The following is a 121687-nucleotide window of genomic DNA, read 5'->3' on the forward strand; positions in this document are numbered from 1 at the left end:
ACATAGTTGAAATTATGTCAATATATTAATTTGTCACAGAGCCCTTTATTTTAACTTGATACAACTGTGAAATTATATTCAATTTATCAAAATCAAATTGGACATAATTTCATAGAAATTTAGTGTTCGTTTTTAATGCGTAACGTATAGTTTTTGTGTTTGCCTTACCTAACATTTTCAAACGTAATTGTTTAGAAAATACTTTGATAAAAAATCAATATTGTAAATTTTCAAAACAAGTATTACACTTTTGAATATTATATAATACGTATAACATTGGCGAATAAAACAAGATTATACAAAATTGAAACATGAAAGTTATTATAAAAACGTACAAAATTCCAAGTACTAAGTTAAATAATGCAATCATTATACAATACGGCTTCACTGCATGTGGTGCAACGCTTCGCTAAATGCTAGTAAAACTATAAAATGTATCCCAATCCTCGCTTACTTACACACATTTGAACAGATGCAAAAGCCTGTGCGCAAAAAAAAAAACAATCCCGCAGTAAAGATTTTACTTGAGAAAAAGTTTTCTGCGGTTTGTTTGAGAATTTTTCACACCTGCAACAGCTGCCGGTGCTACTACCGCTACAACTACTACTACTACTACTGCTGCACTGGCCCCCAGCGGCAGTTGTGGCAAACGCTCAATTTACACCTGCATAAAGCGGCCCACGGTACGGTGCAAATCGATTTATAAAAATGCCAGCAAGTGCCCTGGGCGGTGACGGCCACCCTGAACGATTAGAAAAGACACCCACCCACACACACAGCCGGCATGGGAAGCGCAAACCACCCCCACCGGTGGTGTATTTTCCCAGCACAAAACGCTCTGTCGAAGCGAGTGGGTGATGGTGGGATGAAATCTCGCCAGCATGCAACCATTTGTCCCGCCATTTGTCCAGACATTGTTCCTTGCGAGGCCTGGGTGCCGTGCAAGACGGTGGAAATTTCCACCCTTCGTTTTGTGGGTGAGCGAGAGGGCGTCTGTGGGAACGAGACAGCGTGTGTTTGAGCGCGCGAAAGGGTGCATTTTGTTGTACATGCCGTAAAATTGGACGGGAAAATGTTGGATTAGCCACCCGGGCTGCCTTTTGTGTGAAGCGAGCACATACACACACACACGCGCACACTCGTGGAAATTCTACCAACACCAGGAGCGTCAGCAGTGGCATACCTAGTGTCGATCTACACCATGCAACCGTGGAATAGGAGGGCTGCAAAAATGATGCCGAAACACACAGGGAGAAAAAAAAACCGATCCCCACACTTACACACACACACATACACAGAAAGAAGAAAAAAAAACAAAAGATCCGCCAAAGCCACCAGCCGGAGCCGGGAACATAACCTATATTAAAATATCGTTCTTCATAAGTTTTTGACAGATAGAACATATGGGCCCACTTGGTCGCCTTCGGTCGGTCGCATTTTCCGATGCGGTTCGCTTTTCCAAGCCCACCTGCGCCAAAAACCGTTCCGGTTCCGGTTTCGTTCGCTTTTCCGCGGCTCCTTCCGCCCATTAACGCGATCAGCTCACCCACGCCACGGTGAAGGTGGATCGTGCTCGTCCGCAATATTAATGGATTGAAATGGAGCGGTGGAACTTTTCCGAGGCCGGTTCCAGCACACACACACACACACACACGCTGGGGGTGGTTTGCCTGGAGGAGTGAAGCTTCCTCGCGTCGCACGTTCGAGTGTCGGAGTTTTTGCTAAGCCGCCTGCGGACGAGGATGGATAGCTCTCGTTCGCTTCCCATCCTGCTCGATGTAATGCGCCCGAGCAATCGAGCCACAAAGCTGGTCCTCCACCCTACGGGGTTGGGGGGTGCATTACCACCACCCCCGAGGGTGAGGATTTCCTCGCATCGTCAGCAGGCGAGTGAGAGAGAGCGAGCGAGAGCAGAAAAAAGGCAGCCCAAAAACAAAAAAAAAACACAAGCGCACCATTTCGTTCACCTCTGCCACATCCGGTGCGGTTTTTGGGTAAGTAGCAAATATTTGCCGGGATTTAATCTGGCCCTCGGCCACACCCGCAAGACGACACACCCGGGTCCGGACCCGCTTATCGGCACCGGCACCGGACGGCAGTTGAGCGAGAAACTGTCATCGTCGGGCAATCGGACGGGCGAAATTTGTGGCATGCCATGCGTCCGGGAAACGCACCTGAGCGCAGGACGAGCGCTACGACGGCACTCGAGCACCCGACAAGCCGACGGGCGGGATTACCGGTTTTCCAAATCAAATCCAAATCAGCCCGGGGAATGGAAATGGCCATCTTAATCGGACCGGGACGAAGGGCGCACTAACCGGGTCACTTCTGTGGGTGGTGCGTGTGGTGCTTATCAGCGAGCGCCGAGTGCAGCAGTTCCCAGCTGTTTGGACGTCGTTCGAGATTTATTGGAAGTGGCCTCCGTCCATTTCAGGTTCCTTTGGGGCTGCGCTGCTGAGGGTTAGGTGGTATGTAACGGTATGGATTAGGGAAGAGAATAAGGGGAGAAAAAAGGCTACAAAAATTTCATCGTAAAAGCTGGAACAATGAAACTGGTGCTGGTGCTTGGTGAGCTGGTTGCGAATAGCTTAGTAACGCAAAGTTAATAAAAGTTATTCATTTGAATTAAAAATAAAGTTATATATAGAGGTCGTTACGTAAACAAAAAATTTCAAACATTTAAATTAAAATAAAAATAAAACATAAGCAAAAAATAGAAAAATATAAAATTACCAAATGATACAAAACGAGTAAACCTTGTCAAGAAATAAAACAATATTGTTATCAAAATTAAAAAGTTTATAAATTAGGAAAATGTAAACAAAAATTCAAAAGAATCAAAATGCCACAATAACACCTTTTAAAGCTATTTAGCACGATTGAATGATAAAAGATGTATAGAATGAAGTTTGTCAACACTATTTAGCTACGTTAACTAACTTAGATCATCTTTAAAAAAACATACGAATATGTTGATATTTTGCAAACGTTATTTCGAACCTTAAATGAAAAATAAAATTAAAGATTTCATTTACCAAAAAGAGCTCAAAATGAATAGAAAAAATAGGCTTTTTTTAAATTTATAAAACTCCCCAAACTCGTTCCTGGAACGCAAATCCGTGCCAGTTCTTTTCCAATTTCTGACTCACTTGGGTGGAAATTTTTCAATTAGGCTCTTCGCTCGGCTCGTGTTACAGTTACGATGACACAATTTCGTCAGCAGATCGAAACGGATAGTTAGCTGGCGGGCGAATGGTCGCCAGGACATGCTCCATAATTGCCCAAAACCGGTTGCAGCAGCGATCATCTCAGCAGCACCGGGCACCACCGGGCAGCAGTAGCAGCAATCTGTCTGAGAATTTCGCATAAACCGCAAATGTTGCACGAACCGAGCGAACGCATCTATCCGCCCCGTGGTCATGCCCGATTCCCGCAGGATACGGGGAACCCGAACCCGAACCAACCCAACACGTAGGACACAAATCCGAGACGGAAATGGTCCATTAGAGCGGGCGTTTCGTGTTTGGTTGCGGATCACCGTAGCTCAGTGGCTCGGTGGCTCTCGCTTTGCCACTTTACCGGCTGGGAAATTTGGAGCCTTTCTCCCACGGCATCCCCGAGGGTCTGGTAATCATCTTCGAAACCTGTCGACAGGATGGCACAGCTGCAGGCAAAACCGAGGCGAAACGATCCGGCTTGGTTCCATCCTCCACCTCGAGAAGTGCCCCGGGTTGGGTTGCCTTGGGAGGGGCTTGTTCGGTGCCAGCCCGTGTCGTGCTGACTAGCAATGGCCAAACCCGAAGGACACCCATCAGGCCCGCTGCAAAAAGGACCCTTTCCGGGCGACCGGCGACTTCTTGGGCATGGCGCACGAAACGGAAGGAAAACTCCGCTTTGCATGGGACGGAAACAGCTGTGACTGAAAGAATTAATGCCAGCGGAACCCACTGCGCCCAGGGTGCGCCTGGTGCCTTTCGGAAGTTGCCCTTGGGTTTGGTCAAAAATTCGAAAAACCCACTCCCCCCCCCTCACACACACACACACACCGGAAGCACCACGCGGGACGGTCCGTGGGTACCGGTGGGTCAGAAATACATCGATGATGACGACAGTTCAAGCTGTCGGTGGCACTTTTTGCCAGTTGGTGCAGTTGAAGGTAAATAAAATCGGAACCGGGACCGATCCCGGGGGAGGAATGGGACGAGCTGCGCGAGGGGCAGCACACTGTGGGGAGAAGAGAGAGAGAGAGAGAGAGAGAGAGAGAGAGAGAAAACGCGTGGATTCTTTTAACGTTCAAACTAATAACGAAAGTTTCCGAAAGCCAAATGTGTACCGATTCTGGGTAGTAAATTTATGTGAATCAGAACGAGCGAAGCGGATGGTCGGAATGATTTTTTGCCCACCTCTCGGGTGGACTGCCGCAAGGACGAACATTCCGGCACCGGGGTTGGGAAATTTGGTTGATTTTTTAAACCTCTTCATTTTATTTTTCGTGATTTACATGTACCCGGGCGCGTTGCCGTGGGGTGATATGTTTGAAATTAATTTTACTTTTAGCGGAAAAAGAGAAAATTAAGTTCATGTCGCAATGTGTAAGTATTAGAAAAATGGCTTTTTAAAGTCATGCTTAAAAAACGTTAAAATCAATATAGATAAAAATATATTTCCTGGCCGTTCTTGAATAAATAATAATAGATAAAAATATAAATATTGAAAGTATGTAAAAAAAAATAGAAAAAGTAAAGAATATTTTTGAAAAATATAAAAGTTGTAAATAAAAAATATAGAAAATGCAATCATTCTAAGCGCCCTAATTGTAATAATATAACGACAATTATATTATTCATTTAAAAAAAACCTACACCTACAAGCTGTCAATTAGAAGAATTAGAAGGAAAACTTTGAACGTCAACTGGGTATTTTTAAAGAAGCAAACCACGCCGCTTAAAAACAGCCGAAAAAAAAACCACATCAAGCCGACTCAATTTACTCTCCTCGAACGGCTTTTAACAATGCGTCCGTGCGAAGCAACCGATGTGGAGCTTTTCTCCAGCTGTCTAGAAGGAGCCTTCCGCCCCCAAAAAAAAAAGCCTACGAATAAATAGAAGCACTCTTTCTGTCGCTTCTCGTTTCTTCATCCCCGTAAAAGCACCGGCCCATTTTCCATCGAGCACATTTTCTTTCGATTTCCACCCTCCCCAAAACAGCAGCCCCCGCTAGTGGTGGCAAGTGTTCGACATTAGTTTGGGCTTTTTATTTATTTTATACACCGCCAAACCATCGGAAAAGGCTCACCCAAAACGAACTGCAGCACATTGTAGCGATTGCCGTAGCTTTCGGAGCTGCCTGCGAGCGAATTGATTCCGAACGGGGGGCCGAACCCGTGGATGGATAACTTCTCTTTTCTCTCCAACGTCTCGCTTGCTCACAGTTTCCCACACCTTGCTGGGGGGGGGGGATTTCTCGAGCTCGAGTCGTCGTCGTGCGGGGGAGAAAAAAAAAAACCCCGGCCAACTGCCTTCCGGTGACAATTTTAGACCCTTCACTGTTTGAACCGAAGCTTGCTGGAGGACATCTCCGTCCTCGAGCGAGCAAAAGCGCAAAGAAGAAGAACAACTGATCCAAACTGCCCGAGGAAGGCTAGCGCTGTGGCTACGGCTTTCGATAAAGGCGAGAAAGCTCCACCATCGAGCGCGTGGGTGGTCCCGCACACCAGTATGTGAAAATGGACGAACCAGGACCAGGACGAACGGAGCAGCGTAGCGTATCCGTGCGCGTAAGTGCGCAAAAGGGAATCGAAGAAAGCTTCCTGCTTCTTCGGGGTGGGAGTTTTTCATTCAAATTGAATCAATTTTACACCATCGCCGCACTCACCACCACCCCCACCACCACCACCTTCATCGCCACCCCCGGAAGACAGTTGCAATTTATGTGCCCTTCCGCCGGCGGGCGGTACAATTTATTGGAATTGATAAGTTTTAATTTAAAATTTCAATTAACTGGGCGCAGCGGTGAAACTGGCGCTAGTGCGGCACCATTTGGCATCGAAGCTGCCTATTTCCGGTGCCACCCCCCCCCCCCACCCTCCCCCGGACCGGATGCTGGAAAGTACTCCACCACCCAAGACATGACACAGCGAACGTAGCGTTGGGTGAAGCTCGAGTCGATACGCAGCAGAAGGTTGGCCTTTGGCTGGGCGCGTGCTAGTTAAAACGCGCACGGTTAACTTTATCGAATGGTTATTTATGTGACACGGATTATTGAGCCGGGGGGCGCGTAATCGAACCACGGTACTTCACACCCAGGTGGGTGGTGAAGCTTTCGCTTGGCTTTAAGTAGCTGGCAAGTTTGCTTCCTTTTATTTTTTTGCTTGCTTTCTTTTGCTCACACCCCACCAAGCGCTCTGGTTGGGGCGTGCCGACAAATTAATTACGGCGCGCACCTGGTGGCCTGGGAGGCACGAACGCACGAGCTGAGCTTCTTTTTTTGCTACAGTGCCGATAATCATAAACGATAAGTGGGAGATAAATTTTGCCCGTAATCTTACGGATTGCGTGAATTTTTGCCAGCGCGAGAGGATGGTTTTAGGAATGATGCCTGGTTTAGCGAGGATGTAATGGGTTTAGGAAATGAGGTCTGCGACACACTTGTTTGATGAAACATACTCACGATTTATAAGGCTTGAATACGTATAATCATGGTGGAAGGTTAATCGTAGTGGAAAAATAAGTTAAAAAAAAAAATAATCATTTAAATAATAATCGAGGTTTTATGATGTATTTTTAGGGTAAAATTGTTTCTGAATATTCTTTTTACTTCCTTTGATTAATTGAATCAAAAATATTTTTTTAGAGCTTTGTCTGTCAAAATTACATAGAGATCTTTAAAGGCTTGATAAATATGGCTTTAACGAAAGGCTTGAAATGGTTTGACAAATTCTTACCCGTAAAGTGCAATAAGTACAGCTTTTTATTATATACTACACTACAACTACTCTATTGTTTTAGAGAAAAAAAAACAATAGACAAAAAAAGACAGCTCGATCGGATTGCATTCAAATGCATCGTCTGTTATCCGACCAAACAGAAGAGCGAAAAATCCATCATCAACCGAAGCTTCTGCCGGACGATTTCCTAAGCCTTCTTCCCAAAACCGATTGTCCTCTAATTAAGCTGCATTCCCACAATCGGCGTATGACGTTTCCCTATAGAGAACAACCCAAAAAAAAACCAGCACATCAATCGCAGGAAATTTTTTGATCGAACCTTCCCGACTCAAGAACCGATTTGGGGGAGGTACTTTCCTCGGGAACGATTCGGGATTCCGTAGGAAAAATGCTTCACCAAAGGGGCCAAAGATGAACAACAACAACAAAAAATGCTAGCATCCCCAATTCCCAATGTTTCATGGAATGAGCAGAAAGCAAAACATCAGCGAAAAAAACAAGCACATCACCCGTGGGGGGCAAAACGATTTCCGGGTGCCCTTGTGCTAGCGGATTTCACTCAATCAATCGCACATTTCGAAGTTCAATCAACAGTCAGCCCGTTCAAAGGGACGCTTCCCGGTGAAGGACTATTTCGTGCTGCCCATCCCCACCTGCAACCGGGTGCCATTATCCGGAAGGTTGGTCGAGTTTTCCGAGCCCCCGGTGAAAATGCCGCTAGGTGAAACAAATCGTAGCGCACCAACCGAAACGGTGGTGGAAGGATTTTTTTTTTTGCTGTTTGTTTTGCGATTGGGTCCTTTTCCGTCCACCGAGGCGAGGTTCCCTTGCCGAGAGCGGTGCACAAAAATCATGATTGATCACTGTTCCGAACTTCGGTACAATCAATTTTGCTGTTGCCGACGTTTGACGTTGACCTGCTTCTTGCAACGTCGTGCGCCCGTTCCGGCATGGGCAGCCCGTGCAGATGGAAAGCCTGATAGCAGACGCACTCGATGCACGAGTCCCCAGGAGAGTCCCCGTGCGCGGTCGGAACACGCGTTGGGCAGAGCAAAGAAGCAACAAAAAAAAACGAAATAATAATCGACAGAAATGTGCCTCCGGCAATCGAAGCCTGGATTAAATTCTATCCCGCGCACCGATCACGCCCAAGACAATTCGTCACTACGCACAACAGTCGGCCGGGTTTCCCGTCCTGGTACAACTCATTTCAGTGGAGCCACTCCGGCCAGCAAACAAACAGAACGAAGAAAGAGCCAAAAAAAGCCAGCGTCGAACCAACCATCCGGCGAACCACACGGAAGGAGTGGAGAGAAGGCAGAAGAAAAAAATCAACGCCAAACATCACATACATCAACGGCAGAGATCGAAACTTCTGCCCACATCGCTGGCAATGGCAGCCCGTCGAAAGCAGCCCGGCAGATTTCCCGGCGGCCATTTTCCACCCACGTGCGCCCACCGTGAAGCGAGGCGCTTCCACCATCAAACGCAGACGTGCGCTATTTCCGTGCCGCCGCTATATTTCCAGCGCGGAAAATGCCCGATCCCGAGGAGAAGGAAAAAACAAACCCGGCTCAAACTCGCCAGCCAGCGTGAGTGCACGTCCGGGTCGCGTGCGCGCGAATGCACCTTATGCACCGCTTTCCCGCATGAGCCGTTTGGAAATGGTGGTGTTTGGATTTTTTTGTTTGCACTTTCGAACATCATTAGATGGCGAACCGCCTTTGATACGGTGAGTTTTTGGGACGGTTTGGGAGGATACTAATCACCGGAACGCTTGCCTGTTGTTTTGGCTCATGTGTGCAAGGCGAATTTTTGGGGGAACGAATCAAGCTGAACTATTTATACGGCGGCTTGGAGTGGGTTGTAATGCCGGTAAAGGGCGGGTTGCATTTTATTTGCCAGGGGCCACACATGAATCGAGCAATCAAGGTACTGCCTTTGACAAAACGATGGTTAAGTGAAGAAAATAGCGATTTTACTAAAAAATTAGCTCCGCAAAGTGACAAAATATTGTACAATTGAATGCATCGATACTTGATACTAATCAAAGTTCAATAAAATGATTTCGTTGGAAACATCTATTTTTAAATATGTCAATTGTTTAAAATCAAATTAAAAAAGTCAATTGTTTGCCAGAAAATACCTGCCCAGGTTACTAACCCCGTCACAGTCTTTCAATTTTGAAAAAAGGGTCAAAAAATTGTCACCCTTTTTTATTTGTGGTTTGGAAAAAAACGTGCTCTAAAATTCATAAAATTAAAAGTTTTTAATGTTTTTTGTAAAGATTTTATGCTAAAAAATTATAATTGACTCGGTGTTTCAGAAAATTAGCTACTGCTGGATTGTTTTTAATATCAATGAATTCTATTTTTTTTACTGTAACATAATTTAAATTTCTTTGGAGCAAGGAATTCTATTCGAAGTCTTATAATAATATTTTGTTTCCTTGCGTAACTTTTTACAGCACTTGCTTCTGCACGAACAACAAACTTTGCACTCTTGTAACTTGAGTCAACAAGTTCATTTTTTTTTTGAATATTTTTATGATGACCTGGACATATTTTTCTCAAAACTAAATTTCTAGCTCATAAATACATAACTCATTCATTCTTATTCTATAATTTCGCATAGTCCTTGGCTGGTGGACATTACCTTCCATCAAAACATTGTAGTAATTTATAAAAATTGTACGATTTGAACGTAAAAGTAAACACATATATTCATGGAGAATCTATGCATGCTCATTAAAAGTGAAGAAGTAACAGAGCACAAGGCAAATGAGGAAGAATACAGTTTTATCAAAACTGTAAAGGGGTTAATCAAATACTGAATTCGCTCACTCAATATTGAATTCAATTTAAATTCAATACAAAATAATCTCACACATTATTGAGCAAGTGTAATTGTATGGATGATAGTTGTTTTGAGATTAATTGCTCAAATACCTTTTGTTGCTCTCCTCAGTTAACACATAGTTGCTTATTAAAAAAAACTATTTTTCACTGTGCGCGCCGTTTGTGTTTCCGCCCGGGCTCGAACCGGGGACCTTCTGCGTGTGAAGCAGACGTGATAACCGCTACACTACGGAAACCGGTTGGAAACTGCCGAAGTTTTCCCCATTTTCCAGCGAATTCACACCAATTTGATCAATTTTCGCCCTCACCAAAGGAATCCGCTCAACCATGGCACCGCCGTCCACGCCACCCCGCACAGATCGCCCGGTGACGAAACAAAAGAAATCAAAAACACTCACTCACCCCCGACCGACTTTGGGTGGGTGGGTGGGTGGGAAAACAACCCTCAACCGAAATCGTACCGAAGCGCACAGGCGGCAATGCACCGTTCGGGGTCGATGGAAGGAGAACCGTTGCTTTCTTCTGCAGGGTTCTTCTCTTTAACACCCTCACCAGTGTGGGTGACATTTCCCGAAACCCATTCCAAACCCTGCGTGCCCGAATTTTCCCACCACCCCCGCCAGGTCGGAAGGTGCGGATAAATACGCCACCAATCCACCCGCCCCGAAAAACCCCGACGACAAAGGCGTCGAGTGAAACCGATCTCACCGATTAAGGGGGTGGGATGGACAGCCCACGCGCACGTGTGTGTGTGTGTGGGTGGGTTGCATTTGATTTTGTTTCACCCTACCACCCACCCCTCCGGCCACTCGGTGCGTTCCGTGAAGGCGTATAATTTCCACCATCGTCATCAGCCGCAGAAGCGTGTGGCCGTGATGCTGGCCAGACATCCTGGCAGGCTCTTCGGGTCGCATCCTGATAACGATGCGGGATGAAAACTTTCGCTTTACCTTCACCGGATCACCAGGGTGCAACAGTTCCGTGCAGGCACAGGAACTGGAAGCCACCGAAGACGATGAAGGACACCGAATTTCACCTTTCAGCTGGACGCGAGTCACAAGACACTTGTTCCAACAGCTCACCCTAGAGGAAAAAGCAACCCCCTATGGGTCGCCCTATGGGTTCGTGGACGCCTCTCGCGAACAGATTTCCGCCACCCTTTTCGACGACACCTAATGGCCAAGGTAAGAGGGCGCAAAGCGGGCTTCCTGGCGTAACGCAAAAGAGCCCTCGTGCACGTGCGCGGGAGCGTTTACGTTTTGGAATGCTGGCTGCCAACACAACTGTGCAAAGAGTTGGGCTACGGATCCAGGAACACCCGCATGTTTACGATCGTCATGGTGCCTAGACCTGTATGGCGTTCGTTTTGTTTTAGATGTTACGAGATCTCCCGAACAGCCAGACATCCTTGAGAGTGGTTTTTGGTTTATCAACACACGCGCGTTTAGGACAAGGACATGCGCCAGCTAAAGGTTCGATAGGCTCGATTATGAAAAACAGCTTCATTTGATCAGTTGTTCCGAAGCGAGAAGGCTCCATACCTACAGAGCTGTCAATCTGAACATGAAGGGCCGGTTGCGTGTGCCACGATAGCTTGGTTAGATGAAACAAAAAAAGAGAATCACTCGCTATCATGTGGAAAGCACATTTTCATCGCTGCGAACCGGACCTGGATCGTGCATCGTGCCGATAAGAAAAAGGAGCCCGTCTTTTGTCCACGTGAAAAGCGGGTTTTCAACACCTCCTAGCTGCCCGGCTTTCGATAATGCATTTCATCCAACGAAAATCCAACTCCCCAACGTGGCCGGCCAAACGGACGACGACGACGACGACGACAATGACGATACACCCAATCACTTGCAGCCACACACATGTGCCTTGTGGATGCACACACGTTCGTGTCCGAACCAAACGACACAACAAACCGCGCCATCAGGAACACTTGCGTCCTCGTAATGGCCCTTCGTGTGCACCTACGCCTCGTATGTGTGTGTATACGGCCATGGCAAACACACGCTCGTCTCTAAGATTTTAATGGATCGAGCGACAATCAGTGGCGCTCCGTGCGTTACCAGACCTGGGGTGCCTCTATTAATCCTTGAGAGTGTGCCTCTCGCTCACACCACCCAATGGCTGGTGGTTTTTCCACACCGGCACAGAGGGAAAGTTTAATGCTGCCAACATGCTGCACACTCCACCATTTGCTGGAACAACACGCATCGTGTCTGGCCGGGCAGCCGGGCGCAACTTGTGCACCGCCATGTGTGCAGTTGTGTTGGCTTGGATTTTGTGCCAAAGATTCTTTGTTCTCTGTCTCTCTATCCCCTCTCTCTCTTTCTCTCTCTTTCTCGCTCTTTTGAGGAGAATTTGTTGGTGTTACGTGGCATGTTTGGTTTCACATTCGGTGCACATACGCCGTTTTGCGGATAAGTTGTTGGTTTTTCGTTTCGTTTTTGTTTTCACTCCATGTCGTAGAAGCTTAGTTAAGATTTCTTTCTTGGGTGGTTTCTCGAGAGCCGCATTGGTGCGAATCCGAAATGGAAAACCATCGCCAAAACAACTCCATCCAGCAGCAGCAGCAGCGTTTCAGAGCAGCTGCAATCACCGCAAAGATGACTGCTTCATTCGATCGGATGTGGAAGAGTCGTTTTTTTTTAAGTAAATGGGAAGTGCTTGGAAAATTAATCCTTCAGCTTAGCAATGCCAGAAGGTGGGCCTTACTGTGTCCTTCCCAACCTCCAAAAAAGAACGACGGTTCGGATCATTTCTTGAATCCGCAATGATGTTTACGAAACCTCCGCAAGCAGGATCTGCCCATTTTTATGTGTCACCCATCCATACGCGCATGGAAAAAGGATTCTAATGGAAAAATGTGTAACACGATGTGTCGTACAACGAACATCGGTTAAACCCTCGGCCACACATCCATCCCAGGCCTGAGCCTCTCTGGAGTCTCTCCATCACCTTCCCTTCCAAAACACGAGAGGGTGGAAAAAGAAAACACCACGCGGCAAAACATGGCGCCCGATACACACCATGCGGTCCTGCAGTGATAAAGGAAATAATGTTTGTCTTCCTTCTGACACCATATGATTAAAATACCTAAATAAACATATTTGAAGCGGTGACACATATGACCATATGTTGCTCCCCAGCACCGGCGGATGTGTACCGATGGGTGGTGCTGTGGATCCTCGCCTCCACTCACCATTCTCTCTCTCACACATACACACATACACAAATACACACAATTTCGTCCCCGGAGGGTTTGCAGAACCCAAGCAGCGCCACAAGGCTGCGGCATTAAATTGTGAGAGGCAAATCGCGCAGCTGCTGACGAGGCGAAAGATGGCCAATTTGGCACTGGTTTCCGCTCAACTCCCGGGTCAACTCCCGCCAGTCTGCCCATAGGAAAAGGGGGCTTTGCCACCCATGGGTGGGTGTTTGGGGGGCTGGGAGAGGCCCAAAACATTTTGGGGCGCGATTTCCAATCTGTCAGTTATTTATCGAACAGCATGTGGAAAATTTCGCACGCTTCGGTTTCTTTTCGGCGTTGCCTCGCGGGAAAACGTGTGGGTGAGGGTTTTTCGTTCGTTTTCCACCCAAAGTTCTGCCTAGAAAAAAAGGTTCATCAAAGGCTGCCGGCTAAACTATCCCAAATAAACTCCTCAATTGTCGCACGATAGCTCTTTGAATCAAACGCACGCCAAGGTGCGCTTGTCAGTCGGAAGTCGAAAAGGAAAGAAAAACACACACACACAAGCTGTACCGGTTAGGAAAAGTTGCGTAAATTTCCCTCCAATGGAAACAACAGCAAAAAAAATCCCAGCACGATAATGCATCTCCGTCAGCGCGAATCGGTTCACATGCGTGCGATTAGCGACCCACGGGCGGGTGGAAAATTCGTCCGGAAAGCTGGCTGGCCCGAGTGGAAAACCAACCCTCACGTGATGCCTCGTGAGCGATGCTTCCCCGCGAGATGCAGCGGAATTTTCCCACCGCCTACTGTGCTCACGATCGATGCTGCCTGTTTCTTATCTTCGGGCGAAAGTTTTTCTTTTCCATTTCCTTTCTAGGTTTTTTCCTCGCGTGAGTTAAACACTTTCGAGTGGTTTTCGAAACCGGCGTTCTGGCGCTCCATCTCGTCCCGCTTCAACCGCTCCCAGATCTTGGTGGATCATTCGGTGCTCCTCCCTTGTTTTTCGATTCCCCTTCACCCCATCACAACCACCGTTCCGGGCACCGTCTGCAGTTTTTCAACCGATTGCAAAACGATACGCCATTTGCATCGTGTTTGCTCTTGACTTTCGGGAGGAAGCCCGGCGAGCGCTGGCAAGATTCAACAGATGATTTTCGTAAGTGCTTCTGAAGTGGCGCGTCTGCGCCACGGCTACCCGATGGTGTTGGGGGGAAAACCGGGTGGCTTCTGGTAGCAGAGGAACTAACGAGCGACGAGACAAAAGAGTTTTGTGCCGCCCGAAAGCGGCCCCTTACACGCTTGTAGCGGTGGGGAAACTGGTTGGAAACTTTTGCGCAATTGACGCATACCACGCATATTGGTCTGGTGGAGTAAATATTGAATCAATTACTGGCAGCCATATTTGAGATGAAGCATTATTTGACACTTTGGATGAGACACGAATGGTTTGTAGTCATTTACCCAACTGGATAGTCAGTTACTAACTTGATAACACATCGCTATTCCAACGCTCTGATAAGAATGTAATAATAACCAATAAAGCTTGTAAAGTTCTTAGCTATAACATATCTATATTTTGAATATTCTTCAAAATCGAAACCTCTTAAACTTCAAAATGATATGCTGTAAATGGAAAACAATATGGAGAAACATAAATAATCACCATCTTAGCTCAGATCAAAGAAGGCTGTATTACAGCATTGTGAATGATAAAATATCCTACAAGCAAAAAACACACACATGGGGAATAGTAGGAAACTAGTTGTTAACTGTGAAAACTGTAGTAGAATAGAAACCCTGCGACACAAAATAGCAGAATGTTCCAGAATCCGATACATCTACAAAATGTTTATAAGTATATTAAAAGATAATAAAATTGCTTGTATAGACCTCGAAGATATGATAAGACCAAAGCTGAAAGAATTGAGAAAAAGCATAGAGTTCCGCTGATGAAATGTTTCATAAATTATATTTCTCTAATACTGACGGAAAACTGTAAAAGTAGAATAAGCTTGCAAACACTTAAATGTTATGTTATTTAATGTAAAATATCCTTAAGAAACTGTGTTGGTAATTGTACATTAGATTAAAATATTGTTCCTGAATAAAGAACTCTATTTTGATATTAAAAAAAAATATGCTTATGGATGATAAACAACGAGCTTTGGTATTTTTTTTTTCAATACAAAGAAGTTCTTTGGTTCAGAAATTAAGCTAAGATAAAATTTCTCTCTCTAATCTAATATGCTTATAGCAGCTTGCATTCTCTATCGATATTGCATGTTAATTACGTTTAAGAGAACAATCAAAATCCACAAATCTGCCTCTCCAATAAAGGCACTAGTGCTCTGTAAGATAAAAACAATATTATAACAAAGACTAGCACCAGTTTGTAGAAATTGCACGCATCGATTGCTTATGAATGTGAATAAGCTGCGGTTCTACGAAGCGTTTCGAACATTTAAGCCCCTAGAGTACCTTCCCGACAAACACCCGCAGGAAGCCGCCGGGAATAAATTACATCTTCAAAAAAGGTGTCGTACCCAAAACGCCGCCGCCAGCTCGCACACAATTTAAGAACAATAGTGCACCGGAAGGCCGCAAAAAGCGAAAACAAATCAACCAACCAGCCTGCGGCCGACCAAACGCACCCCACAAATGCATCCCCACGAAGACCCCGGGACGGTGGATTTGTGGTGAAAATAAAGTTCGCAAGCGAAACGTCGGAAAAACGGTCCCAGGACCAGGACTCGGATCCGGTGCGTGCCGGAGAAGCGAACAGAGCAAAGGAAGCGCAAAAAAAAAGACGATGAAATGGCCCCGGAACCAGCGCCGAGTCTTCCAAAAGGCCAGTGTGTGTTCCGACGGAATTTCCACGAAAACCGCAGAAGAGGATGTCGAAAGACACCGACGAGCGCAAGGATACGCCAGGAGTGCCTGGAATGGTGCTTGCAGCGCAAACAAAGAGGTCCCGGATTGGGAGAAAAAAGAGAAAGCGAAACGAGAGGTTGAGAGCGGACAGCAACCAACCTCCACGCACAAACACAAGCACACAGTAAGGATGCACGTGCAGCAAATGGAGGGAGCACGGAATCCGCCGGGGCCAGGGAAAATGGGAAAAGCGCGTTGAAATTAGATTAAAAACCAAATGTTACGTCTGTTTGTGACATGTTTTTATAATTTCATTTTTCCCGCGATTTTTTTTTCGCTGCTCTCTCTCTCTCTCTTCACTCTCTAGCCACACGATCGGGCTCATCTCTCCCCGAGTGCCGGGTGTCGGTGTCATCCTCGTGCGAGGGGCAAAAAGATTACGCGCGCATCCCGCACATCCCGGGGTCTGACCCCAGCTTCACGGCCATCAGCTCGAATGAAATCAACCGCGGTATTTAACAATCATGTTGGCAGGACGAACATTCCTCGAGCCACTGTGTGGCAGATTGTTTCCCTCGCTATCCGGGTCTGCCAGGATCGTACGAGGCGGGCATTTTCGTATCTTCTTCTTCTTGCTTTTTTTGCCCTCCCCCACACGCGAGCGCGCGTTTTTATTTCTTGCTACTCGCGTGATGTTTTTGATGGGTTTTGGGCCGAGCGGAATCGTTCGGTGTATGTATGTTACGAAACGAGCCCGCGAGGACGAGGACATTTCTGCGAGGACGATTCGCTCCCGCCTCGCAGGGACGATGACAGCGGCCGGTTTCACGATAAAACGGGAATGCATGGCAAATGACAGTTGTTTCGGTGCGGTGAAAAAAGGACGATCAACCCGTCCCCCCAGAAAGAAGGGACCAAAACCGTGGGTTTGGGGGTTAAAAGGATCGCCGTGAAGCTGTCGCGAGCCTGATAGGTGTTTACCTTTTCCGTGGATGTATAGATTTTCGTTTGCTGCGGTTGTGTGACCCAACCACAGGGGGGGATAGGAAGATAAAACACGCACCGGGTGACCCAAAACCCACTGCCAAATATCCCGATTGAACTCAAAAAAAAAAGCGGCATGTCATTTACCTTTACTCCGGGTTCAGGGTCTCCCCACGGATGACGTTTATTTCGGCGACACTTTTAAGGCCGCTTCTCCGACACAAAAATCAATCACACCGAGCGCGCATTCCGCACGAAATTGAGAGAACCAAAGAGTGAAGCAAAACAAAAAAAGGCCCGCTTCCCAGCCGGAAGCGCGAGAGTAAAACTTTTTAATTTACGATCAATATTTATGACGGGAACGTACGGGAGGTTATCAGGTTGGCCCCACTGTGCGGAGGAGTTGGGTTTTACTCCGGTCCGAAAAAAGGGGGGCACACGGAAAGCGTGACGAACGGCCAAAAGGACAGGACGCCGACCCGTTCCGGGAAGGGATGTGTGTGTTTGAGACAAAACCATAGAATCAATCTGTGCCACATAAAACCGGCGATGGGACATAAACGGACACCTTCCGGATACGGTGCCACCGGGTGTGTCGGCTTCGTTTTTCTCTCTTCTTCTTTTTTTTTCGTTTGTTTTCCCAACCCAAATGGGAGGGAAAACCGTGGGGGCCATCTTCGAATTGCCTGGCCCCGTGGGGGCCCCCTCAACCGTGCCGCCGAGGGTTTGGTCTTTTACGATGAATGGTTATGTTTCGGACTTTATGTGGCCCATTAGCTTCGAAGCGGTGCCCGCGTGTTTCGGGTGTGACCGGGGACGAAATCAATCGGATGCAACCGAAACCCGCCTATCAGGCCCACCGAACATTCCACGAGAACATTTCAGTTTTTTTTTTAGGACACCCCCACTCGGTTTCGAAAAAGGGCGCGTTTGGGATGGGTGGGAAAAACATAACGTTCCGAAGCGTAAAGCACCACATTCGGGCACCGAATTCGTGGTTGATGGTTGTGGGACACCGCAAATATTCGCAAGCGGTTTAGATGCCGTTTCTGTACGGCGAAGGGTTGACGGCAACAGTGCTGTGGTGGTGGTGTGGATGCATATTGCAAGGCGTATCGATACCGTGATAGGGGTTGGGTGGCAGCACGTGCAGCGAATTACCATCGTCCTGCACGATCGAAATAACTGAATGGGGTTTTTTTTAATTCAATTTGAAATTTGCTTGTTTCTTTTGTTCTTTTTTTCTATTTGTCGGTTTGAGAGGACAGCTAAATGACTGTTTTTTCTGACTCTTTTGAGAATACAGCGATGTTTTTTTTTATTTTTACCTTTTGATACATTAGATGTAACCAATGAGTGAATAGCTATTTTAAGCTTATTGTATAAAGGAAAAAAATAAATGATACAGATCATAAGTATTTTCTTGAAGAACAATTAAACCGCATAATTACGAAGCATTTGAACTAATTATCAAATGTATCAACTCAATGCAGCATTATTGTTATTTTTTATTTTTAGTCAATGATAAAAGAAAACAAATTACTAAGCATAAATATGTAAAAAAATGTGCTTATTTTAAGAATATAGGATGAATAAATTTTTTATTAGTGAGTAAAAATAGAAGGATTAAGAACATATTCTTACAAAGTGATTAATGAAAGGAATTTTATTTTGTTGATCTAAATCAATCAATATTATCAATCAAGGCAGGTATAAAACAATCATTTAAAATCAACATTCCTCAAAGTAGTTTTGGAAAACAAATAAATTTAAAGAGATGCTGGTATCTCATACGAATCATCTCATGGTTTTTCGTTACATATCACATGCTTTTGAAAGATGAAGGTTATTTTAACCAAATCGTACATTCAAATTTGCGGCACCAAATTCGCATTAAAACAAAATCGTTCCACCGCGTCTGCAAGCCGCCCTTATTTGATTCACATATTAGTTTACCAGCTCTCAGGCCTCGATCGTCGTTGGATCACTTTTCCGCCGGAATCCGCTTCAAAGCAGCCAGAACTGTGTGCTAAACCGACGAACGGCTCATGCTGGCGGGCCACTTTCACTCGCCCAACGAGCCCGCGTTTGTTCGCTCGCTGAAGGTCACGCGATAATTTATTCCACACCCGGGAGGCTTTCTGCCACGGTACGAGCCATCCGCCTCGATCTCAGTTGACGCGCCCGATCCGGATGCTGGTCCACCATGGGCCCAATAGTGAACCACCGAAGCCGGGCCGCCAATTACGGCGGAATGTTTCCATCATTTAAAACCAATCAACGCCCTCCGCTTTGGCCCCGTTGGCGGACGCGGACGTCTGCAACCACCCCGAGTGGCCCTATTTTTAATGTTTTCCCGTGCGTGTGGGATCGCATCGGAAAATCACCCTTTTCCCCGCACACGATTTTCCCTAATGCCGGGCCCCGATGGTTAAACACCAAATACCGGCACACCACCATGGAATGCTGGTGCGCTTCGACGCCCAAAAAACTCGATCAATTCCCGCCACTTGATGCTGTCCAGAGCACGGGCCAGCAGTGCCGGAGAGTCGGCGTGAACCGATCGACCGGAGGCAATGAGTAATGCGGGCACCACCAGCAAACAGACAGCCTGTCAGTGTTCCCGGGGAACACACATTAAATCTTCGTTATTCGCACCGGCGCGCAAAGAACGGCACACTGAGATGGCGGCACGATGCCCATCCGCAACGTAGAAAGCTTCTCGAGAAATGAACCACCCCACTATGAACTCGCGTTGGTTCGAATTCAACAGGCAGAATCAACACACGCCCTGTGGGGGTGCGGTATTGCGCGATTACGCCTCCAGCGGGCAGCATCAATGGGGCAGCATTCTTTGCTGCTGGGGCGTGAACGCTGGCAGCCTCCGTAACTGTTCCGCATTGCCGCGTTAACTCAACCGGGCGTTGCGCGGCAAAAACCTCCAGGTCCTCGTGGAGCCATGTGTCAAAACAGCTGAACCAGCTTCGTCAACACTCGTGCGTGCGGGCAGCTGAGCAAACGAAACGACACCCGGTAGACGGCGAACGGAGTGTTGAATGGGTGAATATGTCGCCTACGTCATCGGCAGTCACACTGGAGGTGTAAATACAGCCGGAATTTCCCGCTAGAACGTGAAATAACCGCGGAATACACGGACGGTGAGCTGCGGAATGAATCATTTAATAATCGGGAATGCATTCTTTGAATTGTTCTGGCTCGGGTATATCCTTCTTGTATCTTGTCAAGGGTCTAAAGAATTCTGAAGTGATCCTAAACCACTCAAAGATGTGTTTATGATCGACAACAGATGCCAATTTCAGGGCAGAATACTTCGAAAAGAATTCTTGAAAGGGCAGTGAGCTGAGAAAATTAGAAGATAATTTAATAAGGCTGCCATTCAACCTTTCAAGCTCAGTTTTTAGGTCTAAAACATCGAATGAAGATCTTTACATTCTTCCATCGTCCAATTTGAAAACCGATCACACTAAAGGTCTAAGAGGATCGCAAAAAATGCACGTGTTTCGTTAGCTACATAATTTGCCCCAGCCACCGTGAAGATAGCGTGCATCAATAAACAATCGATCTGCGCCTACCGTGCGCTAATTGTTCTAACACTCAACAATGAAAACACGATCATACGCAGCATTTGCGCCCATTTCCCGCCCAGTGCCCACGGTGCGGAACTAGTTCAATTAGCTCGCATAAAGCGGTGGCAAACGCGAGCATAAACGGCAAGGCGCGTGCGGGATGGTGTGTTGCAAGAAAAAACAGACGCACTAAAATATTTCCCATACACAGGCTGGACGAGGGCGGACACAAAACAGATCACCACGCGCACGCTCATTCCCGGCAGGCCGACATTCCATCGCAATCGCAGCCGGCCATGGACGCGAGAGCAGACACCTTTTTGGAAGGGTTTTTCTTTCTTTTCTCTCACTCTCGCGCGCGCTCTCTCGCTCTCGCTCTCTCAAGAGGCCCCACAATTTGGGACTGCGTTGGTTACCACATACCGTGCCAGCATGGGATCCAGATTGCAAACTGTTTACCTTTCGCAGGTGATCCACACCGGCCATAAATCATTATCCAGATCCACCACAACCGGACGGAAGACCCGTCCCCGTGGCCCCGTGGGCCAGACCCATTGTGACGAAAGACGCGCTGTAACGTGATACAACGCAGAGGTATTCTAATTGATTCGCTTAACGCGGCCAGGGCCCATGCGCGTCACACCAACCGAGGTACGGCTGGTTCCTTATCGAGACCGCGCGCCTGTTTGGAACCGCTCAAGTGCGCGATCCGCTTCGCCTAATTCCCGGGCTTTCACGTCGGGGTGGGATCGCTAATGATCGCGCACCCCCAAAAAAGGCATCCCGCGATTCGATGGGTGGACCATCACCACGGACGCAGACCGGGGCCGGGATTTGATTGGAAGCAGCGCACGAGCAAACGACGACGTACCTGAAAATAGAACGAAGAAACGAAACACGCGGTCAGTTGGGACTAAGTCATCGGTTCGTTTGTGCACTTTTCACTCGCTGGCGTGTCATTTTGGAGTCGGCATCGCATTGCCACAGGTTCGGCAAGACAACACATCCTGACGTGAGTGACGGCTTGGTGCCATAATTACAAATACCACCGGGTGAGTTTGGTTCGAGCCCCGGCTGCAGTCGATCTGGATCTGGATGGGTAAAAATGGGGTCTCTCTCGCCTTGTCTGTCTCAATCGCTTGTTGGTTGGGTGACAAAAACAAAGTAGTTCACGGATGGCAGCGATCGGTTGGCAGTTTTCGACTTAATTAAGATCTTCAACCGCCTGGTACGACCTTGCCACCGTGTAATGGGTTCGTTTTTGAGCCTCGGCACATTTGTCGAGTTTGCGTCATGTCGGGTGATGGGTGGCACATTTACCGTGGTAGAAGGATTTTTGGAGAATATGGGTGTGCAATGGCTCTAAAGCGGAACGGTTACTGATGCATTTGTTTTTTTAATTACACCATATGGACCTGATCAAATAGCTTCAAATAGAATGTGATGTTTACTGCTGTTCTTAGGTGGCATGTTTTAAATAATGTGTAGTTTGTTTGCCAATGTGTTGAATTGCGTTGCGTTACACAATCGTAAAAATTATATTGAAACATAAAAATTTAAAGCTCTTTTCTCATTACAATAGTTGTTTTTTTTTTTGTTTAAAATGAGAGTACAACAAATTGTTTCTATTACCCAATCAACGATTTGTTGGAGGTTGTCGTTGAAATAAAACAAATGAAATAAAACAAACAGGAGACAATTTTGTAATAAGTGTCAAAATTGCTTTCTGTACGATTGTTTATGATGTCTAAATTAAGCCGTTACTTTAGTATCATATCTAAAATATGAGATTTTCAAACGAATTAAGCTACAGAATACCACGCTCATTTGTATTTACGATGTATAGAGCTAACATTTTCCAATCAATAAAACATAACATACAAAAGTTCTTCATCGCTTTTTCAAACAAGATTACTTTCAGAAAAATTATACAATTCAACGCAAAAAAATAGCACAGTGACAAAAAACCACACTTACTTTTGCCTGCCTCCTTTAATCCCCACACCACCATCGGCCAGCCCACGCGAGAACCCAGGACAAAATGGACGCCATATCTCTTCCGGAAAGGCTTAAGTAATTCGGTACCAGTGCCAGTTCGCCCGAAGCCTACCGCGATCGAGCGTACCGCGCCCAATCGAGCTTAATGGCGATTTTATTTATTCATGAAAATCGGTACAAATAACCGCATTTTTCGCGCCCCACCCCACCGTATTTTTCGCGCCCGAACGGGCCATCTGCGTGCAGCCACCGGAAGCTGCCTTTATCCGCCGAGGGCCGATCGCGCTTGTGCTCGGACGTTTGTTTTTCCGGCTCACCACCATCGCTGCCGCTGATCAGCGCGGATAAATCCGGCGACAAACGAAGCAAAAACACACACACACACGAAAAAAAAAATCCCCGGTCGGGAAACTCTACCGCCACAGCTGGAGCAGCTGTTGCTGCCATTTTTTGGCAATATTCCTCGAGATGGGATCAAGACAATATTTATATTGGCACACGGTATCGGTTTCATGGGGGGGGCCGAAACGAACCGACGGAGGGCCACCATAAAAGCAACCTCCGCGGGCCAAATGGCCAAAGGGTCCGGGTCGGCGCAAAAAAAAAAAGAGAAGTGGAAAGCAAGTGTAACGCAAGTGTATCGGGGCAAGTGTCACCACGGCCTGTGGTTACCCGCAGCTGTAGCAAGGTCCTTTCTGCGAGGGTTCCTGCGGTTCACGGGGGCGCGCGCGATGGCGCAATGCTACCGAAATTCGAGCGATTAATTTGATTTATTGGCAAAACCGAAGCATTATCCGTGCGGATCTCGAAGGCCTCTTTCGGATGAAGGCCCAAAACCCACACGGTCATGCAGCCTGCAGCTGGGATCACCGCTGAAAGGACGAACCGGCCGAGCAGGACGAAAAGCAATGGCACCCCTTATTCCAATAATTTCAACCAACCCATTCCCGGCGGGGAGAAAACAGGTAAACACCGGCCAAAGGGGTGGAATGTTTTGTCGGTAGATTTCCCAAACAGACGCCCACACAGAAAATCCCCTCGGAAAAACAAAAAAAAAATTAAACGCCCACGCAAACACGCACGTAGCTGTGACGAGCTTCATTCCGATTGCGAGGGATTCCGGAGGTCGAGTTTCGTGTATCGCCCGCAGCCATCAACGTCTGGCTCGGAAAAATGGCCCGTGCACATACATCCACCCACACACACACGCGTTCGACGAGCGCATAGCTGCAAATGCAAATTAACACACGCCGAATCGGAAAACGGGGGCGTGCGTGAGTTCGGTGAGAATCGCACCGCTTGCTGCGAACCAATATTTGTCCAGCGTTCGATTCTGCGCAAGCGGAAAAGGCAAAACGCTCACACGCGAGCGAGCGGGCGGGCGAAAAATCCATTATCTATGTTTTTCCACCACCTCAACCCGACTGTGGAGGGTCGGGAGCGAGAATGGGCCACAAAAAGCCGACCACGCTTCTAATTATTATTATAATAATAATTAATAATTAACGGAATTTATACGCACGCACCGCCCTTGGGCGTCGTGGTACCGGCGTGTGTCTGGCGCGAAGTGGAGCATTTCCACGGGGATGAGAGAAAAAAAAAAACAACCGAAATTGGAAGCTAATCAACCGATCGCGGCACTCGAACGAGTGCGGTTTGGGGGAAAAGAGGGCCCAATCTGGTCACGGGGGTGCGTTTGATATGATAAACAGCCGACAGTCGGACGGGAAGCAGATGACGAGTTTTTGGGTGGGTTGATAATGTTTTTGCAATCAAATCCCAGCTGCAACGCCATATTATCGTCCCTTTTGGGAGTGGTTGTGCTTAGAGGGCTGGCTTGGTATTGAATTACACGCAGTTGGGTTTACCTAAGTACGCAGTTGCATGAAAATAATCAAATGGAAAAAAAATATCCAAACCAAAGTTGTATGACCAAAGGAAATACATCATGGAATTTTAAGGTATGGTGGAATACGAATGAATGAAACGATATTATCAACTTTATATGCCATCTAATTGCTTAAAGCATAAATGATTAATAAATAATATGATAACAATTTAAACATCAAATTTTTAATAATTATAAAAAGAGTCTTTTTTCCACTGATGCGTAAGGTAAACGAAAGGCATATGGAATCATATTGTTTCATGTGACAAATGCCACTAAAATCCTATTTATGAGCAATATGTGACCAGAAATTTCATTTTCATTATGATTAAGGATATTCAAAACAATCAGAAATAAACAAAAAGATATAGTTACTTCTGTTTGCTAATAAAAAAAACCGTTACTAGTTGTTGCTTTAAATCTTCTCTCTCTGCCTCGCTCTTCTCTAAATGTACTGTACAAATTAATTCAATCATTCTCTACCGTCATCCAAAGCTTTAATGAAATAATATTCCAAAATGTACTGCAAATTAGTTTGCATTTTTTTACGCGTTGTTTCCCGCATCATGAAAGTGTTCTTCTATTGCATGCCCTTACACGCCTGTTAAACTTCTGTTTGTTTGCATTCCCCACGGCTGCGATCGTCCGATCCTTTGCCAACTTCCCGAGCGCCGGCGCGGATTAAGACGTTTTGACTTCAAACATCAGAAAACATCTCCACGCAAACGGTGCCGTCTCCGGAGAGCGCCGACAAATGCATCTGCCGCACACGTGTGCGAAACGCGTTCGATATGTGCGGCCCCGTTTCGGAACGAATCTAAATCATCATCTCACCAGCACGTGTGGGTGGCCGGGAAAATCGGCAGCAAAAGAAACGCAACTCCCCCGGAGCCCCGAAGGCGAGCGACACAATCCAGTCGAAGTTGTGCCGGAGCAGAGTTTTTCCCGGCTCCGGTTTCGCTCGACTTTGAGCGAGCAGACGACGGTGGCGGTTGCGTGGTAGCGCCGGGAACCGGATGTGAGTGAGGAAAGGCACGACGAAGGACGCAACACCCGCGGCAAGCACTGCCCAGGGTAAATATAGTCTGGTGTGAACGCGGAGCCTTAGCCACATCTGTGCACAATGTGTTCCGGTTTTCGTCTGCTTGGCCATTCCGTCTCCAACCGGCACACGCACCCGAACCGGTCGATCTGGAGGAAAAGCAACGGCCCTTTCAAACGGGGCCCTCCCAAGGGCTGCGGCCCCGACCGTGGAGCTTAGTTTTCCTTCGTCGCTGCGGCGGGCAGCACATGAAGGATATCGATATCGAACAAATGTTGTGCAGTAATATTCGGCTCCACTGTTCGTTTCTTCCATTTATATATATACATGGCTTTTTTTTTAGTTTTCCACATGGCGCACAGCTGCCGACCGGCAGTAAATTGTGGCCCTCCGTTGCCTTCGTGGAGAAAACTGAACCAACAGCTCGAGGAAACGAGCCGACAGATCTCGCGGCAACGATACGTCATGGTGTTTTCCGGTGGATGAAAATTTTTCGCATTGTTTCGAGTAAAACCCGCGAGTGCGGCAAATGTGACGTTCGTTTTGAAGTGTAGAAATGACAGAAACAACAAAAAAAAAGAAGATTAAAATAAGCCAAAGGATCATGGTTGCCATGACAAGAAGAATTTGTCATTTTTTTTATTTGAAGTCTCCTAACGACAACATATTCGAACAAAACGCTTTTAAAAGCATATATAATTTGAATATAAGCCTACGTTTCCTTAACAAATTCTAAAGAAAATTATCACACCCTTAAAGCAGCATTTATTTATATAAAAACTTTTCACATTTCCTCTCAAGACAGCATGCCGAATATATCCACTTACGAGCATTGAAGAACGCCTCATGACTCTAGTGCCCTCTGACGGCTCAAGGAGGGAATCGAAAATAGAACCTTGACGCATCTGCCAGCTGCCTGCGTACAACTTAATTTTGAATTAATTCACAAAAAAACACCACCACCACCACCACCGAAACGTCAGCAGCCTTGCGAGGCTCCAGGCCACCCGTGACCCGTTCCGTCGGCTTCCCGGCTTAAAACAACCCCCCGAAGCCAAGCCAGCTGGGAAAAAGCGCTCTCACGAGCATATGGTCGAGTCGGGGCTGCATGACGAATAAAGTACACTTTTCCATTTTACACCTGTTATTCCCTCTTCGGTCGGGCCGGACGAACCACACCAGTAGACCGCCTGCAATAATACGTGATCGGCCGGAATCGATGGTCTGGCCGCAACCTCAAACCTCCTTTTAGGAATTTCGACAAGTTTTACGCAAAAAACACCCCCCCCCCCCCCCCCGAAAGCCGCTCGCCAACTGCACCGATGCCACTCGGGTCTAAGATGTAATCAATGTGCACCGGCCAGCTGACCAAGCGCCACCATTAGCCGGGATTGTTTGTTTGTTTGCGCTACGGTCTCTGAAGAGTGTTTGCAGAGTGGCGTGTTTTTTTTTTCTCTTTCTTTTTCTCTCTCTCTCCTATCGATTGCTCTTGCGGAAAGTAGGAAAATTCTTCTTTACCAACATGTGCGAACCACTTAGTGTGAAGCAGATAGGGGTGTGATGAAACGAATGCCTTGCGTGCCCCCTTTTTTAAGGGATGCATTTTGTGTATTAGCTCTCGCATGCTAGCTCGCTAACCATTCTGTACGAAATATTTGCCTCGAAAAATCAAAATGGTCAAGTGCTCGAACAACCTCATTATTCTAAAAATCTCACCCCACACTGCTTTAAATGTGCCACCCGACCGTGCAATCGTGCACATCTGTTCGCGCGTGTAATAAAAGCTAGCCCGCAGAAACCGCACCCATGTAACGCCGATGTTTTTCGTGAAATGAAAGCAAAAAACAAAATCCTCCCCCATGCACACACGCGTACACGGGACGGTTTTTCCCGCGAGCCACATGATAGACTCGAAAACTCACCCCTCTCGCTTCGTGGGGGGGGGGGGGGCGTTTGTGGTTGGGAAAACTTCAAGCTCCAAAACAAACCCCCCAGCGCTCTGGTGTCGGGCCAGCGAAAACATGTCGCATGTCCGAAAAGCTCCGGTCCCACGAACCGCACGGTTCGGGAACAATATTTATTGTTATTATTTTTATTGCAACAAATTAATAATCGCGCACAATATAACCGACCTAATTAAAAATGCGGGTGCACGCGGCATCGGTCACACACACACACACACACGCGCACGCATGCACTGGCTGGCTGGCGGTTAAAGCCCGCCGGAAACAGACCGGTGGTAAGCGTGTTGAAAGCGCCATTAATAAACACGGAATCTGCGCCAGCCCTCCACGGCCACGAAGGATTGGGTGGTGTAGGCGTTGGTACTATTGGCAGTCGATTGGGAGTCGTTCGGATCCTGTTTGTTGGTGGTACAGTGCTGCTCACAATATTTGCACGTGCTACGTTAGCAGCGCATTTTAAAATTACTCCTTTTGGTAAATTTTAATTTTTTATTTGTTTTATTTATCATTATTTTAATGCCTCCTCTTCCATTATTAAATGATAATCTTTCACTTTTTTTTAATTTTCAGTAAATCACTTAAAGTTATCATGCAATTGCAACAATGCCCATCAGCGAATTGTACAAAAAGACCACCACCATGCCACGCGTTGTGATTGATAAGCTCATATTTATAAAGCCCCAACCAGCCTCGACTCTATTGTGACTTTCACCCGGGCCCGCAGTTCCCACAGTTCATCCCGCACAATTGCGAAATGCGGGCAACAAGGAACCAACCCCCGGCAGGTGCCATTGTGCGGTGGAGGCGCAAGTGTGAGAAAATTATGACCCACCGTGTGCGTGCGTGTGTCACCGAGGTCGACGCGAAAACCAAGCGAAACCAGACCTGACCGAACCAGACCAGACCGAAAATTGCTGCGGTCGGGCAGAGGCCATCGGATGCCGTTCAAAGTTGGCACACCATCACTCAATAGCGCCGCTGTTCTGGACTCCCTACACACACACACACCCGCACACAGAGGCCAATCGGGTGCGACTTGATCCTGACGGCTACCACGCGCGTGCGTCCGTGTGCCAATAGCGCGCCACCCACCGATTACAACATGCTGGAATGCTATTAATATATTGCCGAGCTGTGGTTTACAGGCGCACCCGCGCACACGAACGTGCCCCTGCTACGGTAGAAAGCGGCCAAGACCAAAACGCAGCCTCGATGCCATCACCAACGGGATCACGTGTGCGAAACGTGTGACCAATGATTAATTACGCCCAAAGGTCGCCCAGTCCGAGGATCTCCTTTCTTGGGGAGGATCGGGAAAACCGCGCGCCACACTGGATTAAAACCTCGCTCAGTCAGCCAGTCTATCAGCCGATGGGGATGGATTTGCTTTAGGAATCAGGAAAAAAAAGCACACGCCTGCTTTAAGCCCTTTACCGAGAGCGAAGGGAGTTATACTGTCAGTTTGATTTCTCGAGACATTTCACGCGCAACAATCGGGATCAATTTCGTGCCAATAATTACGGCTCTAATCGGAAAGTGACGCGCTATCATCAAGTGCATCTGGCCTGATGGGAGACGACGTCAATGCCGGAAATTGAGCACTGCTGGTTGTTGAGCGAACGAGCGTCGTTAGTGCACCTGTCAGCAGCAGCAACCAGTTCCCGAGCTCCATTAGGGTAAGTGCAGGCGACGAACGGGCTCGTTACGGCTCAATCCCTCAGGCGTCATCCCGTGCGCAGGACAGGACAAACTTCCTTTCGGTGTTCCGGTCTCGCAAGCCCACGGTTTCCGATTCCCAACAGGTACCCGGTGCGCAGCCGGTCGGCATTCCCAGCGCGCCGGTAACTTTTTGGGTAACAACATTTTCTTGAGCGCTCCGCAGGAGCTGCAGGAGAAGGAGTTAAAGAACGCAGGTCCTGGATTGTGTGGAAAACTTTCACTTACACCTACACACCACCTGAGAACCGGCCGAGATCGTCTCACGCTCGTCTCCTGCTCCTGCGGTCGTCCCCCTTTTTGCTACGTTCAGGCAAACGGAGAAAACAAAAATCTCCAATTCCATTAACAATTTTTTAGTGGTCACAGGTGTCCCGAACACACGATGCAGCTGGTACCGCCATTCTGGCCTGCTTCGCTTTCGGCACGTTTTGGTACCGGTGGTGCGGGTTTTCCGAACGGAACCGCACCGAGGCCCGCATTTTCCCGGCCTTCTCGCCTCCCTTTTCCGACCCGTTTTTCCAAGAAGGGTCTGCTGCAGCTGAACGCTTGCTGATGGTTTCACTGCCTTCACTGAGAGAGGGCCGATATCCGACCACCGAGCCACGTCACTGGCACTGGCCAACCTGGCAGGCGCACGAAGATGGATGCGATGATATGCTGGACGATGTTGTGGCCCGGTTTTCTTTCGAATGTGGTTGGAGCTGTTCGAGGCAGGGCCACCTCGTCTGCGTCTTGTCTGATAAAGACGAACCGAGCTCGAGCGGACCGTGTTTGGTGCGGAAAGCAAGATAAATTGAGATGGCACTTAAGCTGTCGATACATTCCCTCCTGGGCATGAAGTTTGTGGCTGGTGGGACATGGGCAATGCTGGACAACGGATGATTGCTTCCAAAGCTCAACTGCAGCGTGAACTTTCGGGAAGCATGAGACCAGTGCTCGGGAAAATACGAGACAAAAATCAAAGCTCAGTTCACTCGTAACGAGAAATGACAATTTGCGAACAAACTCGTTTCCCGAGCCCGGAATCGGAGTACTGATGGTGTATTAGAAAAAAAAATGTCTAGTGATGAAGAATATTTCCCGTATCTTGAGCTCTTAAGAAGAAGTATAATCACAATGTTTCTGGCGTGTTGTATAACAAATGGAGACAAATCAAGTATCGTTAACTGAATTTCTAATTAAATACGTACCCATTATTTGAATACTTCATCAATCAATCGTTTGCTTAGTTTATTTAACTCAAGAACAAATACATCATACATTTAAAACGAGGCTTTAATAATAAAAATCTTTATTTACTTGTTTTTCTATAAATTTACATTTTTAAAACTTGTTCGAGAAAAGAGATCTTTGCTGTAAAATTAATCAAACTCAATTATAATCAAGCCAACGAAACAGTCTTCCATTTTTCACACATCAATCAGTAAATACCACATTATTAATTATAATATGAAAACAAAATGAAATAAGGTCGACTTCTTAAGACGTGACCTTTTCGTGGGAATGTCACCGCCGTGCTTCGAACAGCCTTCACAACCAGTTTTGCAAGGTCCTGGAATTCACCCAATCAGTCCCGCTGCATCGTTATCGACCAATTTCGTATGCTTGCTACAGTTTTTCGATTTGAATGTCAGCGAGCGTTTACGAGCTATCCATTCCCTGAAATTCGTTCCTGCTAGGAACTCTTTCGCTTGATTGCAAGCTCTGCCCGTCTCTGCTTTGCCCTCTTTGAACCAAGACCACTTACTAAGAGATCCACAAGCTTTATTTGTGTTTTATTAAATCAAGGGCTTATTATTCGTCGGAAATTGTTTCTCGCATTTCCTTGCCACAACCATGCCCGGACGTGGATCTGTCGCTTCGTGTGCAGATTTAAGCAGCAGTTTTCGTGACCCATATGGATAAACTCCCACGGGTGGAGCTGGCGTGTCCTTTTGCAGCTCTCGCTTTCGGGAAGGCATGCAGCAAAGAACCAAGATTGGACCCGATTGGTTTCGGTTTCGTGTGGTTGTGCAGCAGGCTTCGTTGAGCTATAGGCACCTCGTTTGGTGAAATGTGAAAGGAGCATCTGCAACACAAGAAAAAAAAACGATCCCACAGACGATCGGGGGCAATCGAACAAACACAAAATCGAAACAACGCCTCTCAAAAGCGCTTTGAAGTAGCGACCTTTGAAGCCCATGGCCCCAGACCTGCTAGAGGTATTAAATTGTCGATGAATTAACAATGCGCTACATTAAAAATGCACCCCCAAAACCCGATTTTCCTTCATTTTGATAAAACTCTTTGACAGCATAATGGCCGCAATTAGGCGCCTCCCGAATGCTTTGTTCGAGCGCGGCCATGATTTGTGGTGTGATTCGATCAGCAAACTATTGATCCAACCAACCAAACGGCTACCGAAACCACGAAGGAGTCTCGGGCCCGTCCGGTCAATCTTGAGTCGTGCGGCTTTTGGGGGATATATGCCAATGACCAGATTGAAATAATGGTCACAATTATGGCCATTAATGGCCGCGACGGTCCGATTTAATGAGCCCCGAAAGCGTGCGTTTCCAGCGATCGATGTTTACCGAAATTGTTATTTACCATGTGCCATGGGTCCAGTGTTTGTGTGTGTGTGTGTGTGGGTGGGGGTGGAGGGTGAAATGGCGCCCTCAGTTCGCCAGCCACCCCACACACAACCAGAACGTCCTTCTGAAGTTCCGAGCTGGAGCCGCATTGTTACGCCTGCTGAGGCGCGTACAATCCCACGAGGATTTCAATGCCCAAGCCTTCCGGCTGCGGCCATTCCCACAGTCATTAAGCCCGGAGGAAACAAGCGAGCCGAACCGAGCGTAACACGCATCCGCCTGGCAGGATCCGGGACGGAACACCGAAAAGCAGCCCGTTCTCGGGTGGTCTGATTTTGTCCAGCTCCAGCCAGGGTGAGTAAATCAGTGCAGTGGTGAAAGTGTGCGTTAGGAAATGACGCACACATACACGCGCCGAGTGAGCGATCTCCTGAGACTATATCCTAGTTTCGTTATGCAGTTTTCTCAACTCGACAGACGCAACGGTGAAATTAGCGTGTGGTCTTGTTTACGAAAAATTAGACCACAGCTGGGAGCGGATTTGGCGAGCTGCCCGGTTTAGTCATACTCGAAATGGGTGGTTTAAGGCATTCAGGCCGATAAATTTGCCTTCCGTTTCACCTAAATCTGAGTACACCCGTCGTAAAGGAATTTATAATGAGGTGTTCGGGGAATAATTTCAAGAAAATGTGACGGCATGTGACGAAGCAATGAATTCTAATTTCCGCGGGCTCCATGCGAAATGAAAGCCAACAAGCGAGCATCGGCAGGTGTGGTAATCACATTTGTGGCACAACGTAACCTAATTGTTCCACGAATTGATTTAAATTTCCATCGACATCAAAAAAGCAAGAAATGGGTGCGTTTTGGAGGAATTAGCTTTGCGTTTGACTAACCACGGAAAATATATTTTTAATATGAATTAGTTACTGATATTATGTTCAAAGAATATCATTTAGACTTTCAAACAGTTAGACAACAAAGATTCAAACTTGCTAAAATCATCCAAAAGAACGAGTATACCTGTATAAATTAGTAAAATCAGTAAATTATTGAAGTAAAGACATACAAAAAAGACAAATTCGTAAAGATTTATCAATTGTACTGAGGATATTATTTCAAAATTAACGGAGTATAATCTCCGTACGCACAATAAAACACAACAAATTATCGAAGATTTCAAACAACATCTAAGTTACCATTAGAAGTGAAACATTCGCGCAACTCTACTGCTGCGATCGCTCCAAAATCATCATCTTTGCGCACCTCAAACACTCCAACTGCACGGCGCAAACGATGCGCCTCATAGCGCCCCAGCAACCCCAATTCCGTGGCGCATTCAATCTTACGCAAAAATTTCGCAAAACAAACGCCGATTGCACCACCAGCGGGACGATCCTCCGCAACGATAAGACCAACCAGCCACACGCAACCTGTCCCCGAGGACGAACCCAACCCAATGCACGGTCGTGTTGTCATTTCGCCCGTACCTGCTCAACAACGGTCCTCCAAGCTCACGCAACGTGTCCGGGTATCCTTCCAACTGGCTGCCAATCCACCGGGACACCGCACGACTCCCGTTCAACTCCCGCATGCTAGACGTTGCGCCTCGGCCAAAGGCAGCAGCGCATAGCAAAAAAAAAATCCAAGCCCCCCAAACCAAGCTTAAGCAGCATAAACAGACGGTGGTTCCGAAAACGGTCGAGGATGTCCTCGTTGCCACCGGCAGCCTGCATCTCATCCGGCCAATTGCGAAGGAATTGGCGAGTTTTTCGGTTGCTTGCATCTCAAACCCGGGTTCCCAAACATTTGCCCGATGCCGGCTCGAATCTCTCCCGCCCGGATGCGTTTCTCTGTTGTTCTACCAACCGTGTGTGTGTGTGTGGGTGTGTGTGTGTTTGGCGTGGTGGAAGGATAAAGCAAAGGACGCTTGTTATCGGCAGTTCGCGCCGGGTTCGGAAAATGCGGGAGAAAATCAAAGCGCACATCCGGGAGGGCTGCGTCAGCGAAAGCGCCAACAAATGGTCCCCCGTAAGGACGTATGATGGTGAAGCGCGACGACACTCGAAGGATAATGGCGGTCCGGCTGGGCTCGTCCTGCACGGGTTCGCGTGCTATCGGCACGCAAATTCAAGATACAACCCGCAGCCGTGCGGGAACCGGGAAAACCATCCCACCCGTACGCCGGGAAGACGACGATACGCTCGAGAATGGCAGGCGATAGCAACGGCAAATGGCTTGTTTGCTTTGGCTCCCCGTTTTGGTACGGGTTGAAGCCCAAAACCGGACGGGCAGGCCACCATCGTGCGCCGTTTGCGGGCATCTCTAGGGTCTTGTCTTGTTGGTTCTGCCGCCCGGGGTTTTCGGGAGCGTGTTTGGATGTTTGTGCACGCGGGAAATGGCAATTTTCTGCACCGCCACATGGGAACCCGCTGGGAACCTGAAGAAGGCCTACGCAACTGCACTCACGTGGCTCGTCTTTGCTTCCAAAAACACGGCTAAAGAAACACCGGCACCGGAGAATGCAAATGCACCGAACGGGACGAAGACTTCACTTTGCAAGGGAGAGCTCTTTTTTTTTTTGAGGGCACGTGGAATTCGCTCGCATGGTAGGCAGCTACTGGAACAACAAGACCGCATCCGTAGCGTGGTAATTGCGTAGCGACTGGCTGATGCTTCCGGCTGGTCAGCAGAACCTGGCTGGCGTAAGGCTAGGGACCGTTTTTCACTTCTAAAACTCCGCTTTTTTGGAGCGCATAAAGTACACATTGCTTTGCAAACATGCTGGCCGTGCGGTAGGTGCGTTTTTGGGGTGGCCTTTTCTGATTCACCGTGCCGATCGGAGCATAAAAACACGCCTGCATAAATCTTCCCGTCGGTGCGGTGGAAAATGCCACTTTTCTGTGGGATTTCGGTGGGGATTGCTCGAAGAAAAATACCCAGTGGAAGGTGGCATTCTAAAGCAATCAAGCGACTGTGCCTCAAGTCAATATTGATTCTGGAAATCGAACAGCCTCGGGGACGCCTAAAAGATATGCTGACCAGAATCCATTTTGAGACGCACATTTGCTTGATCATTCAGAAGCTTTATGAAACATGAACAAATTGCATAACAAACCTCATTAAATATGATATTGCTGGTATTAAAATGCATTTAATAATGCTCAACGATTTTCGACATTATATTTGATCTCTTTATGATCCAAAATTAAACGTTCAATTTTTTTAAGATTATCGTTCAAACGTATCCTTCAAGCACCAGCAAGCATCTTTATGGCAACGGCATTTTCACTTGTTTTAATGCCATTCAGAATGTAGTAATACTTCTCGCACCATCAGCGTGCACTGATTGGTTTCACTCCCACGCCCGAACCCACGTAGCTACCTGGAACGAAATGGTTGCCGATCTTAAGCTGCCATCAACATAACTCAATCACCAATTTGTCTTGTTATGACTGATATGGCACCCGTCCCGTGAGCGTGAAGCTGCCGCCGCGAGCGTTTGAATGCGCGGTGTGAAAACCCAAACAAAAACAACATTAGCGCAACCGCGATACGATCGCCAGTTTATGGGGCCGCGGCAAATTGACGCGAAGCGAATGAAAATGACTGGCAGCAGCATGTGGCTTTCGGTGCGGTGAAAGGCAAAAGTTCCGACTCCGATGGCTGGGCAATTTTGAGACAAAAAAAAACAACAACACGACCGATAGTAAAAGTTTTGCTAACGACGAGCTCGAGTGTGTCATGGTGCGGTCGTTCATTCATGTGCAGATGTAATGAGGAATGTTTTAAAATAAATTGCTCACTGTTTTTATGTTTTTTTCAAACCGACACTTCGTGCGAGATGTGTGCAATGTACTGATGCTGTTTTTACTCACGCTTTCTTGACAAGCCAATAGTGTGTAACACTTTGACAATAACCATACATCAGTTTACAAGAATATAAGTGCAATAGACACCCCAAAATTCCTTCTAAATTATGAGTTTTAGCCAATCGTCTAATTTCTTGTGATGTTTTAATGATTCAATCAAATTCTCACGAATGGTTTAAAATGTACTTTATCACACACCACTGTTTGTGGAGAGTTTTAGCAGCAAAAAATAGTTCCAACATTCTTTAGTTGATTAAGTCTTATAAAATTTGGAATTGGCCTAAAAGTCAAAAGAACAAAAATTGGCGCAGACAAATATATACCGAGCACGTTTAGGAAAAAATGTAAACTTTTTGAAATGTTTAAATTTTTTTTAAGATTTACTAACTAAAACAACTGAACTAAATTTATAAACGCGTTTAACAAGCATAAAAAAAACCCAATTTTAAAAGGTCTTATACTTTAAATGCAACTAATTAAAACCAATAATCAGTTTTGTAACAATCTATCGGATTTAAACAATAGAATATATTTTGAAAAACGTTAAAAAAACATATCAATAGTTCAAAACATTCCCCGAGTTTTATCTCATCCTATACCCCTACGGAATGTTGCATCCGGATCTAACATGCGGGAGGAAAAAGAAATAAAAGAGAAATGAAAAAGGACACCCCCCCCGGTGTACCTTCTTCACCGGTACGCCCCGATCGAAGGCAAGGCCGCGCAGGACGACCACCGGGGTCCATTTGGTGTGGCATGTGCACGGAAGAAACCCCCGAAACAAGGAGAGAAAAGCAAAAAAGAAAACGAAACCAATCCTAACGACGACACCCAGCCGGTACAGGGGCGAGAGTGCGCTCGAGGAGCTAAAACAGCTGAACGAAACGATGCTAAATTGCAGCACAGCCGCTTCCGGGGGTCGAGTTCGACATCGTCACGGTGACGGCAGCCTCACACCGGTACACACACACACACGCGCGCACACATTCACACAGCCGGCCCTGATGCGTTCGCCGGGTGGAAGTCTGTCAACATATGATCACATAAATTTCGGACCGATGTGAGGCAGGTGTAAGTAAATGCCGTACCGGTCATCGGAGGGCTTCCCTTTTGCCAAAAAGGTAGTTCGTCTGCACCCGAGACATCTTCGTTGGCGCCCGTTCGAGAGGGCGCACTACTAGCGCTAATGTTACCATTTCCGAGAGGAACGTCAGGACGTGCCAAAAAAACCCTTCGTCCTTTACGGGGTGCTAGGTCTTGCTAGTGACCCCAGAACCGCGTGACTGCTGGGCTGTGGGATTTTTGTTACACTTTTCGTTCCAAACCTCGTCAAAAGATGATTACTCCCACCCACAGGGATGTCCACCAGACCCACCCGAAAATGCTCCAACCATGTGCAACGCAAAAAAAGGGAGCATTAAAGATGCAGATGCAGCCGTACGTCGGCGTACCTGCACTTCAAACGGCGTGGGTCTGGGGAAAAAAGGAATCTGATCCATTCGCTCCGGGAACCGAAACACGTGCACATCGCCGCGCTAACATCACCCAGGCCGCGCGCGTGTCACAGTCCACCAGAACCGGTACTATTTTGCGGCGATGTTTATTTTCGGTTGCGTGCTGCACGGCAATCATGTCGACGGCAATGACGGTGACTCGTCGTCTTACGTCGAATGGGAAACCGACTGAAGGGTAATAATAATCGTAATGCTTGCGACCCCCGCGAAAGGTGCAGTGGAATTTCCACGGCCTGCTTTGGGCCAACCAACGTGTGGTGCATCCCATGTGCAGCGCCAGAGTGCTTTGATTTATGGGCTCCCGTTTCAACCTGGGACCGGAGATGGATAGACAAACCGGGTGACGTGCGGTACGTAATTGGTTCGTTCTAATTTGAGAAAATTCCGGCGAGTCGTGCTTACCTCGGTTATGATGGGGCGCTTCGAGCCGACAGGACACAGCTTCGATGGGACGTTAGAAGATCGCACCAGCTAGTCGTCACTTACTTTTCCAACCAACCACAGTTCAAAACTAACAAAAATCGCAAAACTCCGGACGGCGCGAACGCGCCCGCGTGCACGTGCTTTCAACCGGAAGGCGCTCGAAAAACACTCGCGGTCTCACCAACACACACACACACAAAGATGAAAGATGTAAAAAATTGCGTTCCTACCAGCTTCCGCCTGGCTAACAGCTGATCGTTGAGGTGCGGCTTTTTCTCACAATTCGCGATGACCACACACACGCACGCACAGCATCACACACACACGCACACTCGCACTCGTACTCGTTACGCAGAGCTCGCCTTTTAAAAAAACGCACTGATTTAAGCAACCATCAAGACGGCCCTTTTTTTTCTGTTTAATTTCTCTTTCGTTGTGCATCCGCCGGTTTTTCCGTAAGCGTCAACTTTGTTTGGGGTTCACAGTTTTCCGACGCGCGACAGTTTTCCACCCGTTCTAATGCCGCGCGACACCGGCACGCATGTGGGAAGATGCACCTGCCGAACACGTGTGCGTTTTTAGCGCGTTTTGGGAGCAAACACGAAACGTTCAGCCACGAAACAGTAGGGCCTTCAACGCACCCGTACACGATACGGACTGGCGAGGCAGCTGTCTCGCTTGGTCGACAGAAACGCAACACAGCTGGCGCACATGTTACGCGCGGACCGGCCTGCGAGATAATGATGCGGCACAGATGTTTTTGCGCGCGTTCGCGTCTGCCGGGTTTGTGTTTTCGAACGTTTGCTCCCGCTGCTGCTGCTGTTGCTGTTGCTGGTGGTGAGTAAGTAAGCTGTTGGTTTGCTGCTGGTGTTGCCGCTGCTGGGAAGCACAACCGACGCCGACGGCCACAACGAAGGGAATGAAAATGCTTTCCACTGGCGGGCGTTGTTGAGGCGGTTACGGAAAACCAAGCTGATTGCGGCGTTCGGGCCGGCTTCGGATCGGTTCGTCGGGGTGGCGTTCTCACTGGCTCGGTTTCTGGACTCTGCTCTCTCTCTCTCTCTCTCTCTCTCTCTCTCTCTCTGTGGCAGATGGGACACGGCACAGGCTTTGGTGGGACTATGCGCCAATAAACTCTACTTGTGGAAGAGTGCAAAAATTTCGCAACAATAATAGATGAGTTAAGGCAATCGTAAAAAATAATGTTAATTTATTAGAAGCTCGAAATAATTTTATAATACTCACCACAAATCGACACATCAATATTATTCGTAAGATAATTCATAATCAAAAGTCAACCTTATGATATCCTAAATTAAATGCATTTAATAGTGCATTTGAATTAATACATTTAATTATGAAATTTTCAATCAACATATTACGACTAGCAGAATATCGATAATAGGATAAAATACTATTGATATTCAGAGCCAAATTATGCTCTAAAATAATAAATAAATTTATGATTTGAGAAACATTTAAAAACAGTAACAGATAGTTATAAACTAAATCCGTTAATCATGAAGAAATCCTAATTATCTATATTGCCTGCATATAAATAATTATTTTTAAAATCAAGTCAGCGAATTATCATACGTTTCAATAATGTTTATCAAATGTAACATTCATATACAAGTGTATTTTTGTAAACATGTTGGCAGACAACCAGCTAATTTAACAATTCAAAAAGTAAAACATACACAGCGATATATTTTATTTGGTCAAATTGGTATATAAAACATTATTCGAAAACTCATCTACAAAAAAAATGGGTTATCTTAGGTTTAAGATGTAACAAGCACTTAAACGTAATAAAAACACACGATCTGCATTTAGTTAGAATGGCATCGATGATGTTTTGGATTGAAAATGAACCAACTGAGTGCAGATATACACAGCGCCACCGCTCAGGAAACCTTTTGGAAGTTCAGATGCATCGTAAAGTACCGGCAAGATTGAACGCGAGAGCAGAAGAGATTGTTTCGCGGCATAAATTTCGATGCACACGGGAAAACCGTGAGCGACTCCGCTAGCACTCAGCATCTCAGTTACGCTCAAACGATCGCACTTGCATCGCAACAGTGATGGATAAATTTCGCCGTCATTTACGCGAAAAACGGTAGTGAGTATGACAATTTGAGCCGATCTGTATCCGGTTAATTTAGAGATACTGCATTTATTTGCATTGGACTTTACGCTATTTTTGCAAAAAACTGGTAACAGTCGAACTTGCAGCATTCATTTTGTTAGTTCAAATAGCTCAAATCAATTTAGATCGGTCAATATCTGCTGTAACCCTCCACATGGAAGCTTTACAACTCAGTGTCCCACGTGGTGTCCTTTTCGCCAACATTGCGACCAGCAGACAGGTACTGAAACTTCCACCGGCACGATGAGCATGATGATTATGATGGTGATGGGTGTACGATTATGTTTTCCGGACGGAATCCGTCCATGCGCGAGCACCTCGAGCTCGAATGCGGTGTCCAACGGTGCAGCCTTCCACACGAATTGTGATAAATATGATGTCATTCGTTTCGTTCTGCTCCATTTGAAACCCCCTTTTCGGGTGGAAACTCCTTTGACGGTGGGAAATTTTCAGCAAAACCCCACCGATAAGTTTGTCGCGTTCGCTTCAACACGAGCTTCGTTTGCGTGGAACTGTTGCATGTCGTCGCATCCAGGACATCGCTAACGGGGTGATAAGTAACGCCAATAAACCAGCCTCTTCGTGCCAGATTCGATGTGATACCGGCACAACGGAGTACCCATACAGCCCATGTGTGCCCGTGCTACCAGAGCTGATGAATTTAAAACAATCACGATTGCAGCGGGAAATAATAACCATCTTCACGCTAACTGCACAGCTTACCCACCGGCCAACTATCGCGCGGCGCTACATGCGGCGTTGTCGGCGTAACGAAGTGAGTAATATTTTCCAGACACCTGTCATTCATGCTCGACTGAAGCGCTGAACGGGACGCCCGTTTTCATTTGCACACAAATCATTACGAACTATTTTTGCGCAAATTCTCATTGAAGTGCTGAAAAAGGGGGTTCAGTGCGCCCGAGAACGAAGCAACAACATCAGCCGGCCCTGTCGGCGAAGGAACACTCGCACTGTTTAGGCACCAACGGAGGCTAGTTCTCGGGCGGATTGGGCAACTAAAAACTAGCTGGCCTTTGAAGGGAGTGAAAACGACCCTTGTCAATCAACCTGCGCCGACCGGGAGCTCGATTTAACATATCAAGCGAGTGGTTGGGAAGGAAAATCAAACAAACAAAAAAAGCCCCAAAAAGCTGTGAGAGCCTCGCGGAACCACGCGAGGTATCAAGCCAAAAACCCCTCGGGAAAACGCAGCACGCCCGTGTAATGGCCCCAACCGGGCGGCACAAAATGTTCCCACGGAACTTTCTGGCCGGGCGAATTCGGATTCGCCGGTACCGGGCGCTAATAAAACTTCTGCCATGCTGCCGGCTGTTGCCACCGGGGGTGGATGTATGATTTTTTTTGTGCTCTCTCCTCCCTCTCTCTCTCTCTCTCACTCGCTCGCTCCTTCTTTGGGGTGCTGTTTGTTTCATTAGAATTCTTATCTCCCGAGCACACCCAACACCGCATGGTCTTTGGGTGCCCGGGGTTGGTCGGTGGGCGCAACAAGAGCTCCGGCAAGAACGGTGGCGGTGGTTTGTGGTTTTTTGGGCACCGAGATTAGGGTTGAGCTTCAGCGGGGGGGGGGAGAGGGGAATCAGCCAAGGCTTGGGGAAACCGATTTCTAGGACCATCCACGGCAAAGCACACAAAACCCACGGCGCGGCTGCTTCGGCTTGGGTGAGTGTTGACTGTTGATTTGCATGTGTACTATTTCCCACACCCTGTCCACGGGAAAAAGGGGTGGGGGGGGGGTTGGGAAATTGCGAGGGGGTTGAAAAAAAAATGGGAATGGGAAGCCCTGGCCGTGCGACCGGCTGTTGGTGGCTCGGTGGCGCAGGTTGCCGTAATTGTGCTAGGTTATGCCCGGTTTGAGCAGGGCTGAATTTTTCATGTATCCTGGAAGGATAACGGGCTAGTTGGAGGGATTGGAGCAAGTGTGTGTGTGTAATAATCGCAGTTGCAGAAATGTTACGTCAAATGTGAGTAACGACGCCCAGCACCCCTCTTGCGAAGATCAAAGTATTCTCAAGCAGCCATGGAAATGATGGGAGGATTCGAGCCGCGTTCGTCACCACTGATAGTGGGGAAGCGAATTAATATCGCACACACGCAGCATATGCGCAAATACAGTAGCACAAACATATCGAAAATAAAACGCTCCAATGTGTGGCAGAAACCTTGAAAAATTTAATCAACCCTCCTTCGGGAAGCGCGGTTTCGCTTCGCGTGAACAAAACTGCACTCTCTGCGTCCATGCGGTGGTCTATGTGTGTTAAGATTTTCTGAATGAATAACATCTGCGTTACATCTGCGCCGGAAAAGGGCTGGAGAATGTCTGGCCTCGAGAGCTCTGCGCGATGATGTGATGCTGGAGAGAGATATTTAACAGAACGCTTCAGCTACTACAGCTGCTGAGTGGAGCAGCTTCGAAATGGAAAGTAAAAATGGAAATACATATTGTAGACGTGCCAAATTGGGCAAGTTAATTATGAATCAGTTCTATCAATTTAATTGAAAACTAATTAAGAAACACCCAAAAACAGTAAAAGTAATAAAGAATGGCTTTTGGAAAAATTATTGAACAATAAGATAGAAGAAGAGTTTAAAATAAATTGAAAAGAAGAGATTTTTTTACATTTGAGCATTATATCATATGCAGCTAATATAGCATAGGGTATACGGTATGGTATCTTGAGGATATATAAAAAATATCAAGCAAATAAATATATAATAAGCATACGATCATACAACATACGGTTAACGGTAATTCTTTCATTTGTATTTTACAAAGATTTTTCGTTGGCGTAATTTATTCGACATTTAATCAAACAGTTTGAATTGACTATAACAAAAAAATAGCAAGAATGTGAATTGCAAAAATCAAAAAGTTTGATTATGAGCTGAACATAATATTAGTTCCAATGTTTGTTAACAAATTTGTAAGCCTTTTATTTCGAATATCCTTTATAACTACCTTCCTTTGCCTAGCCAACGTTGGGCAATAATGTTGGAAGCAAAATCCACAATTCAATTTCATAATCAACACCGCGAGTCCTTTCTCTGCCGAAATCAAACAAAACGACGATCCCGAGGACCTCGCGACAAAAGAAAGCGAATAAACTTCGCCCGCCAGAGCAAGAGCGAGACAAAACCCCCGGACAAAACAAGAAACGACGCACATGCCGCCGATGGCAAACGGCCTTTCGAGACGACCTCCGCGCGGCGGTCACCACCCAACCCCGTACGGTCGGTGTTTCCTTTTTTCCCCTTTTCTCATGCGCCACCGTCATCAAGGGTCGAAACCGAAAACAGCTGCGGCCGCTGTATGCGCTACGCAGCCGCTGCCAGCCGCACATGGAAGGCATGTGCATCGGTTCTCGGTTCGCGTTTTCCGTTCTGGTACGTTTCTTTTTTCTTTTTTCCCCCTTTTTCGCTAGCCAGATGCTTCCGGCAGCTTGTGAGCCCGGCAGAAGCACCTTGCGGTGTAGGTGGGCCAGGCCAGGCCCCGGTATGGTGCGTGTGGCGATTATGCCAGGCTGATAACGCTCACCGTTTTCGTCCCCCTCGGTACGAACTATAAATCCTGGCTAATGAATCTGGCGAAAAAGAACAACGGCTGTGCTTCCCACGATATGGTTGCGCTACGCGAGTGATCGGTTTCGATCAAACACATTTTATTTTCTAGCTTTTCAATGTAACACTGTGCTATAAGCTTTATTTTTGCTTTAAAAATATCATATGGAAATAGGCGGTAAAAATGTATGAAATTGAATAAATTTATTTTATATATTAGCTTTTTTATTTCACTTCTTTATTCAAGGGGATTAAACAAAAATTGTAGGTTAACAATTTTTATATTTTTATTTCAATTCTACTTTGTTGCTGTATATCAATACAATTAATTAAAAAAAAACCCGTTTCTTTCGTCTTACAATCCTTTTACCTAATCAATATCAAACGAGTGGGCGTCCTTTAAATCAAACCACTATAAGGCGGCTGCTTCGCCCGCTGGCAGAATGCTTCGTCTAGAGCAGCTCCGAGAGCTGGAGTCCCGGTGGCTAGAGCGACTTTTTCGGAAGATGAGAATGTGACATGTGTTCGGAATTACATCATTTAATATGAACAAACGTCGATGGTGGCGCTGGGCAGCGGCGGATGCTACCGCGGCGCAATGTGTATAATTATCGGAATAAATTAACGGAAAAGTATGCAAATTAGGAACAGATTTTTGTTTCCTTGTCGCCGGGGGGGAGGAAGGCTTCAACGGGACGAATCACCGGCGTGTTCCGTTGGTGTTGACACGCGAACAAACATATTGACGTGGGCGGACGAACAGGACGAGAAATGGCACATTTTGTGTGATGGAAACAATGTGCAGCCGGTTTCTAGAATGAAACTGGTTCTAGTTTTTCTCTCTGCAAACAAATTAAACGCCGTGTTTTCTCCGCACAGGCTCCACACACTCCCGGCTAGCTTGAATTTTTATACGTTGATCCATAGAAGCACTTCACAATCTGTCCATAGCTCTTGAGCGATGCTCGGTTTTGTGAGATAAAGCAGACTTCGAAGCCCGGCTCGCTCGAAATGCCAACGTGCTATTTCAAGCGTGCTCGATACCGTGCATTTTCAATTCAAATCATACTGCAAGAATTTAAAACACAAACCCACCGAAGTGCAATCTTTCGAACTAAAAAGGAGCATAAAAAAAAAACACTCAACCACCCACAGACACAGCAAACAAACCCTTTGGAAAGGGGATCAAAGAAGACACTCACAAACTAATCTATATTCGCCCGTACAACAACGAAAAAAAAAAGCAAAGTAAACAATTTCGCGAACCAAAAAAGAAACAAAAATTGTTTAAAAAACACCCCCACCACATGCACGCATAAGCACACACACACACACACATACACGAGTGCCTAAATAACATAGTAGCGCTAGTGTGAGTGGAAAATCTCTAAACATACCGAGGAAAGCCCTGGCCCGTTTCCGGATGCCCGAGCATCGACGTTGCCTGGCCCAGCAAGCGACCCTTTGCTACGGTGGTTTTTCATAACAATCTTTTATGGGAAATTCGCCCGATAAAGACAGGTGCGTTTATTTATTTTGTGTTATTTGATTTGAATTGATTTCGGGATCGGCACACACAGCGGCCCACATCAACTGGCACAGTGCGATGGAATAAGGCACGCCCGAGTTCGATGGAAGTTTTTAATCTTTAGAAGTTGATTTATTTAAAAAAAAAATTAAACTAACATACACCCACAGAGCTGAAGCAAAAGTTTGAGTAGCAATTGGTAAACTTTTTGAACTGGGTTTTCATGTTTTCGGATATTGGTAATGAGTATTCGATGCCAAAATTCACGAAAGTTGATGGTATTAAATGTTGTTTTTCGGGAAAATTTCTCTTAAGTTCTGTAACGTTTATACCTTATAGAAATCAATCTAATGTTATAGCAATTATGCACAATTAAATATTTTTTTATTGCATTATTTAATTATAATCAAATAAAAAACAGCATTCAAAGTGTACTCATTGGATCAAGAATTGTAAAAAAAAAAACTAAAGGTTATTCAGGCATCAGGCATAATATAATCATTACAAACACCAAGCCTCCAATATGCAAGAAAGAGTAAGAGATAATTGGAGTTCTGTTATTCAATTACACCAAACACATCACGCGTCAAACGCCAGACCAATTTTGTAAATGCGCACACCCACCGAAAGCTTTGAAGGTGAACGCTTTTTTTTTTTTTGTTAAACCGACCGCCACATCAGCGTTGTGGATATTAGTTTAACCAGCTTCGAATTGCGTGGTTGCGTGAGTAGTAGACTTTTTTTTTCTCCCTCCCTGGCTACTACTGCCAGAAGTTCAACGGAACACTCCGTACAGAGATAAGTTCGACCGCTGACCAGAAAAGCTGGCTCCTGGCTCTGTTCCTGGCTCGCATTCCAATCGAGCGAGGATATGTTTGCTTTTAATATATTCATTTTCGTTTAATTATAACACTCATCCTCCAGAACCTGACAGTCGCAACTACCGAAGGCGGCGAGTTAGTTCGGTGGCGCTCGCATACACGCCAGCATAAGCTCACGCAAGTTTTGGGCGCACGTCAGAATAACAATCGAAAATACGGCACCGAGCTGCGGTCGGCCACGGTTCAGCGCCTGGGTGGTGGAGGGTGGAAAACTTGTGCTTTTATTTCAACAAACAAGCATTTGGATAGTTTCGTTCGGTGCGTGAACGAGCGTTGCCGGTGCTGCGTACAATTCCTGTCGTGGGCGTGCAGGAGTAGTGGGAAAAGTTTACACACGGACACGGGCTGGCCTGGTTAATTGGTAGCCGGTTAGTGGAGAAAAGCGAGCCTTTCGGGGGAAATCCCCAGCTCGAATTTGAACCAAGTGCCCAGGTATGCAGGAAAGCGAATATTATACCAGCACAATGACAGCGGGATCCGAGGCTGGTCGGTTATCGCTGTGCGAGTTGTGAAACTGAATAAATTTGCAGAGTTTTCAATTTCAAACCCGTTCCTTTCTCGAAGGAGATGAGTGAAAGATGGAGTTGATATTAGCTCCATGAATGTGTCAGCAAGATTAGGCAAAACGATTGCAGGGAATATTGTGAAATGAGGTGAAAATTGTTTGAAATTTAGAAAATACATGATAACAATGGTTACGGATTGAATTGAATTTATATGAAGAATTTAAATTCATGATGAAATGCTTTCGGTGTTATGTGAGGGGTTTCAAAAAGGCTTTTAAATTTCTTCGATAATATTACTTCTTAAAAGTGAAATACTCAATTATGAGAAAAACAGTATATAAGTAACATTTACTTAAAATTTCATGTTTTATAATTTATTCCCCAAACAGTTTGAATTAAATATTCCTACTGCTGCTATCTTTTTTTAATACACTTCATGAGTGTATAAAAATCAATCAGCTTTATTTATTATTTGATTTAATGAAACTTTTAAAAACCGCTAAATTTTTATTGAAACTTTTAATAACAAATTACTTTATTTTCATAATTATTTGTTTATATTAGGACCACATAAGTAATTTTACATCTTATTCAAATTGTAGATCATTGCATATCATTACTTAATATTTAAAAACAATTAACTACGTTAGTGTTTGAACATATGTTTTGACAAATGATAAAAAGAAAATTTAAAGCTCCAATAGAGTCCTAATACGATAACGGTATTAATGACAACTCAATCACCCTCAATCATTTTTTTTAGAGAAAGAACAATTAAACAAGCGCTTAGCAGAGACAGCAAATCAACGAAACTCCCTTCGTCAATAAACTTTCAATGGGTAAACCAACAACAGCTCGTCGCCAGATCTCACCGAAGCTAACCCTTAACAAGCATTCAACAAGCTCCAGCTCCACAACATCCTCCTTAATGCAATCAGTTCGAAACCGCGTCTCAAGTATCATCGAAACGGCAGCCACCGTGCAAGTGCTTCGTCCTCGCACCGTGTGGCGCTTTTTCGCTGGCTTTCAAAATTGGTCGCCTCTTTCGTCGCTCGGCTGGTTCGAGCACTTTTCCCTCGCTGCTATCATAATGCTTCCGGTGCGCCGGAAATGACAGTAACAATAATAAACCTCGCAGGACACGAGCCGAGGGAAACATTCGGAGCGAACGGTCGCCCTTCCGGTACCGGGCGGGATTCCCACCCAAAAGCTTCACAGGACGAGCTGCTTCTCGGATCGGATCGGTTTTCGGCGTTCCGCGTTTCGGTGAGCAGTGATTTTTCAAACGCCAAAAGCAGATTTTACGATATCTTGTTAAAAATATCCCACCGTAATCCGGTGGCAGCGTGCTATCGGCAGGATCGGCTCCAGCAGCGCGGTGATACGAAATCAATCTCGCACCGGTGTGCCCGGCTCCACGAATCTCAGCCACGCGGCTCTCGGTTGTTGGGGCAGAACGTTTTTAAGGGATGAAATAGTTCCCCAGGAACAAAAAAAACCATCCCATGCGCGTCACGCAGTGTACTATGAAGTTCGTGGAAGTCGAGCGCCGGCACATCGTTTAGAAACGTTTGAAAATTGCAAAAATGTGACAATAATCAACAACGGTCCATTTTGTAGCTCTGTTCGACTGAAGGGCCGTATACCATGAAGGAGAAATGTGTTAGCTTTTCCCAAGCTCGAAACCTAACGCAATTTTACCGGATTAGTTACAAAGTGCTTCGCTTTGTTGTACCAAAATAAGCCAGCATTTTATGCTTGAGAAAAAGGTTTCATTATTCATTCCCATCGCTAATGTGCTTCGTCAATCAAAATTTTCACAAAAAAAATCAACAACACGCAAGATTTTGACACACTTTGTCCAGCTGAAGCGGCCAGGTAGAACTCAAAATGTCCAGATAAATGCTCTCTCTCCCTCTCTCGTTGGTTGCCCAATAGAAACAAAGCATCACCGAATGCTCGGTGTCGTTTTTCCAGGACTGGCCGTGACAGAAACAAATTAACACATCGAACGATGCAAACCATTTGATGCGAGCGAATATGACCTGTTTCGGAAAGGCATACGATTCAACGGTGTGGTCCTAACAAATCGTCTCGTCAAAGAGCACAAATCAGCAGGTGGTGCAAACGGAAAAATGTACACCCAAACTGACGATGACTGATGATCGATGGACAAGGATTTCGGTTCCATACCAATACGGTTCCTTCAATCAGCTTCTTGTATATGGTTTGCAAATGCAGCGCTTTATGCTAAAATTTTCTAGCATCCATTATTAAACTGACAAGCTTTTTTGTTTCTTCTTTCGTTTCATCTTTTTCCCACACAAGCGACACCAAAAGTGAAACGGGAGCAAATTAAATCCCCTTTTTTTGTCGCACAAACCATTACAAAGCGTGCCCCTGCGAAGTAACACGTCTCATTCAATCGCGACATTGAGTGGCCACATAGTTCGCATTCCCACGAGCCTTAAGCTGGGATTCGTTTGCTAACGAGCCCGCCCGTGAAGTGAAACTGTCAGCAGCAAGTGCTGCTGGTGTCTGGTGGAAATTAGATAAGGATCCCTGCAGGAGATATATTGGATATTTTCTTTCCATTACTGCTGGAAGCGTGCAGATGAGACTGGAGGGCATACTTTCATGGATGGGTATCAAAGCCGCCTGCTCCAGTCAGGTGTTGTCTCCTGCATTTTGATCTCTGCAGCAGTCTGAATTTATTATTTCGTTCAACTATTGTTTTAGGTTTGAATATTTTTCGTTCAAATGTTGCACACTGTTTCTAGACCAAAAATTCTATAATAAATTAAGTTACGGGTTATGTCTTGGGTTAAGTTAATAAACATTTATATTTTCTAAGTCTCAAATTCGACAAGCCAACTAATATTTTTTAGCATCGTCCTTTTTTCCTTCATCGCCCTTCCCCACATATCCGAAAATTCCTCGATCATTTTTCTTTTCGGACGCGATTGTAGAGCTTTCGTCAGTTTTGAACAGAGCTTTCAGAGGCAGATTTGAGTACTGAATCCATAATTGTTTGATATAAATTTAGCTTCAGTTCAGAGTTGTTTGCACATTATCTCTACATATAGCTTCATCTTCATTTGTCAACAGGACATCTGCTGCTACTACAATCGTTGTGAGGTTGAATCACACGTAAGATAATAAGAGTTGAGTAAAAGAGCCTATGAAGTAATCAAAAAAGTTTCGTTTAATTCCAAACTACTCAGCATTGATCTACAGCTGAAGCTGATATTTGAACAACATTTGGGAGGTTTCGATTTTGACAGTTATTTTTCGAAGAAGGTAATGTACAGTTCTATGTGGTCCGACGATTAATTATAATACTTGACGTCAGCTGTTAAGCTTCAATAAAAATATAATACCATTTTATTACACATATTATGGATACTAACAACGTATTGGCAGAATGTAAAATTATATTATCTGAAGAGATGATTGTTTGATTTAAAAAAAACTGTTCAAAAATCTTACTATAGTAATAAATTGACAGTAAATAGTAACCGATTGACCGATTGATTGGAATGTGAATATTATTTCAAGTGATTGTTTGATTTTTAAAGCACAGTTCAAAAATCTTGCTGTAGTAACGTACACTGCATGTAACAAAGAACTGCGTCAGTGTTGAACTTCCAACTATGCTCCCAAATCAAACCCTTAGCTAGAGCTCAAGGTACTTCTAGCGATGCCGGGAAGAGCCCCTTCGGCCTCAAGGAATCCTCCAATGCCTCTTACGATGGCTTGCGATACAACGAAGGTTCGATACGGTCGAAAGGCAACCCGACAGGACCAACCACAACGGCCAAGCGACAACCAGATACGGCTGCCCACTCTCGATCGTCACAAGGAGATGGGATGCCTGAACGGCGATGATAGTACCGACATTGTTGGTGCGTTAACTCGCTGTAGTAACGGCCCTTGAGAACGGGGCCCACGCACAAACCGGCCAGCGTACATGTCATGCCGGTGGATTAGCACTCCAGGCTTCAGGGCCGTACGTCCGAACTCAAAGATCCCGGTGTGTACCCTTCAAAGATGTCACTCGCAAAAGTGCATCTCACCGCCCGTGCGTCCAGTAGGGCACCTCGCCCGCACAACCCGGGACTTAAGGATGAAACAATCGCCTTGTTTGACGGAGAACTCCGTGGTTCGTCCTTACCCGTGAGCACAAGGAGCGCCCTCACTGGTGCGCCAAGCCCACGCCAACAAGACGTCAGAAGAAAGTACGACTGACGGAGCCTTTCGGCAGTTGCATCCGGGTATCACCGGCAGATTCCGGATTCCACCCAGGACAGCAAGATCGGCAAACCGCGACTGAACCGTTAGACCCCTGAGATGGGCACACACACACACCCACACAGTGAAAACCCAAGAGAGGGTATTTGCGGTCGCGAAATTACGAACCCTCCCACGCCCACGCCGGCGAAAGGGGACCGGCGGTTAGTTCAATTAAATTAGAAATTCACCGTTTGCGAATGTCGGAACTGTTAATCGCAACTGTCAAACCGCAACCGGTGAGGGCCGGATTCGGGAGCCGATGATCAAACGATGCAATTCCGGTCGCTGTCGCTGCAGCTGCTGTGCGGAGAAATTACAAACGTTTTACATTCGGGGCTCCACGCGCGTGGCACCGCGCGAAAGGATGCGGCGCGAAGATAATGGATGGAAGGTGGGCAACTGTGGTGGTTTCCCGACGGTTCGATGTTGCGCGTGCTTGGAGGGCTTCTGCGAATTGGGGAAGCCGCAGGTTCGTCGTTGTTCGCCAAACTGCAACGTTCGGCGCCACGCGTGTGCATTTTAACGAAATGACACAGCATTCAAATCGAGCCAACAAAGCAGGAAAACTGGCATTGGTGAAGAGATATGTTCGGAAGATAAGTAGCAAACCTGCTGGAAAGCCTATCAAAATCACAAGAATTCTGCGTAATGAGCCACTAAAAGTGTTGTATAAAATATTCATTGAACTAATCCCACATATTATTTGCACATTTTTCGCAAATATAAAGAGCTCAATTAATCTTAACAAATCTCAACTCGTTTAACATTTAGCAAATATATGTTTTAAAAAATTTTATAATCAGGCGATCCCTAAAATTTTATTGCTATTACATTTTTATATAAACATCAATATGCAATCAAACTAAGAACTTAATATTTTAACCAAAACCCTCTCACATTAATGATATAAGTTAAATAATGTACAGTAAATTATGCTATCTTTCATACGCAGAATTTCTTCTATTCGAATACATTTTATTTATTCAATAAAATGATTGAATGATGAATAAACATGCATCAAATAAATGAACAATTAATAAAACATTATGCAAAAAATACAAAAAGGATAGCTGATATATAGTTTTCTACTTTAGATATTTGGTTAAGTAAAGATTATTAGAGTAAGTTAGATTAGCTGTCCTCTTTAAGCTGCTAGCCAATCAAAAACCTTCAAAGTACAACAAATAATGCAGTACAAATACATGAAATATAGCGTGTTTTTGATTAACAAGCAATGACAAAAAAAAGTCACTGGGAAAATCAAACATTTGTAGTCATATAACACATTGCTTCACACCATTCATTCATTCGCCCGACCATGTGAGCGTATCACGTGTGAAGTTACGACTCCATTTTTAAAATCGCTGTAGTTGCAAAGTTGCCAACACAAGCCGCACATTTCCCCCGGCTGAAACAGGGGTGGGACATTTTGGACTGGCCATAGTTGTCACCCTGTCAGCGGCAGATTTCTTTTTCCCGAATAAGTGAACCCTGCGTCGGCCAACGTTCACGTCTACTAGAGCGCAGGTACACAAATACCGGGCCACGTGGAAAATACATTAATGGTCTCGATCGTTCGCGCCGGGAGCACACAGGAGCAGGCATACACCGAATAATGATAGAAAAAAAAAGTGCCTCCCTCTTCTGGCCACGGTGCCCGTGTTGTAACGGAAATCTCCGGCACATAATTACATTTCGAAAATCCAGCTGCTTGGCTGCGGCTGATGTGCTCGGTAATTGATTTTATTGAAAATTAATAATGTCAAAAGCTTGCCGGTCGGAAGCCATCACATCTGCTATTTCGGTTTTTTTTTTTTCATTGACTACACCTTTCCAGTGTGGATGCGGTCGTGTACGAGCCACAGTGTGGGGGAAATGTGTGACACGGGACTAGAAGGTCGAGATGACGAGGGGACACATTTATTTCTCGGAAAGGGGTGGGAAATCATGCACATGAACCGTGCTTTTGATTGATTTGTCTAGCCGCAGTTGCGCGGAATTTTGCAATCGAACCTTGTTGAAGGCATTTGCCTGGGGATAAAGTGAAATGTGAAGTGCGGTAGGAGAACTATGAAAGGGCTAAATGACGGAAGGTCAATGGAAGATTTATGATGCGGATTGAAAGTTGTATCTTTAGTGGCAAAGTTCATCGGACAAAGGCTCGTTTTTTGTTTTTCAATTTGTAATGATGCATATGAATTTCATAATATTATATTATAATCACTTGTTACAAAGTCGAATACAAACCAATCAACAAATTAATTCCACCTTACATATCCTTATCTATGACAAATGAATAAATTATCAAACATATAAAAATTATACAAGCATGAAGCACGTAAATAAGTAAAGTACATAAAATACACCCGTACATAAAATATGACAAAGTTTTAATTTTTTATTTAATTCGCAGCAAAATATACCAAGTATAAGCTATTGAATTGATTTCAATCAATAAAAAACAATGATTACCAAACGTTTTAGTGAAGCATATTATTTTAAACAGCGCTTTAAGAGTTCGTTTTTTAATATTCGTTCGTTCGTTAAGATTTTTTTTAATTTTTGCTAATTACAGTAAGCCCATACCTGTGCTGAAAGCTTTATTAGGTAACTCTAAAGCCAATGGATGTGCTCGCAAACTAACCGCAAATTAGCATGCGAATGACTGCACCGTTTGATTGATTTGATATTTACACTTTTTACAAGACAACATCATCTGTAAGCTACAGAGACCGTGCCGATGTTACAAGCTACTTGACTAACTATTTTTTTTTCTCAATGCCTTTACTTCAACTAGAAACGCTACCGGCTGACGGTACCAAATCACTAGAAACTCTTTCCTCTTTCGCCATTCAACGCCATGCCAGCAAAAGGAAGTGACTCCTCAAGAAGGTCCTTCTGGACGCGTTGGAACTAGCCCAAGCTTAAGGTTTGAAGCTCCATCGCGCCACCGGTATAAACGGTGCTGCCGGTGTGAAATAAATTTTCTTTAAAATTCAATTAAGTAAACTTTCGACCCCTGGCTTCACGTGCACCCACGCGGTATTGGAAATTTGTTCCGCACAAACTATTCAAATGAAGCATTGCAGGTGCCGAATAGCGTGGCGAAAGAGCAGGTTAAAGGGCTATTTTAAAATCGGTCCCAACCTGAATCCTTCACTCGCAGGCGGTGTACAATCGTTTAGGCTTCAATTTGCTTTAGCGAGAAAGTTAAACGAACTGAAGCCGTTTTCCACGTAATTATCGTTCAAATCAACAAGGCGCTTTACTTCCGGAAATTCCTCTCAATAAGTAATAATTGCTAACTAAGCGTTTGCTACTAAAATTGTTGAAAATACTAATATCAAATATACTAATATTCATTTTTAAATTGACTTGTGCCTAAGCAATCCCGTTAAAAAAAACAAACCCGATTAGATTAAAATATATTTTGATCGACCACATCCTGAAGGACATGGTAAAGATTTTGTAGCAAATGGAAACCAACTCCTAGTATCTGCCGTGGCCAAATAAAAAAACTATTTTTACATTGCATTCGAGTTAAAGCAACTATTGATTACTTAATACTATGTATAAAATTTTGAATATGTAAAAAATGAATTAAAACATGCAATCATTTGATATGGATTGAAAAGGATAATTTGTATTCAAAGGATTTGTATTCTAGTACAACTTATAGCTTATGAATATAAGTAATTCTTAATTTGAACAAACTTCTCGTGCAAAACTGTATCAAAGATTTTAGTTTTCAAAATATCAATCGATTCGAAAACAAATGCTACATTCTTGTGGCGTAAATGGAGACGTTTTACATTATTACAAAAAAAAACAATATTGAAAAATTGTACGGCACATGTTATTGCTAAATTTTTGCCAATTTGCCACCAGAAACTCAAAGTAAAAATTATTTGCCCAAAAACATAATGCAGTTCGCTTCAAAAACACACGCTCAATGTCATCGATTTCCCGAGAGCTACTAAAGCGTTCCTAACAAATCGATCATCGATCATCCGGCAGTCTCACAGATCGGATTGAATAATGATAAACTTGTCACAAAAAGTACCTTCCCCGGTTGCAGCTCGGTACTATTTTCTTTTCCACCGTGGCTACCATTTTCTTTCAATTCAATCTCGTCCCAAAAACGCTCACTTCAGCCGCTAAATGCAGTCGGGCAAAGAGCGAAGACCCGTTGGTTTTTTTTTCCCTTTTTTCCCAACTCAGTCAAGCATTTTTCTCGCTGCTGGCTGGAGATTCCTCAGAACGAGAAGCTCTAACCACCCGGTGCGCGCGGTGTAAAATATTTATGGAAATCGAAAATCATTAATTACATCTGTGCCACTGCCAATAACGATACGTTCCCGGCTGGTGCGCTCGGCGACAGCCTGCTGCAGCCAGTCGGTACGCCGAGCGCCGGAGAGATGCTGCGAGCCTTTCGATAACATCACCGTTATCAGAGCAGGACCCACGGCCACCGGAGCTCCTTCGGCTGTGCATTCGAGAGCAAGAAGTTGAATATGAACGTAGAGAGGAAGAGAGAGAGAGAGAGAGAAAAAAAAAGAAACGAATATTTGCGTGGCACTCGAATGCGCGATCGGATTCGTTCCCTTTTCGTTTCGGTTTTCCCTTTTGGGGAGAAGGAAAACTTGGCCACGCCGCATCAGTGGCAGCAGTTGTTCTTGGGGCACGAACACGCACACACACACATACACACACGCACACGAGGCCTCCAACGAGGCCGCACTGTGTAGCGTAGGGAATAGGTAAGAGCCCATCACAATGACGCCAATAAGAAACGGAACCGGTGTCAGGTGCGGCTGACATATGCTCGGTGGAATATAAATGGTCGGTTTTTCGGTCGCCCTGGTCGGCGGGTTTTAAATCCTACCCCCAAAACAAGCCACCAGTGGCCAAAGTGGCCGACTGGTGGCCGAGAAAAGCGGCCCAACCAACCACTCCCCATGGAAAAAGGGGTTTTCAGGCGTCCGCTCATTTGCGCCCCAAATCCGAGAAAGCAATCGAGAAGGTGAACGATTTCGCAAACTTACCTACGGAAGCCCTTGACGAGCGATAAGAGAGAGGCGAGATGAAGACGGAAGAGGGCGAAAGCCTTCCCGTGGCCCCTCCCCCCCCCCCCACCGGAAAAGGTGGCCAAATGTGGTGAAGCGAATTGATGCCGGGAGTCGAGAAAACGTGCCCAACTTCTCAAAATGTGCTATCTTATTATTTAGTTCTCGCAGAGATAAGCGAATGCCAAATGCAGGAGCGCTGTTCTGCTCCGGGGGGGGAGAGGGGCTCCGGTGGCTTCCTGTTACCGGCATCCGCCACTTGTACCAGCCAGCCGCGTCCTTCGCGGCCCGGCCTCTACAAACCACCAAAACCCTGTCGGGCTGCCCGGTAAACCCATGTTGTCGTTACGTCAGGTTCAGCGATTCAAAGTTTTCACCTTCATCTGCATGGTTGGAAGCAGAAGGGGATCTGTGGTGGAATGGAGTGGAAAGGATACGAGAACGTCCTGGAAGGGAGTGTGGCCGTGGAACGGGCTGCCAACAAGTACGGCATCACTCAGCGACGTCTTCCCATCACGCAGGTAAGTGGGCAGAACGCGGGCGAAAATTGAGTTTCCTGTGAGCTGGCTGGTGAGGTGGGGGGGGAGGTGTAAAGGACCTGAAGTGGGGAGGGATGGGCGGCGCATCCAACCGACAATCCGGTGGTGAGACTAATCCCGACCAACAAGGGGTACGTTTTTTTTTCTGTTTTCTCTCACCCCAGCATCCTTGCGCCGGGAAGATGCGGAAAGTAGTACTGTTTTCGACAGAGCGAAGAATCAAAAATCTCTCCTGTGGCTTCTGCTGGTAGCCGTCTTTGCAGCGTCGGTGAGGCTTGTCAAGATCGAAGGCTCTCGATTCCGCTGTACGGGGGAAAGGGCAGTTTTGAACACAGAAATTTGTAGCTCCTGGGAGGATGCGACAAATGGTACAAATTTTAACAAAATAAGTGAAGAAAGACAAATAATAGGCGTTGATAAATGCTACGATCTTGTATTGTTGAGGAAAATTATTCAATTATTGGTTTTAAAAATAACCAACAATGCACGATAAAGGAACAAATGTTCTTTATGCATAACGAAATAACATAAGCAGAAAATGCACTTAAAATCTGGAGACTTAAAATATGAGTTTCTTTTCAAGAAATATGAATTTACTTGAACATCTTCTGTATGTATTTCATGCATCAATAACAAGGTAAGAAAAATGATGCTATACATAATTTTATAGATAAAACATGCGCTGTATATAATTAAGCCAAAGCTATAAATCATAAGATAAAAGTTCGTTTTAAAATCACTAATCATTATAAAAGTGTTTTTATTATCACAAAATCAAAGCTGCAATACGTTACCGACATATCATTTGGGCTAATATCGAACGAAATACAGCATGAGTTATTGCACATTTCCACAGTGCCGCAAATGTGTGTTCCATTTCTGCAAGATTCGCCACCAGCCGGATTCTTAATCCGTCAGCGGTCAGCTGTTTGCCACCATCAACCTTAGACATTTCCATTCATGTCGCCTGAGCTCGAACCGATGTTCGACGGTGCAACTGCCCCTTTTCGGTTGCGGGAAAACTCACCGTGGAGGGAACGAAAACTGAACCGTGCCTATGCTGGCCGGTTATGTTTGCGTACACTTTGGCGCATATGCTGCGATTATAAATACAAACCAAACGCCAGCCGGTACCTCGAGTGTTGACGCTGCTGCCGTTTCACCCCGAACCCGGGGAGGTTGGCCAGAAAGATAGATAAACACTCGGCCAAACAATTTCCAATGATTATCGCATCAGAGCGAGCTCGACCCATCGCTGCACCAATGTTCCGGACGCGCGCCCTATGTGCGGGTGGCTGGTGCGTAGGACAGTGTGTACGTGTGTGCGTGTGTGTGCGTGTGTGTGTATGTGTGTGCTGGTACATATTTTCCATGCAAACACGGTGCGATGGACGAATTTCCGCCACTGCTTGTACAACTGCTTGGCCCAGTTGGTGCGTTGACTACGGAGGTGTTGTTTCCGAACCGAACGACATAAGCGACGGAAAAGATCGGAGCGGATCCGACGGATGGTTAGAAAATCTATCAAATACTACCGTTTTAGCGCGAGGTGCTAACAATTGTGAAAAGTTTTGCATATTACATAAAAAATCGTTCACAAGACATCGTGCGTTGATACATATTTTTTAAATTAAAAAAATTAAAATAAAATCAAATTTCCAAAACCTTTTTTTTATATTAATGCACTTAAATGAAGAAAATCAGTACATGTTTTAGTTTCAGCATTTTTTTTTATTTTACTACTTTACTTACTTATCAGGCGCTACAACCGCTTGGCGGTCTTGGCCTGCTCCAGGAGAAACCGGAACCGCTCGCGGTCGAGCGCCGTCGTCTGCCAATTTTTATTTTATTTTTAGAAAAAGTTTTAATTGAACAATAGAGTATCTCCTAGCTTCATGTAACACATATATGTAACACAGATAATGAAGAACCGTAGTTTAAAATGTATATGGTATATTATTTATTATTTATTCAATACTACTTATGGAATATTCATAGTGTATATCATATATTGTGCTAATTTTATTTGAAAATTTTTGAGAAGTATAATTATTATAGCTATGATGTTTTTGTGCTATATTCTATCTGTTAAAAAGCCAAAAAATCTTAAAATTAAATGAGCTTTATTTTAGGGTTTTTACAATGATTTTCAAACGCAATATTACATTAAAACGTAATGAAAAGCATTCAAGTAGATTGAGAGATTTAGGAAAAAACTCTTATTGAAAAACACAACCATATTCTATTTCTTATTACGTGACTCTCACTATGGACACGAACTTCTTTCCAACCTCTCTAACCAAACCCACACATAACGCGATTGCCTCCGGATTGCCATCCATCACCCAAAATCCGACTATCAGCTATCGATTACAAATCAATTCATCAGACAACCCCCGATTGGCGCACATCCTCCAAAGGCTCACCCAAAAATTGCCAGCATCGTTCGGTGTAAAGAAACGCACCAACCAAAAAAGCCGCCTCCAAAACGATCGCTAGACCCCGGACCCGGCTACAAGGACCAGTTTCGATGTGCCGAAATTAATTTGTAATAAAATCCGCTACCAACATGACGGCCGCTTTGGCCACTCAACACGTCTCGCACTCGCAATCTTTCCACGTTCGATTTTCACAGCTGTAATGAACGCGCCTCGCTGTGCACGCGCCTTCGAACGTACCAGCCCCAGCGATCAGGCGACGATGACGAATACGAGCCGTCCTTCGACGGCTGAAATAGATGTGCGGAAAATGCTCACCCATTTGTGGTGACGACTGCGAGCCCACTTCAATGTAGCCGGCGTGCTGGCGTCCATTGTCGACCAGTTCCGCTCCCGATTTTGAGACCCGAGGCGCCAATGTGTGTGTGTGTGTGTGTACACGCACAAACACACGTATGCGTTTGTGTGCGATCATGTCCTACATTCAACCCGAGAGCGCATCACCGGCAGAGATTCAATTCAAACATCTGTCATTTTGATAAAAACATGTGTTTTTGTGTTCCATCATTTTACTTATCGCAAACTCAAATCCATTAGTGCACGAACACGAACACGAGGGGGGGGGGGGGGTGGCACTCGGTGGTGGGTTGGAAAAGGACCGCAACTTTTTCGCCTTTCAAATGTGTCGAAATGTGTCGGTGGAAATCCGCTCGGCCTCCGCCGCGCTCTTTATCGCTTTTCCCGCCCTTCCACGCACGGTATGGGATTTTCCCCGACTTTCCCGCCGCCATTATCTTTCCGGCGTGTTGGCGTTCAGGCGTTCGGTGTGGCCTTAGCGGAACGAAGCGGAAGCTTTCACGAGGTGGTTAGGGCTGATAATTTCCCGTTTGCTGACGCGCCTGGTTCCGTTGAAATGTGTCATAAATGCAGTTTTACACAAACGGACGCTTCGGAAGGGCGGATTCCAGGCGCTGCGTCAATCTCCAACACAATCGGCCGAAACTGCCGTTCGTACGCGTATTTGGAGATCGTTTTGATGCCGCACCGTTTTGTGCCGGTTTAACGTGTGTCAATTTCCTGACAGTCGCATGCCGCGCTTAGATCGTGATAGGTAAAATGCTCAACAATCCACCCAGGTATGGGTTGAGCCACGACGAGTCAATCAAAGTGAAGGGTTTTAATTACGATTGGAATTTTAAAATATGCCCATTATCAACATGAAGAGCGAAAATTGTTCGCAATTTAGCATGCGACCAATAACTTAAATGCATACATTTTGCTATAATATATGGCCTAATACTCGAATTAAATCCATACCATTCAAAGTATCATTATCATTATTTTTTTTCTTATAAATAACAACTAAGATGTCTATTCATTCATCATCAGAGCTAATATCCGTATCGTAGACTTTTTACTCAAAATTTAAGATTTTTCTCAATACGTTTGAATAGTTACAGCGTGTTTTGCATAGCAAAAGCTTTTTAATTGCTTGTTTTTGCCACCGTATAAAATCATTTTTACAAAAATTTACAAATTACACTAACTCTTTCCTATACGGAATATTGAGCTAGGTTGAGAAGTAACTCAAAAAAAAAATATAGTATCACGTGAACACATGCAAGCATCCACGTGCGTTCTCTCGATGGAGGCGCCAGGTCCCTCACGTGCGTTCAATCTGCTCGCGAGCATCTGCGCTCCGAAGTGACTATAAATAATGTAAATATTCGTCGATAATACGATTCGATGTCTGTACCATTAAATTAATTATCAACACTTTTATCAGCGCCCTTGCCTCCGTACCATTACCGTACGCCCCGTAGGCCACCGAAGCCTCCATCAATCTTGAACGTTTCGGTTGGAACCGAAACCCACACCGGACGGTGGCCATTTTTAGTCGCTCCCTAATCTGTCGATAACATTCTGATTTGTTCAATCATAACCACCACCTGCGCGCATAAAACGCGATCAACCACACACACACACACACATACACCGCACGGGCGTCCCTTTTAATGGCGCCTGTATCGTGAATCATACATTTTGACAGCCACCTCCCGTGGCCAGAACCAGAAACCCTCTTTCCCGCGGGGGTGGAAAACTGCATCAGCAAGCGCAAAAGCAATCTAATTCCCGTTAGGTGCCCCCACGGTTCTTCACGCGACACCCAGCGTTGCCTCTGCTGCAGTTCGCATCGCTAATTGGTTATGCGACGATAAGTATTTGTTATGACAATAGCAACACCAAATTTGCATAAACACTACCAGGACACCTCGCGGCGTTCACATCGCGGCCTCGGTTCGGCTGTGTTTGCGCTCGGTTGCCCCATGCGTCGGCCTTTGTCTCCGGTCACTTTAGCATATCGAGTGTTTCGTAGCGCCTAGCCCTTCCCGGTTCAACAAAACGGCGCCTCACGCTGCCTCGTTACTCCACAATTACCGGTCGCTGGGTGACAAAACCCACCCACCATCCCCTGACCATGAGGGGGTGCACGGGTGGCCATTTCGGTACATGCAGCGACATGCATTCCGTGGCAGCCCGGCCACCGAGAGTTGGCAGCGAATCGAAAAGTGCTAAATTGAATTTTATGGAAATTAAATCCCCGCACCCGCGATCCGCCACCCGCCATCGGGTGGGTGGGGAAATTTGCAGCTTTTGCCAACGTTCGGTTGAGGTCCCTTTTTCCCCGCTACCCGACCCGACCCCCGACCCGGCAAGGGGTTTGCGCTCCGGCATTTGATATGTCGAAAATAAATTAATACAAACATTAGCGTTTATTTTCTTCTCGCTCTCATATTATACGTATAATTTTTGCTGCCCCGCGACTCACTTTTTGCAGTCCAGCCCGACCGTGTGTGTGTGTGTGTGTTTTGTTTTAGCTTTAGCCGAAACTGGAACCGGCCACCGGCTGGCATGTGCCGGGGAAAGGTGATGCAATATGGCAAAATTTGCATTTCATCATGCTGGCGGGTATCCGAACAACGAGAGAGAGAGAAAGAGAGAAAGAGCTAAAGTACAAAAAAATGGCCACTACAACTGGCCGTGCAAACATGCGACAGAACTCGATCTGAAAATGAGCCACCCGACCGAATGATGTGTGTAGGTAAAATATTGAAAATTATGCATCTATTTGATAATTTCAGGCTCGCGTTTGCTCACGCGTCACGCCGTTGCGTTGGTGTGATTTTTGTTTGAATTTATATCCCGCATTTTTTGGGGGCGCTATTTGCTCGTTAATATAAACATCACACGGCAGCCTGCCGGCGCGAGCAGTAGGACTTCAAGTGGCACGTTTTATAACGGAAAAGCACATCATCCTTTCTCGATGTTACGCACATTGAAGCAACACGCAAGCGATACGATAATGAGTACAGTTTATTGCTACTGATTAAGATTTCTTACTAGTCGCTATGTCGAGAATTACAAATGCAACAATCTTATCGTACAAATGATTCGATCTCTTCGATCAAGATTTCGTAGCTTAGGTGTCAGTATCTTCGGTTAGAAATTTCAGTCATTTTCCTTATTTGGTTTTACGATTGAGAATTTGAAACAAAACAATACAATTATACGTACAAAAATAAATGTCCTACACAACAACATCTAATGGAATCGCTAGATTACGCCTCCCGTCGCTAGACTTTTGCGGAATTCTCTCATAGCCTCGCTTTGCCACTTTTTATGTTTTCGTGGTCCTCCGTCGTGAACAACCGATAGCTGCCATTGCCCTGCAGGAAGTAGAGAGGGTCCTTGATCTTGTTCAGATCGTACCCATCGACCTGGAGATCTCGCTTCTTTAGCTTGAACGTCGTCGTCATTGGCACTTCCGAAAGCACGCGGATGAACAGTGGCCTAGCGTAGGCAGGTAAACTAGCCCGAATGCCGGCCGCCAGCTGCTCCAAGTCCACTTTGCCCTCGGGATCGACGATCGCCGCCATGCCAGCTTTGCCTTCGGTGTCTGGAATCTGTATGAGACACAAAAGTTGTCAGTAATCTACTTCTTCTGTGGCATTATTTTCTCATCAAACGATTGACTTACATCAACACCGTAAACGGCGCAGTCCTTCAATCCCACGATCGTAGTGATGACTCCTTCCACCTCGGACGTTGCAACGTTTTCGCCTCGCCATCTAAAACAAAAAAATCGTACCCATAGTTAGCGACATCGAAACTCAATCCTCTTTTGAATGGATGTGCTACCTAAACGTATCGCCAGTTCGGTCCTTGAAGTAGTAATTCCCGAGTAAATCCTGCACCAAAATGTCGCCGGAATTGAAGAAGATGTCTCCCTTGCGAAACACGTCATGCAGCACCTTCTTTTCCGAGGCCGCCTTGTCGGCGTACCCGACGAACGAGTTGAGTGCCTTCTTTGGGTTGATTTTGCCTACAAACACTCCTGGCTCGCCAGCTTTGCACTTGATGCAGAATCCATTCTGTCCTCGGATGATCTCGCCGGTTTCTTCATCACACCTTTACGGTGAAGGCAAACATTTACGAAAATTAATACCGCTGTAGATTCAAATGCACGGTGTTATGCTCTCACCTTATCAGCGTCACCGGATAGATGGCCTTTGCGAAATTGGGCACGAAACCAACCGCTCCCATGGTGTTATCGATGTTTACTGTAAAAACAGGACGTGTGATTTGATGCTATTTAAAAATAAACCATGCTGCATACATAAGTTCGAGTTGCCTTCCGTTGAGCCGTAAAATTCGCCGATCTGGGCAATGTTGAAACGCGAAACGAACTGGGGCCAAATCTGGGGACGTAAGCCGTTACCAAACATCAGCCGCACGGCGTGCTGCGTGTCCGTCGGTTTCGGTGGCGTCATCAGTACGAAGCGACATATTTCCCCGATATACTGTGCTACCTATAGGAGAAGAAAAAAAAAAGGGAAAACAACATACCGTCGCCATGTGTGAGCAGTAGAAGACGAAAGTGAAAAGTTTTATACGCGCCAGCTCCACCGACCACGTGCCGCCCGGGGAGGATGCTGCTAATTCTTACCGTACACTTGTGCCGGATACAGTCCGTCCAGAAGTTGGAGGCTGAGAACTTCTTACGTAAAGCTGCCGTCATACCGCACAACAGCACGCTGCCAACGCCGATCATCCCACCGGCCGAATGGTACAGGGGCAATGAATTATAGATGATGTCGTCATCGCGAAAGCTCAGCATGTAATAGCATCCCAGCGCCATGAACGTGTACCTGTGGGAAAACGAAGAACGGAAAACCGTTCACTGGTGGAATTATTTGTTCTTTTTTTTTTCGTCCCTTTCATTGGCAACGCGTAAACGAATGGAAATGTTTTGCGGGAGTGGAATGAAAAATGATGCAGTGTTAGGTACGCTAACAACAAGCTGACGATCTTCAAAAAGCCTATTGAACTATTTGAAATGACTAGAAACAGACGAAAAGTATACGATAAGTGAAAGAGATGTAATATACAATTATACTAAATAGTAAATAAAATAATATGACCACCACAGGACAAAATAATCATTTATATTCATCTTGATTGAAGCCTATTCAGGAGTCAGCAATGAATCTATCCCTCAAGTAAGCGATGAATATAGAAATTGAACAATTCTACTTGATATTTAATTAAGTTTATGCTATCAATTTTCACATATTATTAGACAGTATAATTTAGATGGCACAAAAACTTGATAAAATGATTCCATTTTCGAATATCGTACACTATCATACTGAAAGATTTCATCAAAAAGTACGATAAGCTCCCGCACTAGCCGAGCACGAAATGTTACGCATGACGAGCAGAAATGAAGAACAATTGAGTCGAAACGAAACAGCGCCGACTCACGGACGGTGTGTGATGGGCAGATTCGCCCCAGACGGAGTGTCGACTCACCTTAGGTTCGTGATGACGGCCGCCTTAGGCATCCCGGTCGTGCCGGACGTATAGATGTAAACCAATTTATCTTTCGGTGATATATCATTCGGGATAGCGCTTAAATCTACGTTTGAGCTACTGCTGCCACTATCCACGCTGAGCCTTAAATCTTCGGCATCTAAAACAGAAAAATTTTGCGCACGTGAGAAGATGATTTATGATTATCAATTATATCGTATCGCATTAAAAGCTCTTCCTCTTTCGCGCGCTCGCGCCAAGCACACACACGCTCGCTCGCACGCTATATCCTTCGGATTCACGTATGTGTGCGGAAGGCGTACGCAACCTGGGGACCACCGTCAGCTGCGACCACAGGAGCAGCCCTTTTCACATCCGGAAGCAGACGAACCCACAGCATCACACCTTTTTGCCTGGACTGGCGTGTGTGGAAGCGTGCGTTAGCCCTGGATGCAAGAAGGGTGATAAAACTTCCCAGCAAAACCGCACCGGAACCGGTCATGCAAAGAAGCGGAAGGTTGCGCAGGTACAGCGGGACGAATAAGCAATGGGATGTGACTGTAAGGATAATGGACGGGCCCGGGTTTTGGCTGGACGGAGCAGCCCCAAGGTTGCGTCCGGCGAAGAAACAGACGGGCGAAAGGCATCGCACGAATATACATCATCGGAATCGAGATGTGTGCAATTTATGGGAAAACAGCAGAGGTTTCGGACAGGATCTCGAGCGACTGGCGCTTTGCTTTCGCACCATTCGGCATCCGTGGGGCGCACAAGGAGTGGATCTGGCGGGCGATGACGCTGTGGAAAATTCTTAAACGCTAGAGCCACTATCGTTGCGCCACAGTTCGATGCTCGCAGCAGGCAGGATCTCGGGAAGGAGAGAACATACCGCTAAAAGGACTCCGTGCACGACGTGAAACCGGTGGCACAGTGTGGCGCTTACGGATGGGAGAAATCGAGCCGGAGATAAAGACACACAGGCGGAAAGCGAATCGGGACGATTGGACAAAGCTTTAAAACATAGGCACGGATCACGGGCTTGGCTCTGGGGTCCGTGCAGGGGTCAGAGGTTCTTCCTCGTGGATTTTCGCAAACGGAAGCGAGCTCAATCGGGTGCAATTGAATAAAAACTCATTTACCTGGCAATGGGTCACTGCTGGTGTCGGCACCGTCGGTGCGGAATAGGTGTACCGGTAAGCCTTTTATGCCGTCCTGCTCGTTTATTTCGGCGATCGCTGCAAAAGACAGTGGGAATATTAACGATTTTTCGTACGGCTCATCGCCAAAGACTGCGGGCATTCGTTCGCTCTCGAAGGGATGGGGTATTTTTTGCCATAACCACCCACTCTCCCGGAGTGACTGAGTTATGATTTCTTAATTACTATTTGCACAAAAGGTGGTTTACTGTGTTTCATTGTAGTGCTTCCTCGATAAGAAGGCAGCAAATGACGTGAAATCTTTTCAAACAAAATATCTTCATGCTCATTCAATAAACATAATTTTGGGTTGCGAACATTATAGTTCCCGTGAAACAACTTTCTATACAAGGAACTGGAGAGCAAAATTGAAATTTTCCGCGGAAAAAAAACGTTCCCCACCTTTCAGTCGCTTTCAGGTCTATGCACTTGGTGATAAAACTAGCCGGGATATTCAATTAACTTTTTGTACAAAAATCCTACCTTCGCTGCTCATTTTGCTTCCTTTCTCTCTTCAGCGTGACTGATGCACTCTGCTTTTAATTAAAAACTACTCAAAATTTCCCAATTTCGTGCATTTCACATGCAGCGGGGAAAAATTGCATCCAAATGCCCTGTGGTCCACAGAAAACACCCTCACACGAGCGTTTTTCATTCGTTGCTCTGAAACGGCTCTGTCCTGCAAGGATGCTTAACAAAAGCTATCTCTTCTCTGGTAAAGCTAGTTCATCTAGCAACAGAAACAAACGCAAAAAAAACATCCAAATCCATTAGGTTATCAATCCGGCATACCTTTCCATTCATTCACCACGCAATGCAGGCACTGAACATGCGATTGATGACCGCAAAATGGCCTCCCCGAACGGTTCGGTCCGTTCAGCGGTGGATAATTGACGGTTTTCGAGTTCTCGAGCATCAATTGTACGCGGCTCAGGTATAGCAAATCCCATTTCTTCCCGTCCCGCATTGGGATGGGAACGGAGTTTGGGAAATAAAATTTCACAATCCCTTCGAACCAGACGGAAACAAGCTAGTTTGATCGGGACGGTTCCTGGGTGGGGTTCCTGAGTTTTTCGGTAGGCCATCTTTTCAGGCTCCCATTTCTCGGAGGACGAATCTGCCCCCAAGAACCTTCTCCAAAGGTGGAAACGGAAGTCGCTGTGCAGTGGAGCATTAAACCGGTGAAACAAGGGCTCAACGGAAAAACTCCTCCGGGCTGATCCGGCCGGGTAAGAACACGGCAGTGCTTGCCGGCGAGCGGCGCATCATCAGCTGGCAGCAGAAAACAAGACAGGACATGCCAGGATGATTGATTGACAGTTTCTATTATCACTTACCTCCGGCCAGCTCCGAGCTGACGATGATTGCCTTCGAATTAGCCACCGTTATCGAGTGACGCAGCGTTTCCTTCCGCAGGTTCGAATTGATCAGCGCCGTCACGATGCCGACCTTCGAGAGGCCGAGCCAGATGCAGGGATATTCGAGCCGGGTTTCCATCAGCAGCGCAATCGTATCGCCCTTCCGGAAGCCTTTCGCGTAAAAGTGAGCCGCCACGCGGTCAGCGAGCTGCTTCACCTCGGCGAACGTTAGCTGACCGTCGTCCATCAGGAAGGCTACCTTGTTTGGGTGACGAGCGACGACACTTTCGAAGATTTGCACCACGGTCGCACCGGCTCGCTCGTACCGGTAAAGGCTTAGATTGAGCTTCAAAAAGATGATCGCGGTTCTGAGATGTAGAGCAGGAGAAGAAAAAAAAACAAAGAAATCACGATAAAGCGCTGGAAAAAAGCACGTGTGTCGGATGTAACCGTTTTCTGCTTATTTGCTCACGTACAATCGCAAATTACTGCCACGCTTTCATCTCAATCATGCGATAGTTTTGCTACAACCCATTCGGCACGCGATAGGAATTATGGAACAACTGAGACACAGCTCATCAACTTCACATGCAAGATAAGCAAACAAATTGTTACGATAATCGCGCTAATCTGAGGCTATACATTCGTGTTTGAGAACGAATACAGATGGCCTGATTTATGATATTTTTTTCTGCTCGATATACAATTACACTGATGATTCATTCATGCACCATCAATTACAATCCGATGCTATTTATGCTTGTGTTTCTGATTCCGATAGATTTTATCTTAATAATTGTACACAGCAGAATGATTGTACTAAAATGGCATAAATGTTAATATTACCATGCAAAAAACATTTGATTCAACGTCCAATTTTGATAGTGAGACTAATCACATACTATTGGATAAAATACTAGAGATTGAAAAAAAACTAGCCTATTTTCATGACTTTCAGTGAGGGTTAATTTTCACGATGTCATGTAGAAATGATACATTTTTCATCCAATAATCGTCTACTCTGACGTCATTTAAGCAATAAGGAAGTATGATAAGTGCTGATGGGTTGTATTAAAACCAGAATGAAACGAATCCAGCTCGCTATTGGCAAACATTACGTGTGCAAAAGCCAACAGATAAGCCCGGGGGCTGGATATCCGCGATAAACCCGCGAGCAAGTGTAATTTGGCGTGATTTAGCGAGCATTATCACTGCCATGGATACTAATTTTGCCGGATTCCCGGATACCCGGTGGAAGCTCCCCGACTCGCGCACACACACATGAAGGTATTACGCCACAGTATGCAAACCCGTCATTAGGGATTGAAGGGCCGCGCTGCACTCGCGGCGTGCAATTTCGCGTCCACCGTCAGAGCGCGCGAATTGAATCAACTGCTCGCCGTCCCAAATGCCGGTTGCGAAAGCATTAGAACGTGTTATCTCTACTTAGAAACAATCAGCATGCAGCGCTTCAGCGGCAACATAAATCATCGTCAGCATGCAGGCGAAGTTGCAGCGACCACTGCTGGCGTGTCCGGAGGCCAACTTCTGAACGTGGCCAACGTTTCTTAATGCTAACCCTCTCACCCGAAGGGATGTGTCCCTCGCCTTACCGTATGTCCCGCGGCAGTGACACGATGGTGGCGTACACGGTCGAGGGGCGATCACCGGAAATGAGGTAAAAAACGACACCGGTCAGTATCGACTGCGGTATCAATCTTTGTCCGATCGCTAATGACGCGGCCATGGCGGCAGCTGTGATGCCGCATAGTGTCAGGAATTTTTGCTTCAAATTCAACTCGACCAGCATTTTGCGTGCGGTTTCCCGGGTGTTTCCGGGGGTGTACTGTGGCCGTTTCGCCGCACTCTTGCGGCCCCTAAATTTCGGGCGAGATGATTCGATCCGGGTGTGAAGCTTTTCTGCGATTCGCTCCAATTGGCGCGTCCTGCTCGGAGGGTGGCTGCTTGAGTCGGGGACAAAAAAAACCACTCTCGCTGGGAGTTCGAATACGGATCAACAAATGACGAAGCTGATGTCACTGGGGGGATTCTAGAAGAGAGAGAGAGAGAGAGAAAAAAATGCAAATAAAAATGAACGAATTAGAAACGTGAACAGATGGTAACATGTTCAAGAAATGCAGCATGTCATTAGTCGAACATTTGATCGCAAATCAGCGCTATAATGTATTATGTTGAGAGATTGAAGAGCTAGCTAGAGATGCTTAAATGCTAGCATATTCACTCCATTTATGTATCGAATAAAGCATTTCGACGATCACAGCTCCCTCTAGATTAAAACAGATGACCAATTCACAAGCTCTTATCATTTACACCTTGCTTTGAGTTATTACGATTATGCAATAGAACGTTATCTTTGTGGTACCTTCAATCCAAACCCGACCCGGTCTAGCATTTTTCTACTGCCACCAATTGAGGGTCGTTTTTCACGAGACAGAAAGCACCTAGCACCCTGGCTCGCGATACTAAATTACGCAATTCAATGTTACGTTCGATAAAACCACCCTACCGCCCGGTTGTGTAGCACACACTTCACCTTTTGTGAAGCCAAGTAGCAAAAGCGGACTACCACGGATCGAGCTACACAATCGCGTAAAACACCCAATGCCTCCAATTGTCATAATCAAAATGCATAGCACTTAGTGCACGGTTCAAGTGGCAAAAGTGAGCGTGATTAGCGTCCGAGTGGTGCCGTCAGCTTCAAGGGAACGTGCCCACGATCAACCGAATTTCGCACCGTGCGGTTGTGCCCGATATTGGGCATATGCAAATAAACCCTGCGTTGCGGAAACGCAAGCAAATGGAACGGAACGAAAGCATGGAGAAAAAAAAACTAGCCCAACTGCCGGTTCCGTGCAGTTCCTTCCGATATTAGGCCGATTGTGTGCGTGCCGGGAATTTAATTAAACACCGTCGTCGGCGGAAGGTTAAATGGCTTGGCCATTGATTATCGCAGCACCTCGAGTACGGCGTCAAGTTCAGCGTCACGGCCCTTCTTCTGGGGTTTGTTTTTTGTTCGACGATGTGGGAATATCGCACGTGCCTGTCTCAAACCCGGCGTGTGTGTGTGTGTGTGTGTGTGGGTGTGTGGCGTAGAAGCACCAGGCCTGGAACAAGCGCAGGAGTCACGCGGAATCAAGCTCAATCATAACAGCTGACTGGCGAGCATGCCGAGAGCGAGTGGTAAGCGATATTGCGCACCATCATCATCATCATCACCATCATCAGCGTCATCATCGTCGTCGTTGGGGCTGGAAGACGCCGTTGATCACCCGAACGGGCACAAAGTCCACCGGACGCGCCTGATTGGCCATCTTGGGGTGCTCTATCTCCTTCACCGCACGCAGTTCTCGGCTCCCACGGAGATCATCCATCGGTGGACTTTGGTTCGCGGGTGTATCAACCGGCCTACATTCGCTCTAGAACGGACGATAAGCATTATCAAACACCATAAAGCTTTAAGAACTATCATCTGCTAAGTGCGATAACGCTTGATGAGGTCTGAACTCTGGCCGGTGGTAAACAATGCACCCATCCTGGGCCATTGGACCGTAAATGATCCGATGTCCGATCGAAGTGACAGCATCCCAGATGGCCTGGTGTTGGTTCACTGGAATAAGATCAGGTTCAGTTTCATCGCAACGCAACAGCTAGCACAAGAGCTGGAAAAGTCGCTCAACCGCACAAAGATATTTGCGTTGTTGAGTAACGTTAGAACCACGGCACCGGTCGGTCACCTTGGCCCACAAAAACTGCACCTATTGAAATGCAACTGATCGTCATTTTTTTTTCCTTTGTTTTCACGCTCGCATGTCTCAGTTCCACCCACACGTTCCTGGCGCCAATTTGTGACACTTAAGCGCGATACGAACGGCGAACTCAGCGAAGATCGGTTGCAAAGATCTTGCCCGAGCACTGAATTGCTTTTTATCTCATCAACATTTATTGTGCTGAGCGATGCTTTTCCTGCGAGCGATACATGGTTCCTGGCGGAATGCAGACTCCTACACTAAAGCGAGCGCTTTATTCTAACATCACCATACTGAAGCTTGTTCTATTACCTTTTCCTACACGAACCACTTTATGGCGTTCCGAGTTTTTCCCTTATTTTGGTAACGTTTTCAAAAAGCACTCAGAATGAACGATTGGGCACGGAACCGCTTCCAGGCGGAAGACGACACACGTTAATCTTATCACAGCAACGATACACTGACAGATAACCGGGCACTATGTTCCGACGGACCCGGCGTACTAGGCCTTCTGGAGAAAAAAAAGGCAGCGCCCGTACACGAAAGGTTCACCAGACCATGCGAGCGATCCGAGCAACGGGTTGTGGCTGTGTGTGCGCGCGCGCCGATCTGCGCAAACGATCGCGACCCGACCGGACCGAGATAGAACCGTGGAATGTCACCACCACCCAGGCAGCCAAAGATCAACTGTGCTCGACGCGGAAGCGGCTCAACCGTCGGATGTCGTGGGATGGCGCGAGCGCGTGCACACATCAACCGCACTATGGGCTGGCGCGAAACAAGGCACATGTGGTTGCGATTGATTTAACTGATTAAATGCAGGGTGTCTTTTGAGCACATTCTGAGGGACAAAGACTCAGTTTATACAAAAAGTCGCTCGTTGATTTGAATGACTAATTAGTCATATATATGATATTAATCATTGGTATCACAATTTATATAAAACTTGTGATAACTTTTAACAGAAGAACACAAAAGTTCTACTTTGTTCTCAGTTAGCTTACAATCAGTACCTTTAAATAATGTTTCACTAACTTAAGACACCACAAAGTATTTATGCAACATTTTAGGAGGGTTTCATTTAATGATTATGAACCATCCCACAAACTTGCATGGCTAAATGGCACGTTAAAAGCCATTAAATTATGAAAGATAATTAGTGGTTAAACAGAAACAAAATGTATCTCATTTAGTATTAACACATGCGACATCCGGCAGTTATGAAAATAAAGTATTACTTTGCTTAAAGTCTGATCAGTTCAGGTAGGTCGGAACACGTGGCATCGATGATATTTAATTTTTCATTGAAACAAAAATAAAGAAATGTATCGTTTAAAGCTGCGTTAAGTTATACAATTGCACCAGTTTATCGGCGTTTTATCCCAAGCATGAACAGAATGTAACAGAAATGGCCATTTCCTCAACCTTTGCCGATCACTGTGGCACTTCGAATGCGACGACGCACCCCGATGGGTTCAACGGTGGTCCGCCCTTGGCTTTGTCCCTCCAAAGTGTCATAGTTTGAGTACGGTTGGATAGTACGACAAAAAAAACGCCAACAGATATCGTTCTCCCAACATGGTATATGACGATCGCGTAGGGCTATTGTTTCCTCCATCCGAGCTCGGTCGCCTCCACCATGACTAAAACAGACGTTTCCCTCTCAGAAAACAGATCAGGGACCGTTGGTCACATGGGAACATGGGTGAGGGTCGTTTGCGAACTGCTGCGTCGTACTATATGAGGGTTTTGCCGCCTCACTTACGCATGCCGGTCGGATTGATGCACATCACGGGTGATGGTAGAGAGTAGCGACATTCGGCACACCACGCCTCACAATTGGCCCTCATCGGATGTGGATTAATGTTAATTTAACACACTTTTCTCTCCCATTCTCTCTTTCTCTCAAATTATTTCTCTTAATACAAAGATGCTCGTCGTACAAAGATTCTTGGCACGCATTTGAAATACCACTAGACCTAGGTCATAGAACGGGCGAAAAGCAAACCCTTAAAAGTGAAAGTCATTGCACCGATAGACATTGCGTGGTGTGTGTTCATGACGCATTTTAAATGGCCAATTGTAACCCAGATTTTTTTGTATCGCAACAAAACCAATCATGCTACAATTGTGTGTTAATCTAGGTTAATGCCATTGCAAACAATGAGAATATATTTAGTTCAAAATGCGCCTATGTTCAATATATTATGTAAGTTTAGTTAACATAAAATTGACTAAAGCACTAAGCTCTACCATCGATTGCAATATCACTCTGTAAGATTCGAATAATCGAATTCATATAGAAGTATTGAAGTAATTTTGATTCAAATTAGTTCTTCAAATTTAACCTCTGTAGATCATTCGAGTTAGCTGAAAAAATTCTTATATAAGCAAGGTATGCTAGTATTTTATGTATTATATACTAGTAGTATTATCATGATCTTTCTTCCTATTAATAATACATCTATCTGAAAAAGGAAACTGATTCAAGATGTATTTGAACATGATTCTTACTTGCAACCAATTGTTGATTCACGGGGCAAATAAATTATACCTTCAATTTATGTTTTAAACAAAATTGTACAGTAAAAATCGCAAACAAATGTCGTAAGCTACGTTTCGGATGTGGAAAAGATTAGGGGATCGAAAGAACAGCCATACTGGTCAAAGACAAAACAGATAAAATGTTCCAAACAAATGTTACAACAAACTACGGATCTATTTACATAACTACAACAACTTCAGATGGCCCACTAATGCATCGATCGATTGACTTTGATCAGGTCCTACTCCTAATACGGTCTCCGTACCACTCGCCACCTGTGTTCTACCGGCATCTCGCACTATTTCAGCGATCACCCCAGACGCTTCAGCCCGAGTCGTTAGTAAATGCAACTCTTCTAAACTGTCTACCCTAAGTACGATCTTTGGCTGGCCTTGCATTAACCAAGCGTTAAGTTTAGTTTTAGCAGGACCGGCAGATGCCCGCATGCAGCACAGAACGGCCGCATGGGCGCATTGTGATGCAATCTTTCCCTTTTTCAATCCCAAATCGGACCGAACAACTAGAACCATTTTCATGGGGCCAACCGCGCTGCTTATGCCAGCAAGTAACGAACGTAAAATTTTCATTTGTCGCTATACTTTGTGCGCTGCTTTTCCGTGTAATCTTGCATGCACAGCTTGAAATCTTTTACTACGTCCTGACAGAGCCGCCAGTCGCCGGTTTCGGCTATGCACTCCTAAAGAATACACATATTATGTCTATTAACTATGTACAGCAATACCTCTTGCCTGCCTTACCTGCACTTTATGATGTAAATTAAGACAGCCGGTTCGTTTCAGCATTTGTTCCACTGGATCCACTTCATCGGACATGTTAAAATCAAGAACTTTGCCAAATTATTCTTGTGAAATTGAGGAGTGATCGAGTGCAATGTTTTGACAATCTCAACGTAAACAAAGCGGCTCTTTTGACATCGGACATGAACCGAAATCTACACGATTTGGAAGCCGTTTTACAATGATTTCGACCGTTTAATCGAATAGAAATTGAAGGTAGCCCACATAAATTACTGTAGATGAATTTTACTATCTTAAAATTCAAATTTTCATGCTATTTGTTCCTCATCAATTGAATGTGGCTTGAACTTTTGGATCTCGTGCGCTAAACACATACATATCACAATGATATGTTTGTTTACTTGCACGACAAAAACATAAATATTTACATAACACAATACTCATCAATAGAAAATGATAAAACTTGTTTACCTATCTTTTATCACAAATAATTTTCTATATTAGCAAAAACACACGCTTTTATCGTTATTTCTTCCAATCTGGCTGTTAGGCGTCTACTGTCACAACAGCAGTCCAACCTGGTGGCTGCAGCTGTCGAACATACAGCTATTTTTTAATTGTTTGTCGCATTTTTGGTTTCTCCGTGTGCTCCGCGCGTTCGCAATTTCCGTGGTTGTCCATTTTATTTGGATACATCAATTCCGTTCCGTTTGGTTCGAAAATTAGTTTATCTCGTTGGCGCATTCCATCAGCTGGTCCATTTTTCCGGGCCCGTTGTTGTTTGGATGCACGCAGCGCGGTGTTGGAATTTTGGCGTCCCAACGGGTACACATCACCCCGACCCAACGCCAGCAGGTGTGTTTTGAAGTGGCAGTGAAGCGGATCGAATCCGACTGGTAAAGAAAAGCCGACTGCAACCACAACAGCAGTGCGCGCCGTGGGGGGTCGAGTGCAGAAATTCAAGCGTGAAAGCCCCTTCCAGCAACGCCCGTGTTTGACGAGGGCAAACCAGGCAACGGCATTTCAGCAAAGCGCAATCCGCGTGTGCCCTTAGCCTTCGCGCGAGGCATAATTTTTGTGCGTTCGAGCAAGAAATCCAATCGCTAACTGCGCCTGAGAGTGCGTGTGGAAAAGAGCCCCAAGCTCGGCATCGTAAATCACTCCACCCGTGAAACGCGCGAATGTGGTGAGAAAAAAAAACACCCATCGAACCAGAGGAGAAAATCGCGGTGACCTAAAAAAACAAAAGCAAAGCGGTACTGCTTGGTTGGTGGCCGGTTCCGTTTCACCTTGAAAGGAACTGAACCGTCTCCGTTCCCGCTGCGGATGTGTGGAAGTGTACGAACGCATTCCCGTGTGTGTTGTCCCAGCCGCGAAAGGCAGTATCTGTGGTCGCGAGCATAGCAGCCGCGTGACATCATCGAGTTCGATGCGAAAATAAACATACCTCCCCAGCCACGGCTTTCTGCACCAGTGTCGTGACCAGTGTCCGGTGTAAGATTGGAAATATATTTCAGCTTTTGTTGTTGTTGTTGTTGTTGGGTATGAAAACAATGCGTCAGCGCGGGGTTTAGGAGCTAAAAAGAGTGCTCAAAACCGACAAACCATCATCACCAAAACCACCCCACACGTTTCCTACCATATTGCGACGATCGTACCCCATTCTTCAACGCCTACTGCGTGCTAGTGAACAGCTATACTGGGCGGATTATGAGCGCAAGTCGATTTCCAAAGTTCCTTAAACCGGGTAAGTATCGTCGATCCCGTCCGTTTTGGGCATATGGAAATAATTACCGAGTTTCGCGCGTCATCTGGCAGCAAGTAGCGTGTTGAACGCTACGTCTAGTTAGCCAGTTCCCACGCTTGTGTGAGAAACTAATTGAATTTACCCGCCTTAGGAAGCACCATCCACAATCGGTTTTGCCTGCTAATTTTGCTGCGAACAGCGCCAACAGCTGGTGTATTCTCTCTACAGTCGGTCAGCAAAGCAAACCAACGATCATGGCCATCTTTGGAAGCTTGTGGTGGTTGGATTAATTTTACCCCGAAAAAGAGCAGTAGTTCGACGTTCTGCATCCTAAGTGGTGAATACTTTCAGCTGGTGCGCGACGGTTCATTGACTCGTTGAAGCGGTCCATGGTCAACACGATTCACGTACGACACGTATCGGTCTCTGGGGCGGCTACAAAACGTGCATCGCTTGTGCAGAATATTAATCCGCACACACTTGTCGATGCATGTTGGATTGAACCATAAAATGTGATCCATAAATCCCTTTTCAAATCACCGAAATTATCTAACCCAGCATGAGTTTGCAAGGATAAGCTGATAAGCTGCCCTTTTGAAGGTGTGCAAGAACCGCGATTTACGCTTGTCATCTATCTTAATGATCGATATATAAGTTCGCTGGCAAGCGCCAGCTCGGTGGTTTGCGTTATCATAATTTAAAACCCACACACCTAACCTGTAATGATAAGCGTGCGCGTGCGAATGCGCGCCCGTTGCCGTTGAACTTTTGTGTCAACCTGTACAGTCGGTGATATTAATGTATGGTCCAACCGTTGGCGGCTTATCAATCCGTATCACCTAGGGAACGCGCGACTCTCTTATCTGTCCGATCCGGCACTCGTTACCCGGCCCCTAGGGCGCTCGTATGCGTGAAAACTGCGCGTTTTGATTACTCCCGCGCTCTCACGCGGCCCCACTATTCGACGGTGTTGGTGGAACATTCTGCCGGCCGTTTCGTGTGCTGGTAGTAATTGAATTAGTACTCGCTTAAACACGCCGCGACGCGGGGTGTCATTGTTTTCCGGTGATTTTTTGCACCACACCTTCCCATCGAGCAAGTGATTAAAATCTCCCGCCTGGGGTTGACGTGTTCGTTTTGTTTTATTTATTCGCACGCCTTTATTTGCCAACAAACCGTTCTAATCTGATTCGTCTCGTTCTCTTCACTTTCACGATCGGCAACCCCGTGTACGCGCGCGCCGGATGTGGTGCCATTAGATGACGAATCGTTTGCATCGGAACGGGACGCGGCACCGGCGGATGATCACGTAACGTCGTTTGTCTTCAACGCTCACCAGTCGCTGAACCTTGCCGCCCAGCGGGAACGTTTGCCGATACGCCAACACCGCGACCAGATCCTGTACTGTCTCGAGCACTATCAAACGCTCGTGCTGGTCGGTGAAACCGGATCTGGGAAAAGCACCCAAGTACCGCAGGTAAGCCCGCCAAGTCGAAACGAGCATGTAAACAATGCCAATAGAATAATTTAATTTGATCTCGCGATCGCACGGTCGCGAAGGCAATATTTTCAATCGTTCGTCAAAACGGCATGAATCAGATATTGTTAGGTGTTATCATACACGATAACTACGACCCCTCTGAGGGCTCGAATGAGGTCGTTCAAAACACCGTTCACATGCGACAACGCGTGTACGTGGCATTACACTTTTTCGATCGTCATCATTCTTATCATTGGCCAACAACGCGCCACGATATTTGATGATAATTTCACGCCATACGTGATCGCGCCCCATGTTCCATGCTGAGGTCAGAATGTTTAACGTAACGATGATTTGCAACTCACGAGCGATCAATTGGTTGGAAAATGTGTTCTTTGCTTTTTTTTATTTCAAGCACACAACCCCACCGAAAGCAAACGAAAAGATGTTATATTTTTATCTACAAAATTCTTTGCTTTGCTGGGCTTTTTTTAACGTGTCCGAAAAACTCGCGGGGCACGTGTTAAGATGCAGCGCAATAAATGAGCGCTAAAGTAAAATGGTACCTTGCGTGAGTTTGCCGTTTACGAGCTTCAATTAAAATTGCCAGTTAGCGCTCGTATAATAGCCATTCCAGAAGGCGTGTGGAATCTTCGGTTAGAGCGAAGGCAAATGGGATTTCATGGTGGAAAACTTTTACACCAACACGAGGTTGCGTGTGAGCATTCATATCGGAAGTTTGTTTCCTCAGGAATTTGTTTTTAACGCAAAAAATATGGCTTTAGTGTATCCCCCATTGCATCACTATCTAAAAATGATAAAAATATCCTAATATGATCCTAAAAATTAAAAAAATATTCATTTTGCTTATAAAAACTTCGAAATATGATTTCGAACAAAAAGTATATTTCTCTGGTGGCAATTAATTTTCAAAAATTATGAAAGCTTTTGCTATATTATTTTTGAGTAAAATTTAGTATATTTTTAATACTCTACCGAACGAAATACATTGATCACATTTTCTTCTGAATATAGTATAATTACGAAAGGCAGACTTTGGCATTACATAAAGCATCATTGTCCGCTGGTAATGACAAACAAACAATGATTTTCTCATTTACTTAGTCATAACTGAGGACAGGAAAAGTACCGGAAGGACTCCCGAGGTGCGATACTAAATCATTCATCTATCCATCCATACGATAAGAATATATCTAACATCGTAAAATGGGTACTAATGAGGCCAGTGTCTATTTTTAGCATAACTGACATGCACTGGCACTGTTTGTTCTAGTTTCGTTCTCTCTTCAGCACCCAACCGTACCATTCCGATCCATTCATTCGAACAGCAAAAGGAAGTCCCACACGTATAACATTGACAGTGAACGGAACGAGGATATCGAGGACAGAATCGTTGGCAGCCGTAATTGTGGCACCTTAAAAAGGCGGGATCCGCCACCACGTTCGCTTTTTTTTTTGGGTATCTATCGACGAATCTAAACTATTTATGGTAGAACTAGCAACAGTTTATGACGCCAATGCTATATGCGGCTTCCTTAAAGCGGGAAAAAATTGGAACGACTCCGAATCCTCCTTCAGATCCTCGACGGTAGGACCTTCTGCCGTTGGTTCGTGCGATACACCTGCTCGGTGTGCAATATTTATGAGCGAAATCGGAGAAATACCGCCACACCGGTAGCGACAACAGCGTCATTTTCGAAGCCATTCACCCGGACAGTGCTGGAATGATGGTTCAGGTTCGGCAGTGGCCGTCAACCATGCGGCCGATTTCAACGCAATGCTGTATGATGTTTGTTTTATTCATGTAACTCCTGCGCATGCAAATATCGAGCAGATTGGCGTATCTTTTATCGCACTTTACGAGTGAATCACAACCCAAACACCCCACGGTGGTGCTCCATGAAGAAGTTACTGACGAAGCTCCTTGCTTAAACGGTTTCAAATGGCACTTCAGAAGGTGAAAAAAAATATGCTCTCAAGCGCATAAAACATGTGCAATCATGAAACGAAATCTCTGCAGCATTTGTCGGTTGGTTCGACTGCTGACTGGTTCTGTACGGCTGGTTGCGCACGAAAGTCCCACTGTGAGTGGCCAGTGAAAGTATTCATCGTTCACATTTTATGTGGAAAATCGTAGATGTGTGCTTTCGCTGGTAGATTGGTTTCAAATGGGGCAAAAAGATCCCTATTTTCTATACAAGTAAAGTCATATGAAACAATTTCTATCACTCGAACAAATACTCAAGAAAACAGCGGCTTTAAACCGTGTTTGCTCTGTGCCTAAAACTTTAATCCTTGTATTTCTCCTTCCATTGACAATTTATTGCCATCGGGAGGGTTTTCCCCCCGTGTTACTGAAACGTCGGAAATTGCTCCAAGCGGAAAATCTGTCCCCATCTCCCGGCTTCATTCGTCGTACATTATTCAAAGCAAACCTGCGCTCCCATCGGCCAAATAACCGAGCGAATGGCGTGAGAACGCAAGGACATTTTGTGTAGTGTCAGCAAAAAAAACCCCAGTCTGCCGCCCAGTTTTATGTGTCACATTCGTCCTGCAGCCGGTTTTGGGGGGAAAAGGGATACGAAGTTTGCATTACCCGACGGTGGAGTTATCCTGTCCTGGCCACGGAATGGCACTCGAGTTGCAGCACCGCTCGAGCATGAGGGACACACGACCTAGCCGGGACCACCGCACATTAGTGATATTACCTTGATAATGTGACATTTCCCACCCAACCGGATCGGCGGTACAATTGTGTCACCGATTTCCTGTCCATTCATTGCGCCCCCTGAGTAGTCCTGATGTCAAGGACTAACGTGCGAGCGCGGACAAAAGAGAGCAACCAGACGCTCTTCGCTTTTTCCATTCCACTTTCGAGCCAATCGTAGCAGCATTTGAAATGACGTTATCCTTACGTCCTGGAGACCGATCGGTTGCGCTGGAAGGCCTAGCCGCACAATGCCTCACTTATGCAAATTGCATTTCCACCGTTCGTGACTTTCGGTTTCAGCCGTTACGGGACCGGAAGTCGAGGCCCGGTTAATGCAGTGCCGGGATGGTTGAAAACGGTGGTAGACGATGAATTAAAAATTTATTACGCTAATCCAAGCATATATTACACAGATCAAGGCCCCTGACTGTTTTTGATAGCGGCAAATGTAACATGTGTTTTCAAACCCGCAAAGAGTGACCTGATGCAATAATTTATGGTTTGGTTGTTGTTCTCTTGATCTTTCTCATGGCGTGCCGCTTCCGTCGCTGTTCATCAATGGAGTTCACACTATATAAATACCATTCAATGTTTAATATACTAATTCTCTTCAAGTGTCAGGAGCTAAATTTTATACGGATACCACGATAAAGATATCCATATCCACGACATCACTGACTGCTGTCTCAATGGTCGATAGATTTGTCGTCAAAAAATGGGAAATCTTTTTTTGTTTTACTCTCCGTTAATATGTCCTACGACCGTACCTTCCGCTGTCAGTGTCGTCGTTATCGGAGCAGGAAGGCTCTCAGTTCTACTAACAATAAATTCCCTTTTGCCGGGATTGGATGCCAGGAGAATTCCTGCCATTCCTGCATCCATAACTGACACACCCGCTTCATGGCCCATTCCGATGCAACAACCACCTCCCTACTAACACACACGAAAAGGGACCCACGAACCCCGTCCTCTCGACCGTTTTGTTTCATTTATACACCCTCTCTCTGTTTCGTTTCAGTTCGTCGCGGTGGTGTAGAACTGCTGGAAGGGCTCGACGAACCTTTGGCATCCACACTCACGCACGTACGGACGGAAGGACGTATAATAAAAAAAACCGCGCGAGCAAGCGAAACGAATGAACGAACGGCGGGCTAGTAATAGTAGTAGCTGTTGTTGTCGTGGTCGTAGAAGTACAAGCTGTCCTTACGCTTAAACGTAAAGGATTCGTTCGGGTGGCCGCCGTATCACAGTCGGATATTTGTTGTCGATCGTTACGGACGCCGTGTGGAGCGTTACTTTATATATCGTTATCATTTGCGCGAGAAGTAGCCTTTCCGCCTTAACTGACGGTGCAGTAGGGATCTATATCGAAGGATAAAATACACCTTAGTTAGCCTAGTACCGTACCGTACCTAGAGAAACACAGTGTTTAGTGCAAAGACAGATTATATCCTCACGGCAATCATGGTGGGTCCTAGCTCGCAGGTCAGCAAAATATTGCTGTCGCTGCTGTTTTTGCTGATCGTGTTTTTCGCCTGGATGGACGTGAATCTGTACATTCGCATCCAGGACTATCCGATCCGTGATACGGATCCTTTCCTGGTGGCAGCAAACAGCACCCTCTTGAAGCCGGTTCCCGGTGGCAGCCATCCAAGCACAGTCACATCGCCGTTACTCGCGCCTTCCTCCACGATGCCACACCAGCTGAACCGACACATCGTCCGGTACGAGGATGTGGCCTGGGTGAGCTGCGAACTAAACCCGCTGTGTGACGTGACCGTGAAGGCGATGATGCTGGACCACACGAATCACTACCTTTTCGCACCGATCGCCACGATAGTGGACAACGTGGCCGGCTTCTCGAAGGGTGATCTCGTGACACCGAACATGATATCCTTTTTCCACGTGTTTGTGGCGATCGCTGCCGGGCGCATGGTGGCGTCGGATTCGCTCGGTTACCGCCGGATTGGTGTGGTGCTGTTCCAGTTTCGTACGTTCCTTGACGACCTGGACGGGCATGTGGCACGTGCGAAAAAGCACATCCGTGGTGAGCGATCAGATATCGGCTCGGCGGGTTATTACATCGACGGGATCTGCGATGGGCTCGGTTGTATCGCCCTCATGATCGGGGTGTTTGTGTTCCTGAAGAACAACCCACCCCGGCGCGGGTACACTCAGCTCCAGTCGATCATCCCGGTGGCGGAATCCAAAAGCTCCGAATCGGGCGTCATCTACAAGGTGAAGGTGACGACAAAAAAGGTCGCCCGCAAGGTGCTGTGCTACACCGGCATGCTGATGCTGAGCTCGACCGGGTGGAACCGCTACATCGCCATCTACCAGGACATGCTCGAGCGGGAAAACGTCACACCGGCCCAGTACCTGCAGCAGGAGTCGGTGTTCCGCTCGACCGGGTTCTTCTTCATCGCCTGGCTGTGGCGGATCTTTAACGTGCACGCGCTGCTCCACTTTCTGCTGCTAAGCATCTTCTGTGATAAGCTGTGGGAGTACCTGCGAGTGATACAGTACGCTGGTTATGTCGCGCTGCTCGTCGTCATCAGCGTCGCCGAGATGCATCTGCTCGGTGTGCAAAACTTCATCTACAAATCACTGACGGTTAACAATACTTCGTTGTGATTGCGCTGCTAAGGTGTTGCGGAGGTGGATCCGTCCCGCCGTTGGTTGCCTAACCGAACAGGCTTGCCCCAAGGTGTCTCCGTTGTAACGGGGAAATGGAATGGCCCAGCAGCGCGCTAGCTGTTTTTAGCAACTCTCGCAACAGTTCCCGTGTACCGGGCGATTGCAGTTTTTTGTTCTTCTTATCCGCGAACAAACGCGCGACGCCCGGTGGGTTCTAAACCGAAACTATTAAACCTAGAAAAACATAAGCCTTATAGAGAAAGAGAGAGAGAAAAAGGAGAGAGATGTAAAAGGAAAGTGATCCTCAACAATCAGTTGCGGATGCGTGGCGTAGTTGTTTATATATGAGATCGTTGTATATCTTTTACGTATGTTGTGTAGTGATAGCTGCTAGCGTGCATTACAAAGCAAAAGGAAAAGCGTTCTTTTTGCTCCGAGTTCGTGAGGGATCGAGTGTTGTGTTAGGAGCCAGCCAGAGTGCAGAATTTATATATATACACTAACGGTAGAGCAACGAGCGACGATGGAACCCCCCCTAGTTAAAGTGCGAGAAATCCACAGCCTTCATTACTATTACGATTGTTTATACGACCGCTAGTTTGTTAGATGTATATTATTACCGCCGGCGTGTTGCTGTTTCAGTGTACGCTGCTGCCTTTGGCAGCAGCTAGAAAGGGTTTAATGTTTAGGAAAGCAAATCACCCCCTTTCACATGCATAACTTTCGAGATTAACGATCGAACCGAAGCTTCCTTTTGCAGGAAGCGTATGCAGGAAGGATTATGCGCTCTTTTTTTATGTTTCTTTCACAAGACGGTGGTAGAACAACACGTATTTCTAAGCATCGATTTTAGTAAAGTATAACACCCCTCTATATACAGGCACACGTGTTTTTGGTAAACGTTGTGTTTTCATATACGTGCACTATAACGGAACGGCAAACTAGCATTATTGGAGGGTGAATAGAAAATATGCACCGCAAATGTATATGCAGTACAGTGTGATCAAAAACGTGTGTTGTGTGTACGGTTTAACGTGTAACGGCATCGACGAACAGATCCACTTATATGAGTTCCTTTTGAACATTCGTTTTATCTTCCAATTGCCGTCTACTGTCGCCATGTTGGAACAGAACAACTAAGGAAACTGTATCCTTTCACTCACGACGTTTGCGTTTGTTCTTGCCACTGGGGTTTGGAGCCAAACAACTCATCCCTCCACCTCCACAAAGCACTAAGTCGTTCACGAGACGTGAAGTGCTGAATTTAAATTATATTTAAATTTATTCATTTTTTTTTGCATACTGTTACATCATCATTCGTTCGTGGATGTTAACATCGTTCGAGAATCAATCAAAAATAAAGATTAACGAAAATGTCCAACTGTTTGTAAAGATCATGCGTTTGCTTTGTTTTACTTTATTAAACCAACAAAATGAGAGGTAATTTTGAAACGAAAATACGGATTTCAAGCCTTTTAATGGCAAGGAAGTTTTAATTGTAAAAATGTACCTTTTCGATCAAAAAATCATTTCACATCATGTTTCACCGTTTTGATGAATCCTTTTTTTTCCCCTTTCACAGTACCTGCACGAGTTCGGATGGCATACGAAGGGATTGATTGGAATTACCGAACCCCGCCGGATATCGGCCATCACGCTGGCTGACCGTGTCGCTACCGAACGGGGTGAATTATGCGGCGAAACGGTCGGCGTGTCCATCCGCTTCATCTCGAAGTGTGACCCGGCACAAACCAAAATCAAGTACATGACCGAGGGCATTCTCTTGCGCGAAATGTTGGCCGATCCGCTACTGACGCAGTACGCCGTGATCATGGTAGATGAAGCGCACGAACGGAGCACACTGACGGATACGGCACTTGGCCTGCTGAAAAAGATCGCCCGCAAGCGCTCGACGCTAAAAATCATCGTCTCGTCGGCCACGGTTGATGCGGAATTTTTCCGACATTTCTTCAACGTAAAACCGCAGGGTGGCAAGGATACGGCTGTGATCCTTTCGGTAGAGGGCCGCATGTATTCGCAGGAGATATTCTACTTGCAGGAACCGTGCCCAGACTACGTCAAGGAGACGGTGAATACGGTCATGAAGATTCACCGTTCCGAACCGAAAGGGGACGTGTTGGCGTTTCTCACCGGTCAGGAGGAGGTCCTTAGAGCGCTGGATTTGTTGCGGGAACACCAGGAGATGAGTGGAAAGGATGACATGCAGATCCTACCCATGTACGGGACGTTGCCCAATTCGGACCAACTGAAGGTGTTCTTTACCGCACCGAAAGGCGTCCGGAAGGTGGTACTGGCTACGAACATTGCCGAAACGTCCGTCACCATACCGGGAATTGTGTACGGTAGGTTACTGGAACGTCATCGTGGCTTTAGGATAGATTTTAATCCTCGCTTTTATGTCGCCCTTTTCTCGCCCCAGTCATCGATTGTGGCTTCGTTAAACTCAAATGGTACACGGCGGATAGTACGACGGACAGTTTGGTGGTCGTACCAGTGAGCAAAGCGGCCGCCGAGCAACGTGCTGGAAGAGCTGGACGTATTCGAAGTGGAAAGGTGTACCGGCTATACACGGAAGCCGCCTGGGAGGCGCTGCCAGAACATACGCCCCCGGAGATGCGCCGATCGGACCTTTGCAGTACGGTGCTTTTCCTGAAAGCACTCGGCATCGACAACATTCTACGTTTTACATTTCCTTCTTCACCACCGGCAAAAAACCTGCTCGCCTGTCTGGAAACGCTGTACGCACTGGAAGCCTTGGACGCGGAAGGTGCACTCACCTCACCGGTTGGGTATTTCCTTGCCGAAATGTCCATACCGCCGATGATGGCAAAGATGCTGTTCAAAGCCGGCGAAATGGACTGCTCTGAGGAGATCCTCATCATCATCGCGATGCTGCAGGTGCAGTCCGTCTTCTCGAAGCCAGCAGGCGGACAGGCCGCGATTCGGGGCCGAATTGCAAAGCGCAACTTCGAGGTAGCCGAAGGTGACCTCATCACGCTGCTCAACGTGTACTGTGCGTTCGTGGAGTCGGGCAGGACGAAGGAATTTTGTGGTCGAAACTTTCTCATCTATCGCAATCTGAAGCGGGCGCATGAAATCAAAACCCAACTGGCGAGCATGCTGGAGCGGGAACTGAACGTCCCACTGCGGTCGTGTAATGGGAACGTGGAAACGATCTGTCGGTGCATTGTGGCGGGTTTTTTCCCCTACGCCGCCTATTTGCACCATTCGGGTGTGTACAGAACGGTACGCGGGAACACGGAGTTAAGCATTCATCCTTTATCTGCATTGTACACCGAACAGCAACCGCAATGGGTCGTCTTTTGTGAGCTGATTCACACGACGAAACTGTTCATGAAGGACATAACGGTCATACAGCAGCATTGGTTGACGGAGATTGCGCCGCACTACTACCACAAGGTGACCGTACGGGATCATTTCTAAAGAGAACAGATAGGGCAGATGATTCAATAAACAGTTCACGTTGCATTTAAACTATCTTTATTCCGCCCCAACCGTTATTGTTCGTACAATCTTCTGCAACACCTCAGTCGTTGTGCAGTTGGGAAGCTCGCGTACACACGATTTTCCGGTGCCGGCCAGTTCACCCACCCGTGGGTCAATCGGTAGCGTACCGAGATGGGGCACCTGGGCCAATTCCGCCAGTGACTGACCACCGCCGGAAGAGAAAATGTTCGTACACTCCGAACAGTTGGGGCACACGAACCCGCTCATGTTTTCGACGATACCCAGAATGGGAATGCCTGTCTTCTTGCAGAACGTCACCTCCTTGCGCACATCCTCGAGTGCCATCTCCTGCGGTGTGGTCACAATGATCGCACCGTCTGTGTTAACCGTTTTCAAGCACTCCATCACGGTGATGTGCTCATCGGAAGTGCCCGGTGGCGTGTCAATGATGAGATAATCCAGCTCGTCCCAGTTTACGTCCTCCAGAAACTGCTTAATCATTGCGGTCTTTTTGGGACCCCGCCAGATGACGGCGTCGGTGCGATTTTTAAGCAAAAATCCTATCGACATGACGGCCAGCTGTTTCTCGGCGTTGGTATACACCGGCACCCAGCCCTCATCACACTGGTGGACGTCGTGTTCCTCTAGGCCAAGTAAATACGGCACGGATGGCCCGCAAAGGTCGATATCGAGCAGACCCACCTGTGGGACAAAAACACACTTGTTAGCAGATTGCGTACGGAACTGATAAGAGGTTTTCGACAAGAATACCTTGTGGTTTGCTTCCGTTAGAGCTAGCGCTAGTTGGGTGCTGACGGTTGATTTACCAACACCACCCTTCCCAGACAGCACCAAAATAATGTGTTTTACTTTATCCAACATAATGTATGATATTTAAATGCATTCAAACGAACTAACGATAAACAACACAAATAGGCACCAGGGAACGTTCGTGATAAACAAAACTGACACGATGCGTTACGCTCCAGCAACAGCTGACTGTTTTGACAGTTCACCGTTACGCTCCGTTCAGCGGGAAATTTTTTTTAAATAAAGCAACATTTAAAAACGTGCTTCAAAATGTAATTGTCAAATGCATATGCAGTTTTTATGCCAAATAATGCATATCCATTCTTTCCAGGCCTTATCCCGGAAATATCGATCAGTTTAATTAATCATTTTTCATGTAAATTTTTAACAATATACTGTTTGGGTACAATACAGATCCAAATTCTGGTTTGTGCATTGTGAAAATCGAATATTTTGTGATCAGTATCTGCTTGAATTGTGTTGTGTTTTATGTATATGTTTTTGTTAATAAGAGTATGAAAGTAATAATTTTCTTTAAGAATATTAGATATTTTGTTTTGTTCGACTGCGATCTACATATTTCATGGTGGTTACAGAGTGAAAATACAAAATATTATAATATCATTCAAAAAATTCGTTCGTTCGTTCGTTGCTAAAACACAATAAAATCCATAACACCTTGTTTTGTTAACAAATGTATTATCGGCAAGTTATCTGAAGATTAACTCTATGTTGCGTATTAAAAAATCCTAATGCTATCTATATACAAAAAATACGCTCACGGGAATGGCTAATCGAATAACGCCTGCAGGCTGCCTTCGTTCAACGCGATCAGCAACATAATAATCGCACCCAGCGCTATCCCAACTAACTGTATCAGGATGATTTTTAGCTTCTGCTCGCTTTTCGCAACATCATTTCGCATCTCTGGAACGAGGTCAGCCAGCGCGATGTAGAGGAAAGTGCCGGCCGTTCCCGCATTGATCCAGCCAACGACCGAATCATCAAGTTCCGTTAACACCAGCCCCAGTGCCATTCCTAAATCGTAAAAGGAGATATTTCGTTTTTTCGGTTAGTTTGTTCATATTCACATTCCCCCATCGAAAAACCCCTCTCACTCACCGATGAAACTGAGCACAGAAGACACAATGTTGAGATAAATGGCCCTTCTAATACTGACGCCTGTTTGTAGTAACAGCGCGAAATCTCCCAGCTCGTGAGGCAGCTCGTGACAAAGGATCGCGAACGAGGTCGCCAGCCCCGTCACCGGAGCAATGGCGAAGGCCGCACCGATGGCCAACCCATCAGTAATGTTATGCAGCCCATCACCCAGAACCACCATAAACGCGACCGCCGCCATTGGCTTACGGGAAGTATCCTTCTGCAGCATCGTTTTTGCTTCCTTCTCCTTGACAGCATCCGTCAGATCCAGCTCGATGTCTTCACCTCGTTGATGATAGTAGTTCCCCGCACCTTGCTGTTGGTTGCTGGGAGCTTGTGGAGCACTCGGTTCTACCCTGTTTGACCCATGCGAGTGCCCATGGTGATGATGTTGATGTCCCTCACCATCACGGAACAGCGGCAAAATCATCTCCAGACCGTACATGAAGAACGCCGTCCCAAAAGCACACAAACACAACCACATGGCTCGCGTTTCCGCCTCGTGACCGTGATCGTGATCATCGTGCGGTTCATGATGGTGATGATCCTCATGATCATGATCGTGCGGGAACAGAGCATGCGGTAGCAGGTGCATCAGTGCATCACCACACAGTGTTCCCACACCGAGAGCGATCAAAAAGCGCAGGATGTCGTCGTAAGCGATCGATTTCGCTAAAGGTACCATCACCACACACACGAGCCCACAAACTGAGATGAGAAGCACGCATGCGGAAGCGTAGATCCAAGCTGTGGGAAGGATACGTGCGTTAGAAGCGTTACAATTACGGTTTGTGACACAGCGCGTTACATACCTTGCGAGAACGTCTTCTTCTCACGGAGCGGATTGCTGACCATGTTCAGCTTCTGCGAGCAGGCACGCTGATCAAGCTGCACCAGGAACGCCGGACAGAGGTCCTTAAACTCGGATGGTGTAATTTCGATGCGCGAATCTATCTCATCCGAGTGGGGTTGGTTTTCGTCATGGGTGTGCGCGTGAGCCAGTGAGCGAGCTTTGCGGTAACTGTCCTGTTGTTTACCAAATAGCGGTTCCTCCATCACCAGGTGGACGATGGACATGGGCGATAAGCAGAATGGTACGTCTAGCAGCAAAATATATGGTGTAGTATACAACAACAAAAAATATATAAGCCCACAAAAGCAAATAAAGCAACAATTTAAGAACTAAAACACACGTAACGCATGCGGAATTTGAATTGAATTTTGTTTGCGTAACCAACCAAAGAAACAAAATTCCATGTTAATTAAACACAGCCACAATTGTGCGAATTATTTGCGCCCGTTTATAGCGCATCGGTCATGTGGAATTTAAATAAATTTTAAGTGATTTATCTACTAGCCTTCCGCCGGTTTAAAATAAAAGCCCCGGTGCTTTTGTTGGCCCCATAACAACAGCGACCGTTACGAACGTTTGAAAAACAAGCTTCCATCCGCCAGCGGGCCGCATTTGCATCGCCATATGAATTTCTATTTTGTAAACCTGTTCGCAGCGAGAACAAACATTTTCCACGCGACTTTATGAGTCCACTTCCGGGTTTGGTCGTGGTTTGAAACACACACACACACATTAAATTTCTGTTTAAATTTCAGCGTTTCAAATCATTTCAATGCTTGCGAAAGAAAAAGGAACAAAAACAAATGCAAACAAAGCGCTCGTCAGGGAAGATGCATCATTTCTTCACCCCCTGCAGGGTATTGTTTGTCAATTGCAAAATGATGAAATAATGACCACCTAAGCCGGGTGACGACGATCGGGAGATTTGTCGCTTGTATCATAAGCGCTTTCGAGCTGATTCGAAGCATTTTTCCACGTACAATTTAGTGTACATTATTACATGGAACCGGTTTACCGCCAGACGGTACTATTTCAATTCTATGCAACCGACAGCAGATTAATAATCTTCTTCACCTTGAGAACGACATTTCCTCATACTCCGTCAGCTATAAGCTGACGTAGGGCCTGCAGCACACCCACATTCCCGATAACCTTTACAATTGCTTCTTATTAGTGCATGTCTATTTTTACCCCGCCTCGTAAAAACCACAGAGTCCCGAGCCTCCCGATATGGTCGTTACATCGAAAGACTTGAACGATGGCGAAGGAATGAGACGCTCGAGAAGCCGAGCCGTCAATATGCAAATAGCGCCCACACTTTACCCTTTTTCTAATCATCGTTCATCAACGCCTTTGTTACACCCCAGGGCAATCGGGAGTTACTATTGCATAATTGTTCGTGGGCATGCTAATGCCATTTGAGTTATGAGAGAATTCTATTTGAAAAATCTGGAAAAACCCAATCCCATGACGTGCTGATTCGGTGTACTGGGTGGAGACCTCGCAGGCTATAACCGTGTGTGGGGGGGTCTTTTCAATCAATCAAAACGAACGTGAGCCGCTCAGAAAGCACACGCAGAAAGAACGGTCCGCAACATTTATTTTTTTTATTACTCGGCTCGTTGACGGGCAGGAATGCGAACGTTGAGCCGTTCACGTCCTGCATTTAAAAACCAGTTTCCACCGAGCCTGCGCTGCGTGCACGATCGCCGTGCGGAAGGCGAATCTTTGCGCCAGGTCGGCAAATAGATGATAAGCCAAAATTTGCCAGTCCCACCACGGGCTTCCACGAATGAACGTGGTACGTAAAAGTAAAAGAGAAAGCTAGAAACGAAAGCGCACTTGAAATCGATCGGGAAACCCCAAAGACAGAAACAAAAACACTCCAACCGGCCGGTCGTTCATTGAACTATGCAAAAAGGACAATGAATGTGTTTGCAAAAAAAGAACACTACACACCCACGAAGGTGCTGGAAATGAAGCCCTTAATTAAGATCGCTAACGACTAGGTGTCTAGGCCATCAGTTCTCTTAAGCGAAATGAGTCCGCTAATCAACAATCTTCTGAGACGGGATAAAAGATCATGAGAACGTCTGTTTTTTTTTTCGTGTGTTAATGCACCAAACAGTTAAGAACGGTAATATTTGTGCGGCGCAACTGCAGTCAGCCCGTAGGTTGTCTTATCTCCCATTTGTTAAGCTGAGACCGGGAATGGACGTTTTAGTGGGTCAGCATGCACATTCGCCTCCCTCAAGCCGGGCGTAGGAAGCCAAAGCAGCGACACAAAGTTGCGATCGCGTCCGCGAGATAAATAGCGTCAATTGGCTTCGTGTGCTTTATCAAATCGTCCGCCCTTTCCCAGCGCTAAGGTATGCAACGGGAATTGACCTGAATACCGACGTCCAGAGCGGGCTACGGCGTGAGGCTAAAAATATGACAGGTAGTTCCGGGAGCAGACCCAACTCACACGTCAAATCGTCGCCTAATCCCTAACCTAATTTGCATTCCCAAACCCCGCCTTGGGCTTACTCTTGTTTCTCGGATGGCGGTGGTGTGGATCGTGCATGTCTTTGAAGATAATTTCCTGCCACACGTGATCGTCGGCATCGTGGTCGGGTGTCCGCGGATGGTGCACCGTCACAACCGGAGGGGTTAAAGTGGTTCCATTGAAGGCCACGTGTTCGCCGGAGGGCTTTTTGGAAGGTCCACCGGTGGTGCTATTGCGCCGAGGTTCTACCCCATCGAGGTGTTCGTCGTCCTTGTGGTGGTGGTGGTTATGTTGGCTTGCCGGGCGAGCTGCCGAGTTTGCCACGGGTTCGGTGGCAAACGTTATCACTGGCGGTTCCGGGGACGCACTTTCGTGCTCGTGATGCGGCTCACCAAACACGTCGTAATCGCTGAAATCGTACCCGTCTGGTCGGTGCTCTTTAAGGGTGTGTGAACCAGCGAAATCAAGCCCACCAAGGCCGAGGCTGTGCATCAGATGCTCCAAACCCTGCGGAAGAATAAGCAAACGTGACAGACCGAACGTCAGTGAACTGGAGACGGGTTGTAAAATAGTTATTTATGAATTGTAAACCACCACATGTAAGGGACATGCCCGGGTAAACATCCGACAAGCCGTGGCTGTTTGTCCGGTAAAGGACGACGATGGTTCACCCTACAAAGGTGGGTTATCTTGACTGCACGTGAAGCTCCGTGGTGCCGAATTATGTGGTCTTTTATCGCGTAATTACACGCTTCGCAACAACGGCCGGTGTCCGTCACCCTTTATTTCGCACTCACCTCGAACGAGATCACTCCCTTGCTGCCGTACTTGTTGAACAGATATTTTAGAAACTTGTTTTCGCTGTCCGCCATCGGTGGCATTGATGCCGGTGCTGGTAATTTGTGCTCTTCGGCGTGGATGCTGCCAAGCCAACTGCACGCCACAACGAGCAATAACAATTTCTGCACGGCCACCATTTTGTGCTCCCCTACCGTTTGGCGCCGGATTTTGTAAATCAACCGCGCGAATCTAGAACGCACTCGCGCGGGTAACCTGTTGCACACGTGCGCACGGACACACACATACACACACACACCCGCACGTGGTGGAATTTGACTTTTTCTCGTTCGCTTTTTTGATGTTGGTTAGCTGCTACTCGCTTACGTTTATGGTTCCAAGCCCAAATGAAAGATCACCTTGCGGTACGAACGCGATTTATCTCTCGACTGTTCCCTTTGGCTCTCTCTCTCTCTCTCTGTCCCTTTTTTGCTCCTTGATTCGCTAATTTTTGGGCGCCCGAATGTGGGGGAAACAAAAGGCGACAAAAGGAGTGGCGGAAAATGCAAGCGACAAGAGAAAAAAAAAACAGCGTCCCGTGCGAATCACACCGAACCGGTTTCGCCTCAGCGCACGATCTCGCGGTTTGCTATTAGATTCCCCAACCCCTTTTAAACTTCGTTTTTATTGTGTGCTTCTCGCTCCTTCCCGTCTCCTTCTCGTGTGGGGTTTTGTTGTTACTTTTTCCACCACCCACCCACACACCCACCGCCCGTTACACGCGGGGACGCTTTCCGGATGGCACAATTGCACACTAGCCGCCGCGTCACAGCACAACAAATAACAAACACGCACCGAGCACCGTCCGGCGGTTATTGACACAAAACGTACGAACGCAACCGTCCCGGGTTTAAACACTCGCCACGGTGGACAAAAACCCTCCACCAGCCCTTAAAGGTGAAGGAGCGATTGTTCACGCTGCCGAAAGCGGACTTAAGGGTGGCGCAGTGCGTCCGGCATGGCGTTACAATCCCGCGGACAGCGTGAACTGCGACTGAGCGTACGGTTGCGAGATAAATGCGGCCTAGGTAACAAAGGTTCTCTCACTTTATTGGCCGCGCTCCCGCACTCGGAATGCCGGCTGAACACGGGGACATACCTGTGCGAGCGCACGGGCGTGCAAGAGATCGCGAGAGAGGGAGTGAGAGAGCGAGAGAGAGAGAGAGAGAGAGAGAGAGCGTCGTGCAGGACACCATCTCCGGGGGAGCCTGACACATTGGGGATCTGCACAAGCGTGATCTCTGCGGATCACCGATCATCACCGTGAGTCCACGCGCGTGTCAGTGAGTGAGTTATGAGTGACCGGTCACTCACGCGATCGCAGCTTCCGGGCTCCGGGCTTCACAGATTCACGGTCGCCACTGGAGCCACGGGGCTGATCGTCACGTAATGTTGCCACGGTGTGTCGCGTCATCTGCGCAAAGTGAAAACGCCCCCCCCCCCCCTCCCTTCTCCCTCTCCTCTCTCTCTCTCTCTCTCTCCACCCCCACCACCCACCCCACTCCCGGGGGAGTTGCACAAACGCGGCCACCGCGGTGGATGCATTGACTGAGCGCAAATTGCCCTTTTTCGGTGTTGAAATTAGCCACGTTATGTCGTCGTCGGTGTTGGCTTCTCATCCACACTGAGCTTGCACCACAGAGATGAGCGTGAGGTGAAGTTTTAGCGCTAGGGAAAATTACCCCACGGAATGTACCATCATATTTAGTGCTGGCAGAGTGATGTTTTCTTTTCTCCCAGCTTGCAGCTACCAACAAGGACTAAAGAGAACTCAAATAGCTACACATAATGCTTCATTCTACCATTAACGAGTGTAAAAAAAAACGGTGCAAGGGTTTTAATACTGTTTTTTTTAAATATATGAATTTAAACATCGAATTAGAAGCACTTACAACAGGTTAAAGATTTGAACCTGTTAATAATTTAATAATAATTTGAATTTGAATTTGTTAACAACAATTTGAACCTGTTAACCAGAAATATATATTACACTACACACTTTATAATATTACACTTAACATTAGCTGATTAAACTAATTTTTTGCGTAGACTTCAATCAATGTGTGAATGGATTTGTCTGAATCATATTTTTTATTTATGATTTTTAACATATTTGGGGGGCTTGATGGCCGAAGGACGCAGCACTTGACGTGCAGGACTTAACTATCCAGCGACGTGACAATACTGAGTCATAGAAAGTCTTAGTTTAGCGTGGCAGGCACCATACTTGTCCTGTGCATATACCCGCAAACAACTCTACTCTAACTACTACAACACCGTAACTCAGATTCAATCTTGTTTAGTGATTCAATATTTTTTACTTTTCATTTATATTAAGCTTTCCCTGAAATTCAGATTATTTTTATTTTTCTGTCATTACTTCTCCTGTCAACATGGTCATTTCATTTGAAAATTATGGTTAAGGAAGGAATGTTTCCGGGTACAATGGAAACGTTTTGAGTGAGTGATAGGAAAAAAAAAATCATATAACTTTCCAACAATCTTTCGACTAAACTTTTCTATAATTTAGTAAATAACAATGTTTAAGCTTATGTTTTATTTTTACATTCACAATGCCGATCATAGCTACAACAAACAAGTTCTCAGTTATCAAATTCGAGACTTGCTATTCGATATCGATGTCAGCAGTTTCTTCATCGCTGGCTTTAGCTTCTCGGGTTCTTGCTTTCTCCAGCCGAAGCTTACGCTGTTCAGCCTTTTTAGCTGCTGCTTGGATTCTTACTTGGGCCAGGTGAAGCTGACGTTGTTCAGGAGTTTTGTTGGACAATAGTGCTGCCTTTTGGAGTCTTTGTTTGGCAAGCCGTTGCTGACGCATTTCAGCCGTCTCTTTAGATCGCCGCACAGCCACTCGAAGTCTTCGTTTGTCCAGCCGAAGCCGACGCTGCTCAGCGGTTTCGGTAGACAAAATTGTCGCACTTCGAAGTTTTTCCTTGAGCAGCCGAAGCTGATGCTGTTCAGGAGTCTCCTTAGCGCGGTATGCCGCCCTACGAAGTCTTTCGGATTCCAACCGTTGACGACGCTGTTCTATAGTTTCACCAGACTTAGACGTAGCCGCTATTTGGTTTTGAGCTGATCTCTTAGCATTGATTCTTCGCCTATTTAATTCCATTCGCAACTCTCGAAAATCATCGCTTTCTGTTTCGCTTGATTTAGCGTAGTATTCTGGAAACGATTGAAGACTCCGGCTTAGCTCATCAACAGACTCCTGTGGGCATCTCTGCTTGAGTTTGTTGAAGATGATTATCGCTTTTGCTACCGGAGATCGCGTCCTTGCAGCCATTTTGTGCTTCAAAGATCTCCCCTACAGAAGAACGACAACTAACCTGAGAGTAACAATAGGAAACTTAGAGCAGTGACAACAATCGTCCAACAGTCCACGTACGTGCACATACCTGTGCAGGATCACGCAAGCACTGTAGAGTACATAAAATCACACACACACACAAATTAATTTAAATAGACGATGTTTTGATAAGATTCGTAAAACAAACTATGTCTGTTACCGTAGGGATTTTTTAGAGTTCTGGAAAAGGTGGCATATCATATGTGGACATATTTCAAGATGACAGCGTTCAACTGTCACTGCCAGGATACTTCTTCTTACGAATTTTTGATGTCATGTAAAGCATTAGAATACCCACTTGCTTTGCTCGCTGTGAGTTATCAAACGATATTTCATGGTTATATTGCTTCAGTAAAGGAGCAGCAATGAACTCGATAAACATATTACCCATTAGGTGTTACTTATCTCACAGCTAGCGCTCTAATGTTTTGTGATCTTAGTCGTATAATTATTCACGCAAATTATGTAAAGTTCTCTTTTGTCGCTACTTACCAGAAGTCCATACTTTAGCTACCTTATCAGCTTAAGTATGGAATTCTGTGGAATAAAACATTACAGTGTTAGTAAACTTTTGATGAAAAACACAACATGATTAAAACAATGAAATACTAGTTAAATAAAAACGGAGTGCATATGAGAACACATGAAAAAAGTAATCAGCAAACTAGCGACACTTTAGCGGCGCCAGTAACCATGACGACGTGAATGGATGAAACGAAAGTTATAAAACAAAATGAACTAAGAGCAAAAACTCCGGGACTTCAGGTTTTTCACAGTAGAATGATCGGGAAAACCACGAACCGGCCTTGTCCTTCCCTTGCGCATGTTGCAGTTGTTTATGGCGAACCGACTCTCGCTTTATCTCGAGCGGCTTTGGAGCAGCTCTCGAACACCTTGCACCAGCGCGTGAGGTGAAGGTTTTGGTCTGTTGAAGCTGTAGCCCCTCTTCTGACGATTCCTGACGATCGCATGACACCGTATGCATGCCCTTTCTAAACTCTGCCGCAGGCAATCCAACAGCTCTGGGCGTTTCTCACGTCCGTCGGCTAAGCGTTGCCACTTTAAACCTCGCAGAGAAAAATGTTCGTGACACTGAAAATAGCCCCACTACGGTGAAGGTTGCCCGTCCAACGGTTCACCGAAGGCGAAATCCATCAGGACGATTGCCGGCTCTCAGCAAGCGTCAATCCTTTCGGGTTCGTTCCTACCGCGATATGATTTGATTACCTCAATTTGATGCAATTTCATAAATTCTTCCTCGACCACGCACGCAACCGCGGGTAGGTAGAGATCGTTTGCCCGCGAGATCGCGGAACTTCTGCTGGTGCTGTGCCGATCTCTGAGTGTCTGCAGTGCCGTTTGTGCGAAACACAAAGGAAATTAATATGTATCGAATGTTCGCCCCCTACCGACACGGCCATGTTGGTGAGGTAGAATGCTACCCTGATTAGTACAACATCCATTGGGGGAAATCTCAGACAACCCACCCTGTGTGTTCCTCCATCGCCCAAAGGGTACCTGCGTCATGCTGCACTTCCAGAAAAAGGGGGCGATGGCGTTTTCTGCCACAACACGGTGACACCACGGACGTCACCGTTGGCCAACCGGCTGGTATGATTTTGTACGATGATAAAACCCACCGGCAGTAGGCGTGAATACCAACCAATCTACCGTCCCGGATGAATTCAATTAGTATTCGTACGGCACGGCCGGGCACCGGGTTCGGTCTGGTGGCAGAAAGGTCCGTGCATAAATCTGAAATTGGATGTTCTGCGGCTCGTGGTGCGTCCGTGCGTGGGAGGGATTGATGCTGAGTTAATTATGGGCATAGGTGTGTATTAACGCACGCTTTTACACTACAAATGAGCGCTGGGTTTTGGTGGCGTTTGTGCTGCTGCTAGGTGGAATGGAACAACGCGGTTGTTTTTTAAATGTCCCCGTTTTGTACCCGTCCGAGTCTGGTAAACCGTAATCACAAAAATGCCTACATTCTTGGGGATTTAAATGAAATAAAACTCTTGAAAGATTAATGACACCGGAGTGTTTTTGCCACCGTAGAACAAGTTTCAATTACAGGCTTTTATGAGACAACGCTTATCTCATGATCATCCTTCGGCCAATGAGCGGCAGTGGGGCTATCATTGGTTTAATGAGTCATTTCTACCTTCAACGAAGTACATCAACCTAAAGGCCCTCGGAGGCTACAACAGCTCCTAAACGAACCGCTTTACTTGAGCACATCTGTTTGTGTTGCTCTACCCTGAATTATTCACGCCTTATCTGCACCCACAAACATGATAAGCACGTTTACAGTACACCGTGCTTACAGTAATTACGTTGCTGTTATTACAGTTGCATTGCATCCGTTGGTGGAGTCATATATCTTGCGGACAAAGGGGGATCGATTTAAAATCGATGGAAAAACTGTACACCATTTCCAAAATGGTTGCGTACGAACACACGTGGATCATTGAGCCCAGTGAGTTTGAAGCGCGCTGTGTCAGCTGTGAAATTGTGACCGGTTCCGTTAAATGGAAGCTAAACTTCTGTGTTGACTTCGCAAGTTTTGGGTGTGGCACTGAGCAAGAGCATAGTGGAACGGTTACAACCTACTGCCGGAATTGTGAAGGTCCATACATTCAGCTGCTTTCCGATCAGTGCCTAAACGCGATTATTACAGTTCACGAGCATAACGTATCGGCGCAGGATCCTACGGTTTTTCTCCCACAGCAAGAAAGCGCCTTGATTCCGGGTGAAAAGACGCGGTTGCACATTCGACACCCGTACCGGAAATTAGTTTCCACTCGCCGGCGTCTATCGAGGCGACGTAAAATTGTTAGTGTGTTCAGGTTGTACGAGAACATCAGCGTGGATCCTAAACATATCGTGGAGTAGCACAAATTGAAGTCTGTATGAATGGCTTATCAGTTGAAGCTTGCGATTAGCCGGCAAACGTGTTATACATCTCCTAATAGATTCGCATTGTGATACCAGCTTGAAGCGTTTATACGAAAGACAGGTGTTTCGGCTTAAACAGTCGTTTATTAGCTTATGTTACAAATTGCTTACAAATCGAAGTATATAATATAAAATCCCTAGCTTCAATGTACTCGATAACAGTCTTCGTTATTCTGTTATACCATGAGTGATGCATCATTTAACGAATCGGCATGCAATCGGAATAGAAATCTTTTTTTTTCGCGTATATTCGCATCAGTTCAAAAGCTCATAAAGCGAACTTAAACAAGTGGTTAATGAACAAGCATGACAATTTTAGGATACTATTGCTTTTCTTACGTGGATTTAAATATGTGAGATAATTATTACTTGACTGTTATTTACTATTGCTTCTTCTAGCTTTCTATTTGTTTTAACCTCGGAATATGCGTGTTATAAATAACGAAAAAAAAACTAACAGAAGAGCTTTTCGACAAAATGTAATCGAGAACAGATATTAACAAAAACCAAGCTTAAATATATAGAATGGTTTACTATAACATATGAATAACGCACTTTGAAAGCATATACGGCGTGGCATCGAACAAACGCTCATGGTTTCCATAAACTAGTGTATTGTGCTTTCATTTCTTACAGCTATCCAGTACATTTTACACCTATGAAATCGATCATTCGTCACCTGCATCGAGAGCTGTCCGCAATAGCAAAAAAGCGTATAGGAAGGCAATTGGTTGGTTTCTGTTTTGTTTTGCAGAACTCTTCCTCAAAATAGTAGCTTCTGTATCCTAGGTTCTTAACTATGTACGAATGAGAGAACTGATATAGCATATGTACATGTGTCAATGATATGTCACGACGAATCGACAGGTAAAGATCGTACAGATTGATTTGAGCAGAACATCCAACACCCGAGATGCTGAATTGAGCGAGCACGTTTCCCTAGAAATGTCTTGTTACTAGATCTAGTCAAGTTTTTCGCTGTTGGGCATGCATAGGAACAGTTTCGAGCAGAACCGATTGAATGATTGCGATTTTTGCGTCAGCCAGCTCCACGGTTTGCCGATAGTGACGTAATACACGGGAATGCCCAGCAAGATGACGAGCGTCCCGATGCCCACCTCCATCGGTGATTCGAAGACAGAGAATATGACCAAAAAGCCGGCCGTCAGCAGGAACACGATAGGCACCACCAGTGAAACCTACAGAGAACGGTTTAAGTTCATTACGTTTAGCGTTGAGTACATAATTTCTGTGACGATGAGGCGCACCTTTATTGGCCTGTGGGCCTCCGGGGCTTTTTGTCGCAACCGCAACAGCCCAGCAACAGAAATGAAGATGAACAAAATCTCGACATAGCTCACGTAGTTGATGATCGCAAACACGTCCCGTATGAACAGCAGCATCAGCGTGAGGGCACACTGGAAAGTGAAGAGCGAATACGGATCAGTCCGGAGAACTCGCCCATCCGTGCGTTTTCAGTGTGTTACCAGAAATAGCAGCGACGGAATCGGTGTCAGGCAATTGATATTGATCAGAGACAGCGCCGCAGGAAGGTGTCCGTTACGGGCCCCAACAAAAAACAAACGCGACGAAGCGAAGATCGCACCATTTAGCGATCCAAAAGTAGAACACGCCACAAATAGTGGCATCGTCCAAGCCATGAAGCTCAGCATTTTTTCGGCAAACGTCACCTAAAACGCGAAAAGCACACACGATCGAGTAGTGTCATTAAGTTGGGAGCCTCTTTGTTGCGAGAAGAATCCTTACAGCGACAGCTTGCGATGAAAGCATCTCATCCGGCGGCAGTACGGCGAAGTAAGCAATGTTCGTGACTACGTAGATGATGGTGACAACAGGCATGCTGATGCAGATCGCACGTGGTAGATTGCTGCAATTAAAATAAAGTCATCAATACCGATCAGAGAACCTCTCAACGGCGATAGATTGCGCCTTCAATGCGTCACTTACCGGTACGGATCCTTCAGTTCTTCCGTCACAAAATTGAGATAGTTCCAGCCCGAATACGAAAACAGCCCATTATAGAAGGCAACGGCGATAAAGCCCGGTTGTACCTTTGAGTTAGCGAACGGAGACTCCAGCAGATCCGTATTTCCACTCATCAAATGCCATGCACCGGCACCGGTAATTACGAGCAGCGCCAGCACCTTCATTCCCGTGAACGTTTCCGTCACCCTGGTGACCCATTTCACGTTGCGGCAGTTGATCGCGGTAAGGAGACCTACGAAATCGATCGATTAGGATCACAAGGATCAAAAGGCATCACAAGGCTGGCTTACAGGTTATGACAGCTGCCAGCAGTCGCACCGATTCGTATGGTGGCTCACACGTGGGCCAGATCGGTTGCAGGAGATATTGCGCGAAAGTGATCGCGGTGATCGCGTTTCCTGCTGGAACCAATATCAGCAAGGCCACCCAAAGATACAGGAATGCTGGCAGAGGACCAAACGCTTCACCGATGTACGCGTAGTCACCTCCAGACTTGGGAATCATCGTACCTGTTGAAGAAGGTAGGGACGTTAATTTACCGCTCGAGTTCAAAAATGCGCGATGCAACGGACAGGCAAAAAAAAATGCACAAATTGCATTTAAACCGGTTTTGACGAATGTGGTCCGGTTCTTTTTTTTTGGGAGTGGCCCAGCAGGACGGCAGATAATTTGCAGCCGGCGGATAATGATTTATTGAGGCTTGCATGGTTTCTCTTCTCATCGAATGGAAAACTGTGGTTTCGAAAATCTGCTCCACCGTCTCTGGGTTTATGAGTTCTTGGAAGGTTGCATCTTCCCAGCAGGGAGCAAGCTCCTCGAGGAGTGGGCAAAAATTTGAATATTTTCTTAAACTCGTTGAGGTTTTAATGCCCAAACGCGATGTTTTTTTTTACCATTGTCATAATTCAGACGTGGAGGTTAAATTAACGCGTTTGTTATTCGCCCTTGGAGGCACATAACACCAGCAGAGCTTTATGTAAATTTAATACATAATGTTACAAAAAAAAAAATGATTCAATCTCAGTTCCGTTCCGCTCGGTGAAGTAATTAGTTGCCGATGTTTTTTTTTTGTTATCTACGATCCACACGTGCTCTCCCTTATCAATTGTTTCGGTTACATCACGCCATACCGTTGTCCCTTTTTCGCTTTTGCCACCGTGGCGTCGGCGTCAGCAATGCGTACTGATAACCTCAAGGTCATCAGACGGATGTGGTCGAATTTCCACCAGCAACACCTACCCAATTCAGCATAACAAAGCGCTCCGACCATGCTGAGCACACCGGACAGTATCCACACGATGATGGCCACTCCGATCGAGCCGGAGTAAAGCAGGACACCCTTTGGTGAGACGAAAATACCGGCACCCACTATCACACCGACGATGATCGCCACACCGTCCATCAGGCCGAGCTCCTTTTTCATCTTAATACCGTCGGTTCCGTCCCCGTCCGGTTTGGCCACCGCCGCGGTTTCTTCACTTTCGCGCCGAAAACCCTGCTGGGCTGGGCGATTTTCCACGTCTCCAACTCGCGCCATTGTCACTATTTTTTGTGGGGGTTTTCCCGGGTTCACGAGAGCCCTACCGTGGCACGAGATCTTCACCTGCACGTGACGCAACACACACACACACACACTTTTTCACTACGGTTCCAAAAGAACGCCTACTAGGATGCGCTAGAAACGTGCACTACCGAAAGCACGAACGGAAGGCACCATAGCAGTCGAAGGCACAATGCGGTAGTACTGCTGATGATGCTGATGCTGCTGCTGTTGCTGCTGAGGATTCGGCACATACGGCGCTCGCTCGGAGTTACGGTGTGTTGGTGCTGCTTGCTCGAACCGGTCGGTTTATGCCGTGCGAATTTAGACTCATGATGTCGTGACGCCGGGGGCTTTTTTTTCTTTCTTTTTTGAACCGCTGCTGCCTCTTTTCTTGGCGTTGATCCCACGGCTTATGAACCGCTGGCACGCACTGCCTTGCAGGCTGATGCAATATTATTTCGGGCCGACTCACCCACTCGAATGTTTAAGCTGAAATGTGCGAGCGAGAGAGAGAGAGAGAGAGAGAGCTTGATAAGAAAAAGTGCTAGGGTAATTTGATAACCAGATACAGCTTCTGTTGGCTAAAAATGGCACTACCATTATCGTGAGGATATAAAAGGACCTTTTGCGCCACCAGTCGTCCAGGTCGAATTACGGCCTGTTTTTCTTACGTTTGATTTACACTCGAATTAAAGCCAACTTTACGACGATCGCTCCGCTCGGCGATGATAAGCGAGACGGATTCGAGCGGAATGCGATCGTGCCGAAAATGGCAGAAAAATAGAAAACGATCGTCGGGTCGAAAAACACAATTAATACATGCGTACGGCGTGTGCGGGTAGTGGTAAGAGAAGCATCCGCGATCGCATCATTTGCCACAGGGTACTTGTTGAAATTAAACGGAAAAACCGTTGCAGTAACTTCGCTTTTTCGGTGGTTCCTTTGGGAAGCTTCGAATAAAAAAAAAACACGGATGAAAAGCAACAAGGAAAAACGCCTGAAAATGCGCCTCGGTATGTCGCTGGGGAATGCAGTGGAGCTTAACCGTTTGCAATAACATCCACAACACGTGTTGCAGTTTGTGAAGTTGACGTTTTTCGCTGTTGTTCGTTCTTTAACGTTCCGTTGCGCGCATATTAAAGTGGAATGCTTACAGCGGCTACCAAAAATGGCATATTAACGGTAAACAAATTTATATGGTTGATAACGGTTGATGACAAATTAGTGGTTCTTTTCGAGAACGCATATTAATTACTGATAAGGTTACAGTTTTTTTTTATTAATCGTGACGACAATTATTTGGTCAAAATGGCACACAATCTGAGCGTTCTGTTTTGTCCGTACAAAACATGGATGAATGTGAATCTACATTGATTTAAATTTATTTATTTTAATCATCAAATTATCAACAATAAAATCCCAATATTCCACATAATTTAGCTTGAAATTTATGTAGTCAAATTGCAACGCTAAGGATAGCTTTTTGTGTTGGGTACAAAAATTCGCATTTTCTTGATCATAACATGAAAAGGTACACTAACCGAAAATGAAAGTTTTCCCAGAACTAGTTCCAATTTATCTCATCGAATGGCTAGATGAAAAAAAATCCAACCTTCCCTGGAGCCTTTTTCCACACAGCCATACCCCAAAAGGATACGCCCATCGTCCTTTCACCGAACATTGCTTCAACTTTCCCCCCTCCCTCCCCCGCCCAGGCTAACTCCCCGTACCTCATCGCCCGTGTCGCATAATACCAAGAAACCATCAAATCCACCAAACAAACGCCATCCATTAAGCCAGATAATTCAATCAAAATCACATCCACTTGGCCGGGAGCCGCGCACGATAAATCATCCGGTACCGGGTTGTCCGCGCCGGTCGGAATCGTCTTCGAACTCACACAAACGGGCGGGGTAGGGCAGCAGGAGGATTGAGGGGGTTGAACGCATAAGTGTTGCTACTTACTGGCCTGTCGGAACCCTTCTCCTCCTTCCCACCTTGGCCCCCAATCCAGCACCCAGGTTGTCCGATGCGCAGTACCCGTGACGGGTGAAACTAAATTTCAGCTTCACCGAACCCGGGATCGGGGCCGCGCGATCGTTAGCTAGGCACCGAAACTAGACCGTGTTTGTCCCCTTTACCGGGCGACAAAAGGTGGCATTCTTTGAGTGCAAATTTAAAGCCAAACCCAGCACTTCAGTCCATTAGCGGCGAGCGCAAATAAGGCTTGATTAGATGGCGGTGGCGGCGATGAGCTTCGGCTTAAGGAATGCGTCGCGGATGGCATCCTGAAGAGCACATGGCATGCCGGCGGCGGGTTACCATTCTCGAGCCTTTTTCGGGTTGCTGTGCCAGCCGTTTGTTGGCCCGCTTCACGTTTCGCACCGATGCAACTCGATACGAGCCTAAAATGGAGAAAAAACAAAACAAAACAAAACACCAAACGCAAACACTCGCCACCGCCGTCTGAGAACTGTGTCATGTTTGTAGGGCTTCCTGGGTGCAGGGGGGTGGGGTCCGAAATGGGACGAAAACGAAAAAAAAAACAGACCCGCTTATAGCCTGATTTCCCCAACGAAAAACGCTTTGACATTGTGCCATTGCACAACAAACCCCCGGTGCCGGTTCGGTATGAATCACGAAGGTGTTTGAAAAATCGATTGGAGAAAGGGGTTCTTCTTAAGGGTTGTCGCCACCGGTAAAACTCGGCAGGGTCTCGTGCACGTGTACGAATCCCGTGCCGGTCGAAGGTTGCCAAACGATAAAAACGTTGTGCGGCGCGCATGTGGTGGGGCAACTTTTGAAGGCAAACATTTTACCGGCTGTTCATATGCGGCCACCCTTTAGCAAACGTTCCTGTGTGCTCTTTATCAAACACGCTTGGGGGAAATGTGCGTGTAGCATCATTTTTTTTGCTTTTTTGGGTAGCTCCCCCACCCATCCGCGCGTTGATGCAATCATCATCTGTTGCGTTGTTCTACTGCGTGTTGGTAAGGGGGCGTTTTTTTTTGTGTGCTTTCCCCTCGTGTGAACAAAAAAAAACCTGCTCCCGTTTCGATCCGTCGAGCGGTGTGGTTTTAGCAAACCATTTTCACGGTGGATTTTCTCCGCTGTTCTTGAAGCTCGAGCAGCTCACCGATCGATGCAGGTTTCCAACGAAACTGCAGCTGCACGTTGGCGTGCATTGGGTGAGAGCTTATCAACGCGTTTATCGATTCCATGCACCACACATCGTTCCACGTGTACAGCACACGTAAGTGGGAGGGGGGAGGGGAGGGAGAGGGTGGAGGAGGGTGGTTTCACTTTTCTCACGCAATTTTACCTTGCGCCTGGGGTTGGGGTGTCGCTAAATATAAGGGGAGTTTTTCCGTCGTTGTCCCCAACCGTTTCGGATCGGTGTTTTTGGTCGAGCTGAAATCCCACTTTTTTTGTTTTTTTTTTTTGTTGGGGGGTTGTAAACGCGATTTGCGCCTACTCTAATCCCGATGCACACACAAACACACACACACGCGCGAGCACGCCGCACAGTCGATTAGCGCAACATAAACCGAACCGGAACAGGAACCGAATGAGAGAAGATAAATACAAATACCGAAAAAAAGGGCAAGGAGAAATGCGAAAAAAAAAACGGAAGCGTCAGAATGGGGCAGAACGGTGAGCGATGCTGCTCATGTTCGAAACACTGCCACCAGCAACTGAGGCGAATAAACGAATGGACGGACACGTTCGCTACCCATGTGCTGCCCCCTTTGTGCACGTAGACAACACCAACAGAACGCGCCGTTCCTTCTCGCTCACTCACTCTCTCTTGCTCGCTCGTTTTTGGTCGTTCCGCACATGTGGTGTTTCGTTGGTTTACGCACACTGGTGTGCTGTTTTTTTTTTTTGGCCGGTACGGCGGCGCATCGCACAAAATAAAATATGCTGATTTTATGCTCTCCATGCTCTCCGGCGTAGTGTTGGTTTTGAAACGGGGTTTCCGACGAAAACGTGCCCCTCTCGTCGAAGGGAGCAACGTCAGCGGCTGCATGTGCGAGAAAGAGAGTGAGTAGGGAGGGAGAAAGCAAACTTTTCCAGACAGAAAAAACGAAAGAGAGCGAGAGTGAGAGTGAGAGAGAAAGTAACCCGGGAGGAGAGTAAGAGCGAGAAAGAGAGAGTGAGAGCAGGAGAACGAAGCTCTGCTGCAAAGGAAGGAAAAGGATGGCTGCAATGCGCAGAAGCAACAGATTTCTTGAAGCATGTGCTGTGAGATGCAGCATAACGCTAGCATAATGGTGAAACAAATTCGGTAATTATGCTCGGAGAGAATGCACATTGTACTGTTGGTGGATGTTAATCACAAAATTGCTTTACGCTTGGTTAATGTGACCGGCAAATTTATGTTTTAAAACTATTCACTAGAACTAAAACATGTTTTTGAACATTCGGCGGCAAACGGATTTTAGCAAATTTACATTATTGTTTTAAACACACGTAAACAACCTGTGTTAGGGTTTCGAATTGATCGAACACTGAGAACGACGGGCGTTTTCCTTCTCAATTCAAGAATTACATTTAGCAATGTTTTTAGAGACCATTCTAGACTCAACAACAATGTCCTGGTGAGAAAGAGCAGCTGTTTCCAAACGATTAGTTTCGCAGAATTACCTCCCAATTCTCCTCACCAAAAATTACCATTACTGTGTGGATTTCGTACTCCTTTACGTTCATTGTATTACTTTTGCTGTTAATTGCCTTCAAGCCGATTGCTTGTAGATCCAATTTTCTCTTCTATGAAGAGTTCAGCCTGAAACGTAATGTCCGATTCATCATCGATGCCCTGTATCTTTACACCAAGTTACTCTTTCGGCCATTTTTCTTGATATATATCTGTTATAAAATTTGGTCTCTAAATTAAGGAAATATTTAATAGGATGTGAATCAGACAAATTCACTTTTACATGGGAGCTATTCTTTTCTGTGTTTGCTACAGTAGCAATTATGCAAAATTTGAAAAACTTCAGCAACGTGTTAGCGCAACTTCGACTAACCGTTATGAAAAGTTGCCAAAAATATGGAAACAACGACGTCAGCAACCTTTCAAACAGCACATACAATATGTGAAATATTCATCACTATGAGAAACAAAGGCTCTAGCCTAATAACTTAGAAAAGAAGTGTTGAGTTAGCAGTAAGCAATGCGTGTGTGAGAAGAAAGTAGTGAATGTAAAAAAGAGTGCTGAGTTAGCAGTGAGCAATACGTGTGTGAGAAGCAATGAGAGGAAAATAGTGACTGAGTGAGAAGTGATTTGAAAATGAGAAGGCATTGAAAGAATGAGAATGAGAGATGTACGAGTAACTTAAGTGTTAAAACCAAATAAAACATACCAATAAAACCAAAAACATACTTACAAATAAAACTTACCGATAAAAGAATAAATTTTTATTACGACTCATTTTAGATATAAGATTTATTTTTTGAATTAACTTGAATTACGCTAAGCAGTCACCAGCTGCAGTGCTTCATGGCATTCGCCTATTGGCACAATGATAGTTTAATTATTAAACAATGGAAACAATGCTGATTCTCGCGATATGTTTAACCGTTTTGCTGTCGTTACTTTCAATGTCTATTCTACTAGCCATAGTATTGCCTCGGTGAATATTGGCCAGGCCAGTGTCCTTTCAGCTTCGATCAAAATTTGTACCAGAGCGCTAGTTATGAAACCGTCCAATGATTTATCCGTCGTTTAAATTCTTTGCTAATATTACAGTGGTAATGAATTGGTAAACTAACTAATAGCGATGCTCAACGGAATATCCAATCGGATTTAAAGCTTTGATCTGTTATTTTTAAGAGATAGAATCTAAATTTGTAACCGCCTGGACTTTGTTTATCGTGGTGTTGTTTCCACAATCATCGGCACTGGGACCTTCAGCATTTGGTTGAACTACAGAGCTAATTTTGTGGCATTTGAAATGGATGGGCTTAGGCCTGAATATTGTCCTGCCACCAACAGCTGAAGGCAATTCTTCCTGTATACCAGCATTGTCCGTCTTTGGTGGTTTGGCAAAACATGAGACGACATCATCGCACGTGTTGCTAGCAATTTGTATCTCGCGGAGTGGATTAACCGGTACACTTTTCTTGCTTGCATTGTCAGAAAAATCCATTGCATTTTCCTCACTTTCCTGCACCTTTGCCGGTGAGGCCGTAGCAAGTGAACAGTGGGAAATGGCTATCGGTTTTATATGTGATAAAACCTCATTGTTTTCTTCGTCTACAAAAGGCTTCAATTCGTTCGATGGATTTACATCAAACAATTCGTGTTCTTTCTCCGAAAAGTCGGCATTTTGATTAGCCAGCTTCATTCTCAAGCGAGTAGCCTCAAGGCGCCACTTGGCTAGCTCTTTTGTTGCCGTCCAGTGCAACTCCTCAGCGGTGCGGTGTTTGAATTGGAACGAATGAAGACGCATTTCCAAGCTATCGATCTCATCTCTGTTCGGGAAAGAATGGGCATTAATAATTTGATTACTTTAATAAAAAATCTACACAGATCGAATCCGAAATGTACCTGTAATAATGTATCAAACAGCCTGCCCAATCATATCTATTGGATACGAGCTCTAGCTCCAAGAAACTGATACGGATGCGAGCTTTGTCCAGTCGTTGGACCATATCTTTGATTTGCTCCTGTAGGGCTAGAGTGTAGCTTTTCTCTGCACCATGAAGCATGTTTCTACATTGATCATACTGATTGGTTGCTTCCAGGTTCAGCACACGTAGCTGTCGAATCTTTGCCGGACAGTCACGATGTTCGTTTCGTAGGGCAAAGTAGTGCGTTTTCATCTTCTCGATTATATTCTTCAACTTCTTCCGTTGATCAGCTACCTCCGCAAATAGTGAGTTTCCTTTCATATCTTTATAGTTTTTCGAGAATAAAACCAAAGCCCCAAAAACCATTAATATACATCGAATCGTCATGTGGCTCCGAAATACTTACTTGCGTTATTCGGATTGCATCGCATTCTTTCAAGCTCAGCAGCCATCAACGCGGTTTGCTCCTGAGCGGCTTCAAGTATGCTGTGCAGTTCCTCGATATCTTGCTTTTTGTTTTCCAAGTTGGTAGTTGCGACGGTGTATTTTTCTTTGAAATATTCATTGTCTTCCATCAGACGAACGAGCTCGGCCTGGGTCTGGATAAGGTTGCATTCCGTCTTTTCAAGTTTCTGCTGGAGCTGGTCAATTTCCTCCAAGTGATCGCAATCTTCCTGATGATGCTGCGTAGCTGCTGATGATTTTGAAGAAAGCGCTATCTCCAGAGCCTTGTTACGCGAGCTTAGTGTGGCAATGAGCGTTTTCATTTGACTTTCCTCCAATTGAAGTTTCTTAATTTCTTCTTGATTGGCGATAATGTTGTGCTTGTACATTACTAAATTTGCGTTTAGTTGTTTCACTTCTGCACCAAACTTGGTTGTTGTTGTTTCGAGATCGGTTGACAAATCTTTGTTAGCTGCGGTTACCGCATTCAGCTTGAGCTTTTTCTCGTGCAACTCTTGCAATAACCTTTCGTTCTCTCTTCTTAGTTCCACACTTTGCTCGCGAAGTAATATGTGTTCAGCCTTTAACTGATCAAATTCTTCGAAAAGTGCTGCCATCGTGATACACAGATGGAAGGCAGTACAGGTATTAAAATTCACACCTGGATTATCTTGGAATTTCGACAAATGTTAGAAAAACTGTCGATTATGTTTTTCCGTTAACACCAACCGTAGATGCGCTGCCAAATCAAATTGACAGATTAATGCGTTTTGACATTTGATCTTTTCGAGAACATGTTACACGTTGTTTAAATTAATATCTTCATCCACAGACGATCAGAGATACACCGATTTATATGCAATCAATAGCTAATTGAATATAGCTCGTCGTAAATTGTTCACGTACAGTTTTTTAGGTTTTCTGATTTTCTATAATTATTATAAATTGCAGAAGTTTAAACAGATGTTTCACTACTAACATCGTTGGAGCTACCCGTTTTTAATGTCTTGTGCAAGTAGATGTCGTTGAGTAATTCTGTCAGAATGCTTTATTTTCAGATGAAAGGGGATATTTCAGTTTTCAACAAATTAGTGTGGATTTTATTCTAAATTTTGTACGTCACTGTACCACTTATGATGCTAAAAGGTTTCGTATAACTGTACCTGTATCGCGCAACGTGCTTGATGACATGCGGCTTTTTTTGACGTTTCTTTTGTTTATATTTTGTTTGGATCCTTGAACGGTTAGCCACATGGTGGTTTCGTGCCAAAGTACCCACTTATTAAGTATATAAATTAGTTTGGAGTGATTTAAACTGAATAATGCGTGAAAATACACCGCCACGAACACCGATGGACGAACTAATAGGAGATGAAGAAGACGATGGTCTCATATACGTGGGCGACGCCGATGAGGTGCTAGATGCTTGGGAGCAGGAAGGAAATAGTATGTTTGAGATGTAATCCAGTTTTAAATAAATGTACTTAATTTACATTTATTGGCGCGCTATATCACTTTACAGTTGACGAAGAAAATGATGATGATGATGAAAACCTGTTCAATGCATTAAGAACGGGAAGGCGAGTCGTTAAGGATGATGCAAAATTGACCTTCGATATGCACAAGGGGGCAGTCTTCTGCGGTGCGCTCCACCCGACGGAAGATTTGGCGGTAACTGGTGGCGAAGATGATAAAGCGTTCGTTTGGAATATCCGCACCGGTGAGGTACAGTTTGCGGTGACCAATCACACGGACTCCGTGATTGCGGTAGGATTTAGCTACGATGGCGTGTTTGTCGCAACCGGAGATATTGCCGGCTACATACAGGTGTTTAAAGTAGCGCAAAATTATCGCAAAGTATGGGAGTTCACCGCTGGGGATATGTGCTGGATGCGATGGCACATTGGGTCCCACGTGCTGCTGGCTGGCTCCGACTCGGGAGAGGTTTACGTCTGGCGGATACCGTCCGGTGACTGTAAGGTTCTACCCGGCCACGACGCTAAGGCCGAGGCGGCGGAATTGACCCAAGACGGCAAGAAGCTGGCCGTTGGGTATGGTTCGGGTCATTTCAAGCTGTGGGATCTCAAAACGAACACCCCAATCATAGAAGTTGACCCGAGCATTGGACATGCCGTGAATATAACATCGTTAGCAGGTGATCAAGAAAATCAAATGTTTATAACCGGTGCCGAAGATGGCAGCTCGTGCATTATGGGATCGAATGGTTTGATGGGAATGTTGAGCGCACCAAACAGTGAGCCCATTGAGGCCGTGCTAATGGATTATCCCGGGTTCGAGATAAAGGTAGCCGCCACAGGTACGCTGCATGGAAAGTTAACCATCTGGGATGTGGCGAGACAGACGAAGCGGGTTGAGTGTTCGGACGAGGAACCCACGGGAATAACAAAGTACGTACTGTTGCTCCACACCAGATAACCTAATTTTATGCTGTAAAGCATGATCTTATTTTTTATAATCCGATTCCCGATAAATCTCTCTTTTTTTTCTTTAGGTTGCTGTGGCTGAAGGACTTTACGATCTGTGCGGGGACGCTTGGTGGGATAATTAAGGGCTGGGACTTCCGGAGCGGTTTGATGCGTTTCGCTCTCGACGGTCATTCGGACGACATTCAAGATATTATCTATGATAAGGAAAGAAACATCATCCTTTCCACGTCGGAAGATTGGACGGCGAAAATATTCGAAGTTCCAGCTAGCCAATAAGCACACTTACGAGGATCAAGCACCCACGTGTGGATCGGGTTGGTGAACGATCGACTGTTCAGCATGTTTGTTACGGCCTGCAGTGTCCGTTTATTGTTATACTTACTAATGAAAATTTAAACGGAAAGCCTAGATAATTAGCTTCTCCCTGGAAGTCGTGGTACTGTAAGTGGGAAAAGGTAACGACGAAATTGTCGTAAAAATACAACCAATTTGAAAGTCAACCTCGCCGCAACATATTTATCATGTCAGCCCCAGTTTAAATTGTTCCCGAATTAAGTAACGGGTCTTTTGATTGTCACAAACCGGCCTGATGGCGTTGCGATTGTCCATGTTCCCCCAAATCGTGATAAGTAAGAACAGATGGTCTGTGTGTGTGTATATATATATAAAACGCAAGCAATCCGAGGGCTCGGGAGATCGGGCAACAAGAATGGCACCTAAAAGTAGGTCAGAGATAGTGCAGAACTTGGCAAGATACAACATCGACAACTACGAACACAGCCCACACACAAAATAAAGAAAACTGGTTTTCCAAAACTGTTGCCTTGCTCTAGTGACGGGTTTCGTCTGACCCTTTCGGCTTGGCGTGAGGCCATACATACATATGCATGCATTTGTACCCTTTTGCGCATGGTCTCATGTTGCTCACTTCATCCGTTCTCACCCGCGGAGGTCACTGTGGGAAACTGTCGGGGAATGATGGAAACAGAAAGAAAAATGTTGACACAATTCATTATTCGTTTGTGCTGCTGCGCCCCGGCGGAATTCTGGAAGCCTACCATCCATCGCTGGAACGATGAATTGTTGGACGAAAATGGTTGTAACGGTTGATTATGAAGATTGTAGCGAGCGAGCAAAAAATGGGCCGAAATTGTTCACCATTTCTTTTAATTATTTAAATCAGAATGCTACCGAAACTGGAACATTTTTCGAATGGAACACCAGCGCACCGGAGATGTGCATGGAAAATGGCACACGTAGGATATTTGTGTTACTCAACCATCGCGGCACACACGTGCTAAAATGTGTGTATTTTTTTTTACGAAAAATGTCCGTACCACAAGAGAGAATAATGCGAAAGCTACTACGCTAATGTTTCTAATTAACGCTACAGTGCAAATCTTGCGCAACAAGCATGAAGGTGCCCTCGCCAGTTCGTAACCTCTCGACGTTTCGCCGGCTCGAAGGCATGGCCACCCCAAGCTCGGGATCGATGATGGAAGAATCGGTGGAGAAAAACCTGTCGTCGCAATTTTTCGCACAAACCTATTGAGTAATGAAATGTAATACTTCCTACACGGACCCGCACGGCCTGCAATTAATCATTATCGAGAAGCGCAAGATGCGGCCCGATGGGGCGAATCGCAAAACGGGCGGGAAAGCCCTCCCGGTGAGTAGGAAGCCAGTACCGTGTGGCTAAATGCCAACTCAACCGAGACGCGAGCGTGTAAAAGGCCACTGCCGGCGCAACCAATGGGTGCCGTAGGACGACGATCGCTCAATTGGCGCATGATTTAAATATCAAATGCCGCGGTGCGGTGGTATTTTTCTTTTCTCCTTCTCGGCATCTCTCGCCCGGGGTCTGGCCGCGGAACCGCCAGGTGCAGGTGGTGGGTTTTTCGGCGTGTAGGCTTGGTGCCGTTTGCCGTTTAAGGCCTTCAAGGCGTCGACATGAACGCCGCCTTGGCTCGGTTGACGTTCTGCGTGCCTTTGCGTCACTTTCGGTGACCCAACCCAAATTCCTGCCTGCCGGGATCAAGCTGTCTGAGATGGAAACCTGTCTGAGGGCGCAAAAAAAAACATCCTCCCCGAAATGGCACTGTACCGTTAGTGAAGCGCTTGCGGATATTTTTTTTGGTGTATTTTCGTCACCATCTTCCTGTTTTCCGTCCAACAAAACGCGAGAGGCTCGGAACGGTTTCGATGCGATCGAATTTCGGCTGCACGAAACAGGTTTTCCGGATGTCGGCGAAACGCCCGGCCTGCCTTACGGTGAAGCTGCGTCGCTCCAAAAGTGAAACGTTTATAGCAGGAAAACGCACAGATTGGGTTCATTAGCTAATTCGAGGCTGTTGCTTTAATTATGATATCAAAATCTTTTATTCTAGACAAACCCCCGGAGGACGGAAATTTAGACTGCTGTCGAGAATGCAGGCACGAGCGATAGAGAGAGAGAGATCGAGAGAGAAAGAGTGAAACGAAGAGAACCAAAGCTCTTGTAAGAACGTAAGGAACCATCAAAAGGTCACGGTGAAGCTTTTATGGTGTGCTTCAACGATGGCCAGCTCGTGAAAAGCCTCGCTAGAAGAAGAATGCTGTTATAAAGAAATGGAAACCCTCCCCGGGTGATGATCTTCACCAAAAGAGAGCCATCAAAATTCAGGTCCATTCAACTTGGCCACTCAACGGGGTGGCTGTTGGAATGGGAACGTCCCTAAACCTGGTGGCGGGTGACACTCATTAGCGGGCCAATGAAACTAATAAAAAAAAAGGTGGACTAAATCTGATCCGGAGCTTGAGCTCGTTTCTTTGTTGGAATGAAAGATTATTCTAACGGGTCTCGGCTACCACTGGCAGGTGTTGCTTGGGGCATGGATTTTGACAAATTAAGAGTGAATAATTAGGCGACGGAGCAACGAGTTTTTGGGGGATTATCTGCAGCGAGTTTTGATCAATCCATATATGATGGTGTTGGTAGATAACAATTATGAGATTAAGAGTTGATAAATTGATTGCGCTTCCGAAACACGATAGTGATCTTATCCATTTATCGATTTGAAATATTTATACTAATTTTTTGACTAAAACTAATAAGAGCATATTGGAAATTTTAACGGATTTCGTTTCTTAGCTTTAGAAATCATTTTCCAAGAATTTTAAATACTAAGTGCATTAAAATTTAATACTTTAATAGTTCGATTGTGCTGCTAGAGAAAATTGAAACTAAAAACAGAGCTTTTCTAAAATCTTTCCTGCTATTATAGTACAAGCCTATTGTTCCTGTAAATATGTACCATTAAGGATGTAATGAGAACGCCTTAAAAACCTGCCTGACACCTGTGTGCATCGGCCGGAAAACTCCAAGCGCCGGCTTATGCAGCCACCTTCGCTAATCTCTCAATTACTTCGTGACCCACAAACATCTGTTCCGTTCGAATAGGTACAAATTCCACCCGGGGCAGCGCTCGTAATAATCTTCCTGTGGGAATTTGTCTACTTAACCTAGGTAACCGACGGTACGGTATATTTTCATAATTTTCCCCCGAGTCCGGCGCCACAAAAGGAACTCCTAACTAATGTTGCTCCATCGCGAACCAGCAAGCCCTAACGATTGGGAAGTGGGATGATTTGGTAACAGAACCTGGCTGCCGGCAACATTAGCAGCTTTGCGAGGGGTTCGATCGTTGCTGGAGCGCGTTTTTGGGGGTTCGTTTCAACCGACTTGTGGCACCTGGCTACACGGAACCATCGCCACTTAAGACCTGCCACGTGCACCGGGCACCGGAACACTTCAAACGGCCCAAAACGGCGAAAACGAAAACAAAAGCCTTAAGTTAACGACCGGTAATTGTGGTTAGGCTTGTGTTTGTCAGAGTTTTCCTGTGCCCCAAACGTGGCGTTCCAAACGGGCGCTGGGCGAACAAGATTCTGGAGATCTGGAAAGCTCCCTTGGAGAGTCGAAACCATGCGGCCGGTTGTTTGCGATGGTGAAGATCATGCTTTATTTATTTAGCGAGTCGAGGCGTCTTTTTTCTTTCGGTCTGCCATTTTACACTCCGTATTGATAGCCTCATTCGTGAGGCGTGTTTTGTCTTTTTTGCGGACTGTGTTCGCCGTTTTTGGGCAGCGCGAAATACTCTCAGCATTTCGGTTTATTGGTTTAACCTTTTTCTTTTTTCGTATTTCCGTTCTCGAGAGTCTCCAACCGAAAACGGGTGGTGCTGTTTGCACTAAAACAAAACAGAAGTGAAGAGGGCCAAACAGAAAGACGAGTTGTAAGGTCGGATTTAACCAGCCGGGACGGGAATCGCGAAAACGGTGAGTTGGAAATAATCTGGTAGGTGCTGCGATTCAATTAGCTTGAATGTTAGCGCTAGCCGGTTTCGTTCTGCCGTTGCATGAAGAAATTCATTCACCTCATATCAAACGGTGATCAGATTAGGTGGAGCGTATTATTTTGACGGGAAAAATGATTATGCACTCAACGTGGGATAAGATCATTTGTGTTCAGGAGAAAGTAGGTCAACGCTTAAGAATAAATTCAGCTGTAGTTTCTTAAAAGCAGCAGACGACTTTAATCCTTTAAAACAATCTTGTGTTAAAGGTAACGAATACAATAACTTTAAACATGATTAAAATGCCTAAAACTGAGCCTCTGTTATGAAATTTAAACAAACAAAGCATTTTATATTATTTGAAGCCTGTGTTATTCGTTTCGAAAGTTGAATTATTATATTACATTTTGTATGTAATATCTACTGAAGGATGTATCAGGATCATCATGCTTTACTCAGCATGTACGATGATCAGAGCCTAAGGTTACCTATGCCAGTTCTAAAATAACTCGAAATGCGTATGCTTACTGAATATGCATTCATTAGATCGTACAATAACATTAAACATCTAAAGTTGTTACAGCACGTCTAATTTTTGTACCATTTTCGCGCATTTAGTCATTCTTCCTGCATGCTATTATGTCTCCGTTAACCGAAAATCTTCTTAATTGTCGAGCCGGCCACACCGTGAATGTCTTTCACCAGATCCACCTTAGCCTGCATCACGTTTTTAACGGACGAAGTGATCGAACGCTCTCGGCTTTCGTTGCTTCCCTCACTTGATCCACTCTCCCGCGAGCCTCCTTTTCGCCTATGACCACCACCCGACTCGTGTGATCCATGCCCGTGATGGTGATGGTGTTGATGCTTACGTCGACAGCCCTTACCGTGTCCCTTAGGATCACCCTTTGGAGCGGTGGGTGCAGGACCTGGGATGGCCAAAGCAAGAGCACTTCGTATCCGATCCATTATCCACTCGAGATAGTGCAGTACGTTGGCCAGACCGACGTACCCGTGAGGATCACACCGTTTACGATAGAGGTTGATCTTACCGACGACACCCGTCAACGTCCAGACTCCATCAGGTGACTGCTCGTAGAAGCCACCACCTTGATCACCCAAACACGCGTTGGTTCCTGGAATGTGAGTGCATTTTGAGCGAGGTTCCCATCGCATGATGTCTTTGTCGTCACTTACCATTGCCATGGCCGGCGCAGAACATTCTGTGAGCTTCGTGCTTCTCGAAAATGCGGTAGATCACGCACAGTCCATTGTCGACGATGGGCATCAACGTGGCTTGAAGATACGGAGAAGGATTCCCGTGAGGATCCGTCTGCCCAAACCCGGTGATCAGTCCATTCGAACCGATCCGGACTTCATTCCCAGACTGAGAATCGCTGGAGTTTGGTCTGCCCGTCGGGAGACATATCGGTTGAATGTAGTCGTCATATTCCACGTCTACTTCGAGCTTAAGCAGTGCCATCGTACTATCATCACTCGTTTCCACATCCAACACGCGAACTTCCCGGCCCGTAAGTGAACTCTCCCACAGCACATCTTGCCCGAGTTGCACCACAAACGGTCGCTTTCGGTGGTGCCAACTGGAAACGCAACTAGCCGCCGTCAGGATGTAACGCTGGCTGACGAGTGTCCCACCGCAGAGGTACTCTCGCGATCGCTTCGAAACACCAAAGATCGCAGCATGCCAGGGCCATTCGCCGGCCACACTGCGGACACCATTTACGATCAGTGCCATTTTGTTGACCTTCCGTTTACCACAGTCGGTCGGATGTTCGACCGGGTCCGGACGTTCCGAGGCGTTGTTGTCTTCGCGCTGTATCAACTTCTCGCTTTTAGACCACTGCCAGGTCCCGTTTAGGACGCTTCCGATCCAACCACGGTAGTATCGCAGCTTCACGAACGCCGCGTACTGTTGTGTGTCACAGACGGCGATTTCCGCGTCGCGTAGAGCCGTGAAAGACACGATACCTTGTAACTCCCAACGACCATGCCGGTATGTCACGAAACCACCTCCAGAATCACCGTTGCAAACGTTAGTGCCATTAGCGTACCCAGCGCAGAACATCCCGTCGTAGATGGTGTTCGAGAACACCGGTGGGTTACTCGCCAGACAGTGCGTGTAGTTGACGGTTGGGACCTCAGTCATCCGTAGTGAGGTCGCCACCTCATCAAACTCTGTGTAGCCCCAACCCGGGACCTTACCGAGTTGTCGGTAAAAAGATGCTGGATCATCTTCATCCGTGTCGAGGCAAACCGGTAGTACGCGATCGTTAAATCGCACGGGACGTTCCAGCTCCATGATCGCCAAATCATGCCGGTAGGTACCTGACTGGAACTGTGGATGTACGTACACCTGCCGTACGGTCGCCTCCTGGCTACAACCCGTCACGACGAGACCTAGCTCGTGGTAGCCCAGCTGGAGCATGAAGTTTTCACGGGCCAACGTGTACCCGTTGTTAGCGTTAACCACACAATGAGCCGCCGTCAGGACATGCCGGTTGGTGATCAGTGAACCACCACAGCAGTACACTGGGATGCGGAACTCGATGTGGTAGATGGCAACGTGCCAGGGAAACTCGCCGTGTATCGCTTCCGCAGGTTGTCTCGGCAATCCGGACGGGCTTGGTACGGGCATGCCACACTGCACGTTAGCTTCGTATGTTCGCTCACAGGAGGAAGCACCACACACCGGGGCTAGACCGCAGGAGATCACTCCCAAGATCGTTAGCCAGTGAACTGCTCGCGGGATGCGCATCTTTGCGACTGATAGTGGACGTGAGCGTTCCGCAATGGCGTAGCAGCTGCGGTGATAAAGCAAGCATTTGTCATTTGCGTTGATTTCGGTGAGTTATTGCTCGCGCGACTCGTTCAGCTTGGGGTGATTGTGTGACGAACAGTGAAGCTGTTTACTATCAGCTCGTCAAGTGGATGAGGTCAGCCGTTTTGTGGTTTATTTGCCTGCCGGGTGGATTTGCATTTCGCCGCACTTTTGATCGCTTGGCGCAGGATTTGATTGCTTACGTGTGAGAAGCTCGGACTGTAAGTGTGAGGCGTGTGTTTGATTGCTCGATTGAAATGAATGAAGTGTCATATGTGAAGTTTGGCTGGAGAGGATGTTGAGAATTATGTTTGCTTCTCGGGGTAGGTGAATTGATCAATTTCACGGTAAGCAAAGTCATCATAATCTATCATATCGTCTTGTCTGAGTGAACTAGAATGAGTCTTATTTGCAATGAATGGAATAAAATTAAACAGGTATGAAATACAAGAATGATAATGTAGATTTTTTTGATCATGTCCTTTTTGCATACACATTCTCTTTTACACGGCTAGAAGCTATTTATTTAAAAAGAGAAAAATCTTGATCATTTTAGCTATAGCTACAATTTGTGATAAAACAAGATAAAATTTGCATGCATAACACACCCTGCAAAATACATGCATTTCCAGAGCAAGTTCAGAATTGTAAAGATACATTCGAATTGTTCCACTATTATTTGTGATTTTTTATTACCTTACTACTACTTTTACTACTTTTGGTGAAACGATGGCCTGTTGTAATTACTCGCTTTTATTTTTCTTTGCGTAGTTTTATTTACAAATACCGAAAACATAAGAGCAAAAAAATAAAATAAATATACTTGACATACATCTTTCTAAATATCACTAGGTTCAACCAATGAAATTGTATTTTATGTAGCAGTATTGCAGGTGCTTCACTTTAAGCTGTAAATATTAGATATCGTCTCGATCTCAGCGTCACTCACGTTCAGTCTCATTCTAATATTTCAAGGCAACCAAACAACATCGTTTCAGGAAGGAAGTTTTTAAAAGACCTCACATAAATAGTTGCATAAATCGGGATAATCAACGCAAGCGAAAAAAAAACGATGGCCCTGCATGAGTGGCTTTGTTTATCATTTATCATAAACCGTGTCGAATGCGGAATACATTGATCCTTCCAAATTCCGTCCCACGATCACCTCCACCGAAGGACGGTAGTCAACCATCACCAGCTACTGGGGCACGATACCAGGACACATAAATTTTACATTAATCGAGGTTTATACATCGAGCGGCGTGCACCGCCCGCCACGAAAACACGATCAATTAAATCGTCACTTGATTGTATAAGCGGAAAGGTTAACACTGGTGCCTTTAAACGTGTGGCGTTATAGTTTTTTGTTTCAACTTTTCGATTGTCGATATTGCAAAGATTAGCACGCGCCTTGGCGCTTTTATTGATCGCTTCCTTCTGGCTGCGTTATTTTATTCGTGGCTGCGCCCAAAATGACCCGCACTTTCTCATGCGTAACCGGTACGGTCGGTTCGCGGCTCAGCAGGGTCTGAGACCTTGAGCAATCCGTGCCCCAACCGGTACCGCTATCACCGCAAAAAGGATGCCACCGTACCGATGCTTATCCGGGCCACGGGAGCTCAAGTGTAACGAGAATGATCGCCGATTTTGTGATAGCCTGTTGCGGAAGCCTTTCGCGGTCGCGGTTCACTAGGCTCAGGGTCGTCGGTCCGATCCGATCGGATTGTTGATCGAGACGCACCAGGAAGAAGCAACAGTTCGCATGTCTTTCGAAAGCGCGTCAAAGCCCCGGACGTCCTTTAAAAACGGACGGCCAGTGTTTGCATCGTTTTGATTTCAATTCGGTAATGTAATGCTAAAGGCTTCCACGCGCACGGTCCGGTGAGGGGAAACACAACCAAACATTGAACACACCCGGATCGGATGAGTGATGATTTATTGGCCGGAAAATGTGGCTCGATTGTTGGTGGTTTGGTTGCATCGGCAAGGCAAATAAGCGTCCGATGCACTGGCTAACGAGCTAGTAGCTTAACCCGTGCGTCAATATTTTGATCGCCAATCGAAACGAGTTGAATCGATGAATTAAAGCCAAACAACTTTACCGCCTTCGTCTGAATTTTCTTCCCTCTAACACACTTGGTTTATGTTAACTGCGCTCCCTTTTGATTATCTCACTGGCTTCGGGATGTCTGCGAAAGCGCCCCGGCTGGACTAATGCGCCGTGATTTGTTTGTTGTAAGTCCGGGAGAGGGAAAGCATTGGATGAAAATAAATAACGCGCACGATAACGAGCCCGGTGACCCAATTACAGGCACGTCGATCGCTTGTGACCGTAGGGACTGTAGTGACCAGAGAGGTCGGGAGAAACTCCGTGCCCGCGATCGTCCGTTGATTACAAGACGGTGTATTTCTTTTTTCGTTTTGTCTTTTCTCCGATTTTTCTCTTTGTGGTCCGCTGTTTGGATCATCGTCTAAAACGCGCCCCGTACTACGATTCCCGATCAGCTCGTGCGGATGTTGTGGGAGCCACTGTTTGCTTCGCATGACCTCGGGGAGTTTCATTCCCGCCTCCGAAAAGTGCCGTAAAACTCCGTTAAAAGCCACACCAGGCATTGCAAGCGAGGTTTAAAATTAGTGTGAAAAGCATCGACGAACGAGCGTGCGGAAATCGCGTCTTTCCTGCGCATCGAAAGTAAAACCATAAAACGAAACGATGGATGCCTAACCTCCGGGAGGGGATGTGGTTTTTATTTTAATTGAAAATAATCACCCAAAACCCGTCGATGCCATCCGCACGGGGTTCATCGGGTGTTAGGTTATGTTTCACTTTTTTTTTCTCTCATGCTGCCGCTTCTCTCACTTTCCCAATGGAGTTATGACCCCATGTTCACCTTCTTTTTTTTTTTCAAACTCCCAGGTCCGGGTTGGGTTTGAAAAGTTTGTCAGTGCGCTTCGTGTTGACCCCATGTTTTTTTTTTCGGGAGGCCTGAAAAGTGTTCAGCCGTTCGAGGTGGGTGATGGGAGATACG

At 46.0% G+C, this 121687-nt stretch overlaps 11 protein-coding genes and 1 non-coding gene across 12 annotated transcripts; 3 read left to right on the forward strand and 9 right to left on the reverse strand.

The window, feature by feature from the left end:
• Positions 1–9967: 9967 nt before the first annotated feature.
• Positions 9968–10040, reverse strand: Trnav-cac (transfer RNA valine (anticodon CAC)). Its single transcript has one exon. It is a non-coding gene; the product is annotated as a tRNA-Val (tRNA).
• Positions 10041–61779: 51739 nt separating this feature from the next.
• LOC128721752 (long-chain fatty acid transport protein 4) lies at positions 61780–68652 on the reverse strand. The gene is made up of 10 exons (XM_053815536.1): positions 68456–68652; positions 66822–67210; positions 65428–65523; positions 64289–64448; positions 63423–63624; positions 63093–63285; positions 62958–63036; positions 62615–62884; positions 62454–62544; positions 61780–62379 (listed from the first exon to the last, which is right to left on the reverse strand). Exons 1-10 carry the CDS (start codon positions 68650–68652, stop codon positions 62071–62073), a joined length of 1986 nt encoding a protein of 661 aa, XP_053671511.1. The 3' UTR covers positions 61780–62070.
• Positions 68653–73327: 4675 nt separating this feature from the next.
• LOC128731915 (uncharacterized) lies at positions 73328–73741 on the reverse strand. Its single transcript, XM_053825071.1, has one exon. It carries the CDS (start codon positions 73739–73741, stop codon positions 73340–73342), a length of 402 nt encoding a protein of 133 aa, XP_053681046.1. The 3' UTR covers positions 73328–73339.
• LOC128731916 (cytochrome c oxidase assembly factor 4 homolog, mitochondrial) lies at positions 73713–74006 on the reverse strand. The gene is made up of 2 exons (XM_053825073.1): positions 73913–74006; positions 73713–73851 (listed from the first exon to the last, which is right to left on the reverse strand). The coding sequence occupies exons 1-2, from the start codon at positions 73985–73987 to the stop codon at positions 73738–73740; spliced, it is 189 nt and encodes a 62-aa protein (XP_053681048.1). The 5' UTR covers positions 73988–74006; the 3' UTR covers positions 73713–73737.
• A 1616-nt stretch (positions 74007–75622) lies between these two features.
• Positions 75623–85973, forward strand: LOC128730646 (probable ATP-dependent RNA helicase DHX35). The gene is made up of 4 exons (XM_053823722.1): positions 75623–75659; positions 76919–77136; positions 84090–84870; positions 84948–85973. Exons 1-4 carry the CDS (start codon positions 75623–75625, stop codon positions 85970–85972), a joined length of 2061 nt encoding a protein of 686 aa, XP_053679697.1. The 3' UTR covers position 85973.
• On the forward strand, positions 81335–82658 carry LOC128730647 (ceramide phosphoethanolamine synthase). The gene has a single exon (XM_053823723.1). It carries the CDS (start codon positions 81335–81337, stop codon positions 82502–82504), a length of 1170 nt encoding a protein of 389 aa, XP_053679698.1. The 3' UTR covers positions 82505–82658.
• A 56-nt stretch (positions 85974–86029) lies between the features above and the next one.
• On the reverse strand, positions 86030–86878 carry LOC128732015 (cytosolic Fe-S cluster assembly factor NUBP2 homolog). The gene is made up of 2 exons (XM_053825174.1): positions 86768–86878; positions 86030–86698 (listed from the first exon to the last, which is right to left on the reverse strand). Exons 1-2 carry the CDS (start codon positions 86876–86878, stop codon positions 86030–86032), a joined length of 780 nt encoding a protein of 259 aa, XP_053681149.1.
• Positions 86879–87495: 617 nt separating this feature from the next.
• LOC128730613 (zinc transporter ZIP10) lies at positions 87496–92816 on the reverse strand. The gene is made up of 5 exons (XM_053823686.1): positions 92106–92816; positions 91350–91815; positions 88780–89067; positions 87929–88714; positions 87496–87844 (listed from the first exon to the last, which is right to left on the reverse strand). The coding sequence occupies exons 1-5, from the start codon at positions 92283–92285 to the stop codon at positions 87597–87599; spliced, it is 1968 nt and encodes a 655-aa protein (XP_053679661.1). The 5' UTR covers positions 92286–92816; the 3' UTR covers positions 87496–87596.
• A 5765-nt stretch (positions 92817–98581) lies between these two features.
• On the reverse strand, positions 98582–105621 carry LOC128730579 (Y+L amino acid transporter 2). Its single transcript, XM_053823651.1, has 8 exons — positions 105340–105621; positions 101714–102506; positions 100765–100983; positions 100436–100706; positions 100235–100355; positions 99955–100158; positions 99736–99885; positions 98582–99666 (listed from the first exon to the last, which is right to left on the reverse strand). The coding sequence occupies exons 2-8, from the start codon at positions 102009–102011 to the stop codon at positions 99430–99432; spliced, it is 1500 nt and encodes a 499-aa protein (XP_053679626.1). The 5' UTR covers positions 102012–102506; positions 105340–105621; the 3' UTR covers positions 98582–99429.
• LOC128726621 (protein Spindly-B) lies at positions 104280–109655 on the reverse strand. The gene is made up of 4 exons (XM_053820441.1): positions 109001–109655; positions 108572–108917; positions 108041–108495; positions 104280–104422 (listed from the first exon to the last, which is right to left on the reverse strand). The coding sequence occupies exons 1-4, from the start codon at positions 109653–109655 to the stop codon at positions 104280–104282; spliced, it is 1599 nt and encodes a 532-aa protein (XP_053676416.1).
• Positions 109656–110360: 705 nt separating this feature from the next.
• LOC128731875 (angio-associated migratory cell protein) lies at positions 110361–112262 on the forward strand. The gene is made up of 3 exons (XM_053825027.1): positions 110361–110484; positions 110561–111446; positions 111551–112262. The coding sequence occupies exons 1-3, from the start codon at positions 110361–110363 to the stop codon at positions 111759–111761; spliced, it is 1221 nt and encodes a 406-aa protein (XP_053681002.1). The 3' UTR covers positions 111762–112262.
• Positions 112263–116250: 3988 nt separating this feature from the next.
• LOC128730321 (transmembrane protease serine 9-like) lies at positions 116251–118607 on the reverse strand. The gene is made up of 2 exons (XM_053823363.1): positions 117017–118607; positions 116251–116955 (listed from the first exon to the last, which is right to left on the reverse strand). Exons 1-2 carry the CDS (start codon positions 118593–118595, stop codon positions 116468–116470), a joined length of 2067 nt encoding a protein of 688 aa, XP_053679338.1. The 5' UTR covers positions 118596–118607; the 3' UTR covers positions 116251–116467.
• Between the last annotated feature and the right edge of the window lie 3080 nt (positions 118608–121687).

The sequence above is a fragment of the Anopheles nili genome, chromosome 2, assembly GCF_943737925.1.
Source record: "Anopheles nili chromosome 2, idAnoNiliSN_F5_01, whole genome shotgun sequence".
NCBI classification, from domain to species: domain Eukaryota; kingdom Metazoa; phylum Arthropoda; class Insecta; order Diptera; family Culicidae; genus Anopheles; species Anopheles nili.

Coding starts and splice junctions, on each gene's coding strand:
- LOC128721752 (XM_053815536.1), bottom strand. CDS start 68,652: ATGCTGGTCGAGTTGAATTTGAAGCAAAAATTCCTGACACTATGCGGC. Junction 63,037..63,092: donor GGAAGGCAACTCGAACTTAT/GTATGCAGCATG, acceptor CTGTTTTTACAG/TAAACATCGATAACACCATG. Junction 62,380..62,453: donor GCGCCGTTTACGGTGTTGAT/GTAAGTCAATCG, acceptor TGTCTCATACAG/ATTCCAGACACCGAAGGCAA.
- LOC128731915 (XM_053825071.1), bottom strand. CDS start 73,741: ATGAAAATTTTACGTTCGTTACTTGCTGGCATAAGCAGCGCGGTTGGC.
- LOC128731916 (XM_053825073.1), bottom strand. CDS start 73,987: ATGTCCGATGAAGTGGATCCAGTGGAACAAATGCTGAAACGAACCGGC. Junction 73,852..73,912: donor ATTTACATCATAAAGTGCAG/GTAAGGCAGGCA, acceptor TGTATTCTTTAG/GAGTGCATAGCCGAAACCGG.
- LOC128730646 (XM_053823722.1), top strand. CDS start 75,623: ATGAGCGCAAGTCGATTTCCAAAGTTCCTTAAACCGG. Junction 75,660..76,918: donor TCCAAAGTTCCTTAAACCGG/GTAAGTATCGTC, acceptor TGGTGCCATTAG/ATGACGAATCGTTTGCATCG. Junction 84,871..84,947: donor CATACCGGGAATTGTGTACG/GTAGGTTACTGG, acceptor TTCTCGCCCCAG/TCATCGATTGTGGCTTCGTT.
- LOC128730647 (XM_053823723.1), top strand. CDS start 81,335: ATGGTGGGTCCTAGCTCGCAGGTCAGCAAAATATTGCTGTCGCTGCTG.
- LOC128732015 (XM_053825174.1), bottom strand. CDS start 86,878: ATGTTGGATAAAGTAAAACACATTATTTTGGTGCTGTCTGGGAAGGGT. Junction 86,699..86,767: donor TAACGGAAGCAAACCACAAG/GTATTCTTGTCG, acceptor TTTGTCCCACAG/GTGGGTCTGCTCGATATCGA.
- LOC128730613 (XM_053823686.1), bottom strand. CDS start 92,285: ATGGTGGCCGTGCAGAAATTGTTATTGCTCGTTGTGGCGTGCAGTTGG. Junction 88,715..88,779: donor GAAGAAGACGTTCTCGCAAG/GTATGTAACGCG, acceptor TCCTTCCCACAG/CTTGGATCTACGCTTCCGCA. Junction 87,845..87,928: donor TTCTGTGCTCAGTTTCATCG/GTGAGTGAGAGG, acceptor TTTACGATTTAG/GAATGGCACTGGGGCTGGTG.
- LOC128730579 (XM_053823651.1), bottom strand. CDS start 102,011: ATGGCGCGAGTTGGAGACGTGGAAAATCGCCCAGCCCAGCAGGGTTTT. Junction 100,707..100,764: donor GCTGGCAGCTGTCATAACCT/GTAAGCCAGCCT, acceptor TCGATTTCGTAG/GTCTCCTTACCGCGATCAAC. Junction 99,667..99,735: donor AGGCCCACAGGCCAATAAAG/GTGCGCCTCATC, acceptor CGTTCTCTGTAG/GTTTCACTGGTGGTGCCTAT.
- LOC128726621 (XM_053820441.1), bottom strand. CDS start 109,655: ATGGCAGCACTTTTCGAAGAATTTGATCAGTTAAAGGCTGAACACATA. Junction 108,918..109,000: donor ATGCAATCCGAATAACGCAA/GTAAGTATTTCG, acceptor AAAACTATAAAG/ATATGAAAGGAAACTCACTA. Junction 108,496..108,571: donor TGTTTGATACATTATTACAG/GTACATTTCGGA, acceptor TTTCCCGAACAG/AGATGAGATCGATAGCTTGG.
- LOC128731875 (XM_053825027.1), top strand. CDS start 110,361: ATGCGTGAAAATACACCGCCACGAACACCGATGGACGAACTAATAGGA. Junction 110,485..110,560: donor TTGGGAGCAGGAAGGAAATA/GTATGTTTGAGA, acceptor ATCACTTTACAG/TTGACGAAGAAAATGATGAT. Junction 111,447..111,550: donor GAACCCACGGGAATAACAAA/GTACGTACTGTT, acceptor TTTTTTCTTTAG/GTTGCTGTGGCTGAAGGACT.
- LOC128730321 (XM_053823363.1), bottom strand. CDS start 118,595: ATGCGCATCCCGCGAGCAGTTCACTGGCTAACGATCTTGGGAGTGATC. Junction 116,956..117,016: donor CTGCGCCGGCCATGGCAATG/GTAAGTGACGAC, acceptor CTCACATTCCAG/GAACCAACGCGTGTTTGGGT.